Here is a 120,846-nt window from a genome sequence, read left to right as displayed (position 1 = left end):
TAAATTCAGACGCTAGACAAATAATAATTGAATCTCTGACTTTTGAGAATGCTAATGCACAATACAACAGGGTAATTAAGTCATTAAAGTCAAGATCAGCACTCTTGGAAGAATGGATCCAAGATACAATCAGTATTGAATCTCATGACCATGATGATGCTTGGATAGCAGAGATGTTTTCCAGAGGTTTGAAGAAAAATAAAAATGTCAAATGTTTCAATTGCAGTAAACAAGGTCACCTTAAAAGTGATCATAAACAAGGCGTTCCTAGAAACAATGGGGTTTTTTTTTGAAGCATAATGCATTCAGAACACAACTCCCTTCTGGATTATGCAGAAGGTGTGGCAAGGGCAGGCATTGGACTAATGAATGTAGATCAATAAGGGACAGTCAAGATAACCCTTTGCCATCATAAAATGCCTTGAGGGGCCTTTCACAAGCCCCTATGCCAATTCTGGTTTAGTTGTTTTCTGTCATTGTGGAGGAAACTCTTTCCCAGAGCAATTAAAGAACCTAATGCCTGTTGTAAGAAACCATACTGCTTTGGATGATAGAACAACTATAAAAGAGAGAACAAAAATGTTTAGGATAAACCATAAAGTAAATATGTTTGGCAAACTTCTATAAATGAGCAAAAATCAAAATTAAAAATACAAATAAATGATGTTGCCATTGAAGGTCTTGTAGACACAGATATGGATGTAACAATAATTGCAATAGCATCTTGGCATCCAAATTGTCCTCTTCAAAAGGTAAATGTTCAGTTTTAGGGACTGGAATGCTATTTCAGATAAAACAGTGTAGGCAGAGATTGTGCTTTTGTTTTTTGGCTGCCTATACCCAAATAATCACACAGAAACTATATTAATTACAATACTGTTTAGCCAATGACTCAGGTATATTCTTAGCTAGCTCTTACATCTTTTTTTTTTTTTTTGGTTTTTCGAGACAGGGTTTCTCTGTGGCTTTGGAGCCTGTCCTGGAACTTGCTCTGTAGACCAGGCTGGTCTCGAACTCACAGAGATCTGCCTGCCTCTGCCTCCCGAGTGCTGGGATTAAAGGCATGCGCCACCATCGCCCGGCGAGCTCTTACATCTTAAATGAACACATTTCTATCAATCTACATATTGCCTACAAGGCAGTGGCCTACTGGTAATGTTCTGTCTTCTTTCTCCTTTGGCAGCTACATGGTGTCTCCTTAATTCTGCCTACTCCCCTTCTCTCTATATCTCTGTTTGGATTTCCCACCTGACTTTACTCTGCTAAGCCATTGGTCAAAATAGCTTTATTTGTCAACCAAAAGAAGCAACACATACACAAAAGGACATCCCAGATCAAAACAGAGCATAAGATGGGTCAAATGTATATGGCCAGAAGGACAGAGAGGAAAATTAAAGCCATATTTGGCTAACATAGCAATGAATTTGTGAGAATGTGATTTGCTACAGCAATGGAATACTTAAATTAATATTTTTCCAATCTCAGAAACAAATTATACATTAGCATATGTTTCTGGGGAAAATATTAGAAGGTATTATAATGAAAAGTCACCAACCATTCAGGTTGTATAAGAACAGGGACAACAGCTGCTGATCTTTCAAAGGCACCAACAGCCCTACCTTTAAAATGGTTGATGGCCAAACTTGTATGGGTTGCACAACAGACTTTAAGAACAGAGAGACTGCAGGCTTTAGAACAGCTGATACAGGAGCAGCTAAATGATCAGCATATTGAAGATGGTCACAAGGACTTAAATAGTCCAAGAGAATTATCAGCTGAAGCTTAGAGAGAATTGGCTTTGGTAGAAAAGAAATTACAGGATGCATGTGGATCGTCTGGATCCAAAGCTTGATTGCATTTTTGTTATTTTATACTCTAAGCATTCTCCTACAGAAATATTAAGTCAGAGGGAAGATATTATCTTAGAATGGATCTTTTTACCACATAAACATATTAAAAAATAAAAGCTAACGTGGAAAATTCTCTGAGTTGATTCTAAAAGGAAAATTGAGACTTTGTCAATGAGCAGGAATAGACCCAGCAGAAATTGTAGTACCTTTTACTAATGATGAAAGTGACAAATTATGGGCAGAAAAGTGAACCCTGGAAAAGATCTTGGAGTTTATTTTCTTTATGTCAAAAGTTAGCCACTGGACAAGAAAATGCCCTTTCCTTGACTGCTGACAGTATGCTGTTCAAATTGGACAAATAGTATAGAAAGGAAAATGACTTCAGAACCTTGCCTAGACAAGGCGGGACAGTTCTTCAAATACCCTGCTTCACAGATAAGTCTGTCAGATATGCTAGGGCTTTAGGCTGAAGGTTGATGCCCCAGTGCTACATCAGAACCTTGGGTAACTGTCCAGGAAATCAGATGTTTCTGTCATTTCTTACATTTTTTGGGGGGTCACTTGCTTGTACCTCCTGCTTACTCAGTTAATATTATTTCCTTCTCAGATCTCTGAGGGAATTAATGACTAGATAGTTATAGTTTTCCTTATTTACCAGCCTCAGAAAAGAAATTCACTAAAGAGGTCTAAAGTGTATAAGGTTGAGAGTTATCAAAAGATAGTTTTGGATGGTAATGCAAATTAGGATAGAAAGTGAATTAGGTACAAGACTTTGGACTCACCAACATAGGATAGATAACGATGTATTTTCTCTCAGTTTGTCAAATGCAAGTGGACTCAATATTTTTGATGTTCTTATTACACATATATATATATATATCATAGTTATTGTGCTTATTGTATATAGTTTTTCCTATATTAGTTATAACCTTTTTATTGTAGACAAAGTAGGGGAAATGTGATATTTTGTTTGTGATCTAACAAATAAAGCTTGCCTGAAGATTAAGAGTGTGAAGCTAGTCACTAGTTAGCCTTAGAGGCCAGGCAGTGGTGGCTCACACCTTTAAACCCAGCACTCAGGAGGCAAAAGCAGTCAGATTTCTGTGAGTTCAAGGCCACCCTGGGTAAACAAGGTTGATCTAGTCTAAAAGAGAAACAGATCCAGGTGGTGATGGCTCACATCTTTAACCCCAGTATTTAACACCTTTAATCCCGGGTCTAGGGCACTAGGGAGACAGGAAGGAATGTGGTTGGGTGGAGAGAGGAATACAAGGTGGGAGGAGCCAGGAGCTCAGGGCATTCAGTCTGAGAACTTGTAGAGGCAGGATACCCCATTCAGTTTTAGGGTTTTGTAGATGTGAGAACTAGTGGCTGGGTGCTTTGCTTCTCTGATCTTCTGACTCTGGGTGTTTTCTTATTAAGACCGATTAGAAATTGTGCTACATATATAAATTACAACATTTATAACATGAAAAGTGAGAGCATACATTAATCCAGCCACCACAGAAATTGGTGTGAATGTTCCTCAAACAATCCATGAAAGGCCTACCATATGATCCAGCTACACTACTCTTCTGTAAACACACCTAAAAAAAAAAGGAAATTTGTTAGTTTAGGACAGAGATGCCCACACATGAGTATTCATTGGGGTATTATCCACAGTGGCCAAGCTATCTAATCAGCCTCGAATCCCACATAAATACTCACCTAATACCTACCCTCTACCAGACACTGTGCTATTGGCAGAGAAACAGCAGCCAAGATCATGAGTCTAGCCTAGTGGCAAAGATTATAAACAATCGAGTGCACTCAGTTGATAAATCCATGCTGCCAAGAGAACCGGTGCACGGAGAGATCATATCCGCGAGGAAGCCATGTTTGACCTGGGATGTGAAGTTTCTCTGTGTGGGAGAGAATCTCAGGCAGTGGGATCAGCATGTCCAGGGAACCAGAGGGCAGGAAAGAGGACCCAATATAGGCCTGGTGACGCAATGACCGCACCAGGGAGGAGACACATTTGCCCTTCAGCTTAAGAACAGTAATGGGACACTGAATGGGTTTCAATTTTTTTTATTACATTAAAAAAATGATTGCATGGCATTAGAGAGACAATTCGATGGTTTAGTTCCCAGCACTTACATGGAAGCTTTTACAAACATCTCTAACTGCAGTTCAAGGGATGTAATGCCCTCTTCTGGAATCCACCGGCAGACTCCAGGTATGCACATGGTACATACACATACATGCAGGCAAAACACTCACATATGTAGATAAAATATTATTAAAAATCTAATGTGTGTCTGCATGCACACATGTGTGTAGGTATGTCCATGCTCAGAGGCCAGAAGACAACTCGTGGGAGTCATTTCTCTCCTTCCATCATGTTGGTTTTTGAGGGAACTCAGTTTGTCAGGCCTGGTAAGCAAGTGCATTTCCCCATTAATCTATCTTGCCTGCCTGGGTTTCTTAATAAAAAAATTATTTTAGGGACTACAGAGGTGAGTTACAAACACTTACTACTCTCCCAGAGGACCCGGGAATTCCCAGAACCCACACAGTGCTCACAACTGCCTGGAACTCCAGTTCCAGGAGATCTGACACCTGTTCTGACCTCCACAGGCACCAGGCACACGTGTGTGGTACACATACATACATATGTGATGAACATACATATGTGCTAGGTACACATAGGCAAACCATTCACACACATAAAAATAAAAAATATCTTTAATTATTAATAGGTTTCATTATGAGATTTCCATACATTCATATCACATTTTTGGAGTTTTTTTTTTCTTTCGAGACAGGGTTTCTCTGTGTAACAGTCTTAGCTGTCCTGGAACTCACTTTGTAGACCATACTAGCCTTGAACTCAGAGATTCGTCTGCCTCTGCCTCGCGAGTGCTTGGATTAAAGGCGTGGGTCACCGCCACCTGGCCGCATATCACGTTTATATTCATCCCACATGACTTTTATTCCCCTATCCCTTTTCTCCCTTCAAATAGTTCTCACCCTGTTGCTTCTCTCTCTCTCTCTCTCTCTCTCTCTCTCTCTCTCTCTCTCTCTCTCTCTCTCTCTCTCTGTCACACACACACACATCTACATTCTGTCGAATCATTTTTAGTAAGAATGGCACACTCATATTTCTGACTGAAAAATATTACTAGCAATAAAAATAATAGGGGGGCACGCTGACGGTGGCTCCCGGACAGTGTGTACTCAATAAATATCTGCGGAAAGAAAGGATTCCAGACTCCCTCTCTTAGATGAGACAATACAACTGAGTTGTGAAGAATCCACCTGCCCCAACCGTCCCTTACAGGGGAAGAAGCTAAGATATAGAGAGGTAAAGAAAAGCATGAAGCTAAGGGGTGAAAGCTGATTTAAGTGTCTGAAGGCTCAGCCCCGCGCTAAGACAGCTTCCCTTCTTTGGGAAGCGAGGAAGCCAGAGGCCCGCCTACACTTGTTCATTCTATTTTGTGAGCACCTACTGAGTTTGCTAGGGCGGCGGGACGAACTAGAGAAATACTGATTGGCTGATAAAGGTTATCTTTATCGCCACTGTTATATATGCACCACGCTAATAATGGCATTATTAGATGGCTGTGTCAAGCGCTTTCCAAGCCTTTCCCTCATTTCCTCTGCGCAAGAAAATGCTGTTATCCCCATAGTTGGGATGAGCAAACTGAGGCGTGGAGCCATCCGCTGGGACAGCGCTGGACAGCTAACCAGACCGAGATCGGAGCCAGCACCGCAGCTCGCACGCTCGCTAGCACTCCAGCTCGCGCGCTCCACCTTGCGCGCCAGGGGACGCCTGGTCACGTGGACAGAGCCCCGCCCCTAGGGCCCGCCCCGCCCCCGCCGCGCTCCCTCCCTCTCTCCTTCCCTCCCCCTCCCTCCCCGGCCCGGTCCGGCCCATCCCCCCCCTCCCCACCGGCTCCCTGAGGCCCTGCCGGGTCGGGCTGCGGGCGGCCGGGCGCCGACGGCCAGACGGACGGGCGCACGCGAGGACGGGCGGACGGACGCGCCGAGGGCGCCGGGCACGCACGGCCCGGGCCGGCGCTGCGAGGCCCGCCCGGGAGGGCCGGGGCCGCGCTCAGGTGAGGCTACGGCGACGCTGGCCCCGTAAGGGGTGGGCCTGCTGAGAGTCCCGGGCCCGGCCGGGCTGGCTCCGTGGGGAGGAGGCGCCGCCCGGGCCCGGCGCGCGAAGATGGCGCCGGGCGGTCGTGCAGCTCGGCCCGAGTGCGGCCCGGGCCCGCAGCCGCCCCACCCGCCGCCGCGCTCGTGTCCCCGTCGCCATGTTGGGGAGCGGGCCCGGGGCCTGCGGGCGGGGCGCGGGCGGGAGCGGCGGGGCGGCGGTGGGGAGGGTGCGGGGTCCGGGCTCTGCGGGAGTGCAGGGCGGCCGGGGGTTGCGCGGGTGGCGCTGTGGCCGGGGAGCCTGCTACCGCGGGGCGTGAGGTCGGGGCTGGGGGCGCGGAGAAAAGACCCCAGGAACGAACGGGACGGGCTCTGGGGTTGGTGGGTTGAGGGGGTGGTGGGCCGTGGAGTTGGGTTAGGCCGTGCGCAGTGTTCGGAACCCCAGAGTAGCACCCAGGGGTAGGGGAGGCGGCTTGGGGACCAAGTCCTGGCTGTCAGGGCTGGAGTAGTTTTTTGCGTGCATGCACAAGAGGTGGTTGCTTAGAAATGGGGGTTGCGAACGCGAGTATCAGAGTGGGGGACTGACGCGAGAATCAATCTGGAAAGGTCCTGGCGCTGAATGGCCAGTCTTTATGGCTCCCGAGGGTCTCAAAACCTATGAGCCCCGCGGAGCCTCTTAGCCCCGTTGGAGGCAGCAACAGGAAAAGGGAAGAGCTTGACAAGGAAAGAAAAGGTGGCCGGGGTTGGATGTAGGAGCTGGACGGCAAAAGGTACAGAGAGTGGAACTGGTTAGGAACGGAGAGCACCTCCATCAACTCAAGGAGTTGTCTTTAAAAGGAGGGACCCGGCTGTTTGGGGGCGGTGACCCAAAGTGTGTTTCCTGGAAGGGGACAGCCGCTACTTAAAGAGCAGGGTCACCTGGGGAGGTCATCCGAAAGGTCTTGTTGGAGCTAGTTAAATAGTGAAGAACGAATATGTATTGACTGTGGTGGCTTTAGAGATCATGTCATGGTTCCATATCAAGTAGTGATTTTACCCTGAGACCTAGAAAGCTAGTTGATTTCCCAAGATAGAACGTTGATGAAAGGGGCTCCTGAATATGGCCTACTGCTTCCTCATTCGACACTTTGCCTTACAGGCGCTTGCTAAGTCAAATAGCTCCATATATTAGGAAGTCATTAATTTTTGTTTAAACGAGTTGGTCAGTACAAAGGCTGCGTGGGATACAAAAAAGTACAGATAATCAGTTATTGGATATTTCCTAGCTCGCCATTGGTACAAAAAACAGCATCAAGAAAGAACCTTTTTCTAGAGTTTAAAAAGATGATCCCCTTCTTCTAGATGTTTAGTGCACAGCGAAAGTACACAAAAAGCCTAAAGGGAAAAAAAGAACGATGAATAGAGACCTAGGGTCCCTATCCTTTTCACTTTAATTGGAGTTTTGTTATAATAGGGGATTCAGAGTTTAAATGGATACGAGATAAATCAGCCAGTGATATATAGTTGATTTATGTCCCGGAGTTTTGCATCTACAATTTCAACCAATCTCTGATTGGAAACATTCATTTGAAAACATTGGATCTGTGCTAAACATACAGGTTTTTCTTGTTGCTATTATTTTTTCTTGTTATTCCCTAAACTAATCAGCTTAAAAACTGTTTACACGACATTTACATTTTATTGGGTATTACAGGTATAGGGGATATGCAAATACCATATCACTTTATATAATGACTTTAATATCCTAGGAGGTCCTAGAATCCATTGACAATATAAGACCCCACATAATTAAAAATAAAACAAACCTTAGAAGCCAGGCCTGGTGACTCACATCTATAATCTCCTTGCATAGGAGGCTGAGGCAGGAGAGCTTTAAGTTTGAAGCTGGACTGGGTTATAGAGTATAGGCCCAGTCTCAGGAGAAGAAAAAAAGACTTTCAGGGGTTGACATTGTACTTAAATGGTAGAGTGTCTGCCTAGCATACAACATAAGGTCCTTAGCTTTATCCCCACCTCAAAAGGGGTAGGGAGGGACTTTTAATCAAAAGAATTTGTAAGGATTTTCAACACCATGTGTATATTTAGTAAGAATTCTTCTGAGTCTAATGCAGAGAGGTAGGATCTTATGTGTGTTATGGTCTTTGTAGCATAGATCTCTCAAAGTAATATTTTTAATTGTATAAAATAAACTACATTGATTACAAATAAAAAGTTACATTAAAATGGTATAAAATTATTTATGCTGTTGTATCTTGTGCACATACCCTTTTAGGAATGTGGTAGGGATCAAACTCAGGGCCTTCTCAATCTAGGTAAGCACTGTAATACTGAACTGTCTCCCTTGCACCCTGTGTGTGTGTGGTATGTGTGTGGAGTATGTGTATATGCATGTGGAGACCAGAGGCTGATTCTGGGTGTCTTCCTTGATTGCTTTTCTATCTTATGATTTTTTTACCTTGACATTTTATTCTCTGTTCTTTAGTTATTTGTATATGTGTGTAGAAATCTGAGGACAACTTGGGATCACTTCTCTTTTTCCACTTCTGTGGGTCTGCCAGATTGAACTCAGGTCATCAGGCTTGACAGCTAGTACCTTTACCTGCTGAGCCATTTTACAGTCCCAGCCATTTTATTTTTTGAGACAGGGCCTCTTGCTAAACCTGGAACTTAGTGATTCAGCTGGGCTGACTAGCCAAGGGGCTTCAGAGATCTGCTATTCTTTACCCTCCAGCGGTGGAGTTACAGATGTGCACTGTAGGACTAGGTTGCAGACTTCGGTCCTTATGCCCTTGTGGGATAAGCACTTTACCAACTGAGCCGTCTTCCAAGCCCTATATATACTCTGATACCAGCACGTTTAAAAAATAAGATCTAGTGGTGGTCTGATAACTTTAATGTCAAAGACATGTAACTTGAATAAGGTGGTGCATGGTATTTGCAAGTATGGTCAGAGACAAGATGAGAAAGGGTGTTAAAGACTTAACTGAGGAGTTTAGCCTGAATCCTCTTCAGGTGAGGAGACAAGACTTTCGAGAGGAGTAGTATATGATAAAATTTAATTTTTAAAAGATGAATGGATGTTCTTTGTGTGTATGGGTGTGCGCATGTGTGCTCATACATGTAGAGCCCAGAGTTCAATCTCCATTGTCATTTTCTAGGCACTGTTTAACTTGGCATTACATTCATGTCTGTCTATTAGTCAATCATCCATCCGTCTATCCATCTATCCATCTATTCCTCTATCAGCTGGGCCTTTTGATGGCCTGGAATTTGCCAAGTAGGGTTGGCTAGTTGCCTAGCAAACCCCAGGATTCTGCCTGGCTGCCTTTTCTGCACTGGGATTTTAAGCATGTGCCACTGTACCTGTTGTGTTGTTGTTATTGTTTGTTTGTTTTAATTGGTTCCTGGGGTAGAACTTAGGTCCTCATGCCTGGAAGACAAGAACTTTAAAGACTGAGCTAGCTTCCCAGCACAATGGGGATGTTCTTTTGAGATATGGGCTATAGACTGAAGAGAAAGGAAAGAAATAATAAGGTCCTAAATTAAGGTCTGGAGAGTGGACATTGATCAGAGCTAGACATTCCAGGTGTTGATAACTGATACTGTGAATGATAAGGGAGCATTTTAAAACTCTGGCTTAGATGATTATCAAAGACATTTTTTTTTCAGTGAAATAAAGATAAATGGGAAATTGTCACAGATAATAAGTTAGAGGGTGTTGTTGTTTTTACCATTCCAAAACTGTTAAGTGTAGTATGGTTATGTACTATATACTATGTGTGTGTGTGTAAGTTATATGTGTGTGTGTAGTATAATTAGAAAAATTAGAGGTGTCAGCTGACATAAAAAGTAGAATAATATGCAAAAAGTATTCCTAGAGTATAAGATTATAGCTTCCTACATTAAGATTCACCAAACTAGCTCATAGGTCAACCACTTGTTTTTGTAAAGGATGTTTCATTAGAGTACAACCATACTTGCTTACATAACATCTATGGCTGTAGTGCTTCCAGTGACAGAATTGAGCCGTGGTGACAGACTATATCCGTTCACATAGCTGAAAATATCCTTTTACAAATGTTTGCAAACACTTGATCTACTTTTGATGTGTTAGATGTTCAACCTTTACTTTGCTATCCACTTTCTATACTGTGGAGAATTACATCTTGCTTCTGCTCTTCTGGCTGGATTCCCCTCCTGCTCTGTATGCCTGCAACATGACATAGACCCTTGAATTTACTTATTGTTCAATGGCAGCAAATTGACTGTTCTGGGGTTTGCTGAGTGGGTTAACTGTGGTAGGGTTAGGTTTACACCCAGCTGAGGCTTGTTCTGTTAGATTATATATTGTCATATTGTATTTTTAAGTGTTCCTTTACATATTCTAATTATTAACCCTTGCATATAGGTACTACAGATGTCATTTCCAAAAGTGGGAGGGTGCTGGACAGGTTGCTCAGTGGTCTAGAGCACTCATCCATTGCCCTCTTCTGGTCTCCATGGGCACTGGATACATGTGGTACATATACATTTATTTATTTACACATAAAATAAAAGTATTTAAATAAATAAAATGAATCCGTTTAAGGTTGCTAAAAGCTTGGAATATTACTATCAACATTATCAATCTTTTCTTCCTCCAAGATTTTTTAAGTTCCTGTGTATATTATCTTCTGGAATCTCAACTGTTTTGCCCTATTAAGGCATTAAAACATTAGTTTACATCTCTGATCCACTTTTTGTGTGGGATGAGGCAAGGTGCAGTTTCATTATTTTATCTGTATAATCAGTGATCTCAATAGCAAATATTGAATAGCACTTGCTTTCAAATTGTAAACTTTTCAGTGGAATCTGAGGTCCCAATTTCAGCTTTTCTGTTTACTAATTGTATGACCTGGAACAGATTTATGAGCTTTGTGCCTTAGCTTCCTCCTCTTTAAAATAGAAATAATAGTACTTTATTAGAGTTGTTTAAAGGATAAAATAATTCCTATAACACATATAACAGTGCCTGGCATCTACAAAATGTTCAATAAATGTTAGCTGCTATTTATTTTTACTGTTCATTCTATTTATTTTACTTGACACAGAGTAGGGACTCACCATAGTTAAGCAAATTGTCACATATATTTGTCTCTCAGGTTAATTCAGTATGATTGAGAGCTAGGCAGAGATGATCGAAAGGAATTTCTTGGTAAAGTCTTTAAAATTTTACACAAACTTCTGAATTTCCGACTTGTCTTGAAAACTTGGAAGAGCTCCAAGCTCATATTCTTTCATAGAAAAGCTCAGTAAAACTTGTAGGCAGATGTATTTTCCAGTTCTTCATGCTCTGCAGAACTTTCGCTTCATTTTATGTTCTATAAACATTTGATTTTCTGATTCTTTTTGGAATTTTGGATATTGTCTCTCTTAACCAAGAAAAAGCAAATGGGATGTGGTCGGAATGACTGAAGATAAGCGTGGGTTTATGGGCAGGTTAAATATTAAAATATATTTAAAAGGCTGAGCTATACTTGAACACAGTGAATAAAACGAGATTTTAATTTATAAGATGAGGTGACTGACTTTCATTCAGTTCAGCTCCCTGGGTTTTTAGGCATCTACTGTGCTTTGGGTACCGTGCTGTTAGGGGTTACCACTTTGGTGCTAGCCAGCTTTATGAAATATCAAAAGAGGTCTTTATACTTGTGATATGGAGCTGCTATCTTAACAGTTCCACAAGAGAGAGGAAGCAGGAATTCATTTTTCGAACATTTTATTAAGAACTACCATGTATGCTGCAAACTACACTGCAGAGTCTATGGGATACCAAGATGAATATAGCAGAATTTGTGTGATGAATATCTGTAATGTATTGTGGAACTGAGCCTCAAGAATTGTGAGAATCTTAATATGTGGAGATGATACACTGTTTTACAGACTGATGAATCATGAATATAGTGGTGTATGCTTAAGGGATGGCAAGAGTCTAGTTTGGGGCTTGTGAGACAACTCAGCAGATAAAGACTCTTACCCAAGTTTGATTGCCAGAACCCACCTTAAAGTAGGAGAGAATTGACTTAACAAAGTTGTCCTCTAACTTACACATAGACCAAATAAAAATAAAGAGTTCAATTTATCTGAAAAACAGGGTGTTACACTGAGTTTTTGGAGATAAGACCCAAATTGAAGATTGAATGGCAGCCACAGTGATAGGTAAAACTTAGGTAGGGCTCATATTTTGCATGCTTACTATTTGCTAAATAGGTGATGAGCATTTTGCAAGTTATATTTTATTTATTCTCATAATAACTTAGTGAAGAAGCCTCCAGTTTTTAAAATTCCTTTTTATAGACTAAGCAAGAAATATGGGTAACGATTGATAATAAATTTGCATTTGGGCAGTCTAGTTGCAAAGCCGGTGTTCCTAGTTTGTGCATTTTCTTACAGACCATGGAAGGCTTTTTTGGTTGTGTTTGTTGTTGTTTTGTTCTGTTTTAAGACAACTTCTCTCTACGGAGCCCAAGTTAGTGTTGAATTTGAGATACTCCCTTCTCTCCAGAGTGCTGGGATTACAGGTTTATTTCACACACCTGGTTTGTGGTAGACTTTGAATGTTGTGTTTTTTCTTGTTCCAGGCGGGAGAGTTTGGCTTGATTGACTAAACAGTAGGACTCCATCAAAAATTTTAGTGTTGTAATGAAAGCTGTCAGGAAAAAGAAGCCCTGTTGTGAAGTCCTGGATCAATATGGGAAGAAAGGGAAGTGATGGAGCTGGTTTATGCCTTCTCTGCTCATTAGATTGGTTGCTTCTTGAGGGCTGGGCTGGAGGTTGCTCCTACATTATCCCCTTCCTTGCCATTGGCTCCAGTGTCTACCTACTGTATAATCTAGCATATTTTATCTACTTTTAAATAGTTGATCTTTTCTACTTTAGTTTATTCTAAAAAAATACATATAGTGGGTGCCTAGGAGTTCAACAAATATTTGCTGAGTTAATTAATAAACTTCTAGGCCCACAGCAATGGCTCAGCAAGGAAGAGTGTATATTGTTCTAAGTTTGATTTCCAGCACCCACATCAGGCAGCTCATAACTACTTGCAACTCCATTTCCAGGAGATCTGAACAGCCCTTTGAGCTAGAGAGAGAGAGAGAGAGAGAGAGAGAGAGAGAGAGAGATAAAATAACTAGTAAAATATTTAATAAATGTCTACAGCCATAAATGGATAAGTACATAAAGGGAATAAACTCTATTGGTAGAAGGAGTAATGGCAGCCATATAGTTTGATATGCTATATTTATATATAAACCAGAACACATAATTGTGAGGGATTTTCTGTTCTGTATCATTAATTAATAGTGAACAGCTAATAATATTAACTTGTGTCCGTTAATAATACTAATGATCACCAACTTTGAAGGGCACTTATACTGTAAATAGGTATTTATGTTCAGTGTACAACTTTGGCATTCCCAGTATGCACGCAGAGTCAACAAAGTTCTCATTAACCATCTCTTTTACTAATACTAAACCTGTTGAATATTTATTTCACACTGCCCATTTATTTACATTTTTTAAAGATCAAACAAAGGGGGCTGGAGAGATGGCTCAGAGGTTAAGAGCATTGCCTGCTCTTCCAAAGGTCCTGAGTTCAATTCCCAACAACCACATGGTGGCTCACAACCATCTGTAATGGGGTCTGGTGTCTTCTTCTGGCCTGCAGGCATACACACAGACAGAATATTGTATACATAATAAATAAATAAATATTGAAAAAAAACATTTAAAAAAGTTCAGACAAAGGTCTCACAGGAGGACATGGTGAATTTGTGAATCAGATTACTATTTGGGAAATTGTTCATTAGGTTAAGTCCCTACCTATATTATTAATTTTTAAATTACATTTATTTATTAATTTATTGTGTGTTTGTTTGTGCACATGTGATCATGTTTTCTTGTACCACGTGGGTCTCGAGGATTGGATTTAAGTTGTTGGGCTTGGCAACAGTTGCCCTTGCCTGCTGAGCATCTCACCATCTCCTTTTCCATATTTATTTAATGTTATATGAAAGTAACTCTGGTTTTTCTATAAAATATAGACTTAAAGTATTTAAACAATTGAAGAAATTTAAAAGTATCATTGTTACCCACCAAATGTCAGCAAAGCTGAGAAGATTTTTTAGGTAGACTGCATTTTATTAAACTAAGAAAAAAATCAAACCTAGGTGCCATAGCTCATGCCTGTAACCCTAATACTCAGGAGCCTGAGGCAGGAGGATTCCTGTTTCCTATCAAACGTGACCTAGATTGTGAGAAGAGAGTAAAGAAAATCAAGTAGTTTCCAAATAATGTATTTTTAAACATCTTTTTCCATTGTGGACATTATCTAAGAGCAATATGTGTACATATCAATATTCTATGTATTGACATGGTAAGCAGCTGTAAATCTAGAAATGTCCCTAAGAAATAGTGTCTTTGCCTGGAATGTAGCTCAATGGAGAGTGACTGTTGTGAGTGTTCCGGGGTCTGGTTTGGGTACCCAGCACCAAGTAAACAAAAAATAAGAATTTCAGTAGAAAAATTTTGTGTTGTGTTTAACTTGTCAGCATGTGTGGAGATGATGCATTCAGAACCATTCAGATGAAAATAAGTGTGTTGGGGGTTGGGAATGTGACTTCTAGTCGGTATATATTAAATGCATGCCAGGTATTGAGAACTGTCCACAGGTATGAGTATATTTGGGCTTCAGTATCTGTGGAGGATTTATTTCAGACTCTCTTGGATACCAAAACTCATAGATTCTCAAATTCCCTATAGAAAATGCTGTCCAGACAAATGGTGGTGGCTCATGCATTAATCCCAGCACTCGGGAGGCAGAGGCAGGCGGATTTTTGTGAGTCTGAGGCCAGTCTGGTCTACAGAACGAATTCCAGGACAGGCTCCAAGACTACAGAGAAACCTTGTCTCAAAACAAAACAAAACAAAACACATCAAAAAAAAATGAAGAAAGAAAAAAAAAGAAAATGCTATCCTATTTGCATTTAACCTCTGTATCCTGTATTTTTGGAATTACCTTATCTCTAAATTATTTATACTACCTAATACAGTATGAAATTGAAAAAAAAATGAAATTTATGCTCTGGCAATGCTGAAGCTTACATGGGAAGCTCATATTTGGGCGGTTCTGTTGAACTTGTTCATATTGGGTTTCATGGTCTAAGTTGATGAGGATGACTGACCAAGTTTCTTCCTCTCATACAGTATGAATACTATATAATTAGTTATATTGTATTGTTTAGAGAGTTAGAAAAAATCATTACAAATGTAATTTTCTATTTTTTAATGCAGTATCCTTAGGTACAGAAGGCCATCAATAGTTTCTGCTTTCCAGGAAAAGTTCTGTAGAAAGGTCCTGTGAACATAAAAGGAGAGAAAGAGAGTCACAGCACTTGGTAGACTAAGGCAGGAGAAGGAAGTACTACAAGCTTGGAGCTATTCTAGGCCATATAGTGAGTTCCAGTTCAGCTGTACTACATCATAAGACTGTCTCTGGATACAAAGCAACACAGTGCTGTGGGAATTTGGAAAATAGATCACTTCTTGGAAAGTTAAGGGAAGGCGCTATGAAAAAGGTGGCATATTGGTTTTCCTGGGCTTCAGTTACAGAGATGCTAACTCAGTGACTTAAAACAGCTAAAGTTTGGGGGCTGGAGAGATGGCTCAGTGGTTAAGAGCATTGCCTGCTCTTCCAAAGGTCCTGAGTTCAATTCCCAGCAACCACATGGTGGTTCCCAACCATCTGGAATGAGGTCTGGTGCCCTCTTCTGGCCTTCAGGCATACACGCCAACAGAATATTGTATACATAATAAATAAATAAATATTTAAAAAAAACAGCTAAAGTTTATTCTCATGGTTTTGGAGGTCAAAACTTAGGCTAGACTCTGAACTTAGGGTGCCAACAAAGTCGTGATTCCTCAGACTCTGGTAAACTCCTTCTACCTTTCTGCTTTAGCCTCAGAATGCCAGGATTAGAGACTTGTGCTATCCTACACAGCTAACGTCAGTTTTTGGTGCTTCTTGTTTGCCACCACATCACGCTAGTCTCTTCCTTTGTAGTCACGTGGAGCTATTCCAGTGTCTCTGTATTCAGATGTCCTTCTTAGAAAGACAAGAATCATTGGATTAAGAGCCTCCTCTGATACCACCACATCTTAACAAGTTTCCTATTTCAGATTAAGTCCCTTTCTGAAAATAAAGACTTAAACAGATCGGAGGACACAATTCATCTCTTAATACGTAGCACTTGAGATAACACAGAGCTAGTAAATTAAATTTTACTAAATAGACCAGCAATACAGTTCAGTAGATAAAGGTACTTTCTGCTTTCCACAGAGTTGTCCTCTGACCTCCACGTTTACAGCATGGTACGTATGTCTCACACACATCATGAACACATATACACAATCAAAACCTTTACAAAACAAATAGATACAGATAAGATTGTAACAAGAGGGGAGATGAATCAATGGATGCCAGGTATAAAAAGGATAAAGTGTGGGTAATTAAACGGTGAGCTGTCTGCTTGCTGGTGTGTGGAGTTGTGGAGAAAGGAAGCCAGAGCAGCTTGTTGGTGGCAAGGGTACCATGTCTAGGACATTTCCATGTTGGTGACTTTGGTGGCTGGACAGTATTTGGGAGCTGGGTGTCACTGCAGAATTTTTTAAATAGTGGGTGGTGATTCAAAATTTGGGTAACTGATTCAAATTTTAGGGACAGTTATCAGGAAACACCCTGAATTAAAACAGAGGATCAGTGATTTAACACATCCATCATTTGTTCATGCCATTAATTCTTCATTAGGACAGTCCAGAAGTAGCCCTTCTTATAAAGAATAATAGCCCAGAAAACCTTGAGGATTTTATGATGCCTCTTTCTCTTGGTCAGTCATCTGTGGGCACTAGGAAGTAGCTTTTCAGGGTATCTAAATCAAAAGCTTGTCTGTGAGTTTAGGCATTGATAACCATATTGGTTTCATTTTCTTTTTTCTTTTTTTAAAAATTTATTATGTATACAATATCCTGTCTGTGTGTATGCCTGCAGTCCAGAAGAGGGCACCAGACCCCATTACAAATGGTTGTGAGCCACCATGTGGTTGCTGGGAATTGAACTCAGGACCTTTGGAAGAGCAGGCAATGCTCTTAACCTCTGAGCCATCTCTCCAGCCCCTGGTTTCATTTTCTTGCAGATTTTTCTTCAGACTTCTCTTTGCTCTCCTTTACTTCTTGTTTTTTTCTCTAAACCTGTTCAGCCTTTCCATATTCTTTAAAAGCTCTGACTGATGTGGGTTAGAGTGACGGCTTGGTGATTTCAGAGTTCTCTTGCTGCTCTTCCAGAGGACATAGATTCAGTTCCCAGCACCCATATAGAAGCTCACAACTGTTCATAACCTAGTTTCAGTTCCTCTTTTGCTTCCGTGGGCATCAGGCACACATGTTCTGCACATAAATAACATTTAGGCAAAACACTCAAACACAAAAATTTTAAAAATATATCTGTCTAATGGAAACATGTAAAAAAAACCACTGTACTATTCGAAGTAATGATAAGATCCCCCTGTGCGTGTGTGTCGTGCACACACATGTAAGCATACTTGTGTGTACTATGTGTGTGCTCATGGTTGTGAGTGTACATATAATACATGCAGGTGTATGTGTCCATGTGAAAGCCAGAGGTCAAATTGGGTATCTTCTTTGATTGCTCTCCACTTTACAACCACTACGACTATTTTAAGACGGGGTCTCTAACCTAATGTGAAACTCACAGGTTGGCTAGACCAACTGGCCAGTGAACCCCAGGGAATCTTCTTCTTTCTGCCTCCTAGCACTGGGATTATAGGTGTATTACTTTTCTGTTGTTATAATTTCACCATGACCAAGGCAGTTTATAAAAGGAAGCATTTAATTGAGCTTAGGTTTCAGTGGGTTAGAGTCCATGTTATCAGAGCAAAGGCATCATAGCAGGAAGAGCTGAGAGCTCACATCTTGAACCTGAAATAGGAGGCAAGTAAACAAGCTCTAAATGATGTCTTTTGAAACCTCAAAGCCTGCCCCCAGTGACATACTTCTTTCATCAAAGCCCTATCTCCTAATCTTTTTTTTTAAATATTTCTTTTTTTTAAAAAAATATTTATTTATTTATTATGTATACAATACTCTGTCTGTGTATATGCCTGAAGGCCAGAAGAGGGCGCCAGACCTCTTTACAGACGGTTGTGAGCCACCATGTGGTTGCTGGGAATTGAACTCAGGACCTTTGGAAGAGTAGGCAATACTCTTAACCACTGAGCCATCTCTCCAGCCCCCCCATCTCCTAATCTTAAAACAGCTCCCAGCTAAGACTTACAAGAGACGATATTGTTCAAACCACAATAGGTGTGTGCTCATTTTTTCTTTTTTTATTTATTGAGCTCTACATTTTTCTCTGCTCCCTTCCCTGCCTCTCCCCTTCTCCCTTCAATCCTCTCCAAGGTCTCCATGCTCCCAATTTACTCAGGAGATCTTGTCTTTTTCTATTTTCTACTTCCCATGTAGATGAGATATGTAAGTCTTTCTTAGTGTTCGCATTGTTGTCTAAGTTCTCTGGGATTGTGGTTTGTAGGCTGGCTTTCTTTGTTTTATGTTTTTTTTGGGGTTTTTTTTTTTTTTTTGGTTTTTCGAGACAGGGTTTCTCTGTGGCTTTGGAGCCTGTCCTGGAACTAGCTCTGTAAACCAGGCTGGTCTCGAACTCACAGAGATCCGCCTGCCTCTGCCTCCCGAGTGCTGGGATTAAAGGCGTGCGCCACCACCGCCCGGCTTTGTTTTATGTTTAAAAACCACCTATGAGTGAGTACATGTGATAATTGTCTTTCTGTATCTGGGTTACCTTGCTCAAAATAATGTTTTCTAGCTCCATGCATTTTCCTGCAAAATTCAAGCTGTCGTTATTTTTTTCTGCTGTGTAGTACTCCATTGTGTAAATGTACCACATTTTTCTTATTCATTCTTTGATTGAGGGGCATTTATGTTGTTTCCAGTTCTGGCTATGACAAACAAAGCTACTATGAACATAGTTGAGCACATGTCCTTGTGGCATGATTGAGCATCCTTTGGATATATACCCCAAAGTGGTATTATTGGGTCTTGAGGAAGGTTGTTTCCTAATTTTCTGAGGAATCGCCACACTGACATCCAAAGGGGTTGTACCAGCTTGCATTCCCACCAGTAATGCAGAAGTGTTCCCTTTTCCCTACAACCTGTTCAGCATAAGTTGTCATCAGTGTTTTTGATCTTGGCCATTCTTACCAATGTAAGATGGAATCTCAGCGTTGTTTTGATTTACATTTCTCTGATGATTAAGGATGTTGAACATTTCCTTAAGTGTCTTTCGGCCATTTTAGATTCCTCTGTTTAGAGTTCTCTGTTTAGGTCTGTACTCCATTTTTAAATGTGGATTATGTTATCTTTTGGTGTCCAGTTTCTTGAGTTCTTTGTATATTTTGAAGATCAGACCTCTGTCTGATGTGGGGTTAGTGTAGAGCTTTTCCCATTCTTTAGGCTGTCGTTTTGTCTTGTTGACCGTGTCCTTTGCTTTACAGAAGCTTCTCAGTTTCAGGGGGTCCCATTTATTAATTGTTTCTCTCAGTGTCTGTGCTGCTGGGGTTCTATTTAGGAAGTGGTTCCCTGTGTCAATGTGTTCAAGTGTACTTCCCACTTTCTCTTCTATAAGATTCAGTGTGGCTGGCTTTATGTTGAGGTCTTTAATCCATTTGGACTTGAGTTTTGTGCATGGTGATAGATACGGGCCTATTTCATTCTTCTACATGTTGATGTCCAGTTATGCCAGCACGACTTGTTAAATATGCTTTCTTTTTTCCATTTGATATTTTTTGCTTCTTTATCAAAGATCAGGTGTTCGAAGATGTGTGGATTGATATCCGGGTCTTCTATTCGGTTTCATTGGTCCTCCTGTCTGTTCTTATGCCAATACCAGGCTGTTTTCAGTACTGTAGCTCTGTTGTAGAGTTTGAAGTCAGGGATTTTGATGCCTCCAGATCATTTTTTTTTTCTTGTAAGTTCATGATTATTTTGTCTGCCTGGTGCCAGTGCAGGTGGGAAGAAGGCTTTAATTAGATCACCTGGAACTGGAGTTACAGATGGTTGTGAGCCACCATGTGGGTGTTGGAAACTTAATCTGGATCCTCTGCAAGAGCAATAAGTTTAACCAATAAGCTATCTCTCCATCCCTCTTGCCTAACTTTTTACAAGGGTCCTAGAGATCCAAATTCAGTCCTTACACTGGAGCAAAGAGCAGAAAGATGACTGAGTCGTCCACCAGCTTTTTTCTCTTTCATGAAGCTTGTTGTATTTGTCCACGATAGGATTGTATTCAAATTGTGAATACTCATTCAAATTATGACCAATAGTGGTTCTCAAGTGCTTTTCCTTGGTTGTGTCAAGCAATTCTTGATTTTGTGTTTAAGAACAATTATCCCCATGAAATTTTAAAAATTGTGTTTATTGTAAACACAGAATTGTTATCTTATTTGTACAGGCTTTATAAACTTAATTCATACAGTTTCTTATAGTCTTTACATTTTGGGGATCTAACACAGAGCTTTCTGTATTATATATTTTTATTATTTGGTAACAGTGTTGATGCACTTTCAGTCATGTCTATGTATCTGCCATTTTTAGTGAATAAAAGATAGTAAAACTTGATTATTTGGTGTTTAAATGTTTTTTGGGTTTTTTTAAATTTCTGTTTTTGCAATTCTCAATTGCACCTTTGTAACTGTTTTTAAGCCTTTTCCTGTTTTTCTGATAGACTATATTTCCTAAAGTGATGTAAAATTAGAACAAAAGATTATTTTCGGCTATATTGTCATATTATTTTTTTTACAATGACTACCAGTTCTGTTGCCACTATCTACCAGTTAATACTGGATTTTAATATTATTTTGTTTGTTTGTTTGTTGAGACAGGGTTTGTCTGTGTAGCTTTGGTGCCTGTTCTGGAGCTAGCTCTTCTAGACCAGGCTGGCCTTAAACTCACAGAGATCTGCTGCCTCTGCCTCCCAAGTGCTGGGATTAAAGATGTGTGCCAGCACCACTCAGCTATGTATTATTTTCTTGTAGCATTGTTGCAGTGTATCACAGTTTAGTTGGGAGCTGGGTGATACTTTAAATACTTTATCATACAAATTTTCATACACATAATCCTCCTTCTGTCATAGTGCCTGTCATCTCTGTTTAACATGTTGCTATATTCTTAATGGGTTAAACTATATAAAAATAGAAACATCTTTGTGAACAGTGGTGGTGTACACCTTTAATCCAGCAGAGGCAAGCAGATCTGTGAGTTTGAGGCCAGCCTCGTCTACAGAATGAGCACCAGGACAGCCAAGGCTACACAGAGAAAACCGTATCTTAACAAACCAAAAATAAATAAAGACATCTTGATACCATACGGCAGCATGCATCTCTTACAAATACAGCATAATCAGAGTAGGTGGACTTTTCTGTCCCATCAGCCAGTTCCCAAATAACCACATGGAGACTTAATTATAAATGCTTGACTGTTAGCTCAGGCTTGTTAGTAGCTAACTCTTACATTTTAAATTCAGAGTAGAATCAATAATCTACTCTTTTATCCTATTATATCTATATAATACCCATAATCCATTGAATGGTTAAAAACCACCCACCCACCTCTTGGGAATGTGGGCATTGTGTTTTTAAATTTACTTCCTGCTGTCTGGGGGTGACGGTATCTCTAGGGGATCCTGAAAGAAAAATTTAAGTTTATTGTCAAGTCCTGGTAGAGGTAGCTGTACCATTTTTTTTTTGTCCAGTCTATGTATAGTGGGAAAGTGCCGGGCTTGTCTCAAGTGCTGGCTAGGATAGTCTGTGAGGCTGGATCATCTCACCTAGCTACCTTGAAATTGTTCTGAGCAGTTTGTAAACCAATGCTGATCGTTAAGTAGTGCTATCAGCTGAATGGCATCATATGAATCAGGTGGAGTCGTTGTGGGGCCCCATCTTCTTCCTGGAGACGTCAGAGGTTACTGTAGGAAAATTTATTGCTCATTGTGGAAAACTTAAACATTATTCATATCAAAACAAAAAGTTTGAATTTCAATAGCATATATTCAAAGAAAGGTACCATAGAGACGTAAATAGGTATGGGGAGAAGTAGAATTTTTGATAACCTTAGTCCCTAGATTTTTATTTTCCTTCTGTCCCACACCTGGTGGCTCCTAATATGAGACAGAAACTCTGAATTTTTCTTTGAACACATGCTGGATTTAGGGAAGTATAGCCACCATCCAACTCCAAAGCCAGCTTTGATTTTTAAGTGAGTCGTGACTCTATGCTGAGAAGTATTGAAATATATATGTTTAGGTAGTGAGATTTTACCCTGCAGAGGATATTGGTACCGTAAGTCAGATTTCTCTACCCAAGCTTCAGTGTTATAAAAGATTCAATATTGGCTGTGTGTAGGACCCCATTCGTCATTGGTGCTGATCTGACTTTTAAGAGCCCAAGTATCTTTTACATTCTAAGTTAGCATTTTAAAAGCAAGAGACTCAATGCGTACTTACTTGTCTAGCTTCTGGATCTGCTACTCCTATTTAAATTAATCTTTGCAAAAGGTCACTAAAGGATTCTCTTGGGCCTTATATAACCTTAGTATATGATTCAATTCTTTATCCTGATTCTTGTCCCAAGCATTCAAGGCTGCTGTATGACATAGGGACAATATGTATTCATTGTACGTAGCTTGACTATCTGAATCAGCATAAGGGCCCTCACCAAGAATTTGATCTTGGGAGGCCTCAAAACCTCTGACTCTACCTTGATGTTCAAGGGTCTTAGCCTCTTCTCTAAAACTTCTTCCACTGTAACTGTGGACCATGGTCTAATACAGCTGAGACTAATTGAAGCCAATCATGTGGAGTAACTTTATTTCTTGAAGCCCTTGTCTTTACCAACTCCCTCACATGCGGTGAACGCATGCCATAAGATACAACTGCTTGTTTAATATCTTTTAGATCTCTCATATGTATAGGTTTGCATTTACATTCTGTATATCCTTTTGGGTATTGAGTATTTGCTGGCTTTCCAGCCGTAATAATAGGATAAGTATTGGTAAGTCATCTCTGACTCTGAAATCTTTACTGTTGTCTTTTACCTGTACCTCTTTTCCTTGCTTATCAGTTCTGACAAGTTCCTTGAATGATTCAAATCTTTTTTTTTTTGTTTTTTTGATTTTCGAGACAGGGTTTCTCTGTAGATTTTTGGTTCCTGTCCTGGAACTAGCTCTTGTAGACAAGGCTGGCCTCGAACTCACAGAGATTCGCCTGCCTCTGCCTTCCGAGTGCTGGGATTAAAGGCGTCAAATCTTTTTATCACTGTCTTTTATAAAGTCTGAATCTCTTGATCTGTGAATATTTCTAATGATTTCATCAAATAATTTCTGGTTCTTATTCTGCACAAGTTTTTATATTTTTCCATTAATGATATCTTCTCACCCTTAGAGATTCTTTGGATGGAATGTAGATTGCCTTCCAGGAAGGATGTTCTATCTGCTAGCTTGTCAAAACTTTATAACAGATTTGTATTGTCAATTTCAACAGTATGAATCCTTTCAGATAATCTCTCAGTGCCATTTTGTAAGGTTTCATAATCCATTCACATGGTTTGAATTTTATCTGGGATATGAAGGTCATTATTTTCAATGGTATGAATCCTTTCTGCCAACTTTTCATTACTAGTCAGTAAAGTTGGTATCATTTCTAAAAGTTTCTCATTCTTGACTCTTATCAAACCATTTCTTTAAAGATAATAATATGAATTATCAAACTGATATCAGCTATGGCTAAGGGTGTATAAGTCCCAGGTAAGACATATACCTCTCCTAGAATTCCACCCATAATAGAAACAGAAAGATTATTAAATTCTTGGATGGGGATATTACCTGCAATTATCTTAGGAATGGTTTACAAATTGCTAAAAAAAAAAAAACATAGTTAGCAGATGACCTACCTCTGTTAAAATCCTGGGTTAGTTGAGACTTTTTAAAGTGTAATAACATTGTGGGCCAGAAAAGCCTGTGGATTTTCTAAGCAGAACTCAAAACCAAACTGAATGGAATTTTATTTAAGAGATGCAGGTCAGGGCAGCTGTACAGCAATTTCACACAGGTTGCAGGAGTCAGGGGAAAATGTGGTAGCCATGTAGGAGCCACACACACACAGGGCTGGGGACAAGTAGCTGGACTGCTGGAGCCACAGGAAACTGCGGGGAGCTGCAAAAAGCTGTATGTGTGCCCCGGGGGGTGGGAGCAAGGATGGGCAAGGCAGGAGAGGAAGCTAAGCCGGGGCAGATAGGAGCTGGAAGCACTACTGCTTTTCCTTAACCTAGGTGGCTAGGTTTGGGTTTCAGTTCCTAGAAGTGGAATTCCAATCCCAGCTCTGGCCTGGGCTGGTGACTTTAAAAGGCCTCAGGCATACTGCTTTTTCATAAATTCATGCCACAAAAGTTGGGCACCAAAATGAAGCACGATTAATAAAAACTTAGAGGGAGAAATTGGGGTTCAACCTGAAGGTCAGAGAAGTAAAACAGCCATCCACTGACTCTTACCTCTACCTCAGTCCAAAATGGTACTTTTGCCTCCAGGAATCTCAGAATGAGACTGAGACTGAGAGCTGTCTCCTCCTGTTTTATAATCCTCTCTAGGGCTGGGATCAAAGGCATGGACTTCTCGGTTTCTATGGCAACTAGTGTGGTTACTGGGATTAAAGGTGTGTGTTAGCACTACCTGGTCTGTAAAGCTGACCATTAGGGCTATTTTAACTCTGATCTTCAGGCAAGCTTTACTTATTAGAAAAATGAAATGTCACTACAAGCTCATAGAAATTGTGTCTTGCCTCAGCTCATACAACTTTGTGGGAAGACCACAAGGAGAACTCAAGGCAAAGCCACCCTGGCATGATCATTCTCTCTCTTTCTATATCACATTGTGTGTTAGTGTAGCTGGTGCTAGTCAAAGTCAGATGTGGTGGCACACACCTGTAACTTGGAAGGCTGAAGTGGGAAGAGTAAGAGCTTTAAGCTAGCCTGGGCTACACAACTAGGTTCTGTCTAAATAAATAAAGCTATGTTATTCTGAATATGGACACCAGCTGATCTTAGTATTTGAAAAATGCATACTAAGGTTAGGAAATGTTTACATGGAGTCTAGGCTTTATTTCATTTCCATGTATGGGTGGCAAAGTAGCTGTACTAGGGCACAATTGTGGGCTTGGAACATCTGTATTTCTATTTATTTGTTTCTTTGTTAGTTTTTGCAGTTGTCATAAAATAATTATTTCAGAATATAAAGTAAAGCCGGGCGGTGGTGGTGCATGCCTTTAATCCCAGCACTCAGGAGGCAGAGGCAGGCAGATCTCTGTGAGTTTGAGGCCAGCCTGCTAGTTCCAGTACAGGCTCAAAGAAACCCTGTCTCGTAAAACCAAAAAAAAAAAAAAAAGAATATAAAGTAAATGCTAAATTAAGATGTATGATGTTATCAACGTATTTATAATTTTAAACAGAAGAGCACTGATATGGACTGTATGGGCAAGCTGGGACAAATCAGCTAACTAGTGAGACTCCAATGCATGATAGAAATCTTTTAGACTTTCTATATTTTACAAATACATACAGCCCTTTCTCTCTCTCTTCCTCTTCTTTCCTTTCCCCTTCTCTCCCTTTACCTTCTCCTGTGCCCTTTCTCCTTTTCTCTCTTTTGAGATAGTCTCAAAAGAGTTCTCAGGCTAGCCTAAAATACATTGTATAACCCAGGCTGTCCTCAGTGTGTCTGTATTTTAAGGATGTTGATTGAAATATAATATTCATTAGGAAAAATGCACAAACCATAAAGAGCATGACTTATAAAATGAACTTAACTCTATAAGTAACTATTATACAGCTGTTTTGAAAATACCTTGATCCCAGCACTTGGGAGGCAGAGGCAGGCGGATCTTTGTGAGTTCGAGACCAGCCTGGTCTACAAGAGCTAGTTCCAGGACAGGCTCCCAAACCACACAGAAACCCTGTCTCGAAAAACCAAAAAAAAAAAAAAAAGAAAAAGAAAATACCTTGAACATTCTTTCTGATAATAAAGTTTATTTGCTAAAAAGACCACTGTACTAAAGGACTATTCACCATTTCTTTTACACCTCTTTCTAGAATAAATTAACAAAAATAGTAATATATGGAATTAGGCTGGTCATCAACATTTACTTAAGATCTGTTTACTGGGTTTATTTAGTCTTTTCTGATGTTTCTCTTCTTCTTCTTTGTTCTTTCCCCCTTTTGTCTAGGTCCTGGGAGGAATGGAGAGGGGTCCTATTGACTACCTTCTCTGAAAGTGGTCAGAGAGTTCTTAAACAGGTCTGTCAAATCTGGAATACAAATAAAAGTTGGATTTTTTTTGAAAGACTTAGTTTCAACTAAAAGGATTGAATTAAGAATAAACTTTTAGGTTTTTTTTTTTTTGTCACTACAGTTAGGCAAGCATTAAACCACTGACCTATCTCTGGGTCCATATACTTTACTCAAAATTTTTAATTTATGATACATGTATGTATGTGGTAGTATGTGAATGCCATGGTGTATGCATGGAGGCTGGAGGTGGGAGTTATTGCTCTCCTCCTACCATCTGAGTTTCGGGGAGATTGAACTCAGATCATCAGGGTTGGCAGCAAGTGCAGCTGTTTTCTTTACCTGCTATGCCATCTCACTGGCTAAACTTTACCGTTTTAAACGAAGTTATTTTGACCTCAGTTTACAACAAAATATTTTACTTCGGTAAGCTGCATTTGGCATGTAGGTTTACTAGTTATCTGTTTGATAGAAAAGCATTTGGCCATGTGGGGGTCAGCCTATAATCCCAGCACTTGGCTGAGGCAGGAGGATCATGAGCCTGGGTACATACTGAGTTCCGGGCCAGTCTGTACTACATAGGAAGACCATGTCTCAAAAAAAGTCACCACCAACAGAGCATGTTGAGTCATGTCTTTATCAATTGTGTCAAATATATGAAATACAGATGATTTTTTTATTGGTTTTATGGGAGGAATCAATAATAGATAAAGAGGTGAACTTACCAGCTGTGTATGATTTTGGAAGGGAATACAAGCATAGATAAAATCTCCAAAGTCAATTATTTATTTGCCCCTTTCTGATGGTCTTAGAATTCCCAACAAGCTGCCTTACAGGTCTCAGAAGGTCTAGTGTCTTTGTCATCACCAATCAGCTTTATCATTATGCAGATACAAGCTTGTCTTTACATTGGAATCCCCTGGTATTCTTGAGTTTTTGATCATCGCCTGTGCCCATTTTTAGACACAGTAATCGGTTCAAATTGTTGATCTTTTTATTTTATTTATAAACACATGCCCATATAACTTTCATGCCTACACATACCTCCCACCCCCATCATTTGCCTTTTCTTTCATTGTGGTGCTGGGATTTGAAGGCAAGGCCTTGCTTGTGCTGGGTGAGAGAACTCCCTCAGCCCTGAGATTTGCTTTTCTGTTGGTGATAATGATAGCAGGTGGGTTTTCCTCCCTTATATTGTCATTTGTTTTAATTTCCTGCCTTTTTTCTTGAAGAATTTTGTTTTGTTTTGAGACAAGATCTTACTGTGTAGCCTTATCTGGCCTGGAACTTGTTTTGTAGACCAGGCTGGCCTTGAACTCCAGCCTCTTGAGTGCTAGAATTAAAGGTGTCTGCCACCATGACCAGCCATTCGTTTGTATTTGTCAGTCTTAGGGGGTTTTAGATTTTGAGTCATTAAATAAACCTTTCCCACTTGAAGTTACAAATATTTGTTCTGTGCTTCTGTAATATTAAAATGTAGAGTTTCATCTATTATATTTGAAGTTTTTGGTCTGTTTGGGGTTATCTTATTGTGTAGCAGGAGAAATTCAATTAGTCTCCCATCCACTTACATAAGTTTTCATAGTAATTTAACTATTGAGAATATGACATGTGTCAATGTTCATTAATGCGCATATATTGATTGCATGTATGTTGTCTATGCATGTGAAAGATAGAGCATAGCAATCTTCTCTCCTAGATAGAAGCCAGAGAGGACTTTGGATGACACTCTCCACCTTATTCCTTTGAAAAAAAGCCTCTCAGAACCTGGAGCTAGACTGGTAGCCAGCAAACCACATTGATCCCCATGTCCACCCCACCGTGCTGTTAGAGTGCCTGTGCACACATGGCCATGCCCAGCTTTTCATATTGTGCAAGGGATTTGGATTCCAATTCTTGGCCTACATAGCAATGACTCTCTGTGTGTGGAGGCTGCTTATTCATTTCCCGGCCACCCAGACCCAAAATAATCACACAGAAACTATATTAATTACAACACTGCTTGGCCAATAGCTTACTCTTCTTTTGAACTAACCCTTACTTCTTAAATCAACCCGTTTCTATTATTCTGTGTATCTCCACTAGGCTGTGGCTTACCAGTGCCAGCATGTTACTCCTTCAACAGCTACATGGCGTCTCCCATCTCCCTGATTCCACCTTCTTTTCTCCTTTATCTCTGCTTGGAATTCCTGCCTTGCTCTATTCTGTGCTGCCATAGGCCCAAAGCAGCTTCTTTATTAACCAATGGTAATAAAACATATTCACAGCATACAGAGGGGAATCCCATATCACCTCTCACTCACTGAGCCTTTCCCCAGCCCTTATTAACGTGTTTTAATCTGATAGGACTTAATTCCATTCTCTATTTTGATTTTTCAGTTTTCCTACAAACCTTAGAATCAGGTTGTTTTATATAATAAATTATTAAGTTATAAATTAAATTATAAATTCACACATGTGAATCCTCACCTATGAGGGTACTATTTTATCCATGTCTTAAAAAATTTTGTCCTTCGTGAGTATTTTTAAAAATTTTTATGTATACAAATATTTTACCTTCCTGCTTGTATGTATTTATGTGCACCGTGTATGTGCCAGGTGCCCAAAGAAGTCAGAAGAGGGCTTCAGATCCCCTGGAACTACAGTTGTGGATGACTGCAAGCCACCATGTGAGTGCTTGGAATCAAACCCGATTCCCCTGCAAGAGCAACAATGAGCTATCTCTTCAACCTCCTTCATAAATATTTTTAGGTTTTCTTTTTATATCTTGACCTTTCTTTTTAGTTATCTTAAAAATTTTAACTTTCTTGTCACTACTAAAAATGAGATCTTACCCCACATGTTGATAATTACATAGGTAATAAATGCTGTTTTTTCTATATATTAATTTTGCACCACTCTGCTTTGTTAAATTTTATTATCTGTCCTTTGCTTGATTTTCAAGTATACTAGTCTGTCATTTTCATTAGTTTTATATTCTTTCCAATTTTTAACCTTTATTTCTCATTTCATTTTACTGATTTTATACATCTGTGCTCCTGACTTCACTGATATACTCCTCTCCTCCTCCATAAAGCTGCTGCTGACTCATGCTTGTTTTCTGTGTGTGGTGCTTCTTCCTTGAATTACACACTAGCCCTCACTTTTGTGCTGAGAAAATAAATTTTTATCATGTTAAGGAGGCTTTTTTTTTTTTTGAGACGGGGTTTCTCTGTGTAGCCCTGACTGTCCTGGAACTAGCTCTTGTAAACCAGGCTGGCCTTGAACTCACAGAGAAAAAAGCAGGGGTGGGTACTAGGGAAAATAAGTTTAGTGGCAAAATAAAATGTGTGTATAAAATCCTAGATTTAGAACCCAATACTGGGGACATGGGTAAGTTACATCAGTGGAGATGACCACATAACATCTTCCCTCAGTTTCCTGATACCAAGTTTGCTTTGAATTCTAATAACAGACTTCACTTGGCCATGGTGCATTATTATTCTTTTAAAGAACTACCAGATTCCGTTTGGAATTTGACTTAAAGTCTTACACACCAGTGTAACTAAGGTTGATGTGTAGCTTTCTGCCTCCGAATCGTGTTGACTTTGAGTGTTTATATTTACTTCATAAAGTGAATTGAGGGGCTGGGAAGATTGCTTATTCAGTAAAGGTGCTTGCTACCAAGCCTGATTAACTGCATTCAGTCACTGGGACCCACAGAGAAGTGGAAGGAGAGAACCGACTCTGAAGTCGTCCTCTGATCTCCATATGAGCACAGTGACATGAGTATGCCCACATACATGTAAAATAAAATAAATGTAATTTTACAAAGAATTGAAAGTTTTCCTGTATACTGTGTGCTCTGGAACAACTTCAGGTCATTAGATTTCTGTGATCTGTAAAGTATTGTTTTTCATTCCACTTGTGTATGGTGCTTAGGGGTGACTGGGATCCTGTAGGTGGTCATGGTGGAAGCTTGAACTATGAAGAGGTGAGAATGAAAAATCTGTTTCATATTGACTTGGTTCATCTGGATCAAGACTTCAGGGAGTCTGATACCAGGTGGTTTATTCTCAACAAATTGAAACATATTATAATTTGGGGGAAAGTTTCCTGGTGTGATACAATCCCTGGAAGGAAAATAATTACATTGAAACTTAACTCAGCTTAAAGGCCTAAGGGTTTGGCCTGGTTTTAGTCATACAAATAGCATAGAGATCATTTAGGCAGCTCTGGTCCTGGTTGTGGGAACCTAGGGGGAGTCCCTGGCTGTACAGAAAATATAAGGGCCATTTAGACTACTGGGTATCTCTGGTCCTGGTTGTAGGATTTGGGGGAGCCCCTGGATGTGAAAGTCATTTAGATTACTAGCCAACTCCAGCCCTAGTTGTAGGAGCTTGTTATGACCTGGCCCAACAGATAATGCAGATTACCAGGTTATTAAGCACTTCCAATTCCCAGCTTTCTGGATGGAAAAAATAAGTTTTTCTTCTTTCCCATTGGGAAGATAATCCTGTGTACTTAACATTCCTGGTTTCCCTGGAGATCTGTGGGCTCAAGGACCTTTATGCTGAGCTCTCAGCAAAGGAAGTATTAAAATATTTACCTTGTAGCTGGGCGTGATGGTGAATACCTTTACAGGTGGATCTCTGAGTTCAAGACCAGTCTGGTCCACATAGTATGTTCCAGGATAACCAGAGCTATACAGAGAAAAACCCTGTCTCAAAAAAAAATATATATATTATGATGAACAAAACCTTGACCAAAGTAGTCATCAATTCTTTTCAATTTCTTTGTCTTTTTTGTTTCTTTCCTTTTTCAGTTTTTCAGGACAGGGTTTCTCTTTGTAGCTCTGGTTGTTCTGGAACTCACTCTGTAGACCAGGCTGGGCTCAAACTCACAGAGATCCTCCTGCCTCAGCCTCCCAAATACACCACCACCAGTTTGTTGTTTTCTTTCTTTTCTTTCTTAAACCAATTAGTTATATAACTATTTTAAAAAATATTCTTCCAATATGAAAATATTTGAACTGAGCATGATAGCCCCTACTTGTAATCACAGCACATGAGGAGGTGAGACCGGAAGATTGCCAGGAATTCAGAGTCAGACTTGGCTGTAGAGTACTACCTGACTTACATTTTTAAAAACATTATCAATTTTCCTATTTATTTTTATTTATTTGAGATAGAGTCTTGTGCTGTGCAGGCCTCAGACTCTTCCTTGTAAGACTGGCCTTGAACTCTTGATACTCCTGCCCTACTCTCCCTCTCCTCCCTAGTGCTGAGATCACTAGCTTGAACATCTAGGCCTGTCCATTTCTGAGGCTGGTTAGCTTGTTTGGTTTTGTTTTTCAAGACAGGGTTTCTTTTGTAGCCTTGGCTGTCCTAGAGCTTGCTTTGTAGACCAGGCTGGCCTAGAACTCATAGAGATCTGCCTGCCTCTGCCTCACAAGTGCTGGGATTAAAGGTGTGTGCCACCACCTCTGCTTGGCTTCCCTTTAGAGTTTAGTGAAGAAAGGGTCTTGATGTGTAGTTCAGAACGGCCTTTAATTTGTGCCACTCTTGCCTCGGCCTCCTTCAGGCTGATTGCAGATGTGTCCTATCAATGTATGTTCTTTTTCTATTTTCTAATTGAATTCTGTTTTATTAATGTCTCATTTTGTTCCCTATTAGCTCATTTTAATGTTTTTTTCTAACTTTGAGTCAGCTATTTAAGTCATTTATTTACTTCCTCTTACCCCTCTTGTAGATATTTTATGACTATGAATTTCCCTTTTTTCAAGTTTAACTTTCTATTTTTATTAGCAATCAAAGGAAAAAAATACATCAAAGTGTCTCTTTTTCAGCCATTTACTCAAACAAAACAAACAGGAAATCTTTTCAGCTTTGTGATACTCTAATTTTCCAATTCAAGCAATTATTAACAGGAGCTAGACAGATGATTCAGCAGTTGAAGAGTAGGTACTGCTTCTGCAGTAGACAGATAGTCTCAGCATTCATGTCAGGAATCACAATGCCTGTTTCCTAGTTCTAGGGTATGTGATGCCTCTTCTGGCCTCCAGAGGTACTGCACTCACGTACATTAAAGATAAATACATAAAGTAAGAAATTAGAGGCAGCAGTATCTCAAAATTGCTAGACAGCAAGACTCTGCTCACTCATAAGTATACATAATTTAATGCGAAATGCCTAAAAGATCATAGTTGATATGAGTAAGTCTAGTTCTTACCTTTCAGTCATGGAAAGCATAAGGCACACTGATCAGTTAAGAAAGTAATCAGTTTGGGGATGAGAGATGGCTCAGCAGTTAAGAGCTCTTGATTTAACCGCTTTTAGCCAGAGTCCAGTTCCTAGCATCCATGTCAGTTTTAGGGACTGGATACCCTTCTTTGACTTTATGACCACTGGAACACACATGTGCATACAAACAGAAACATAAGAACATAAAGAATAAAATAAAGCCGGGCGATGGTGACGCACGCCTTTAATCCCAGCACTCGGAGGCAGAGGCAGGCGGATCTCTGTGAGTTCGAGACCAGCCTGGTCTACAGAGCTAGCTAGTTCCAGGACAGGCTCCAAAGCCGCAGAGAAACCCTATCTCAAAAAAACAAACAAACAAAAAAAAGAATAAAATACATCTTTCAAAATTAATCAGATTGGTCAAAGAGGGTATGAGAGTTGATTCTAGCAGAAATGTTTGAAAAGCAATATGGGGTATTGCTCAGTTGCTTAGCATACATGAAATCCTAGATTTCATCTCCAGCACTACATAAATCAGACATTGTGGTTCATCCTATAATCCCATTAGGGAAGACCAAAAGTTCAGGGTCAGCCATTTGTGGTGGTAGCACATGCCTTTAATCCCAGCACTCAACAGGAAGGTGGACCTCTGTCAGTTCAAGACCAACCTGGTCTTCATAATGAATTCCAGACCAGCCAAGGCCACAAAGTGAAACCATGTGACCAAAGAAAGAAAGAAAGGAAAAGAAAGTTCAAGGCCACCTTGGGCAATATACCTTATATCTCAGAGACAGAAATATGTTTAAAAAAAACAACAAGAAAAATCTTTGGTTTGGGTCAATAATGGGAATCTGTAGCCTGAAAACAAAACCATGCAAGTGAGGCATGATGGTATGAATCTGAAATGGCAGCGTTTCTGAGGTAGACGCAGGAGGGTCAGAAATCTAAGAACAAACTCGGCTACATAGAAGGTTTGATTGAAGTCAACCTTCCAGATTCAAGTGGGGGCCATTACTTTAAAAATAAACAAGGCAAGTTGGTGGTGGTGGCATGTGCCTTTAATCCCAGTACTTGGGAAGCAGAGGCTGGGGGATCTTAGGGAATTCAAGGCCAGCTTGGTCTACAAAGCAAGTTCCAGGATAGCCATGACTACACAGAGAAACCCTTCGTGAGTCTTGACAATCTTTGCCATTTTGTCCACTCGAATACACAGATGAAACTTGCGTACTCAAGGACTTCTGCTCACTGCCACCACCCACAGAGGCACGACTGTGAATTTCTTCCTCTCAACTTGCCTGTATTCTTTGGTTCCTTTATGTAGTATTGATTTACAGTTTTCTAGAAATTTTGAATTTTTGCTTGACATTTTTTTCTTAACCTGAATCCATAGGTTTTGCTGCTTCTTTAAGATGGAAAGACTTGTTTGTTGGTTCTATCTTGAGTCAATCATTTTAGTGCACTGTTTATTAGAGTATTTGAGCACTCTGTTATTTCTTTGGATGTATTGAGATTTTTCCTTATGGTCTAACTTTAAAAGTACTTTTTTCTTGAATTAAAAAAGCAATTAAAAATAGTTTTTTCTTACTAACTACTACCAGTGCATATCCATATAAAATGTCAAGACTATAAAATCAATATTGAGCTGGCAGGATAGTTTCTGAGGGTAGGGACACTTGGCCACCAAGCCTGATGACCTAAGTTCAGTCCCCAGGATGGTAGAAGAGAAGAACTGATTCTCACAGGTTGTCCTCTGACCTCTGCACACTGTGACACATGTGTACATATGTGCACACACACTACATAGATATTTTAAAGATTTTATTCAGTATGTGGCAATAACAAAGTTGTAGCACCCCAGTTAAATATGTTAAAGTCTAATACTATCTTGTTACGATGGGTAATTTTTTTCTGAAGCATGCCAAAATAATAAAATTTCCATGTTTAATTTATATGTTTGCCATAAAGAATGCTTTACAATTTAAATTAAAATTTTAATTAAAACTATGATATTGTGAATAAAATAGGAAAAGGCAAGTATACTTTATGAAGTTTAAAAATCAATATTCTGTTAGATGATGTAAGTCTAATATTCAGTGTGAATAGAAAATAATTCTGTGGGGCTGGGCAGATGCTCAGCAGTTAAGAACTCTACTGCTCTTCTAGGGCACCTGGGTTGGGTCCAGCACCCATGTGGTGGCTCACAACCATCTGTAACTCTTCTGGCCTCCAGAGGCACTAGACACATATATGTTGTACATATATAAATGTACACAAAACATCCATACACACAAAATAAAGAAATCTTTAAAAACTTATACAGAGGACAATATTTGGCTCCAAATATCTATAGGGCAGTTTCCCTGTTTAATTAGGCAGGCTTAGGAATCAAAGTCTGGAGAGTGATGGAAGCCAGAGTTCCCAGTTCTGATATGAAGCTGGTTTGGGTTCCTGAGTTTTGCTTCTACATTCTGTATGAGTGGTAGGGCATGTTTTAAGATTTCTAATGAGAATTCTGATTTAACAATTTCTAGAATTCCCATATTGACTTTATAACTTACAGTGTTTGTATTTTTTACCCTGATGTCTTTATAATAACTGTGGGGTTTTTTTTTCCTCTCTTTTTTATTTCTCTCTCTTTTTTTCTCCTTTTTATTTCCTTTCCTAAAGAATTCTGATTTGGCTGCTACTTTGAAATACAAGCCCAAAAGATGCCACCTTGTTTGGACTTAGAGGATGACCTGGATAAGTGATAAAAATTAAGACATTTTGGTAAGTGAAACTTTATATGTATTGTGTGTGTTTTCCCTCATGTACGTGCACTACATTCATGCAGTTCCCATGGAGGCAAGAAGAAGTTGACAGATGCCCTGGAACTGAAGTTACAGACAGTTGAGAGCCTCCATGAGATTCTAGAAATTGAATCTGGATTCGAGCCAGTGCTCTTAACTGCTGAACCATCTCTCTGATTTCTTTCACAACATGTTATCAGTATATAGAGAATCTGCTGATTTTTATTTGCATGTGTGTTTATGAGTAGCCATGGAATCCAGAAGAGGATGTTAGGTTCCACTAGAACTGGAGTTATAGGCAAGGTTGTGAGACACCTGACATGGGAAGCAAGCTCCAGTCTTCTACAAGAACACTAAGCTGCTGAGCCATCTCACTAGTCCTGCTACTGGTTTTTCTGTAAATTTTGTATATCTAATTTCTTATGGAAAGTATTTTCTAGCCCTACAAACTTTCTGGTGAGGTTCTTAGATAAGTATATAATCATATCTGTATACAGAAGTGATTTGACCTCTTCTTCCTTATTTCTATGCTTTTTATTCACCTCCTGTTAAAGAATTCAAGTACTCAAAAAAAAAAAAAAGAATTCAAGTGCTATCTAGGAGTGATACCATACACTTTTATTTTATATTTTGCATAAACCTTTAATTTCAGCACTCTAGAGGCAGAGGCAGATGGATCTCTGTGAATTCCGGTACAGCCAGAGCTACATAGAGAGACCCTGCCCCCCCCCCCCAAATGCAAACATACAACAGAGAATTCAAGCACTATATTCAGTAAGAGTATTGGGAGGTAGAGTAGGGCTGAAGAGTTAGCCTAGGGCTTAAGAATACTTGCTATCCTTGCAGAGAAGCCAGGTTCAGGTCCCAATACCCACATGGCAGCTCAAAATCTTCGGGTCCTCTATAAGAGCAGTATGCCCTCTTTAACTGCTGAGTTACCTCTCCAGCCTCTGTGTCTTATTTCTATTTGTATATGTTTGTGCCACCAGAGACATAGAAGTCAGCAAACATGCAAGAGGCAGTTCTCTCCTTCCTCCATATAGTTTCTGGGCATTAAACTTAAGCTTGGCTGCAAGCGCTTTTACACCCCGAGCCATCACACTAGCCCTCAGTGTGTGTTAACCATTTTTTTGATTAGAACTTCTTGGTTCAATTTGGGTAGTTTATATATTGAGCAAAGTACCCATTCCTTCAAGATTTTACAACTTACTGTACGTTTTCAAAATATTCCTAAATGATCTTCTGAATTTCACTGCTTTCAAAACTCCTTTTTAGTCTAAGTATGTACATATATATATATATGTATGTATGTATACTTACTTTTTTTTTTTTTGAGAAGAAGCCTTTTGTATCCCAAGCTGGCCTTGAACTCTTTTCATGGCCAGATCCTCCTGTTTCTACCTTCCGTGTGCTGGAATCATAGGTGTGTATCACTGTGCCTGGTTTATGTGATGCTGGGGACAAAATCCAAGGCTTTGTGCATGTTAAGCAAGCACTCTTCAACTGATCTACATCTCCAGCCCCTTAATTTTCTTCATTAATCTCTATTTTGGTTAGTTTGGTTATATTATCAAAGAACTAACTCTTTGTTTCATTAATGTCGTATTTTTGTTTTATTCATTTCATTAACACCTGTCCTAGCATTTTTTTTCTTTCCTTTTATGAAAAAAAGTTGAAACATTTTTATTTACTACTTGTTTCTGTAGATGGCTTTGGGGTGTGTGTGTGTGTGTGTGTGTGTGTGTGTGTGTGTGTGTGTGTGTGTGTGTGTGTGTGTGTGTGTAGGTCAGAGGACATTTGTAGTTTGATTCCCTCTATGTGGCTTCCAGAGATCAAACTCATCAGGCTTGGCAGCAGTCACAGTTAACCTGCTAAGTCATCTCTCTCAAGTTTGCAGGCTTAGAAGCAATGTATTTACTTGTTTAGCTGTCTCACCAGCCTGTGGTATGGCTTTCCATCTACTAATTTTGGTTTGACTTATTCTTGTTTTACTAAGACCTTGACATAAATCATTAGGTTATTTTTCTTGCTATTCTTACTTTGAAATGCCTGCTAAATTAAATAGTTACAGGTTTTAGGCAGTTTCAAGACTCAGTCTTTTCTCTGGCTAAGCAGCAGCTTTTAAGCCTTAGAAACCTTTATTGGTTTTATTTATTTACTTCTAATATTTATTAGAATTTTTGGTTTTTGTTTGTTTGTTTTGAGACAGGGTTTCTCTGTGTAGCCCTGACTGTTCTGGAATTTGCTTTGTAGACCTGGCTGGTCTCCAACTCAGAAATCTGCCTGCCTCTGTCTCCCGAGTGCTGGGATTAAAGGCATGCACCTCCGCTGACCAGTTGTTTATTAGAATTTTAAAAATGTAGCTGGAAAGTAAATAAAGTTGTTTTACAAAGGATTGTAATGCTGTTGTTTTGTTTGTTTGAGACAAGACTCTACAGCCTAGGGTGGGCTCAGACTCGCGTTTTCCCTGCTGAGATTACAGGTGTGCACTGTCACACTCCCCTTCTTTATTTCCCTGTGTTCCTCTGTATGTTCCTCCCAATATCCTAGTCCTACCAAACAGTAGCATATAGTATTATGAAAGGAAATTTTACTTAGTGAATAAATTACATCTTTTAGAGATGTCTGGATGATATGTTAAATAATAATGATATGTTGAGTATATGGTGATATGTTATAGTACTCTGCATTCCCCCCTTGTTTTTGAAGGTTTTCTTATTGTTCACTTTGCATATACTTCTGGAATAATACACCATGGTTTTGGATGACCTTCCAAACTTCGAAGACATCTATACTTCCCTGTGTTCATCAACAATGGAAGATTCAGAGGTGGATTTTGACTCTGGACTAGAAGATGATGACACAAAAAGTGATAATATTTTGGAGGATTCCACAATTTTTGTAGCCTTCAAAGGAAATATAGATGATAAAGACTTCAAATGGAAACTGGATGCAATATTAAAGAATGTGCCCAACTTGTTACATATGGGTAATTGCTTTAATTTTTATTCCTTCTGATTACTCCTTTGAATGTTTGCCCTTTCATGATTACTATTAGTTCTATAGAGTAAATTGGAAGGCTGGTTTTAGGTGCAAAGGTAGAACCTTCCCCTGCTGTTAGCATGTCTTGTTACTATCATTTTTTATTTATTTTTTAGTTTGTGTTTTAGAAAGAAGTCAGGTTTTATTACTGAAGACTGAGGTTATAGTCTTTATTACATTATACCTATTTATTTTGTATATGTAAAGTGGATATGTGCCATAGTACATGTGTCCTTTCTCCATGCAGGAAGCCAGGATCAGATTCAGGTCATCAGCTTTACTGGTGGGTAGCTACCCACTGAGCCACCTCACTGGCCCAGATTGTATTTTTGACTCAAAAACATTTTGTCAGATAATCTCTGGTATGATGGAAATTTTAAAGGCTTTTATTGTCTCCCTAAAACAGGAATGTAGCCTAGGCTACCTTTAGTATAGTGATCTTCCTGAAATTTTGATTGTAGGATTACACATGTAGGCTATCTTGCCTAGTTTTAAAAGTTGCTAGTACAGTTTAACTGATTGTAATTAAACATTTTCAACTATATTAACATTAATACTAGTATAAAGAACATGGATAAGTTTCCAGTAATTATCAGATTGGAAAGAAACTCTGTCTCTGGGATCCACAGTTTTTTGGTGTTTGGAGACATGTCTCCAGATGTCATGGGAAGACAATAGTCAAACCTTAGGGCTGGATTTTAATGCCATGTCTGATTTCATTAGGTAACTACAGCTTTCTGAATCACTTAGCCTTTCTCTGGGCTCCAATTTCCTTACCTGCAAGAGAACTTTGACTAAACATTGTCTAACCATTTTTAAATTTTGTGAGTATATTAATCCCATTGCCCTTAGCAAATGATCTGTTTTATTGTTGTTTTACATTAGAGCAAGTGGATTCTGTATTAGTATTTAGTATCTAATGGTTTAAGAGCTGGAAGAGGGGTAAGTGACATGTAGGAACTCTCACAGGTATCTGGATTTTGAGAAAGCATACTCCTGTATGGCTATTTTATTAATATTAAAAGATATAATTGAATAAAGCATATAAACCATTTAGTTGATCTGAGTTAATAACAAAAGGGAAATTATTTAGTCTGAAGCTACCAGATAGCTTTTATTTGCTGCCTTGTCTAAAATGTAATTGTAAACAATATTACTCAGTTAATCTCTCAAACTTTGATTGTAAATTACATGTAACCATTTTTATATGTGGTTTAATGGTACTTAAATACAGTTATATTTTATAACAATCACTAGCAGCCATTTTTATAACTCCTGTCTTATAAAATTAAAATCTATACCTATCATTTAATAACTTCCCCATTCCTTCCCTATTTTAGCCCTTAATAAGCACCATTGTACTTTCTATGATTTTTTTTATTAAAAAATTAGATTTTTTTTATGTGTATGGGTATTTTGCCTACATGTCTGTAAATACCCCACATCTATGCACCGTCCATGGAAGACAGAAGAGGGTATCAGATCTTCTGGAACTAGAGATATAGCTAGTTGTGAGTTGTTATGTGTGCTGGGGATTGAACCTCTATTCTCTGGAAGAGCACTCAGTTCTCTAAACCACTGAGCCATTTCTCCCCGCACCATGATTTTGACTATTATACAAGCAGAATTGTGTAGTACTTGGCTCTTTATGACTGCTTTATTTCATTTAGCATAGTATTCTCATTGTTTGTCCACGCTGTAGCTTGTGATGGGTTTTCCTTCCCATTTCAGGCTGAATATTCCACTGAATGTATGTCTAAACCACATTTTACCATTTTACTTACCAATATTTATCTGTTGCTGGGCACTTGCATTACTTCCATGATTTAGCTGTTGTAAATAATCCTGCCATAAACATGGATATAATTTTCCATATCCTGCTGTCAATTCTTTGGCTGGATACTTAGAATTTAAAATGCTATATTATATAGTTTTTTTTAAAAAAATTTGTACCATATAATTCTCTTAGCAGATTGTACGATTTATATATTCCCATCATTAGTACACAGGAGTCCCCAGTTTTTCCATATTATTGCCAATATTTTCTATAGTCTATTTTTATAATAGCCATCCTTATGTGATATGGTATCTAGCTACTTGATAGTGGTTTTTAATACACAAAATCCTTAAGAAGTCTAGTGTTTCTATTGTTTTCTTTTGTTGCTTGCCCCTTTACTATTGTATCCAAGAAATCACTGCCAGATCCAAGGTGGTAAAAGTTTGTTACTAAATATTTTCTTCTTAGACTTTTAAGTCTATATAAATGTTCCACTTTCAGTTAAATTTTGTGTATATTAGGTTAACTTCACTCCTTAGCATGTGTACACATACTTCCTCAGAAACTAGTTAGGTTTTTTTTGTATTCTTAAAAATCTGTCCAGAAGTATGTGTCAGTTTCAGAATTGTAGAATGTCAGATGTTTTTCTGTCCTAAAGGAAGCTTACCTGTTGTAGTGCGAGCTTTTACTGTTTTGGCTTTTTGGGGAGCCTGACACCCAGCTCCCAAATCACACACGGAGGCTTCTTATTTATGAATGCCTGGCCTTAGCTTGCCTTGTTTCCCACTGGTTTTTCGTAACTTAAATTATCCTGACTACCTTTTGCCTCTGGACTTTTTTCTTTCTTTTTTTTTTTATATTTATTTATTATGTGTACAATATTCTGTCTGTGTATATGTCTGCAGGCCAGAAGAGGGCACCAGACCTCATTACAGATGGTTGTGAGCCACCATGTGGTTGCTGGGAATTGAACTCAGGACCTTTGGAAGAGCAGGCAATGCTCTTAAGCACTGAGCCATCTCTCCAGCCCCCTGGACTTTTTTCTTTTCTTACTTCTGTATATCTTTCTTTCACTCCTACACTGTGGCTGGCTGGCTGGCCCCTGACATCCTCTCCTTGTTCTCTTGCTCCTCCTCCTTTCTCATTTCTCCTTCTGGCTCATCCCTACCACTTCCTGTCAGCTAGTTGCTGTCGCAAACTCCTGACTGCAGATGAATTTTACTTAATCAGACACATCTTTGCATCATTAAACAAATACTCCAGAGCATAAACAAAAGTAACACACCTTGAAATAGTATTCTCCAACAACTTGTTGAGTGTATGTTTTCCTTCCTCAGTTTGTTGTGCTTCAGTGGGATCTGTACTCTTATCTAAAGTAGAAATTTTTGTTTTGTTTTTTAGTTGCACATTCTCTAGTGTCTACAAAATTGATAATTTTATTCTCTTTTCTTTATGGCCAAGAATCCAGCAAGCTAAAGGTACAGAAAGTGGAGCCTTGGAACAGCGTACGTGTCACATTCAACATCCCCCGGGAAGCAGCGGAGCGGTTACGGATCCTGGCTCAGAGCAACAACCAGCAGCTTCGGGATCTGGGGATTCTCTCCGTTCAGATTGAAGGTCCTTTACTTTGCCATGTCTCCATCTGAATCAAAATACAGTAACAGTGGTATTCAGCATAGTTTCTGATGCTGCTTTGTCTGTTCTTCTGCTCTTTATTTTTGAGACTCTCAAGCAACTGTGTATCCTGTGCTTCATGTTGCAGTACCTTAGAATAAAGAAGCATTAAAGTATTACTGCAGCCTGGAGCATCATTCCTTTGGCTCTTTGGCGTTCAGTCTCAGACTTTAGTTTTACTTGTATCCTGCAAGGAACTGACTTGTCTATTTGAAGAATATCTAATTTTAATTGCTTTCTTTTACTGAATAACTTTATTATTTCCTTTGTTTATCTAGCAGATTAGGGAGTCCTGAACAATTTTTTGTGTTTATCACTAGAGTGACCCTCTTGAATATAAAAACATGCTCAGCCTAATACATAATATCCAGCTTAAAGTTCTTTTGTTGCTTGCTACTTTTGACAGAAATTCAGGCCAATTCTCTACCACGACCTCGGGGCTTGCACAGTCTGACATCAACCTTCCTCATATAGACTTATGCTAGTTAAATTCCACCCCCACCCCCATCAGCTCTGTTTTCCAGTCTCTTCCAGTTTTCATTTGGTTCTTTGAACACACAGTTCTCCCTTCTGCCACAGATCTTTTGCACTGTTGTCTTCTATAAATGGAGTACTTTCTCATACAATTCCTGTTCATCAAGTGAATATTTGATGCTTAGTTTCTTGAGTTTTTTGTAATATTTTGGAGATCTCTTGTCTGATGTGGGGTTGGTAAAGATCTTTTCACATTCTGTAGGCTGCCGTTTTGTCTTAGTGACTGTGTTCTTTGCCTTACAGAAGATTCTCAGTTTTAGAAGGTCCCATTTATTAATTGTTGTTCTCAGTATCTGTGCTACTGATATTATATTTAGGAAGCAGTCTCCTGTGGCCATGCGTTCAAAGCTATTTCCCACTTTCTTTTCAATGAGGTTTAATGTGACTGGATTTATGTGGAGGTCTTTAATCCATTTGGACTTAAATTTTGTGCATGGGGATAGATTTGGACCTATTTGCATTCTTTTACATGTTGACATCCAGTTATGCCAGTACTATTTGTTGAAGATGCTTTCTTTATTCCATTGTATAATTTTAGCTTCTTTGTAAAAAATCAGGTGTCCATAGGTGTATGGATAAATATCAGGGTCCTTAATTCAATTCCACTGGTCAGCCTGTTTGTTTTTATACCAATAGCAAGCTGTTTTCATTACTGTAGCTCTATAGTAGAGCTTGATGTCAGGGATGGTGATGCCTCTGGAAGTTCCTTTATTGTACAGGATTATTTTGGCTATTTTGGTTTTTGTTTTTCCATATAAAGTTGAGTGTTGTTCTTTCAGAGTCTGTGAAGATTTCAAGGTCTGGGATTTTGATGGGGATTGCATTGAATCTATAGCTTGTTTTTGGTAGGATTGCCATTTTTACTATGTTGATCATACCTATCTAAGAGCATGAGAGATCTTTTCATTTTCTTATATCTTCCATAATTTCTTTCTTCAAAGACTTAAAGTTCTTGTCATATAAGTCTTTCATTTCTTTGGTTAGTGTTACCCCCAAGATATTTTGTGTTATTTGTGACAATTGTAAATGGTAATGTTTCTCTTATTTCTTTCTCAGCACCTTTATCATTTGTATATAAGAAGGATACTGATTTTTTTAAAAATATTTATTTATTTATTATGTATACAATATTCTGTCTGTGTGTGTGCCTGCAGGCCAGAAGAGGGCACCAGACCCCATTACAGATAGTTGTGAACCACCATGTGGTTGCTTGGGATTGAACTCAGGACCTTTGGAAGAGTAGGCAATGCTCTTAACCTCTGAGCCATCTCTCAAGCCCGGATACTGATTTTTTTGAGTTGATCTTGTATCCTGTCACATTTTATTAGCTATAGGAGTTCCCTCATCTAATTTTTTGGGGTCACTTATGTAAACTATCATATCATTAGCAAATAGTGAGAGTTTGACTTCTTTTCTGATTTGTATGCCCTTGCTCTCCTTTTGTTGTCTTATTGTTCTAGCTAGGACCTCAAGAACTATATTGAATAGATATGGAGAGGGTGGACAACCTTGTCTTGTTCCTGATTTCAGTGGGATCACTGTGAGTTTCTCTCCATTTAGTTTGATGTTGGCTGTTGGCTTGCTGTGTATTGCCTTTACTATGTTTAGATATGTTCCTTTTATCCCTGCTCTCTCCAAAACCTTTATCATGAAGGGATGTTGTATTTTGTCGAAAGCTTTTTCAGCATCTAATAAGGTGATCATGTGGTTTTTATTTTTCAATTTGTTTATATGGTGGATTACGTTGTATGTTGAACCATCCCTGCATCTGTGGGATGAAGCCGACTTGATCATGGTGGATGATGGTTCTGATGTGTTCTTGGATTTGATTTGCCAGTATTTTATTGAGTATTTTTGCAACTTTGTTCATGAGAGAGATTGGTCTGTAATTCTCTTTCTTATATGGTGGTATCAGGATAATTGTAGCCTTATAAAGAGTTTGGTAATGTTCCTTCTATTTCTATTGTGTGGAACAATTTTGAAAATCTTGTATAATTCTGATCTGAATCCTGTACTTTTTTTTGATTTGGAGACTTTTGATGACTGTTTTTATTTCTTTAGCAGTTATAGGTCTATTTAATGTGCTCATCTAGTCTTGATTTAATTTTGGTAAGTGATACTTATCCAGAAAGTTGTCTGTTTCCTTTAAGTTTTCCAATTTTGTGGAGTACAGGTTTTCTAAATATGACCTGATGATTCTCTATTTCCTCCGTGTCTGTTGTTATGTCCCCCTTTTCATTTCTGATTTTGTTAATTTAGAATTCTCTCTCTCTCTCTCTCTCTCTCTCTCTCTCTCTCTCTCTCTCTCTCTCTCTCTCTCTCTTTTTTGGTTTTTTAAGACAGGGTTTCTCTGTAGCTTTGGTGCCTGTCCTGGAACTAGCTCTTGTAGACCAGGCTGGCCTCGAACTCCCAGAGATCCGCCTGCCTCTGCCTCCTGAGTGCTGGAATTAAAGGCAGGCACCTAGAATTCTCTCTCTGCCTTTTGGTTAGTTTGAATAAAGGTTTGTCTATTTTGTTGATTTTTCTAGACGAACCAACTCTTTGTCTCATTGATTCTTTGTATTGTTTTCTTTGTTTCTATTTTGTTGATTTCAGCTCTCAAATAGACATTTGATTATCTCCTGCCATCTAGTTCTCTTGGGTGAGTTTGCTTCTTTTTCTTCTCAAGTTTTCAAATGTTCTGTTAATTCACTAGTGTGGAATTTTTCCAGCTTCTTTATGTAGGCATTTAGTGCTCTGAACTTTTCTTCTTAATACTGCTTTCATTGTTGAATCCCATAAATTTGAGTATGTTGTGTGGTCATTTTCATTGAATTTTAGGAAGTCTTTAATTTTTCCCTATATTTCTTCCTTGACCCATTGATGATTCAGGTGAGCATTGTTTAATTTCCATGTATTTGTGGGCTTTCTGGAATTAGTGTTGCTGTTGAATTTTGCTTTTAAGCCATGGTGATCTGATAAGATACATGGGGTTATTCCAATTTTTTATATTTGTTGAGGTTTGTTTCGTTACCGAGTATGTGGTCAATTTTTGAGAAGGTTCCATGAGGTACTGAAAAGAAGGTATATTCTTTTATGCTTGGATGGAATGTTCTATAGATGTCTGTTAAGTCCATTTGAGTCATAACATCTGTTAGTTCCCTTATTTCTCTGTTAATTTTTTGTCTGGCAGACCTGTCCAGTGGTGAGAGTGTGGAGGGTTGAAGTCTCCCATTTAGTGTGTGGGGTTTAATGTATGATTTAAACTTTAGAAGTGTTTCTTTTACATATGAGGGTGCCCTTGTATTCAGGGCACAGATGTTCAGTATTGAGATTTCCTCTTGATGGATTTTTCCTGTGACTAATATGAAATGTCCTTCTTTGTCTCTTTTGATTTTAGTTTGAAGTCTATTTTGTTAGGTATTAGGATAGCTACACCAGCTTCTTTTTTAGGTATGCCTGTGTCTTTTTATAGGTGAGTTGAGTCCATTTATATTAAGGGACATTAATGACCAGTGATTGCTATCTCCTGTTAATTTAGTTTTTATTGTTGGTGATGTTATTCCCTTCTTTGGAATTTGTTGCTGTGAGATTAATTGTCTGTGTTTTTATTGATGTAGCCAGCTTCCTTAGGTTGGAGTTTTCCTTGTAGTTTTTTTTTTTGTGTGTGTGTAGGGCTGGGTTTGTGCCTAGGTATTGGTTAAATCTGGTTTTGTCATGGAATATCTTGTTTTGTCCAACTATGGTGATTGAAAGTTTTGCTGGGAATAGTAGTCTGGGCTGGCATCAGTGGTCTCTTAGTGTCTGCATAATGTTTGACCAGGACCTTCTGGCTTTCATTGTCTCCATTGAGAAGTCAGATGTAATTCTGATAGGTCTGCCTTTATATGTTACTTGGCCTTTTTCCTTTGCAGCTCTTAATATTCTTTCTCTATTCTGTATGTTTAGTGTTTTGATTATTACCTTGTGCCAGACTTTTTAAAATGGGTGCTGGAAACTAAATTCAGGTCCTGAGCAATCACTTTACCATCTGAGCTATTTCCCTGACCTCTTTGCTTTTTGAGACAAGGTTTCTCTGTAGCTTTGGAGCCTATCCTGGAACTAGCTTTTGTAGACCAGGCTGGCGTCGAACTCAGAGATCTTAAAAAAAAAAGAAGAATCGAACTCAGAGATCCGCCTGCCTCTTTCTCATGAGTGCTGGGATTGAAGATGTGCACCACCATTGCCATGCTGAGAATGTTTAAAAGAGAAATGCTATTACTTGATGTTACTTCAAAACTCTTCTGCTTGGGAAGCTGAGTGAAGTAACTCACATCTATAATTCCAGCACTTAGGCTGAGGCAGTAGGATTGCTACAAATATTAAGGCTACAGAGTAAAATCCTGTCTTTTTTTTTAAAGATTTGTTTATTTATTATGTATTACAGTGTTCTGCCTGCATGTATGCCTGCAGGCCAGAAGAGGGCACCAGATCTCATAAATGATTGTGACTCACATTGTGGGTGCTGGTAATTGAACTCAGGACCTCTGGAAAAGCAGCCAGTGCTCTTAACCTCTGAGCCATCTCTCCAGCCCAAGGTCTTGTTTTTAAATAAAGAAATAAAGACACCTCCCACCCAAAAAAAAAAAAGGAAAAAAATGCTTCTACTTAAACTATCTTAATAAATTTAGTATATTAATAGTTCCTTTCCAGTGGTGAGACCTCCAAATCCCATGTTTTCTTTGATTTTTCACTCCTGATTCCTATAAATAAGTCTGAGTATTTTACAGCCTCTAATGATTGTTCCTTTATTGGTAGGATGTTGTTAGTCCCCTAGTTAAACTTTACACAGAAAGCTCAGTGACAGGACAGAGGAAAGTATCTTCTTATTAGCTTCTTGCTTTATCTTCAGACTGGTACCAAGATCCTAAGCTATGAAAGAAGTTGGGGAATACAGTTGTTCAAATCCCCGGTGATAGGTGAGCTTATTTTAACTGTCCACAAGGTGAAAATGTCTTCTATGGAATATCCTATATTGGTCAAAATTGTGGATTAAGTGCAAGAAGCACTTGGAAACTTGTTTCAGCAGCTGTTTCCCATTAGGCCTAGTAAGATTTTGGTTTCCTTAGAATCTGTTTAATTGAAACAATCCTATTGATATTATTGCCTACTAGGTGAAACTCAAAGAGAGAAAATATTGAGCTGATTTAGCAGATAAGAACACTTGCTGCTCTTGCAGAAGCCCTGGCTTCGGTTCCCAGCACCCACATAGTGGCTCACAACCATCTATAACTTCAGGGCTAGAGAGATGGCTCAGAGGATAAAAGCATTGTCTGCTCTTCCAAAGGTCCTGAGTTCAATTCCCAGCAACCACATGATGGCTCACAATCATCTGTAATGGGGTCTGGTGCCCTCTTCTGGCCTGCAGGCATACACACAGAATATTGCATACATAATAAATAAATAAATATTTTTAAAAAAACCATCTATAACTTCAGTTCCGGGGATCCAATACTCTCTTTTGACTTCTTTTGGTACTGTATAAATATGGTACACATATATGCATGTAGGCAAAAGACTCACAAACTCTTGTTTATTTATTTATTTTGCTTTTGTTTTTTTTTTTTTTGAAACAGGATTTCTCAGTGTAGCCCTGGCTTTCCTGGAAATCACTCTGTAGACCAGGCTGGCCTTGAACTCACAGAGATCTGCCTAGCCCTGCTTCCCAAGTGCTGGGATCAAAGGCGTGCACCACCACCACCCAGCTCGCTCGCGCACTTACGCGCTCCTCTCTCTCTCTCTCTCTTTATCTCTCTCTCTCTCTCTCTCTCTCTCTCTCTCTCTCTCTCTCTCCCTCACACACACACACGCACAGACACGCACACACACACTGACATGCGCGTGCGCGCACACCAGTACAAAAGATGTAATGCATAGGTAGAACACATGCTTACCATGTAGAAGACCCTGGATTCAATACCCAGCATTGCCCATTGAAAACCTATTCACATGCTGGTCTTACTTTGTGTCACGGAGGTAGAAGAAACTTCCTGTCCTTGTCATTAGATGACATCTCTACCACAAACCTGTAGGGATCATTTTGTTGTTCGATGTTTTGTTTTTGAAATAGGATCTTGTATTACCATAGGCTCCAACAGTCTTCCTCCCTCCACCTCTGGGGGGCTGGAATAAGAGGCATGTTCTACCACTCTAGGTTTTTGCAGTGCTGGTAACAGAACCCAGGGCTTTGTACATGCCAGGCAAGTACTCTGCCAACTGAGTTACAGTCTCAATACCTGGAAACCTTCTTACATTGTGGTTATTGAAAGAAAATCTGTGCTGTTTATCACAAGTTCTACTGTCTCTACACCCAAATGTAACAGTGATCCCATACTACCTTGCCGTCTCTCTCCATTGAACTTCCTATCTTCATTGAACTTCTTATCTTCTGATTATAAACTCCCAGAAGGAAATGAAGAATTTTGAGTTTCTGACAGTTTCTTTCACTCCCTTTCCTTCCTGTCATCCTTCCCCTGCCCACACACAATTTGTGGTCCAGTTGAAAAATCAATATCCATTGATTTTTTGAAATTGAAGCCCTCTGACACTGAGCAACTTCATTAATGATGTAAGAACTGATTATGCTCTCCTTGGGCTTGCTCAGATGGAACGATCTGCATAGGCTAGGATTTTAGTTTCCTGTAATTCCAACATTCTGGAGATAGAGGTTGGGAAGTCTTGAATTTAGAGCCAGTATATAATGAGCTATATAATGGGCTATATAATGAGCAGTTAGGGTCAGGGTTCTAATACTGAGCTATCCTTTTTTGTAGTGGTAAACTTAATATTAATTCTTCAAAAACAGAAAAAAAGTAGTTCTTCTGTAACTGTCTTTAAGCAAGATATGTATTTTACTATGACTACTTACATTTCATAACTTTACTGTCATTTTCAGGGGAAGGTGCTATCAACCTGGCTTTGGGTCAGAACCGAAGCCAGGATGTGAGAATGAATGGACCCATGGCGTCTGGAAACTCGGTTAGGATGGAGGCAGGATTTCCCATGGCAAGTGGTCCAGGTGAGGCCTCCTACTCATTTGTGGGACACTTTACCAGTTTCCTTCTTTAGGCTTTGAATTTACAGAGATCCTCCTCGTTCTGCCTCCCAAGTACAGGGATTACAGGTATGTGCCTCCACCACCAGGCATCGACTTGATTTCTTAAGGTGTAAGTCTTGCCATCTCAATGGGGTGTATAGCATACCTACTTTTATTTACTCAGTCAGAAAATTAAGACAGGAACTACTCTCAGGAAGGTTACAATAACAAAGCAAGGCTAAGGTCTTTACAGTATTTGGCTTAAAATCTGATGAACACTGAGTCATGGAGTAAACATTTATTAAGTACCTAAGGTATGACAGGATCTATGCTAAATATTCGAAATGGAACCAAGTAAGACATTTTCTACCCTCAAAATGTTTATAATATAGTAGAGGATGTGACTTTCCACCTTGTACTTTCTCTGAGTCTGAGAATATGTAAGCAGAGTTCCTTTGTCTCATGTGAAATCTTCATGTCTGTGGGATAATGTGTTTTTATGTATTTAGAATTTGAGGAAGTTGGCTGGAAGTGGTGGACATGCCTGTGCAAGAGGCTAAGGTAGAATGATCACAAAGGGGGAGGGAAGAATTTAAAAAGAGATACAAATGGTTTGTTTCCTTTTCTAGTAATCCTGAAATTTCTCCTTCAGAGATGAAAGTCAACATTCCATGATTCACAAGACATTAGAATTGAGTTGGCTCTTACTTTTAAAAGCTGGGAAATTGTGGGATTTGTGGAAAGGAAGCGATTTGTCCCAGGTCAAGTAGCAGTGGGCTAATATTCCAGATATTCTCGCTCTCAGGTCAGTGGTCTTTTTAATGCACTGTTGGCTTTGAAACCTTTGAAGCTTCAGGAGTCTATTCAGATAAAACAGAAAGTCACAGCTGCGTGGTTGAAGAAACTGTATGCAGTCAGTTGCTCCATCCCTGACGACCATAGTGTTGTTTGAAAGAGATGCAGCAGGAGGAGCTGAGGGATGGCTCAGTGGTTAAGAGCACTTGTTCTTGCAGAGGTACTGGGTTTGTTTCTCAGTAACCACACACAGTGCTCACAGTTGTCTGTAACCCCAGTTTCAGGGAATCATACCTTCTTATGACCTCCATAGGCACTGGGCACACACTTGGTGTACAGACATATACACAGACAAAACATTCATACACATAAAGTACATCTTTTTTTAATGCAGAAAGGTAGAGGAACTCCCACTTATATACTGCTGTTCTGAACTATAAGCAAAAATTTGGCATAACCAGGCAAAGTGGTGCCTGCCTTTAATTCTAGCACTTGAGAAGCAAAGATAGGCAGATTTCTGTGAGTTTGAGGCCAGCCTGGTCTACATAGTGGGTTTTAGGACAGCCAGGGCTATCTAGAGAGACTCCACCAAAACTAAAAAAACAGAACTTGCATAGAATTGGAATTGGGTTTTTATACTGCCTGTACATTTTATGTTTACCTCAAACTATTTACTGTATTTCACTGAACTATAGTATATGTTTTATTTCCCTGAAATATAGTATGTATATTTCATCTTTATTTTTAAAATAAAATAAGACCTGTAATCATTGGAGCTTATGCTTGATGGTGAGCACTCTCATAAAGCAGGTACCTACCTGTTCCTTAACTTCCTCATACATGCATAGACAAGTTCTCTGTTGTTGAACTCCATCACTGTTGTTGAACAGCCCTCACTGTTTTATACATATGTCAAAGTCTACTGTTGGACTGATGTGAAGTATCATATCATTCATGTGCATGTCTAACCTGGTGACTTATGTAGACCTGGTCCCCTATACAGCTCTGAGCAAGTGTTAAGGCAACTTGATAATAGGTGACTGGGTGGTGGTGGCGCATGCCTTTAATCCCAGCACTCAGGGAGGCAAAGGCAGGCAGACCTCTGTGAGTTTAAGGCCAGCCTGGTCTACAGAGTGAGTTCCAGGACAGCTAAGACTACATAGAGAAACCCTATCTCAAAATACAAAAATTAAAAAAAAACAAGTCATAGTGGTACCATTACCAATTCTAAAAGAATGAAGGTCAGAAGTACAGTAGGAAAAACCTAGCCACTGTACTTGTCCTTAGAGTGAAGAAATAAGTAAACTTGACACAAACACCAGGGAATCTGGGTTCTAATCTCAACTTCTGCCTATGGGCACTAATACTTTCTGGTCTTAGGTGACCGTATACATCTTCAGTTATATCCTGGAAACAGTGTTAGAGATCCCATCAAGTCTTGAATTGTCAAGACACTTGTTAAACTCAGGCCAGCATGATGATTCCAACACTAGTATCTGGCTAGTGTTACAGTGCTATGAGTTCATTACCACATAGAAAACCTTGAAGCAAATGGATTTAGGTTAAATTGGTATTTAATGGAAGATACTGGTTGTGATCATTTACAACACAAAGTATCAGGCTAATTAGTTAGTGATGACCTATAGTTACTATGATATTTTAACCTCCACGTATTTCTTTATACCAGCTATATTTTAAAATTTCTTTTCTCACCTGTCTATTGGACCTTAATGTATGCAAATGAAGTTTTGTAGTAAGTTAAATTAAGTAGAGAAAATCTGGGCAGTGGTGGCACACACTTTGGTGGCAGAGGCAGGCGGATCTCTGTGAGTTCAAGGCCAGCCTGGTCTACAAGAGCTAGTTCCTGGACAGGCCCCAAAGCTACAGAGAAACCCTACTACACAGCTACTCACAGAAAACAATCATTGGCCCCAAATACCTACCAGCCAAGAATGAAACCTTTGATTAAATGATTACTATGGTATACCCCAAAATTTTGAGATTTGCTAAGAGCATGAAAGAAAAAAGGGCTTTAAATTTAGGTTTAATTGCTAAGAGAAGTAGTGCCAAGATTTATTGATAAGACATTCTAGATACATAATTCTAAAGTTACTTAATATTGTTTCAGAGGAAATGTAAGGTTTCTTTCTCTAGCAGGATTTCTTCTACCCTATATTCTAAATGCCTTATGTTTTGAAAGGGTAATCAGATGGAAATTGATAAGTGTTTAGATTTTAGAGTGGGGATATTATATATCTATCAAATTTTGTGAAATATGTCTATTATAAATGTTGGAAGGAAAGCTCTCAGGTATTAGTGGTAAACATCAGTGGAAATTAATGAGCTAATAGTTTGACTTAAGAATTGAGAAAAAGGACTAGGTGTGGTGCATGCCTTTAATCCTAGTCCTCAGAAGGCAAGCGGGTGGATCTTTATGAGTTTGAGGCCAACCTGATCTATATAGCAAGTTCTAGGCTAGCCAATGCTATATAAGAGACCCTGTCTCACAAACATCTGTAACCCTACTTCCAGGAGATTCAGCAGGTCTTCTGGTTTCCACAAACACCAGGCATGTGTGTGATGCACGTACATGTACATGCAGGCCAAACATTCATAGGCAAAATTTTTCTATCTAAAAATAGTTATTAAAAGAAAGTTTTTGTATCTTTTAGAATTTCTAAACTATGTCATTAAAAATTGTAAGATGAGTGTGGTGTCTCACCTGTAATCTCAGCCCTTACAGAAACAATTACCATGAGTTGCAGACCATTCTGGTCATTAGAGTAAGATCTCATCTCAAAAAACAAACACCACACTCACACAAATTTGCCAGCTTCAGTATGTTATTCTAGGTACTTTTTTTCCTAGGATTAATAAGGATGACGAGCCCTGCCACTGTTATGATGCCCCAGGGTGGGAACATGTCATCTTCCATGATGGCACCAGGCCCCAGTCCAGAACTGCAGCCCAGGACTCCTCGCCCTGCTTCTCATTCAGGTAGTGTGACTTCCACTCATTGAGAATTAAAGAGAGGGGGGAACTACTTACAGATACAATTGAGATTTAGTCACTGATGTTTAACTTCTAACTACTTAGTTCCAGTGTTTACCTTCCTTACAAAATCTACTATGAATTTCACAGCTAAACATTTCTTCTCCGATTTTCTTCTTATTTTCTTACCAGCTATGTCCTAATATTCTCAAGAAGTATGCTGTCTTAGTTGGGGTTTCTATTACTCTGAAGAGACACTATGACCACAGCAACTCCTATAAAGGAAAACATTTAGTTGGGGCTTGCTTACAGGTTTAAAGGTTTAGTCCTTTGTCATCATAAGAAGTAGACTTGGTGCTAGAGAAGTAGCTGAGAGTTTTACATCTGAATCAGCAGGCAGCAGGAAGAAAGAGTAACACTGGGCCTGTCTTGAACACTTGAAACCTCAAAATCCACCCCCCAGTGACACCTTTCCTCCAACAAGGCCATGCCTCCTAATTGTGCCACTCCCTTTGAGAGCCTTGGGGGCCATTCTCATTCAAACCACCACAAATACCTTGACATGCTTAATTCTATAAGAAATATCATGACAAAAAAATAAATATGACAGAATTTTGAAGGCATATGAATTTGGTAAATGTTTCGTAAGTTAGCATGTTGGCAGCACTAAGCTTCCTCCAGTAAAGAAGAAACTTGTCTGAAATCATTAAATCTAGCATTTCCCAAACCTAGTTAACTATTTTATTTTCCTTTAACAGTAATTGGCCAGAAATACAATTTTGAAAATCTTGTTGTCTATATTTTATGTTTAGGGTGCCTCACCACCAATGGGCCATAAGCTGTCTTTAAGACAGGATTCATCTTTATATCTGTTGGTATGCTGCTCTTAGAAGATACTCAAGAGCATGGTGATATCAATGGTACCAGCAGATCTAACCCAGTGTGTTTTGATGGGTTGCAGTAGATTAATTATTATTCACTATCTTTAAACAGATGCAATGGATCCACTTCTCTCTGGACTTCATATACAGCAGCAGAGTCATCCCTCAGGATCTTTACCTCCAGCACATCACCCAATGCAGCCTGTTCCTGTGAACAGACAAATGAACCCAGCTAATTTTCCCCAGCTGCAGCAGCAGCAGCAGCAGCAGCAGCAACAGCAGCAACAGCAGCAACAGCAACAGCAGCAGCAGCAACAGCAGCAACAGTTGCAGACAAGACCTCCACAGCAACATCAGCAGCAACAGCCACAGGGGATTCGTCCACAGTTTACTGCTCCAACTCAGGTGCCTGTTCCTCCAGGCTGGAACCAGCTGCCTTCAGGAGCCCTACAGCCTCCGCCAGCCCAGGGCTCTCTGGGCACAATGACTGCAAACCAAGGGTGGAAGAAGGCTCCCTTGCCTAGCCCAATGCAACAACAGCTTCAGGCAAGACCTTCCTTAGCCACGGTACAGACACCTTCTCACCCTCCCCCTCCTTATCCCTTTGGCAGCCAGCAAGCCTCACAAGCCCATACAAACTTTCCTCAAATGAGCAACCCAGGCCAGTTCACAGCTCCTCAGATGAAGAGCTTGCAGGGAGGGCCCTCCAGGGTCCCAACCCCCCTGCAACAACCCCACCTCACCAACAAGTCTCCTGCCTCCTCACCCTCCTCCTTCCAGCAGGGATCCCCTGCATCCTCCCCAACGGTTAACCAAACTCAGCAGCAGATGGGACCAAGGCCACCTCAAAATAACCCACTTCCCCAGGGATTTCAGCAGCCTGTCAGCTCTCCAGGTCGGAATCCTATGGTTCAACAGGGAAATGTGCCACCTAACTTCATGGTGATGCAGCAGCAGCCACCAAACCAGGGGCCACAGAGTTTACACCCAGGCCTAGGAGGTGAGGAACACTAACGCTACTTGTGTTGGTAAATTTACTGGAAATTTGAGAAGAATGTCAGGTTTTAGTGTTAATGGTAGGAGTAAAATGAGGATATAATCATTTGGTTTTGTGATATGGTGATGACAGTTGATATATAATTTAGTTAACTTAATGTATTTTTGTCTTGATTACTATGTAACATCTTACTGGTTAAATATAAGCTAGCTCTCTGGATAAAAATGAAGGTAAAAGTCAAAATAGAGATGTTTTGTTTCAAATTATTTTTGATTAATCTTGTACTAGTAAATTAAAATGTCCAGACCAAACATGTATTTTATTAATAATTTAAACTTCTCATTTGTTGAAGGATTAAGATTATACAGTTGAACAAAGATGAAAAGTACAGGGTTTTATTGGGGAAAATGCCCTTCTACTTATCAATTTTGATAATCCTAGTTAGTAAAATAGTAAGCATGGTATTTGTTAAACTTGATTAAAGTATTAAAGGGGACTAAGTTCAAAAATCTTTACTTTTATAGTTTTATAATGCCAATGCCTACTCCTTAGAGAGGGAATTCCACTAGTTATACCTAAAGGAGATTTATTTATTTATTTTGTAAGGTGCCTCTTGTATGAAGAAAAAGCAATGGAACTTAATGTGTGAGAGGTAAAACGATTACAGTAAAACTTATCCATCTCCATGTTTATTATTTATTCTTATTAATCATTGATCTAGTGCACATGACTGTGCTTGGAGCTTTTCAGTAAGGCATAGAGAGTGTCAGTAAAACTCATTTAATAAGAATATCCCCCACCAAAAGACACCCATTGCCTACCCAGAAAAAAACCCCTGCATCTTCAATGCAACATAGCAAAGGCATGCTCCCATGATTTCTGGTGAAATTAAGTTGCTCATCAGTCCTTTCGCTCTCTTTTAATTGATTTTGATGAAATACAGGCTCTAATATTTTAATTCTAAGACATTTTTAGAAAATGTAAGAATGTTTCTCCTTCAAACTTCACTATTCCGGGCATCTAGCCCTAGATCAGTAGAATCTGGGTAGTCCCTTCTACAGATATGATTACTGACTTAATTACAATGAAAGCATGTAAATGGGGGCTTGTTGCTGCTAATGGAAGGACAAATGCATATTTGTCTACAAAGAGTTTTTCAGGGCATTGAAAATTTGGCCCTAATAAACAAATTTTAAGAGAACTTTAGGTATTGTTGCTTTCTTAGAGCAGTTGCTATGCTCGCCTAGGTGGTCTGACCACATCAAGACCTGCGGTATGCACACGAGTGTATCTGAGATTCTCTTTATTGCAAACTTGTTTTCTGAAACTAGGCCTTCCAAAAGGATGTAAACTTGAGTAAGATTACATTAGAGCATAATTTTTGGTACCATAGCTATCAGAATCACAGCAGATCTTACAAGAGAAAGGCATAAGTTTAATACAGCCTCACTTTGAAGCTCCTGTGAACTCGTCTCTTCCAAAGAGATAAGCACAACACTGGTGGGGGAGGGAGATTTTTCTGCAAAGATTATCATCCATTTTCCTCAAAGAGGGGGAAAAAATCACCCATCTATCCTTAATCAGGACACAACTCTTTCTTTTATAGTATTTCATATCCGTTTGTTTGAACATGAGAGAATTTAGCATATTCCTTTGGTGCCTGTGTTATATAAATGTTGGGAGTCCATAGTATTACAGAGAAGTGAGCCCTCAAACCTTGCTATGGTATGGCCTTAGATCACATGTAGAGAGCAGATTGCCATCTTTTCCTTGGCATGTTCTAAGTGTAAATTTTTTAGTATTTCTTTTTCATTTTGACAGTGCTCATGTAAGGGATTGTATTGATTTTTTTAACCATCTTTCCCAACCTTATTATTAAAGATCCTACCAGTGTGACAGAAAGAGCTAAGCCAGTGGAAACTTCATGCAGCTCATCCTTCCTTATTCATTCCATATCTCAACAAGAGTATAAATTTGCTAGGTAACTTGCCTTACTCATTGTTTTCTATTAAGGAATGCCTAAACGCCTCCCACCTGGCTTCTCAGCAGGACAGGCCAATCCGAACTTTATGCAAGGTCAGGTGCCTTCCACCACAGCAACCACCCCTGGGAATTCAGGAGCCCTTCAACTGCAAGCAAATCAAAATGTCCAGCATGCAGGTGTGTGTACTTTGATTTAATTAGTTATGTTTATTGCGCATTGATGATGTGCTAAATACCTTGATAGACCATAGAGATATACAAATGAACAAGTTCTTTAATTTCTCACATATAGATAATCTTTAGGAAATATGGAAAATAAGTTATTTTTTTTTTCAAGAACCAGGAAACACCTTAGGAAAGAAAGTAAAACTTCAGTTAGAGCAGGAGTCATACACATGTATGAACACATATACACACACGCACACTTTTCTGTAGCACGAGTAATAAAAACCGAGAGACAGATATTGGGGTTCAAGCTAAAGATCAGAAAAGCAAAACAGCCAGCCTCTAGAAAAGTCTTACCTCTACCAAGGCTGGACAACTGTAGATTGAGCCCAGAGCCTTGGTTTTTATTATTCGTGCTTCACTTTTCTTTCTGTAAAGGGCTAAATAGTAAATAGCTTAGGTCATTCAGCCTGTAATGCAGTTATTCAACTCTACTTAGTGAGGACAACAGTGTTCCAAATCCTTGCCTGTTTTCAAAACAACCATAGGCCTGATTTGCTGACCACTGAATTAGAACTTGCTCAGGTAAAGGGTATTTCTGGGAAAGGAAACCATAAATTCATAGTTATATGAGTATTTGGCATGTTTGAATATCTACAACTTTTTGGGGTTTTTTTTTTTGTTGTTGTTGTTGGTGGTGGTTTTGTTTTGAGACAGGATTTCTCTGTAGCTTTGGAGACTGTCCTGGAACTAGCTCTTGTAGAACAGGCTGGTCTCGAACTCACAGAGATCTGCCTGCCTCTGCTTCCCTAGTGCTGGGATTAAAGGCATGCGCTGCCACCACCCAGTGAATATCTACAACTTTTAAAATCTCTGGATAGTACATATTATCTTCATTTATGCTGAATATCTGAATTCTGGTATGCATTATGGTACTTCTCCAATTCAGTTAATACTAAAAGTATAGTATACATAAGAAAGTTTGGAGAGAGCTGGAGAGATGGCTCAAAGGTTAAGAGCAGTGATTGCTCTTCCAGAGGTCCTGAGTTCAATTCCCAGCAACCACATGGTGGCTCACAACCATCTGTAATGAAAGCTGGTGCCCTCTTGGCCTGCATGCATACATGCAGACAGAACACTGTAAACAAAATAAAGATGAAAGAGAGAGAGAGAAAGGAAAAAAAGAAAGTTTGGAGAGAGGTAACATACAGTGGATTAGCTAATAAGTACTCATTGAAGCAGTTTTGTAAGCCCAAATTTCATGTTTCTGAGTTTCTTCTGATTGCTTAGGAACTAAGAAATTTTTTGCCCCTTCTCATTGAAGTAGTTTGGACTAAGTTACCTTAAATTTTTCTGAACACCAACTTTCATTGTAAATTGCTTAAAGAATGAAAAAAATTCTAGGGCCTGCAAGATGTCTCAGCAGGTTGTAGCCTTCCTTGCCAATGGGCATAAATGCGCATACTCACATTACACATCAGATACACATATAACAATAACAAATAAATAGATAAAAGTTTATTTTTTCAAGAAATAAGAATGAGGGACTAGAGTGATGACTTCGTGTTTACAAAGGTTTTCTATTCTCCCAGAGAACCTCCACGTAGTTCTCAGTCTCTGTGTCCATCACTCATACCTCCTGTACTTATGACTCCAAGAGCTCTGGCACCCTCCTCTGACTCCATGGGCACCCATACACATGTGGCTTGCATTCACACAGATACATATACATAAATAAAAATTTTTTAAAAATTAAAAAGTGTGAGGCTTGGCATGGTGGCACACGCCTTTGATCTTAATGCTCATGAGGCAGAGGTGGAAGGATCTCTTGAGTTTGAGGCGAGCCTGGCCAATATAGTTCCAATATAGCCAGGACTATATAGAGAGACCGTGTCTCAAAAGAGAAAAAAGAATGGGAAAAATTTTTGACTTAATAATTAAAAAGTTCATACTGTCTCTTGAAGGATGAGAGAAGAATTGGACAAACTATTTGATTTTTTTTCTATCTTCTAATATAAAACTGCATTTCTGAGTTATGTGAGTTAATGTTTTATAGGAGGTTTAAAAATGTATAAAATTCATAATTCTTGTGACTGAAGAGATGGCTCAGTGGTTAAGAGCACTGGGTTCTCTTCCAGAGAACTGGGGTTGCTTCCCAGCATTTGCATGGTGGCTCACCACAATTTCAGGGAATCTGAATCCCTCTTCTGGCCTCCAAGGCACCAAGCATAAATGTAGTGTATAAACATATATATAGGCAAAACACCCTGTACACATAAAATAAAAATGATTTTTTTTTTAGCTTATAATTTTTTCCACCTTGGCACAACTGTTTATCTTTTTAAATGAAGACTTCCATTTGTACCTACCATTTTGTTTTCTCCATTTAGTCTTTCTAAAGCAACATCTTCTTGTTTGTCATTCTAGTCTGTTATCCTGTTTTATTTTTATGTTAACTTTTATTATTTTTTAAACATTTATTTATTTATTATGTATACAATATTCTGTCTGTGTGCATATCTGTAGGCCAGAAGAGGGCACCAGACCTCTTTACAGATGGTTGTGAGCCACCATGTGGTTATCGGGAATTGAATTCAGGACCTTTGGAAGAGCAGGCAATGCTCTTAACCGCTGAGCCATTTCTCCAGCCCCTTAACTTTTATTATTTACTGAAAAATTATTTTTTTTATATTTTGTCTCTTGCCAACTATGCTCTAAAGGAGTAAAGGTCTTACCTATCCTGTTTACTGATACAAAATCAGCACTGAAAGTACCCATACTTATTGGATACTCAATAAATAATTGTTGCTTGAATGATTGTATACTTGTATATGCCATTTATATGGCATATACAATGGTCGTGGAGTTCAAGTTTGAATTTATGAGGCTGGTTCAGAAAGCCTTCCTGAAATTCAGAAATACTTGTGATCGTGTGAATGGACTAGCTTCCTAACTTCCTTAGACTGACACTTTATAGTGCCTATTTAAAGTAAAATAAATAAATAAACAAACATAAATAAATAGAATGACAGAGATAGAACATGATTTGTTTGGTAAAGAGCTTGCTGTAGAAACTTGAGAACCACAGTTTGGGTCCCAAGAACCTACATAAAAGCTGAGTGAGTGTGGCAGCTACCTATAGCTGCCATGCACATATACAAACATACATCAAAATGACAGGGATAAAATAAACTGCATGAGCTCAATTGATGTATAACTCAGTAGTAGAGTTATTTCCCAGCATGTTTGTTTTGGTTTTTTTTTGGTTTTTCTGGTTTTTCGAGACAGGGTTTCTCTGTGGTTTTGGAGCCTGTCCTGGAACTAGCTCTTGTAGACCAGGCTGGTCTCGAACTCACAGAGATCCGCCTGCCTCTGCCTAGTGCTGGGATTAAAGGCGTGCGCCACCACCGCCCGGCTATTACCCAGCATGTAAGAGGCCTTTAGGTTCATTGTTTTTATTTTTGATGTTTTGAGATAGGATCTCACTATGTAGCCTAGGCTCACCTTGAATTTATGACAGTTCTCTTGCCTCAGCCCCCCAGGTGCTAGGATTCCAAGCATGAGCCACTATACTCAGCTGAGAATTTTTTAAGCCAAACATAGTAGTGCACATAAACACAGGTTGGATCACATTGTTTCAGAGCAGCCTGCTGTATAGTGAGGCCCTGTCTCAGCAGAACAAGCAGTAAGCTTGAGGGTGACTCAGGTGAGGTAGAGTGGGAAGGTAGCTCTCATAGAATGTGTGCTAGGTATATGGACGGCCCTGGGTTCAGTCTCCAGCACCACAGTAAGATGTGGGGATAAAGTAGGTAGTATAGGAAAATACCAAGGGCCCAACTACAAACAATGTAACAGACCAAGACAGTACCTTTGGTTTAAAGAGAACTTAGAACATGTCCCTTGTGGTCCATTAGGGACTGCCACAGAGTAAGGTCACTAAACTCTTAGCATCCTCTTGTCTACAGCTTTCAGATTAGAAATTTTGTCATTTTTTGGTCACTTCAAGTTGAAGAACCCTCTTAGGAAATATTATATATTATCTTCAAAGTGCAGCATCCAGATTTCATATGTATAGGATTGAAAAGCATAATTATTTTCCCAAGAAGCATTTTTAAAATGTCTTTACAGTATTCCATCTTTTTCTAAAGGACACTGGTACATTCTTCGTTTCCTCATTTACTCACAATCGAGCTCATTTTCTAGCTCATGATATGATGATTTGTTCATTTTATTCACAATAGGTAGTTATAAGCCTTGTTATAACAGTGCTAATACTTGATTTAATCCTAAAGTGAGCTTTATTTTCTAATGTTATGTTTGAGTTACTATATAAGAGTAAAGATAATGTTCCTCCTGCTGTATGATCATAGAAAACATAAACAGTTACCCCATCCTGTACCACACCTCCAGAGTCTAAAATACTCACAGAAAGTGTGTCAAGCACAGTACGTTTGTGTTGGTTATTAGATACATGGATGATGGGTGTCTTACTAAGTAAGGCAATTTGGGTATCTTAATCATGATAATTTTTGTTCTTTGTTTTTGTTTAAGGTGGTCAAGGAGCTGGTCCTCCTCAAAACCAGATGCAGGTGTCTCATGGGCCACCAAATATGATGCAACCCAACCCCATGGGAATTCATGGCAACATAAACAACCAGCCTGCTGGTAGCTCTGGGGTTCCTCAGGTGACCCTGGGCAACATGCAAGGCCAGCCTCAGCAGGGCCCACCATCTCAGCTGATGGGCATGCACCAACAGATTGTACCCTCTCAGGGCCAAATGGTCCAACAACAAGGAACTTTGAACCCTCAAAACCCTATGATCCTTTCAAGGGCCCAGCTTATGCCACAGGGCCAGATGATGGTGAACCCTCAGAACCAGAATCTTGGGCCTTCACCCCAAAGGATGACCCCACCCAAGCAGATGCTTCCCCAGCAGGGCCAACAAATGATGGCACCACATAACCAGATGATGGGGCCTCAGGGGCAAGTTTTGCTCCAGCAGAACCCAATGATAGAACAAATAATGACCAATCAGATGCAGGGGAATAAGCAGCAATTTAATACTCAGAACCAATCCAATGTCATGCCGGGACCAGCACAGATAATGAGGGGACCAACTCCGAACATGCAAGGAAACATGGTGCAATTTACAGGACAGATGTCAGGACAGATGCTGCCTCAGCAAGGGCCTGTAAACAATAGTCCACCTCAAGTTATGGGAATTCAGGGGCAGGTTCTGCGGCCACCAGGGCCCAGCCCACACATGGCCCAGCAGCATGGTGATCCTGCTACTACAGCAAATAATGATGTCAACTTGTCTCAGATGATGCCTGATGTTAGCATGCAACAAACCAACATGGTCCCCCAACATGTGCAGACCATGCAGGGAAACAGTGCTTCGGGAAACCACTTCTCAGGCCATGGAATGTCTTTCAATGCACCATTCAGTGGTGCACCCAACGGAAATCAGATGTCTTGTGGTCAAAATCCAGGCTTCCCAGTCAATAAGGATGTAACATTAACAAGCCCATTGTTGGTCAACTTATTGCAAAGTGACATTTCTGCAGGCCATTTTGGTGTAAACAATAAACAAAATAATGCCAATGCAAATAAACCGAAGAAGAAGAAACCGCCTCGGAAGAAGAAAACTTGTCAACAAGATCTAAAGTAGGTTATAATCAAATATTGCTCGTTTGTTTTTGTGTAGACATTTATTGATATTTAAAATTATAACTGGCGATATGGCTTAGTAGAATGCCTGTGTACCGTGCACAAGGTCTGGACATAAACCAGTTTTGGCGGTAGAGTACTCTAGCCCTAACAGGGTATGGTAGCAATAGAATCAAGAATTCGTCCTCTAAAAATTTGAATTTAAGAGAGTACAGTAGGATTGTCTAGCAATTATCAGCTCATAGTCTATCTTGTATTCATCTGTACTCTTTTCCATTTTCTCTTTGTTTTATAAATATGTAAATTTGCTTTGTAAATATGTCAGTGCCACTTTAAATGATATGGTTCTTTTATATAATCACAAAATAATGTTAGTGTGCCTAAAATAATTTTTTGTTGATTTGGGTTTTTTTGTTTGTTTGTTTTGTTTTGTTTATTTTGAGACAAGCTTTCTCTGTTGTAGCTCTGGCTGTCCCAGAACTCAATCTGTAGACCAGACTGGGCTCAAACTCAGAGACCCTATTGCTTCTGCCTCCTGAGTGCTGGGATTAAAGGTGTGCGCTACCACCCCTGAAAATTGTTTCTTAATAGTTTCCCAATAGTGTTCACATTTTTTCTGTTTCTTTTTTTCTTTTATAGTTTATTTGTTTAAGGATTCACACAAGAGCAATACCTTCCAATTGTCTCATAGATCTCTTAATTCAGCAATCTCAGTGGGAGTAGTGCCCCTCAGCCTGAAAAGTGATCAGTGCTACCCATTGCCATTCCACAGAGCTCAGACTTTAGGGTTATCCTGGCTCTTGGGGAATTGGAGAGACAAAATGTGTTTGATGAAGGAAAACTGCTCATGGAGATACTCTGCCACCTCTCAATTGAAGGAAACATTTACTTATTTATATGAGTTTCTTTTCTCTAAAAGTTCCTTATCTCTAAAAGCTTAAACACATGATTGCCCCTGTTAAATCAGTTTTCCGTACAGTAAAAGTTCCCCAGAGGAGCTCTTTCATAAGCCACAATAAGAAAGATAATTAATAGTTACAGTTCTTATCCTAAAGCTACATATTCAGTTATGTTTCTGACTCTTGACTAAATGTTCCTGAAGGGATATTGTCTAAGGTGGATTTTCAGCCTTTAATCATAAAACTGGAGTTCAGAGACATTGACAGGGACTGATGACTAACGAACATGAAGCAGTTTTAGACAAAGTGCTAGGCCACATATGATGACTTAAACTTATTATCACTGAGGAAGCAAAGACAGGAGGCTTGTGTGGGCTACATAGACCTTAGAGATAAGGGGGAAGACTGATGACATAAAGACCAGAGACAGAGAGAGAGAACTCAAACAGGAGCTTTGTTTAAATAAGCTCAACTGTTCACCTGAAGCCAGCTCCTTTAGCCAAGCCTATAGCATTCTTTGGTTTTAACCTATTGTAGTAACTTGCTACTTCTTGAATCTTAAAACCCAGTCATTGTGTATTAGCAACATATGTTTTCATGAGTTCAGACTTAAACGTTCCACCTCGTTTTCTTAATACCTGGTCCTCAGTTAAATTCCTGCTATTATCAACCTGTCTGACTAATTTTTTTTATGGTGATAGTTATTTTTTCTCTCTAATAGGCTGAAAAATAAATTGCAGTTATTTATTTGCCATAAGTATACATTATTACTCTTGTCACCAGCCTCCTAAGAGATTTTTACTGTTCACTGAACATACCTTTTAAAGGACCTTGTACACCATCGGGGTTCCTAGGAAAAAGAGACAATAGACTTAATTGGAAGATAGCCTGCCTCCAGTTCTACTGTTAGTTTACTGTGAAACCTGTCTTATACAATTATGGCTTCTGTTTTTACATCCATAATAAGAGGGGGACTGAAGCAGATAATTGAATTTGGTGGATTTCGTTTCTTTGTTTTAGCTGTAATTTTTTTTTTAAGTGAGGATACCAGGAACTCCTCATTTGTGATTTGAAGTAAGGAATTACATAGGGAACAAAGTGGCAATGATGTGATTATGTTTAGGATCTGTTACATGCTCACAGTTTTGGGGGTTTTCTCCTCTATTTTTTTTTTATGTGTATGGGTATTTTGGATATGTGTATGTCTATGCACCAGTGTATGTGTGTCTGGTTCCACAAGAGGCCAGAAAAGGGTGTATGGTCTCCTGGATCTGGAGTGACAGATGGTTGTGAGTCACCATGAATGTGCTGGAAATTGAACCTGGATCCTCTGGAAAAACAGCCAGTGCTCGTGATCTCTGAGCCACATCTCTAGTGTTTTTTTTTTAAAGGAATTTATTTGATTTATACAACTATTTAGAGTATAATGGAACAAAATACTATCTAAAAGTGAATGGATGACTGTAATCAGATCAAAGGGAAGGTAAGGTAGGAAAGAAAGGTACAACTGGGAATAAGAAACAAACCAAATGAAGAATGTAATTGATATGATTTCTCAAAAATGTGGATGTTAAGTCAGGCAGTGGTGGCACACACCTTTAATCCCAGCACTCAGTGTTGACAGAGGTTTCTGTCCCGCCCAGTCCTGCAGCTGTTTAGTTCCAAAGAAACACACAGAGGTCTACATTAATTATAAACCGGTTGACCTATTAGCTCAGGCTTCTTATTAACTCTTACATCTTAAATTAATTCTTATCTGTGTTAGCCACATGGCTTGGTACCTTTTATCAGATAGGCATTCTCATCTTGCTCCCTCTGTGTCTGGGTGACAACTGCAGACTGAGCCTTTCCTCTTCCCAGAATTCTGTTCTGGTTGCCCCACCTATACTTCCTGCCTGGCTACTGGCAAATCAGCATTTTATTAAACCAATACAAGTGACAAATCTTTACAAGATACAAGACCATTGTCCCATAGCACCTCGGGAGGCAGAGGCAGATGGATCTCTGTAAGTTTGAAACCAGCCTGGTCTCTGTAGAGCAAATACACAGGGAAAACCCTGTCTGGAAAAAAAACAAAACAAAGTAGAAAATGTGGATGTTAGTAGGAGAAAAGAAAGGTTTCATTTTTTTTTCCCTTTCCACTGAAATTCTAAGTTACAAAAAGAATCCTAATGCCAATGGTTATGTCTACAAGTGTTTGTTCTGAAGCAAAGGTAAATAACTTTGTTGTGGCCACAACAAAGTTGTGTATTTCTTCTGAACACCATCTGTACCAGTTACGTTACAGATGTTGAGTCATTGGCACCTGGTTTTAATTTAGTAGCCACACTGAATACTTGTTTTGCAGGAATAGCACTTCAGAAAATCCCAATCAATCATTAAAATACCTAAGGGGTGTACCATTATATGAAACATTGTATCAGAAATTAGAGGGAAACACTAAATTCAGTGCTAAGATTAAGTGAATTTTAAGGCTTAATGAAATGGCCAGTTTACTCATGTCAACATTGAGTGTCCAGACTAGAAAGATATAAATCATAAGAATAACATATAAGCACATTGTAGTTGTAGGTAAGTATTCCTTATACAACTTACTTGATTTGTGCTACTTACCTTTTAGCACCCCAGATAATCGTCCAGTTGGTCTAGAGGAGGCTGATCAACAGTCATTACCTGGAGAACAAGGAATCAACTTGGACAACACAGGCCCTAAACTGCCAGAATTTTCAAACCGGCCACCAGGTAATAAAATATTAACTAAAATTGCATACTCTGCATTGCATATGCGCCTTCTTTCTCTTCAAGGAAACAGTAATGCTCTGCCTACTAACTAGTCTGCTTCAGAAATGTAATGTGTAAGCTCTGCATTGATATTTAAGTAAATACTTAAAGTATAACTTCTGTAAACATGCATGTCAATTCACTCTTGCATGCCTGTTTAATTGGCTTCATTTTAAGTCCTCAAATCAGACTGAATAGAAAGTACCTTTTTTTTGATCAGCATTGTAGTTCTAGTTGACATCAGAATAAAATATTATAATATAGAGAACTTTATACTGTATCCTGCTTGCCTACAATTCTTTTCCTTAGACTTTCTCAAAGCAGAGAACTACTACTAGAATTTAAAACAAGGTGACTTTTTTAATAAAAATTTTATTGTGATTCTTTAAAACATAAGCAGTGTATGAAAAGTAACAAAATGCATGTCAATATAACTACTGTCAGCTTAATAGCTTATAATGAATAGTGCCAATAGTAATGAAGCCCATTCTTTGATTATAGAATGTTTTCTTTTAAATGTTAAAGGATGTAGGTTTATAAAAATCTAAAATCATTCTTCCCAGCCCAGATACCACAATATCTCTGTCTGTTTTTTCTTGGCATAAACAATGACTTATAACTTTATTCTAGAATGACAAAGGTTCACAAGCCCTCTCCTATGGACATACAGAGTTAATTCAGCCAGCCTGGTCTACAAAAAAAAGTTCCAGGACAGCCAAGGAGACACAGAGAAACCCTGTCTTCAAAAACTGAAGCAGGGAGGAAAGAAGAATTAATGCTTTATTTCTTCCTCCTGAGTAATCTCACCTCCATTTTGGTATATTAAAAATGATACTATTTTAGGGCTAACCTTTAATCTATCTTTCATTTTTATATTTCAAAAGTATATTCATTATGATGTCAAGACTTGATGTTACTTATTACAAACTGCTTAGCATACTAGAGTTGTCACTCATGAGCCTGATAGGTAGTCTCTAGTCCTTGGTGAATATGTTCAGAAGACATTGTGAGCAGGAAGGTAGGTCCCTCTTACCTCAGACATCTGAACTCTTATGTGGATTCCAAAATTCCTTCAAACATTTATTGCCTCCTTTCTGCAGTCTGGGAACCTGCAGCCTGAATTTGGCCTTTAATGGATTTGAATTGCTATTGGTGTCTAAACAAATACCTGAGTTTAATTCACTTTAGAAATAGTCTGTTGCTCTGTAGTTGGGCAGTGGTTTATGCAGCCTAATTTCTTTTCGACTGCCTGGCCCGTAAAGGCATAAGGGCTTTGTATTCCTTGACTAATAAATGTAGTTATTGATTGTGTTATGGGACATTGTGTGTACCTGGCTTTCCCTCTCACCCCGATCACCTTCCTATCACTAAGCCCCTTCGGGCTGTTTCCTCCAGCTTCTGAATGGTTCCTTTAAGCCTTTAGCTCTGACCTCTGAGAGGCTGTTGTGTATGCATAGTACTGTCTTTGGTGTTTATTGTGCTGTCTGATAAACTCACTTTAAAGATGAAAAGCATCTGTATTATAACCTTGACACAAACAAACTTTTTCAGAAATTACAGTTTTCTTAATGTAGAAGCCCCAGACTGACTATATAAGAACCTGTTGTGTTTTACCCCTTGGAATGCCAGATTTACAAATGTCAAGAAGTTACTTGGGCCTAAAACAAAACAAAAACAAAAACAAAGGATTTTAAAGAAAATATTCAAAATTGAACCAGGTGTGGTGGCACACGCCTATGTATAGTCCCAGCATTTGCAGGGTGGAGGCAGGAGAGTTAACAGTTCAAGATCATCCTCAGCTTTATGAGTTTAAGGCCAACCTGGGATACTTGAGACCCTGTCACCAAATAACAAAGACAAACAAATAAAAAACAACTTCAGAACTGGAGTCTGCTCGTTGGTACCATGGAAGTCTTTACCTAGAAGACAATAACTCTGTTGAGCACAGAGTCTGACCAAAGTGTTTGGTAGCTGCTCTAAGAAAATCTTGGCCCAGAATTTCTTCCAGCTGCCAGAGCCACTTATTCATGTTCTTGCACTTTCTGGAAACCTTCCAAATTATTTTTCATGCAACAGTGGAATAAATGTAATTATGGAATCACATCCCCAACATATGCCCATTTTCCTACTCTGAACCGCCATGATTCTTGTTTTAATTTGAATCTTCCTTCCCTTTATGCTGATTGTATAAAGTTTTTATTCAGAAACTTCAAGTAAATCATTATAAAAGAGGGAATCATAATAGATGTTGCCTTCTGCAAATCTACAAGGCATTGTTTTTCAAAATTTTTATCCCCAAACTACTTTTTATTCCTGAGGTTTGTGCTTCTGGCTTTATTATTTTCCAATTGTGGATTCATAGAAAATACTTTTCCAAATAAAATTTCTATATACGAAAGTAAATAGAGACAAATATGCATAAAAACTTTAATACTTCATATTATTTCAACATAACAATCAGTCTTTATACTCTGTTTACTAAACTGATGCAACCTAGGGGCAGTACAATACATTCAGTTTTCCTCCAAAGGATGGAATGCAAAGGATACAAAATGGTATATGGAGACCACGGACCAGAATAATTAAAATCCCATTTTAAAGAACTCAAAAAAAAAATCTCAATCCTAGAATTATATCTTTTACTTTAATTGAAGGAATAAAAGGGCTGTTTTCATCAAAACCAGGTCTTGAGAAAAATAAGTCCTCTGCTACGAGAAAAAGTGATTTCTAAATATATTATTTCATATACACAGTGAATTACTGATTATTTTGATTATTTCTACATGAAACCTAAATAACTAGGCAGCCAGCCATTTGCTGTTGATAGAATTTTCTCTCTTCATGTTCAGCTCATAGATTTATAGCACCTAACCCAGTCTTAATATAGTAATGCTTCATTCGCAGCCTAAAGGGGCTTCATATTCTTAATGCTTTGCTTTTTGCTTCCTTAAGCAGCGTGCCCCCTTGCTTGTGTCAGATAATAAGGGGCTGTCCTGGGAGCAGCATGCCTGAGCTGTTTGTGCACAGTCTGCTGCCTCTGAGTACTGCTTAGCTGTACTCTAGAGGTAGCAAAGTTTTCTTGTTGAAAATCTAACTTCCCTGATTTTGGGGGGCTTATTTTAGGTTATCCTACTCAACCAGTTGAACAGAGGCCAATGCAACAGATGCCTCCTCAACTCATGCAACATGTGGCACCCCCACCACAGACACCACAGCAGCAGCCACAACCACAACTGCCTCAGCAGCAGCAGCAGCAGCCACCACCACCTAGTCAGCCACAGTCTCAGCAGCAGCAGCAGCAGCAGCAACAACAACAACAAATGATGATGATGCTCATGATGCAGCAAGATCCTAAATCCATTAGGCTTCCAGTCTCCCAAAATGTCCATCCTCCACGGGGTCCTCTGAACCCAGACTCTCAGAGAATGCCCATGCAGCCAAGTGGCAATGTACCTGTCATGGTTAGTTTGCAAGGACCTGCCTCTGTGCCACCATCACCTGATAAACAAAGAATGCCAATGTCTGTGAATACTCCTTTGGGAAGTAATTCAAGGAAAATGGTATACCAGGAGAACCCACAGAATTCCTCTAGCTCACCACTAGGAGAGATGTCCTCACTTCCTGAAGCTAGTGGCAGTGAAGTACCGTCTGTTTCAGGAGGCCCAAATAACATGCCCTCACATTTAGTAGTTTCTCAGAATCAGTTAATGATGGCAGGGCCCAAATCGGGACCATCTCCCCTTTCAGCAACTCAAGGTGCAACTCCCCAACAACCTCCTGTAAATTCCTTGCCTAGCTCCCATGGCCACCACTTTCCAAATGTTGCTGCTCCAACCCAGACATCTAGGCCTAAAACTCCAAACAGAGCCAGCCCCAGACCCTATTATCCTCAAACACCCAACAACCGCCCTCCTAGTACAGAACCTTCAGAAATTAGTCTGTCACCAGAAAGACTGAATGCCTCCATAGCAGGACTCTTTCCTCCACAGATTAATATTCCTTTACCTCCCAGGCCAAATTTAAATAGGGGCTTTGATCAACAGGGCTTGAATCCAACAACTCTGAAGGCCATCGGGCAAGCACCTTCAAATCTTACTATAAACAATCCTCCTAACTTTGCTGCCCCACAAGCTCATAAATTAGATTCTGTAGTGGTGAATTCTGGAAAACAGTCTAATCCTGGAACAACAAAACGGGCAAGTCCAAGCAACAGTCGGAGGTCTAGTCCTGGGTCCAGTAGGAAAACTACCCCAAGTCCCGGGAGGCAAAACTCAAAAGCCCCTAAACTTACTCTGGCTTCTCAACCAAGCACAACCCTGATGCAGAACGTGGAGCTGCCTAGGAATGTGTTGGTCAGTCCAAATCCAATTGCCAATCCCCCTTTATCCGGAAGCTTTCCTAACAATAGCGGGCTTAATCCCCAGAATCCCACCGTACCTGTGCCTGCAGTGGGCACTGTTCTTGAGGATAACAAAGAGAGTTTGAACGTTCCTCAGGACAGTGATTGCCAGAATTCCCAGGGTAGGAAGGAGCAGGTAAATGTTGAGCTGAAAGCAGTCTCTACTCAAGAAGCTAAAATGGTTGTCCCTGAAGATCAATCCAAAAAGGATGGGCAACCTTTGGATTCTAACAAACTCCCCAGTGTTGAAGAGAACAAAAATTTGATATCTCCTGCCATGAGAGAAGCACCAACATCATTAAGCCAACTTCTTGACAACTCTGGAGCTCCTAATGTGACCATTAAACCCCCTGGGCTTACAGATCTGGAAGTAGCACCTCCAGTTGTTTCAGGAGAGGACCTCAAAAAAGCATCTGTCATTCCCACACTGCAGGATCCGTCTTCTAAAGAACCCTCTAATTCCTTAAACTTACCTCACAGTAATGAGCCGTGTTCAACCCTTGCGCATCCAGAATTGAGTGAGGTGAGCTCTAATGTTGCACCAAGCATCCCTCCAGTAATGTCAAGACCTGTCAGCTCTTCCTCCATTTCTACTCCTTTGCCCCCAAACCAAATAACTGTATTTGTTACCTCCAATCCCATAACCACTTCATCTAACACATCAGCAGCCCTGCCAACAAACTTACATTCTGCATTGATGTCGACAGTTGTCACAATGCCCAATGTGGGTAACAAAGTTATGGTTTCTGAGGGACAGTCTGCTGCTCAATCTAATGCCCGGCCTCAGTTCATTACACCTGTCTTTATCAATTCATCTTCAATAATTCAGGTTATGAAAGGATCACAGCCAAGCACAATTCCTGCAACCCCATTGACAACCAACAGTGGCCTGATGCCTCCCTCTGTCGCAGTTGTTGGACCTTTACACATACCTCAGAACATAAAATTTTCTTCAGCTCCTGTAGCACCTAATGTCCCCTCCAGTAGTCCTGCTCCAAACATACAGACAGGCCGGCCGTTGGTCCTTAGCTCGCGAGCCACTCCTGTTCAGCTGCCTTCCCCTCCCTGTACATCTTCTCCAGCTGTCGCTCCTAATCCTCCTGTCCAGCAAGTGAAAGAATTCAATCCAGATGAGGCTAGTCCTCAGATGAACACCTCAGCAGATCAGAGCACTCTGCTCTCTCCACAGCCAACCACAGTAGTTTCTCCCCTTGTGACCAATAGTCCAGGCTCCTCTGCCAATCGGCGAAGCCCAGTCTCATCCAGTAAGGGCAAAGGAAAAGTGGACAAAATTGGCCAGATTTTGCTGACCAAGGCTTGTAAGAAAGTTACAGGCTCTCTGGAAAAAGGGGAAGAACAGTATGGTGCAGATGGAGAGACTGAAGGCCCAGGGCTAGAGACCACAACTCCTGGGCTAATGGGAACAGAACAGTGCTCCACAGAGCTGGACAGTAAAACCCCAACACCTTCAGCACCCACGCTACTAAAAATGACCTCTAGCCCCATGGGCCCAAGCTCCACCTCAACAGGACCCATCTTACCTGGCGGTGCTCTCCCCACCAATGTACGCTCAATAGTAACCACACTGGTACCCTCTGAGCTCATCTCCACAACGCCAACCACAAAAGGCAATCATGGTGGTATAGCATCTGAGCCACTTGCAGGTGGCCTAGTGGAGGAGAAGGTGGGATCTCATCCAGAGCTTCTACCCAGCATAGGTATGTACTTGAGCTTGGCATCCACTCCTCGTGTCAGTTGTTTTTTTTCTCACCCGCCCCACAAGAGAGAAAGCATGAGCCCATTTCTACTTAAAGGAAGAAAAATGGCCATAGTTATAGATTTACTTACTGAAAGTACATTAAAAAATATGCTTTTAAATCCCATGTTCAGTTTATATATTCATTAACATGATTCCTTCCTGGCTTCTGAACTGATGGCATGTTTCGTATAGATAGATAGATAGATAGATAGATAGATAGATAGATAGATAGATAGATAGATAGATAGATAGATAGATAGATGTGTCTCACTTTAAAACATTTTGTACACACTGTCTCAGATCATCTTTATATCAACCATGTAATGTAGTCTTACTCCTTCCTATGGGTGAAAAGATTGAAGTTCAGAAATGTTCACTGTGTGAGCGTGTACTGTAAGTCTCCAGCCTGGCATGGTCCCTGTGAACAGTGACTTCTCTATACCTTTCCCATCGTGAAGACTTACTTGTTCTCTTTGCCTTGTTCTCTTAGTATACTAACTCAGGGACCTTTCTGTTTGGATTGCTCCAGACAAGCTTACCAGAAAACCAGGTTGTATGATAAACCAAAGAAGATAGAAATCGGGAAGAGTCAGATAGCAACTGTCCCGGCATTTGCCAGCTTGATGGGCTGGGGCAAGTTCACTTTCCTCCTATGTAGTGTGGAAACAATAATAGTTAACAAGATTTCAGTGAGGTAATGCATGTGATATGCTTAGCACAGGACCTAAAATATGGTAATTGATCAATACATGGTTCAAGTGTTATTGCCCATTTTCTTTAGACATGGTCTCTTTATAAATTCCATTTAATGGACATCTAGTTCAGGTTATTTCCTGTGTACTGCAGAGGGAGATAATACTGAAAGCACGGGTGTCCTAACAGTTTTTTTCTCCTTTGAGGCTCAAATGATGCAGAAGCTCCATGTTCTTAAAGACAAGTCAATCTTAATGGTGCCCATAGCTGAGAGGCCTCTGTTATAGCTAAGCTAGCTAATACTACCTCTTTTATTTATGCAGCTAAAATACCTTGAGTGCCTATTAATTAGAAAGAGGAACAGAAATACGAGCTTCAGGTTATGATCAGAGTTCACGTTTTAGCTCCCCTGGTTGCCAGTTACAGTCTAGTGAGTTCCTTATACTTCACCTGTAAAGTGGAGATTGTAATTCTACCTCCCAGGATATGTAGGATTCAGTGAGAGCTTGAATATCAAGTGCCAGCATATTGTTCAGACAGTTCTGGGAAGGTTCCTTCCTTTCTTTCTCCTGCTTACTTCAGTGCTAGAAATACAGGGAGGAGTGAAGGCCTGCAAAGAATTCATTGTTCATAGGAGAGATGGACTTTGCTAGGCAGGGTTCTGTGTTGCAAGTTTAAATTTTATTGTTGTAGGTAACTATAAGAATTTAAAACAAAGCTGGGCATGATGCTTCACACATATAATCATAGCACTTTAGAGGAGGCAGTGGGAAGATCCAGCTATGTACTGAGTTTGAGGCCAAGCTAAGCTACATGAGACCTTGTCTAAACCAGAAGAAATTGGTGTGGCTTAAGTATATTCTCTGCTGCTAAATATTTCCATTTCTGTTTTCTCTTAGGGAACTTTTCCCTCTTATACTAAGAGAATAATGATGAAGTAATTAGAAAATATTTTTACTTGGATCACAAATAAAAATAGAGAAGCATATAAACTTTATGGATATGAACTAGCAATTAGAAAGGGGTTCAGTTTTAGTTAAGGCCACCTACTTTGTTTATAATAGTTGGTTCTATTCTTTTCCAAGGGACTTCTGTGCTTTTAGTTTGAAAATGTGAGAACCCCTCTTAAGCTAAGTAGATGTTAAGGTACAGTTTTAAGCTTCATCAGAGAAGCATCCAAAATAAATTATTTGATTACTAAGCAGAGAGAAAAATCTACAAAATTCAGTTCCCACCAAAGGGTAAAACATTTTCTTGTAGTTTGCTATGAATTTTAGGCTGAAGTGTTAAGATGGAATGACATACTCTTGACAGCTCTGGCAAACCTGAGCCTTAAATCTTTACTGAGTGACCCAGGAAGGTTCCGTTCTAGAGTATGCCATGTATTCTCATTCTCGGGGATCTTAAGTTCTGTCTGTCTTTCAAAGACACTATTTTTAATGTTTCTTTACATTTCTGGCCTAGAATATTCTTTTGCTTTGAACCCCCATGGAACTTTCTATATCTCTCTCCGTGTGACATAGTGGTCAGTCTGTACTAGGCTGAGTGATGTGCAAAAGGATGGAATCTCTGAGGATGCCTGGCACAGTGCCTAGCTCCTAGAAAGTTCTTAAACTATTTGTTAAGAATTGGGCAGTGGGCGCGTGCCTTTAATCCCAACACTCAGGAGGCAGAAGCAGGTGGATCCCTGTGAGTTTGAGTCCAGCCTGGTCTACAACAGCTAGTTCCAGGTCAGCCGGGGCTGTTAAACAGAGAAACCCTGTCTTGAAAAACTGAAAACAACAACAAAAACCCTATTTGTTAGAAAAGTAAATAATACTATGTTGATTTATTCATTAGCTATAAATTTATTGTCTATTTTTATACCCATCACTCTTGCTAAATGCTATAGAAAAGTGCAGAATTGTGTGTTTTAGTAATCAAGGAATGTATTTAGTCTCTAGAGGGCTAAGTCAGAAGGTTTTAAATGTTGAGGTGATTGGTGTAGTCATTCTAAAAGTAGCTAGATTACTTACTAAGACAGTTTTTAATGAAAACAGCAGTCAAGCCTAGTGTGGTGGCACATGCTTGTAACCCCACCATTGTGGAGGCTGAGGCAGAAGGATCAAGAGTTTAAGACCACTCTGAGGAAATTGAGTAAGTCTGAAAGCCAAACAAAAAGAAAAAGGAGTCATGACCTGAAATTGGCCCTAAAATTGTGATTACTGTTGTCCCCGTGCTGTCCCTTTCCTGGTTTTTTTATATCTGCACAAAGGAGAAAGAGCAAAGCCTCAAGTGGTCTTTGCTGCTTAGTGTTAGAACAGTTGCTCTGTTGAGGTCGTATTGACGGTCAGCTTCAAGCACTGCCTTCTGAGAATGTAGTGGCTCAATAGGGACTTAGTTGCTTGGTTAGTGCTTTCTGGTTTAGTTAGGAAAAGTAAAAGACCTGTTTGTTTGTTTCTTGCCTCAGCCCCCTCACCGACTTTAGTCCCAAAGGAGCCTCCAGCCACAGCACTGCAAGGGCCTATTGCCAGACCAGGTAAGGCACCATCTAGAGTATCTTCTTGGCGAGGGATGGGTTACATGTAAAGGAATCAGTGCTTTTCTCGGTGTCCCATGTTCTCATGCCAGTAAGTACACGGGCCTGTCTTATCTACTTGTTTCCAAGCCAATTTGAGTTGAGTGGGAGAACGTGTGTAGCACTCTTCCCAACCAATGTGTTCATTTTCACATTTGTTGTGTGGTGTTAGCCAGAGAGCTCAAGAAGAGCATGTCTGTGCTCTTGCCTGCCATCCTACTCTGAGTTGTTTCCCTCTTCCCTGATCCTGCTACCCATGGCTGGCAGCCAGCTAGTTGGCATATGGTTGCTTACTGAGGTGGCAAGCATGAATGCACCAAAATATAGTTGGATTACCATGGCAGATGTCGAGGTGGATTTCGAGCCCCTCCACTTAGAGTGAATCATCCCAGCCATCTCTGGATGACTTTAAGTTGCTCCCTGTGACCAAGATATTGTAACTAGCACCAGGGATGGTATTTCTGGTAGGAGGAGTCAGTTGTGATCTCACAGAGAGCTGCTGTGGATGCTGAGTCAGCTCTGAACTCACGTTCCTTGATGGCAGTAAGAACACTTCTGCCTCTGTGACTTACACTGCCAGAGCAGAGGAATATCATGGATATGTTTAGTTTCACTTGGTTCTTGGTCACAGAAGGTTGTTAAAGGGCACAAGAAAGAAAGTATGACTGGTTCCCAAAGGAAGTTAGAATACCATTGACAGTATAGCCTTGGGCTGATGGCTCAGTAGGGGAGAGTACTTAATGCTCTTTCAGAAGACCAGAATTCAGTTTCTAGCATCCACATCTGGTAGTTCATAAGTTCCTATAACTAACTCCAGCGCCAAGGAACCTGAGGTCTCCTTGGCCTCCTATTTGGACACCCTCATGACATCGCACATGTCACATGAACATACACACACACTAATAAAAAAAAAGTAAAACCTTTTATTGAAAGTATACACATGACCAAATTTTTTTAAAAAATGATTTTGTGAATATAAGCTGATAAAAATAAGATACAACTTATATTTTAAAGCTTGCTTCAGGGTTCTATATCCAATATGACTTTCATGCACACTGTGGAAAGAATGGGTATGCAGAGCACACAGCAGCCGCCACATTGCCCCTGCTTCTGACTTCCTGCATGGTAACTAACATTGTGCTGCACATTTTAGAACTGAGAAATTGTTTAAGAAAAGGGGTTCTGCCAGGCAGTGGTGGTGCTTGCCTTTAATCCCAGCCCTTGGGAGGCAAAGGCAGGCAGAGTTCAAGGCCAACCTGGTCTACAAAGCAAGTACCAGAACAACCAGGACTGTTACACTACACAGAGAAACCATGTCTCAAAAAAAAAAAGAAAGAAAGATAAAAAGAAAAAGGGTTCATTAGTAATACTCTTTTTTTTCCCCTAACAAAAAGACCAACTAGAAATGGGAAAGGAATTCCATTTCCTGCCCCAGATATTTTTAAATTTTATTCTTTAACAGTTTCATATATGTTTATGATGTATTTTGATCATACTTAGACCTTCTGTCCCCTTCCATTCCCCTGTTCTCAACAGGTACTCTTCCTGCTCTCTGTGCCTTGGCTTTAATGACCCACTGAGTTTACTCTGGGCAGCTCGCTGAGAGCATGGGTGTGTGACTGTTTACTGACGCAGGAATAGCTTACCAATGGCTAGACCATTGAATTAAACTGATCCCCACACCCCACCACCAGCCATAATCTGCCAATAGCTCCTTAGAGAGAGGTGGAGCCTCATGAGCCCCTCCCCAATCCATGATGCTGCCCTAGCTGTTTACTATAGAAAATGGGTTGTTACTGTTTTTTCTTACTTATTAGAGTAATTGACTAGGGAACCCAGGTCCTTTTTAAAGTTTAATTTATATTAATCACTTTAAAATCACCTCAGAAGCCAAATGTGGTAGCATACACTTCTAATCCCAGCACTCAAGAGACAGAGAAAGGAGGATGAGGAATTCAAAAATCATTCTTAACTACAAAATAAGGTTGATGCCACCTGGACTTCATGGGACCCTGCCTCAAAACATAAAAATATAACACCCTCAGAACTTTTCACTTACATAAATTGTGAAAAAGTTTTCAAAATCAACTTCTTTGTGGTCTTTCGAAAGAGCACACAAGCTGGGCAGGTCACACATGCCTTTATCCTAGCACAGGGCTGGGCAGATCTCTGTGAGTTTGAGACGAGTCTCCTCAAATATTAAGTTCCAGAAGAGCCTGGAACTACATAGAGAGACTTTGTTCCAGAAAACAAACAAACAGAATTAATTAATTAAACACGAAATTAAAAGGGCAGACTAGCCTGATGTCGCACATACAGAGAACCCCAGCACTCAGGAAGCTGGGGCAAGAGCTTTACTAAATGAGGCCCAAGTAGGCTACATACGGGAGCTCCAGGCAGTTTGTGCTATAGGATAGGATGCCTGGGGGCAGGGTGAGGGTGGCAACTCTTCAGGTTAGCATGTCTTTTTGTTTGAACCATTATTATTGAGCATATATTAGGTGAATTTGTGCGCTCCAGCTGACCCAGCAAAGAAATAGAGACCCAAGGAGTTAGTGTATGCTTTTTTTTTTTTTTTTTTTTGGTTTTTTTGAGGCAGGGTCTCTCTGTGGTTTTGGAGCCTGTCCTGGAACTAGCTCTTGTAGACCAGGCTGGCCTCGAACTCACAGAGATCCGCCTGCCTCTGCCTCCCGAGTGCTGGGATTAAAGGCGTGCGCCACCATCGCCCGGCAGGGAAAGGCCTTTTTAAGAGATGGAGCTAGATGGAGAGGCATGTAATAGAAGTAGAAGATTTGGTTTTTTTGCTGGTACTGAAAAGAAGTGTTTTATTATCCATGTGTTTATGTGCATTCTCTGATAAACCCAGAGAAAGCTCAGTGATGCATCCCCGCCAGGCAGACTGTTTTAGTTGTCTATAGGGCATTGCTTGGTGACTGATGAAGTCTGTGAAGTCTTAGAAACAGATACAATCTTTGGGTAGTCTTTCAAAGAACAGCTCTCTGCCCTTTGAAATTGAGTGAGAATGTCATTTGGGGGGTAAGGGGTGAATCTTTAATAGATACTGTATTATATTTAAAGATAATTGGGTTTGAAAAGAAAATGGAGGTGGTGATATTTTCGGAATGAAAACAGTCTCTTCAACATGAAAGGAAGAGGCTTCTTTTACTAAACTAGTTCTAACTAGATGAAATATGAACCAGCAATGTAAATTTCATCCTGTTGATCCAACAGGATTATTTCACAGTGTGAACTAGGAATAAAAATAGACCAAGTAGTATCTTATATTCCCAACAAATCAAGTTGGACCAGTGCTAACTTTGTCTCCATACCACGTAGGATCCTGCAGGACATGGAGACTTGTTAGTCCAAATATAACATTCTAGGTTCTGTAGACGCCTAGCTTCTCCCTATGAACATACATAACAACAGCTTCTATATCTCATTCTCTCCTTTTTATTTTTTACAGAACTTGAGGCAAATGCTGCCATAGTCTCTGGACAAAGGTAAGAAAGATGACCATTAGCTAAGACTTAAGCATGACCATTGCATGAGCTTTTTTGAAAATCATCAGCTGCCTCTGTCTTTAAATGTCTCATCACCTTGTCCTATTGTACTCTGTCGCCAGACTGTTTCTCCTGCTCACATAGAGAGCTTCTGTGAACACTCACTCACCCAGGGTAATATTTCACTTAATAAAACTTGATGACTAAGTTTCTGTCTTTTATGATTGTTGAAAACTGATAACATATTCAGCACTCAACATAAATAAATGTTCTGTGTTTTAAGTGCTACCTTCTTTACTGATGGTCCTTGAATATATCTTCTAAGCATAGCTGTTTGATCTTCAAAGGTAAAAGAGAAAGCCAGGTAGGTAGAGTGTAACCCCAAACCATGCTTTGTCTGTTAACTGTGCTACCCTATGTAACCTAACAAAACAGATGAAGTACATCTGTGACTTAACCTCACATTTGCCCTAGAAAGGAGTTTTATCTCCCAAGAACCACACCCCCCTCTTTTACTGAAGGAATGCAGTAATGTTTTTTTTAAAAAGTCTCATATTTGTATAGAAACTTAGCTTATAAAATATGATTTTCTCATTCAAACTTCATATCAACTAACATTATTTGAATATTAGTCCTTGTCATACTCTAGACTACAAGCACTAGATGTATTTATCCCCTTTATTTTTTTATAATATCCATTACAATAATAAATTATATCATATAGGTGAGAAATCTAGGTCAAAGAGCTTTAACTAAATTGCCCAAGGTCACAGATATAGCAAATGGTGAAACTGAGATTCAAACCCATCTCTTTCTAACTCTAGGACCCTTACATTTGACCTAGATTTATAGATAAAAGTCTAGACTCTAGAGGATAAGGAGTTAATTATTGTAGCTAATAAATGCACAGTTCCTCCCTGACCCATATAATCGTTGGCAGATTCATTGCTATTCCTAGTCACCACTCTGCCCATCTGTTTTTATTTATTGAATTAATACTTAAATTCACCTGTCTATAAAAAGGGTCTTTCAAGTTCAGATATAATATCTCATAGATATCTGTTTGCAGAGCTACCTGTATATTGACCACAAAAACACAAGGGTAGTGTTGCTATGACTCTTTGGTTTGGTTTTGCCAAGAAAGGGGATTCCACCATTAAGGGATTTTCCTCAGAATATTGGACTATTTTCTGGGCTCAAACAGAGAACCATCCTTAGAACCTCTAGAAGGAGATGGAAACCTCTTTACTTGTAATTCCAGTTCCAGCCTAGTTCCAGTTTGGCCTCTCTGACTTTGCTTGGTTTTTGGTTTGGTATGAGATAGCTGTTTTATATAAAGCAAAGGGAATGAATAAACAGTTATGGCTCAGTTCCCAACCATAGTGTTACTAGCAAAGAGTCCTCTGGCAGGAGTGAACAGTGAGTAATGATAGTTGATGGTCAAACCCTGATTTGTACCTTTAAGAAGCTCACATGAAAGGCACAAGACATTAAAAATAGAACATCCAGAGCTGGAGAGAATGCTCAGCAGCTAAGGGCACTGATTGCCCTTCCAGAGGACCTAGGTTCAATTCCCAGCACCCATATGGTGACTCACAACTGTATGTAACTCCAGTTCTAGAGGATCCAATATCTGTTCTTATCTCCAAAGTCACTGCACACGCATGTGCACAGACATACGTACAGGCAAAGTACCCATGCACATAAATAAATAAATCTTTTTTTAAAAAAAAACCTATTGTAGCACAAATTCTAGTTGGTCTTAATAATAAAAACTCAGAGTCAGATATAGGGGTTAATGTTGAAGATCAGAGACCAGCCACTAGAGAGTTCTTTTACTTCTACCAATGTTCAGACTGAAGGGGTGATCCTATCCTGTTGTGAGTGGAGCGGAGGGCTACGTTCCTGCTGCCCGGCCGCCCACACGGCTAGCTTTATACCCGAAATAATTACACGGAAATTTTATTCTTTTAAACACTGCCTGGCCCATTAGTTCCAGCCTCTTATTGGCTAGCTCTTACATATTGATCTAACCCATTTCTAATAATCTGTGTAGCCCACGAGGTGGCTTACCAGGGAAGATCTTAACCTGCGGCTGTGTCAGGTGGGAGAATCATGGTGACTGCCTGACTCGGCTTCTTTCTCCCAGCATTCTGTTCTGTCTGCTCCGCCTACCTGATTTTCTGTCCTATCAGGCCAAGCAGTTTTCTTTATTAATTAACCAATGAAAGCAACAGATAAATACAAGACCCACCTCCATCACTATCCTCACACTTCATTTCCTGACTGCATCTGTCTCCACCAAACCTCAGACTGCACTGAGCTCGTCTCTTCTGCCTTATATTCCTCTCTCCACCCAACCATATCACTCCTGTTTCCACCTCCCTACTGCTGGGATTGAAGACATTTGATTCCATGTGCTGGGATCACCTTTGTGTGAGCTCTGATACTTTTTTTTTTTTTTTGGTTTTTCAAGTTTTCAAGACAGGGTTTCTCCGTAGCTTTTGGTTCCTGTCCTGGGACTAGCTCTTGTAGACCAGGCTGGTCTCGAACTCACAGAGATCCCCCTGCCTCTGCCTCCCGAGTGCTGGGATTAAAGGCATGCGCCACCACCGCCCGGCTCTGATACTCTTTTAGACAGATTCAGTCTTGTGTAGCCCATCCAGGGTGGCATGGCCTTGAACTCACAAAGATCCCTTTCCCTCTGTGTCCCGAGCCCTGGGATTAAAGGTGTATGCCACCACTCACTGGCCTCTAGTGACTTAGCTCTGCACTCTGATCTTCAGGCGAGCTTTATTTGCTAAAATATAAAATATTACTACACCCCATATAATAGGACACCCAATGGATGCTTTAGAAGGTCATATTGTATAGACTGTGAACCCAAGAGAGAAAAGCCAAGTCCATGGGGAAAGGGACATGGAACTCTTCCCAGAAGAAGTAGGCTTTAACTTGTTTTGTTGCATTACATTTCAGTTCTATGCCTTGCAATCAATTTTAATCAAATTTTTTGAATGATCTTAATAAGCACTTTTGAACCATGGATATAATAAAAAGTTTATTAAAGAAATTTCCAGCCATATCAGAATTAAATTCAGGTCTAGTAGCACAGGCCTGTAATCCTAGCACTTGGGAGGGCCAGGCCAGAGAATCAAGAGTTCAAGGTCATCCTCAGCTATGTAGTAAGTTTGAAGCTAGTCTAGACTATAGGGAACCTTATGTTTAAGAAAAAAAAGAAAGAAAACATCAGAGGATTGCAGAGTGACTCTGTAGTCTTCTTTACAGAATATACAAGAAGTCCTCTTTCAGATGTGTGTGTGCCATACCCATTCACTCATGTGACATGAATAGTCTGTCACAGAGTAATCTTTCACAAAATATTTTAAGACTGCATATATGCGCCATAATTAATTATTATTATTAGGCATTTTTGTATCTTCTGTAAATTTGCCCCTGTGTCTTTAAACAGTACCAATCTTAAAGCTTTTCCGACTAAAGTTCCAGGGTTGGAGTTGAGACATTCAGTATATCTGCAGTAGATTGTGAATATATTCCTACTACTTAGATAATTTTGACATTGTTGGTTATAATTAAAGCTATATAAAAGGATTTCTTTACAGTGAGTTATAGAAATTCATAGGTATAATCACAACACTTAGGAAACAAAGGAAGAAGGATTGCCTTGAGTCCAAAGCCAGATTTGGCTACATATTCCAAGTTCCAAGCCTGTCTGAGCTGCATACAATATGAGTCCAGCCAGCCGTTGCCCCCGCACCCCCCCACACATATGTTTTAAGATTGATTTCTTTGGGCACCTAGAAATGGAGTTACTTGAAATAAGGATGACACCGCGTTTTCCCACCTCAACATTACTGACTTGTGGGTCAGATAATTATAATAAGGTGCTGCCTTTGTATCATAGAATGTTTACCCAAAGATGCCAGTGGCATACTTCCCATACTGCAACAGTGAAAACACGTGTCCAAAGTTGGGAATGTATTTTACTGATCCCAATACTCCTTATTGAAAATCTTTGGATTACACAATTTATACTCCATCAGAAGTATATGAAAATGTTTTTGTTCCTGTGTCTTTAATAACAGTATTACCAATTTTTAATATTTGCCTGCTAAAATGCCAGGGTTGGAGCTGGGGCATTCAGCCTATCTGCAGTGGATGATGAATGTGTTCCCGTTACTTAGATAATGTACTATACTATTATCTAATACAAGCATATGCTCAAATTTGCCTGGTAACCCCCCAAATAATTAATTTCTTTTCTTTTCTTTTTTTTTTTTTTTTTTTTTTTTTTTTGGTTTTTCGAGACAGGGTTTCTCTGTGGTTTTGGAGCCTGTCCTGGAACTAGCTCTTGTAGACCAGGCTGGTCTCGAACTCACAGAGATCCGCCTGCCTCTGCCTCCCAAGTGCTGGGATTAAAGGCGTGCACTGCCACCGCCCGGCAATTAATTTCTTTTGAGACAGGATCTCTTTATAATACTCTGGCTAGACTAGAATTCACTATATAGATCAAGCTGGCTTCAGACTCACAGTGATCAGCCTGCCTCTGCCACTCAGATGTTGGAATTAAAGGCATATGCCACCATACCTAGATTTTAGATACTATTTGGGGCTAGTAGAAATTTTCAAACATTTATTAAGAACATTTTATTGGGGGCTGGAGCGATGGCTCAGAGGTTAAGAGCATTGCCTGCTATTCCAAAGGTCCTGAGTTCAATTCCCAGCAACCACATGATGGCTCACAATCATCTGTAATGGGGTCTGGTGCCCTCTTCTGGCCTGCAGCCATACACACAGACAGAATATTGTATACATAATAAATAAATAAATATTTTTTTAAAAAAAGAACATTTTATTGCTGAAATTTTTTTACACAATAATGTTTGAAGGGAAATAAATGAGGGTTTATAGAGGGCTGTTGCAGGTCTTTATGTCTCTCTCCTGCTTTCCCACAATCACACCAGCATTGTGCTTTTTTTTTTCTTTTTGAACTTATTCTGTAGACAAGCTGGCCTCCAGCTCTGCCTCCCAAGTATTGGGATTAAAGATATGCGCCTTCACCACCCGACCTATTTTATTTTATTTATTTTATTTTATTTTTTGGTTTTTCGAGACAGGGTTTCTCTGTAGCTTTGGAGCTGTCCTGGAACTAGCTCTTGTAGACCAGGCTGGCCTCGAACTCACAGAGATCCGCCTGCCTCTGCCTCTCAAGTGCTGGGATTAAAGGCGTGCGCCACCACCGCCCGGCTCCTATTTTATTTTTTAAGTAATAAGTTAGACTTGCTTTTTTAAGTTTTTAATAGCATTGTCTCATTTCTATCTATAATGACTTGTTTGTTTTGTTTTTGTTGTTTACAGTGCTGGGGATCAAACCCAGGACTTGTACATGCTCAATAGATTGAACTGTATGCCCTGGCCTGACTAGCTGCTAATTATCTCCTACTTTTTGAATGAAACTGTACTTAGAGTCCCTTTTTATGTGTCTTGATGCCCTTAATCTTCTTAAAAACTTGCTACTTCTCTCTGTCAGCAGTGAGCCAAAAGAGATAGTTGAGAAGTCCAAAACCCCGAGCCGAAGAAACTCTCGAACTGAGGAGCCGACTGTGGCTTCTGAGAGTGTGGAAAATGGACATCGAAAACGATCCTCTCGGCCTGCTTCAGCCTCCAGCTCTACAAAAGGTTAGCAGTGGGGCTTGGATGCTTTGGGAACTGGGTGGGGGTGGTTAAAAGATCGGGTCCTCATCACAGCAGGGAGGACTTCACCCTCTGTCCTTGTCTGTCAGGCCAGTTTGTTTTCTCCTCCTGGTCTTGTCCTTTGTTCACTGTCAGTTCATTAGCCTGTGTGTTTTCTTTTGTGTACACAAGAACAATAAAAAGAGTAAAGAACTTAGGTTGGTCTCATTTTAAATTTGTGTTTACACCTAAGCGTGGCAGCACACCCCTGTAGTTGTGGCACTAGTGAGGTGGAGGGTGAGCTTAAGGGTCCTTAGTAGCTACATAGGGAGTTTGAGGTAGTTACATGAGGTCATGTATCAAAAACATACATCTACACACTAGAAAGCTCATGATCATTCACTTCAGTTAAATCCTGAATATGGCCTAGCTTCTTTTCTGAAGTTAAGTACCTTTTCTACATACTGTCTGTTACTTGATCCCCCTTTGTCTTCTTATGTAACCGTGTTTCCCTCAACTCTCAGACCTATGCCTCAGCCTCCTGAGTGCTGGGGTTAGAGGCATTCACCATTATATTTGACTTTTCCATACTTTTTAAACCTCTATCACAGTATTCTCTGCTCTATCTTGGTAGGGGCTCTCACATCTTCATAGAAAAAAATAGAATTCTCCATTTACACTACCGAGGTATTACTCTAAGTAGACGGCTGTGTCAGAGCAGTGACCCCTCTTCAACTCGAAGCCTAGTGCCTCCATCGGTGCCTCTAATAGCTTCTTTTATGACCTCAGCTTTACATTACCAGTTCTCTCTATTGAAAACTGTCTCTAATCTGAGAAGAGGGAATTGTTTTGAGATAGAATCTTACTCTATAGCCCAGATTACACATGAAATTTTGCCAATCCTTCTACCTTAGCCTCCCAAGTTCTGAGATTATGGATGTGAGCCACCCGTCTAAGATAGTATTCTGTTCTTTTCTATTTTTTTTCTTCTGTTTTGGGGACTGAACCCATGGCCTAGTTGATGCAAGGCAAGTACAAGTACTCTACCAACTGAGCTAAATCCCCGACCCTACTGTTTATTTTTTTAATTAATTGTTCTTGACTTCCATGATTCAGAGTGCTTAGTCATTTCCTGCTACCTCTCTGGCAACTCCTTAGTTTTCATAGATGCTGGCCTTATATTCCAGTCTTGAAATGTAAGCATAATGGTGCAGTCTATAATTCCAGCACTTAGGAGGCAGAGGCAAGATGACCAGTAGTTTAATTTCATCCTCAGTTACAGAACGAGCTTGAGGCCAGCCTGGGCTACAGGACACTCTTTCTCAAAAAACAAACAAAAACTCTCCCATTGTGAGGGCAGATTCTGTTGCAGTGGCATCAGACGCTGATACGAGGACTCAGCTGTTACCGGCAAGAAATGTCATAATGCTGCACAGAGAGCCCCTAGAAGTGAGCCACAGACCTACCAGTTATGTGTAGATAGGACAGAGACCTTAAAAGTAACACACTTGCCATGGAGGCATGTATAATGTTAGGCACCTGAATCATAAATATCTTACTGCAGAATCAGTACTTTCAATGGGGAACTGGAGAAATGCAAGACCACTGATTGTTCTTCTGGAAGACCAACGTTCTATTCCCAGCACCCACATGGCAGCTCTATAACTCCAGTCCCAGGGCATCCAATACTCTCTTCTGGCTTATATGGACACTGCATGAATGTGATACACAGATATAAATGTAGTCAAAACATCATTACACATACAATTGTTCTAAAATTAACAAAAGTCTGTGAGTGTGGATCAGTGATAGAGTACTTGCTTCTTCATTCTCATTGTGCTGGGTGGTAGAAACGGTAGTAGCATTTGGAAGGGATACAAATTGAACCACAAAGGATAAAAATGACCTGATCTTTTCAGACATATTTACAGAAGTGGAAAATGACCTTTCTCTGTGGTCCAGAGTAGTTCCCCAAATCCTCCAGGGAATATGATAGAGACTTCAAAATCTGGTGAAATAAAAAGGAAATTTTATTTTATATTTGGTTTTTTGTTTGTTTGCAACAGGACCTCACTATGTATCTAGCTGGCCTGATAGTCACGAACTCACAGATTCATCCACCTCTCTCTACCTCCCAAGTGCTAGGGTTAAAGGCCTGTGCCACAGCATTTTGGCATTTTGGTACATGCTTCTAATACCAACACTTAAGAGACTGAGGGAGAAAGGTCATACATTCGAGGCCTGACTAGGTTATAGGGCAAGTTCTAGGTCAACCTGGACTACATAAGAATACCCTGTTTCCGCCGGGCGGTGGTGGCGCACGCCTTTAATCCCAGCACTCGGGAGGCAGAGGCAGGCGGATCTCTGTGAGTTCGAGACCAGCCTGGTCTACAAGAGCTAGTTCCAGGACAGGCTCCAAAACCACAGAGAAATCCTGTCTCAAAAAACCAAAAAAAAAAACCAAAAAAAAAAAAAAAAAAAAAAAGAATACCCTGTTTCCAAATATAAACATTTTTTTTTGAGACAGGGTTTCTCTGTATAGCTTTGATAAAAAAAAAATAAACATCTTATATCTCATGATAGTATAAAGATGTATCATTCATCATTCCCACCAGTCTTCAAAAGATTTTTTTTTCAGTTTCTAGCCTAAGTCACTTGTTTGCTTGCATGGTTAATACATTAAAAAGATAACCTCAAAGAACAACAAAATACATTAATATCTTACTAAGAGTGAAAATGAAGCCACTTCCTCTTGGATTAATTTGATCAAGAGTGAGCCCAAATTTGAATTCTCCATCTCTCTCCCTGTCTTTTGTCTGTAGTGTCTGGCTATCTGTAATCAGTGTATTGTGCAGTCTGAATCTGTGCCCCAGTGGTTGTCCTTGTCCATAACAAAGGACTTACTTCTGTATTTATTGAACAGCACAGGAAACATGGCATGGGAAAGAAACGAGGGGTTCTTTACAAAAATCCTTCACAGGGTTTTACCAGGGAAGAAGTCACCTTCCTGACCACACCTAACTACATAGCACTCCATACAGCAGACAGACATCATCACCCTATAGCCTGTTTGCAGCACTTATGGTGGGTATTTGTTTTAAGGTTTTCAACCTATTGTCTGTTTTCAGCAAATGATTACCAAGCCGTGAACATACACACATATTCTGGGCCAATAGCACAGAAGAGTACTTAAGATTAAAGCTATACATTTATCTTAGGTTGTAAAAACTGATTGCATGGGAAACCCAAGGCATAGTAAGATTGGTTAAGTTGTTGGCGTTTTTTGTTTGTTTGGGGGAGGCTGGGGTTTTTTTGTTTTGTTTTCTGAGACAGGATTTCTCTCTGTAGCACTGGCTGTCCTGGAACTTACTCTGTAGAGCAGCTGGCCCAGAACTCAGAGATCCACCTGCCTCTGCTTCCCAAGTGCTGGATTAAAGGTGTGCACTGACACCATCAACTGGCTCTACTTCGTTTTTGTTTTTGTTTTGTTTTTTGTTGTTGTTTTTCAAGATATGGATTCTTTTCGAGACAGGGTTTCTCTGTAGTTTTGGGGCCTGTCCTGGAACTAGCTCTTGTAGACTAGTCTGACCTCAAACTCACAGAGATCTACCTACCTCTGCCTCCGGAGTGCTGGGATTAAAGGTGTGTGCTACCCACTACCGCCCAGCTGTTATATTGTTTTCTTAAGGGCCAGTTAAATATTCTGAGTACACAGTGTAATAGTAAGTAGATACGCCTTTAATCCCAGCACTCAGGAGACAAAGGCAGTGGATTTCTGTGAATTGGAGGCCAGCCTGTTCTGTAGAGCTAGGTTGAGGACAACTAGGGCTGTTATATAGAGAAACCCTGTCTTTAAAACAAAAGAATAAAATAAAAAGTAAATAGTCTTTATTTTCGATTTATTTTATATATATACACACACACACACACACACACACACACACACACACAGTGCTTTGCACTGCATGGTCACCTTCACACCAGATGAGGGCGCCAGATCTCATTACAGGTGGTTGTGAGTCACCATGTGGTTGCTGGGAATTGAACTCAGGACCTCTAAAAGAGCAGCCAGTGCTCTTGACCACTGAGCCATCTCTCTAGCCCAAAAGTAAATAGTCTTAACTTAATTTAAGGGGTATTATTAATTTTGCTGTAAGGTCTGCCAAAAGTTCAGTCTTTGTTGGGGGGTGAAACTAAAAGACATTTTATAAAAAAATATATCGCCTCACCACCTTTACTGAGGGCCTCACACATTGATTTGTACTCAAAGGCAGTATTTTAATTCATTGATTTGGGAATAAAAAGGGTGAAGACTGATGTTGCTCATTCTTCTCTCCCTACCCTCTGTCCAAGTCTCAGATACATCATTTGATTTTTTTTTTTTAAGGCAGGGTCCTGCCTGTTCTGGAACTTGCTACATAGACCATATAGCCCTCAAACTCAGAGAAATCTTCCTCCCTTTAAAGGTGTGCGCCACCTTATCCAGCCACCATTTGATTCTTCACACATGAGGGAGATGTTTCTAAAGTTGACCTAATGGATAGATTTTTAATTTTTTCATTTTCATATATGCATATATATTCTTTCAGGTATGTACACGTGTGTGCATACATGTGGAAGCCAGATGTCAATGTTGTGTATCAGCTATTTCACTCTCCACCTTATTTTTATCTCTTGCATTTGTGTTTTGCCCTTATGTATGTCTGTGTGAAGGTGTTGGACCCCTGAAACTGGAGTTACAGACAGTTGTAGGCTGCCATGTGAGTGCTGGGAATTGAACCTGGGTCCTCTGAAAGAGCAGTCGCTCTTAACTGCTGAGCCATCTCTCTAGCCCCTCCACCTTATTTTTTTGAGACAGTGCTCTGTCAATGAACTTAGACCATGCTAATTGTTTTAGGCTATCTGGTCAGCAAGCTCTAGGGAGCTGCCTGTGTTTTCCCTCCAAGGCACTGAGATTACAAGCATGCACTGCTGTCCTGGTTTTTATGTGGGTGCTGGGGATCTAAAGTCAACTTCTCACGCTGGCCAAGCTAGCACTTCACCAACCGAAACATCTTTCCAGCCCAGATATTTTTCTGAGGATAAACAATGTCAAGGTAAAACCCTGTATATTTTCACTCCAAATAACCAGTTTGCTGCAGTAGAAAATTGGACATAAAGAGTTGATTATAGGGACGGGATAGTGACCATGCCAGTCATCCCAGCACTTGAGGGCCTGAGGATAGAGCCTGCACTAGTGAGTTCTAGGCAGCCTGAACTGCAAAGTGACCTTGTATAATAAGTAGTTGATTATGGGAAGTTGTGTGTGCTGTGTGAAACTCAGTTCTTTTATATAAATTAAAATAAAGAACACCATTATTAATGTCTTTCTAGTTTGTAAATATGAGATACTCCCCCACATGGCACGAGCAGTCTGACCACCCAGTGAGAAAACATACTGGAGTTGTCACTAATAGAAACTTGGAGTTGCTGCCTTAGTCCCTCTGAGAAAACCACATCAGCCTCCATGACAGCGGCCAGAGTGAACAGCAGTAAAAGCTTTGCTTTTCTCATCTGTTTCTGGTTGCCTGAATTTTCAGATTATGATAAAAAAAAATGCAATTTTGCTTAGAACACTGAACTTGGTAATGTTGCATGAAAAAATTCATTCCATCCAGAAATGGTTGAATCAGATTCATCTTTTGAATTAATAAATGAGAAACAATTGTTTACTTCGATGAGAGATATTTAAAACATTGTTGGGGTTACCCCAAGACTAAGTAAGACTCTGTATATATCAACGATGACCCTTTGCCTGCACCTTACAGGTGCTGAGGTGGCAGATGTAATTACAAAGTGTATGCCAAAACACCGAGATAAAATATTATTTTGTATTGAAACTAAAATATCTATCATGTAGCAACATGAAAAATAAGTCAGATTTTGTTGTGGTTTTTTTTTTTGTTTGTTTTTTAAGACAAGTTCTCTCTGTAGCTTTGAAGCCTGTCCTGGAACTCGCCAGGTTGGTCTCTAAACTCAGAGATTTGCCTGCCTCTGCCTCCCAACTACTGGGATTAAAGGTGTGCGCTGCCACCACCACCCAGCTCAGTTAATTAGATTTTAAAGAAATGTTTACATTTACAGATCTTCAGGGTACTACTGAACTGTGCCATAGAAGACAGGAAAAGTTTTGAATAAACATGATTTAAATCTGAGATAAGAGTAGCTTGACTTGAGACATTGGTATGTATAAGGGAAGTTAAAGGAATTAAAACATAAAGCAGTCTTTCCCTTTTACGTTACTGTTACTGTGTATAAATCACTCAGGTGCCACCTGTGCAGCAGCCTTCAGAATTGGAGGAAGTGTTACCTGCTCTGAAATGCTTCCATTTGTGTATGTGCTGTTTTTTGGGAGGGGGTAGTGTAGATGCTGAGGGCCTCAGACATGCTAGGCAGGTGATCTGCTGCTAGAGCTATGTAACCCCAGCCCTCCAACACCTCCATGTATGTGGGCACAGTAGACCTTGACTAAGATCTAGGTTGTGGCGCTTAGACTTTAGCTGTAGCATACCAAGAAGAGTTCCTTACTGCAGAATAATGGCTTGGCTACGAAAGAGAGCCAAAGACTGATTTCTGGCACTGGCTGACTTCTCACCAAAAGCACTGTTGTTGTATCTGTAGCTTCAGTGAATGATGAGAGTTGGTGAGGGAGATTGTGAAGTTGATTGTACAGCTTGTAAGGGATCAGGTTGGTGGAAGTGGGGTAGATATAAAGCAGGTAACAGTGCTTGCCACGCAATCCTTGAACCAGCAGAAGAACCGACTCCCAAGTTGTCCTCTGACCTCCACATGCCCAAGCATACACATGCAAACTAGTATAATAAAGGCACGCATGGCAGTTGGTTCTCTTTCCACCATGTGGGGTCCAGGGATTGAACTCGGGTTGCCAGGTTTGGTAGCAAGTGCTTTTACCCACTGAGCCATCTTGTTGATCTTCACATTTCCCCAGTTGGCAGCCCCTGATATACAGGGACACTCTCTCTTACCACAGCAGGCAAAAAGCCTGTGACTGTTTTCAAACCATGTGTCCCTTAAACTGATTTAGAGCCTAATAAGGGCTCAATTATGTCAAATCAAGACATTGTTGACACCTAGCCAGCACTGCTACCTTCGTTGAACATGTCCTTCCTTTTCCCCACAGATATAACTGGTGCAGTGCAATCCAAGCGAAGAAAATCCAAGTAAGCAAGCTGGAAGATGACTTGATACTTGTAAATGTGTGTGAATTTTACAAAGAGCAATTTTCAGCTGTGACTTTTTAAATCTTTCTGTACAGTTATTCATTTTAATAACTCGATCCTTTTCCTAGTCCCTGAAACCTGTCTCATAAAGTGTAACGGGGAGCAGCCCTTTTGGTGTTGCGAAATGAAGTTCAAGGCTTCTAAAATGTTGCCATGTATTGAAAGAAGCTAATGCCATTATAAATGTTATTAGTTTCACATTTCTTAAGCAGCCTAGAGTACAGGGTGAACATTTGTAGATCTTCTAATGATGTATTGTGCTGTGGAAGTACTGTGTGTGAATAGCAGTAGTGGGGCAAAAAGCAATCTTGTCATTTGGAAATGTTGTAAATAATTTTATTATATAGTGTTTTGGATGTATTTGTTGTAGAAATGGACCAGTGAATAAAGAGAATCTAAGGGTTTGTACAATGTGAAATATTGAACGTGTTAAATAAATGTCTTTGTCATAGAACTTACAAGTATGTTATTGGAAAGGGTAAGCAAGCTTTTCTTTTTGGTCATAGATGAGTAGACACAGCCTTCTTTGTAACTCAGACACCTCCCACCTAAAATGCCCACCCAGCAAGATGAGGAAAATGCACTTGCTCACCCAACTTATTTTTGGCTTTGAACAAACCAGAATTGTTTAGCAACATACTGGAGATCTCGTGTGTGTGTGTGTGTGCGTGCGTGTGTGTGTGCGCGTGCGCGCGCACACGTGCGCGCATATATGTCTAATTTCATTGGTTTGCAAATTATCACCAAGTATGGTGGCACACACTTGTAATCATAATGCTTGGGAAGCAGAGACATAAGAATCACAAGTTAGCCAGACGGTGGTGGCATATGCCTTTAATCCCAGAGGCAAGTGTATCTCTGTGAGTTTGAGACCAGCCTGATCTATAAAATGAGTTTCAGGACAGCCTGGGCTGTTATATAGAGAAACCCTTCCTCAAAAAGCCAAAAAGAATCACGAGTTCAAGGTCATCTTCAGCTACATCAAGTTTGAGACCAGTTTGAGTTTTAGAGACAAGAAGCTGTCAGCAGCATAGATGGCCACCTCGAGCCTGTACTGCTCCATTCAGGAGTGCTCAGACTGACCAGCAAGACTGTCTTAGTGTGATTCTGAAGTTAAGTAGGAGCTCCTTGTCCTTGCACTTGGGACTAAAAGAATGGCCGGGTCTGTCATATTTCCACTCTCATTCCTGGATTTCAGATATCTTCATATGTGTCTTCAGAGGGTCTTCTAAAAACAGTTTATGAGTCAGACCCTATATTGTCTCTTTCCAGAGAACTTATTTACCCTCTTCCTCTCTTGTATGACAAACCAGAGCCAAAGCCAGCCTAATAATAATACCCTCTGCCTTGACTATACTTGAGATTATAGTGTTTCTATAATATAGAGTTTTAGCTCAACTCAGGCAGAAAGCATAATGTGCTTTAAATAGATTTTTATTTGTTTATATTATTTTTTCTCCCATACAGGAATAGCATTACAATCTAACATTCAGAATCCTGTTACACACATACACAGGCATGCCACATGACCAGGTCGAGGTGGTTGTGTCCTTGAGTCTGTCGACACATCACAACATGGTCAGTCAAAGATTTTTCATTTCAGCCGGTCTCAACACAAAACACCCAACAGAGATGCATTCAACTTGTTGGTTCCTTTTGCAACTAGGTGGTAGGGTAGGAAGGTATTAGAACAGGCTATGGTTTGTCTGCATTCAGTCCCTCACATTTGGAACTAGGTGGTAGGGTAGGAAGGTATTAGAGCAGGCTGTGGTTTGTCTGCATTCAGTCCCTCACACAAAGCTACATGGATCTTGAAAGCCACCCAGGAGCTCTGGTGGGGTCCTTGTTGCACCTAAGACATTATAGGTCACAGCAAGTTGATCAGAGGGTTCCAGGCTAGGGAGCAGGCATACTCCAAAACAGCACCAAACTGCACTCACACACACACAGTGCCCTGCTGGGGCTAGACTGGCAAAGGTTAGAAAGTGACACCAGCTCAAGAGAACCACTCAGACTTATTGGAGAAAGCTGGAAGTTGCCCTTTGATGTAATCGGGACTCACTCTAGAAACAGGTCCCTCTGACATCCTTAGTTTTGGCAAAGTGCTGGTAGTATTGACATTAATACAAACTGGTACAAATTTCTCTAGGGTCTCTGAAATCATCAGTCAAGACAGACTCTCTAACCTCCTCCTGTCTAGGGTTGCATAGGACTTTGTGAATTCTGGTTCCCTTGTGTATTCAAGTTCTGTGGTTTAAGAAAAAAAAAATCCTGAAGCATGCTCAAGGTGAAAGGCACATACACAGTCAATACAGTATGACAAGGTCTGATGCTTCAGGAGGCAGACGAGCAGGAGACTGAGTAGTGTTGGTTCTTAAGAAACCTATACACAAAATATTGCCACACAAATGCTACAGAATCTATAGGAAAATACAAAAGAAAAATAAGCCTTGCAACCAGTCAAATGAGAGATTGGAGGATTCTAGAACTACAGGAGCGTCTAGAAATACAGGGCAAAGGCGAGGCCTTTTGAAAGTTGAGCCAAATGCCCTATCAAACTTCCCATGGCAGCAGGATCATGGGCACTTGCCCAGGACTGAGCCTAGGCCCCATCTGGCAGTGAGGAATAGACAAGAAGGGCTGGAGGGAGTCTCAGCTCTTGGAAGTGCTAACGATCCTAAGCTGGCTGGGAAGTGACCTTCTCATAGCAGGAAGAGTAAGTGTACTAGGTTGTAAAGGACTTGGGACAGGAACAAAGTTATCAACTACTAGGGCCCTAATAAGCTGCTGTGAGGTTTTGATCTGCGTATAGTTTGAGTTTGGCTTATCCTTGGGCTAGGAGACCCTAGCAGGGCTTCCTCTGTCCCCATCCTGGGGACACCCTCTCCCATCCCCACATGGAGCCTGGTGAGAAAGCATCAGAGAGGGCAGCTACTTTTACCCTCATAGGAATGCAGTTTTCTCCAACCCCGGTTTGGGTCTGAGGCCCGGAAACCTGGAGCTGAAGCAAAAGGGAAGACCTGTGTTAATGTGTAACAGGAAATCTAAGTTTTGAGGAAGGAAGAGCACACACTTAAAAAAGACAGCTAGAAAGAATTGGAAACAACTTGGGGGCATCCCAAGAGGCTGTTGCTGGTGTCTGAGCCCCACCACAAGAAGGGAGAAGCTGGCTACCCCACCCCTGTGCGCTACCCAAGAATTCCTTAACTCCAGATAGTTAACTAGAAAGGGAAGAGAGACCACAGGGCACCCAGAAAGGAAGAGCCCTGAGGGAGAACATTAAGAAGCCTCTTGAAGGCCCTGAACTTCTGTAAGAAAAATTTGGGAACTGGAATAGTGAGGCTCCTGGCCTCCTACCCAGGAGTGTTTATTAGCCAGCCATATTGAGCAGAGTATGAAATATAAGGTCAGAGGCAAGATGAAGGCAGAGCTGTCAGTCTGGGGATGGCTTTACCCCAAAGTTGCTGTCCTTCAGCATCATCCCTCTGCATTCTTGGGATATATACCCTTTTCCCTGCCTGGAAGCCCTCTGGCCTGTGTCTCTCCTAAGCCAATTCTAGCACCTTGGGCATATGAACAAAGATGGCCAGGATGTCGGGGGCCTTACCCAGCTTCTACTCCTGGGGTGGCATGTCAAGGTAAGGTGACAAGGTACAAGCCCTTCAAACTCCAGACTCACTGGGAGGTGGGGAGGGAAGGGCTCCTGAAGGGAGACAGATTTCAGGATTATAGGAAAAGGAAATGGGGGCAGGCTCCAGGCTCAAGCCTCACACCAGGGCTTAGCTCCTCTGACCAAGCACAATGCCTGCTCTCACAATGCCCTGCTCGCTACCGTTTCTCCTCCCAGCTGTCCCTGTCGGCACCTCCCAATAGGCCGCCTGTTTCCCTCCACTCCCTTCACCTTATCTAACTTACAACTCACTGTCCTCCTCCACATACTTTAACTTTCCAGGCCTAAGCAGCTCCAAGGAGCTCAGCCCCCAGGGCGGGGGGGGGGGGACACTAAAATCAAAACCCTGTGTCTGACACCTGCCTACAGGGTAAGAACAATGGCCCAGGCCTGGCAGGTTGTACCTGGTCAGGATTGGGAGGGAATTGGCAGGAAGGAAAAAGGGAACGGGAGTGGGAGCAATTCCTAAGGGAAAAGAGTAAGTCTTGGAAAGGAGGAGCTCAAAGTGGAGAATGCGCCAGGTCACGGTGGGACAGGCTCTTAGAATGCGGGTGGGCTAGGTGGACAAAAGTGAGGAGGGAGAGACAAGCACAGGGGTCTGAAAAGGAAGCATGGCAGAGTAGGAGTGGGAGTGTGACGGTGAAGAATCCGAGACAGATGGGGAGAGTGACCCGGGATGAAAGAGGCTAGAAGGTGAATTAGTTGAGAAACTGAGAAGTCAGGGAGTAGAGAGGGCCATCATCCCACCTCAAACACTTAGGAAGGAGGGAGCTTCTGGTATCCAGATGGAGGCAGGAGGACCCTGGACACCCCTTGAGCAGCACACTGGCTGCTGCCGAAGAGGCAGATGGGACCGGGAGACTGCGCGGGATTCGAGGTGCAGCAGGGGCGCTCAGTAGTTGAACTGGCGCTGGCACGGCTGGTAAATGAAGCTGCCCTGGTGCTTGGGCCGGCGCGAGCGACTCTCCCGAGCGCGGTTCTGCCGCTGTAGCACTTTAGCATTCAAGGCGTGGCGCTCTGCCCGCTGCCGGGCCCTCTGCAGCCTCCGCACCTGGCCGGCCTTTTCCAGCAGCCCAGCTCGCCCCGGCATAGCAGCAGCTGCGTGGTGCAGGGCCCTGGGCTCCCTTCGGGCAGGCGCCAACTCTCTGCAAGGACAGAGTCCAAATGTTAGAGGGGGACAGTGGGCTGGTATCTCCCACCCTGTCTTCTGGGCAGAGTATATGATGCCCTAACTGAGGGTACCAACTCTTCCCTCAATCCCAGTTAGAGGTGTTTCTTAGCCAAACCGAACCCCTAATCCAAACAAGCCCCACTCAGCACTCTGGCCTAGCAGTTCAAGCCGGTCCCAATTCCCTGGAGCTAAGACTCTCCCAAGTCCCACCTAAGCCATAAGGCCACGCCTCTCTCCCATCAGTGACCCCTGCTAGGGGGGCAGTCTCAACATCCTTCAACCCACTCACCCATCGCTGAGGTCCTGATCAGGCAAGGCAGCGTCAGGGTGAGGGGAAGGTGGCCCAGACTCCAGCACTATGGTGCTGCCGGTGACATAAACGGACATGCTGGGATGCTCAATGAGGAGGTCCTCCAGGGGGTTGCTCTGGAGGCGGGCCGGCCCAAGACCGGGCCCCTCTGCAGTAAAACAGGCGGGAGGGGTAACAAACCAGCTCTCGTCCATCAAGGAGGGTGCGGGTGGAGGGCGGCCTGCGGGAGCAGGAGAGGCCCCAGGATTTGGGGGAGCTGTGTAGTTGTCTATAGGGTGTGAGGGGGGCATGCGGAGGAGAGGGAGCAGCGGGAGTGGGACACACACACACAGACCGGACACGGGATGGGGAGAGAAAGGGCATCGTTAGTCAGACCTGCAGCCCTGTCCACCGTGCCCAGAGAGCACCTGAGGGCCAGGGTTCATACCCTGCTGCCCTAGGGGGTCCCAGGTGTAAGCCCCAGCAAAATCAGGAGACAGACAAGGCTTTCAGGAGAAGGGTCTGTGTTACTTCACCTCTATGCTCCCTATCTCAATTTCATGACCCACTAAGCCTAGGGGGGCTCCAATTTCCAAACAGCTCTTCCCCCTCCGTATTGCAAGGCCTTCTTTCCTTAGGGTGCCTTCATAGGCTCAGGAATCCGAGTTCTGGTCCCCTGAGTCAGGCCTCACCCTGCAGGTCAATGATGAGCCAGCCATCCACGTCATCCTCCTCTGAGACGAAGGCCCCGGGGCAGTTGGAGTCTTCAGGAGGCGAAGGAGTGCTGAAGAAAAGGCTGGTGAAGCGCTGGAGCATGGTCAGCGGGTAAAGCAACCTCAAGGGGGCGCCCTATGGCAGTGCAAAAACCTGGGAAGCATAGGAAGACGTCAGAACCACAGACTAAAGTCTACTCCAGCCCCCAGCACCCAGAGCAGTGATAATGGAGAAGCATTGGGCAGGCTCTGGTGTGTGCTTTTCTGCTCTCAGTAGACTTTCCAGTGTGAATTTAGGAAACAGTTGTATCTTTGTTTCCTTGTTTGTCGAACAAGAGCAGTAGCCCCCTAATAAGAATTAAACACTACGTGTTTAGGACAGTGCCTGAGGACACAGTAAGCATCCAATAAGCTAATAAACTTGCCATTACTACAGGTTGCTTTGGGAATATGGAAGAAGTGATATATATGACCAGGCTTTGCCAGGGAAGGTCTCTAGAGGATGGAACAGCCAAGCTGGGCTTTGAAAAGTAAATAGGAAATTTCCATCGAGGGAAGAAACTGCCCTTACTGTCACCATCATAAAATTAACATTCATGCACCAGATACTATACTAAGCGACTTCATCTGTTCTACCTTACGTAGTCCTCACAACAAAGCATAGAATCGGAGCAAGGTATGAAAGTACAAGCCTGTAACTTTGTACTTGGGAGACAGAGACAAAAGGATCAAAAAGTTTAAAGTCAGACGTGATGAGCCACATCTGTCATCCTTGCAGGTGGGGGCTAGAGCATCAGGAGCTCAAGTTCTGCTTTGGCTAAATAGTGAGTTTAAGGCCAGTCTGAGCCACATGGGACCCTACCTAAAAAAATAAAATAAACAGTCCTTGGCTATATGAGATCCTGTCAAAGGGAACAGAAAAGGAGAGAGAAAAATAAAACAAAGCTCAGAGAGGTAAGGTGAGCCCAAAGTCTCACAGCTAGTAAAAAGACACAGGTAGTATTTGAATCCAGACAGCTGGTGGCATCCATAATCACTATAGTCCACTCCTGCCTTTTCTGCATGTCTGTCTAGACATTTTTAACTTGATAACTATGACTGTGTCTAGGTGTATTTTTCTAGGAAAAAAAATCTTAGATTTCAGCAAGATTTCCTTAGCAGCAATCTTGGCCCCAGGGACCAAAAAGTTATAGGACCCTGTGTGGTTTGAAAAGAAACTGCACAATTCTTGCAACAATCTCACCATGGGACTAGGCAAACCTCAAAAGGGTATTCCAGATGAGGTTTAAGAGCCTATGCCTACAGACCCTCCCCTACTCTAACCTCCTTTCCCCACACTCTTGTCCAAGGACAGCATCTCTGGCCAAGACAGAGAATATTGGGTAGGCGGGCCCTAGTAAGCAATGTCGTTGGTAGATAATGGGAAAAGGAAGTAGTTAGATCCAAGGAGCCCGGAAGGATAAATACAAGGGTTGGACCAAGACCCAAGCCTTCAGACGGCTCTTCCCTGGATCGAGACAAGGAAGTCCCCTGTTCTAGAAATGAAGATCTCAAAGTGATAACTTAATCTATCCAAAAAGCTACAGCTTAGTGGTGGTGAGGCAGTGCAAAGTATATATAACCAGAAAAGCCTCAAGAGATAATACTCAAGAACACAAGGGTGCACAAGAGATGAAACAAGTGCCTTGCTCCAGCCGTCACCCTCCTGTCTGTCCACAGAAAGATGTGGAGACCCTGGTCTCAAGCTTCAGCATGCATTTCTCAGGGTTCCCACTGTATCTGGCCCTGCACTGAGCCTCGACTGTTGACATGTTAAGTGAGGTAAGAGAGGCTGAGCAGAACAGCTCGCTGGTGGAGATCATACAGGAGTCAGTGACAGCCAGGAGAAATGGCAGCAACCAGCCCACCCCTGACTGCCCACCCCTCTCCCCCTCGATCACTAGGAGAGCTTCCTGGGTTTTCTTTCCTAGCCTGCTGGCTTCCTGGTTCTCAGATTCCTGGCTCTGCTCCAGTTAGAACCTTCCCTCAATGCTACAGCAGCTGTGCCCAGAATAGCACTTGAGCCCTAAGTCACCCCTAGCCCAGGCCATTCTTGAACAAACCCCAGCCTGGGAAGAGGCTCCAGATCCAGCCTCCACAGCTACTCACTTGGAAAGTAAGACACATTCTCTCTGCTCCTCTGGAAGCAGACTGGGGAGCTGGCAGAAGCTCTACAGTCACCGCACTAGGGAAGGTCTGGGTCCTCCCAGCTGACAGCTTGGGATCTGACAAGGTGATGAGAGGCCAATAGAGGGAACTCCCAAGTCCTTCTCAACAACATCTGCCCCGGAGACAGCTGGAGGCAAGCAACTAGTGACTCACCTTTCTGTGGTCAAAACAGCTGGGAGACAGCAATTTATTGGGCTCTACAGCAATTTATTGGGTTGTAAGTCCAGAGAAGGCAGAGAAGGTCAGGGCCTTGAAAGGGACCCAGTCTTTAGAGACCTCCTGGACAAATGTCCAGAATAGAGAAGACAAACACCCTATCAAATCGGGGTGGTGCTGAGCCCAAAATAGGGTAGATATATAGTTTGTTATTTGAACTGGGCTTGTACTATGCATTTGCCCACAGCCAAGGAACCTGTCACTCATTGAGTGTGACTCTAATTGGCTGAGATCTCCAGTAAGCTATGTCTCTCTGGCTATCAGTTTCTCCTTCCATGAAGTGGGCTTTAAGACCCTCACTATTTGCAGGCTGAAAATGACATCAACTAAAGCTCTGCACACATGTCAGGGATTAGAAGGATGTTATTATGTTGGGGGGAGGAGCCTGAAGACAGAGGGCATCCACTGCCATCTGGTGCTGTCTCTGAGACCTGGAGTCTGAAGCCTCCTTCATCCACCTACCACACTCTCAACTTAGATCGAGCTGTGCCGTCCGACCCTTCGTCAGGTCGCAAGGAAAAAGCAGGTGAGAGGCAGGACCCCAGTCCCTAGATTAGCCCGGGAAACCGCCGAGTCCCTTCTGGTGTCGCTAGTCTTTCAACGTCTCTCAACCCTCGGCCTGGCTCGACACTGCGCCCACCGGGTCACCAGAGGACAAGCACCCAAGCAAGCCTGGAAGGCGGGGCTGGCCTTGGTGACGTCTCAATGTCATATGCAAATAAGAGACGTCACGACCCACCGGCTTGGGGCAACCAATAGAGAGCCGAGAACGCAGCTCCTGCGGCCGCCGGCGAAGACAGACAAAGAACCGGAGAGGGGGGCGCAGGGCGTGTCCTGGGGTGCACGGAGCCCCCAGCCCCGCGGTCGGGACTCACCTGGGGCGGCTCCGGCAACCAGTGCGCTGAGGTAGTTGTGCGGCCGGGCGTCCCCGGGGCGCCGGTGCTCACAGCCGGGACCGCATACCCGGGACTGGCCGGGAGACGGCAGGGCTCTCAGTCGGACGCCCGGAGCTGCTGCGGCCGCTGCGCCGGGGCTCACGACACAAATCCGAACGCTCCAACAGCTGATTGTGACGTCACAAAGGAGCCCGCCCGCTCGCGTCAGCGGCCGTGGAGCGGCGGCCAATCGCAGGCGTCGAATGTTCTTTCCCCGCCCCTCCGCGGTTCGCCAGCGGGTGGCTGAAGCCCGGGATCTGCGCCCTGAACCTCGGGCTGAGTGGAGGTGACGGCCCGAATTCCCTGCCCCCAGTCACCCACAAACCTCGCACTGAAGACGACCCCCCCATCCTTCCACAAAGATTCGATCTCGCCGCTCTTTCTGCACATAGCCTTGCTCTTTCCCTTGCCCCAGTGCTCCGCACATCCGTTCGCCTGCCTGTACCTGGGGGTACAGGAGGACCCCCACCCCCACTACGCTCCGTCTGTAAGTCCCTTTTACCCCGCTCCTTGTCCTTTACTGCTGTTCCCCACTCTGCCCTTGCCTGCTCTCCCTCTTCTGTCTCATGTCATCCCTACACGTTTTCTATTTTCCCATCTCTTTTTTTTTTCCCCTCGCTGGGCTAAAGCGGACCTTTCCCCTTCCGCAGTTACAAAGGAGCACCTGCGCGTGTCGGGGAGCTGGTGGGGCTGACGGGAAATTTGGCCAGAGGAGGCCTTGGAAAGAAATTGCTCTAAGCTGAATAAACATTGACCTGGAGACAGCTAGCCCCAGACCGTTTACTTAAACACACCTTATTTCGTCCACGTTGCTACCGGAACAGGACAGAGCAGTGACAGGACAGTGATTGTTGGTCCTAGTTTACATATGGAAACACAGAATGCAGGCACGAGCAGGTAATTCCAGCACTTGGTAGGTCCAGGAGTTGAAAGGCAGGAGACTCGGGGAGAGGAAATGGGGCGAGAAGGGGGCACCTACTGTTGTTTCTGCCAAATCGCCAGCTGACATTGAACACTTACCATATGCCAAGCATTCTGCTGCTTTTAATCTTCAAAATAACCCCCAAAGTTAGGCAGTATCCTCCTTTTCCAGTTAAAGAAACAGACCAGGAGAATCTAACTAACTTCCCAGGGTAGTTCAGCTGTACTCAGTGGCAGAGTCAGGTGCTGAACCCACAGGGTCACTCTACCTGCACCAGAGGATCTGAACTCCTGGATCCTAAAGTCTCCCTAGAGAGATACGGCTTCCAGTCCTGTGTCTCAGCTGTGAGATTCCAAAAAAGTCATTCACCACCCTGGACCTTAGTCTGTCAATCCCGCTGACATATATATATATATATATATATATTCAAATTCAAACTTAGCGCTCACAGAGAGACTTTTCCAGGCTCTTTATCTCCAAGATTCTGCTAAATGTTCCAGGCCCCAGCTTGTGCAGTGGCCTTTGAGATATTTAGAGAGAAACTTCAAACTCCCGTCCTGGGGATTTCCAGGCTAGAGCATCTGAATCTCTAAGCAGAACAGATCTGGCTCGGAGAGCTGCCCATTTGACCAGCAGGAGCTGGTTCAGAGCTCCATGCTCTGGTGATTTCAAGAACACTGGCCCAGCCTGGCCAGGAAGCCCTAAGAGAGGACTGAGCCCTGCCAGGCAGAGGGCAGAGCCAGAAAATGATACCCAGAGGCTTGGGGGGAGGAGGTGGTTGGCACTGTGTTCCTTACACTAGGGTTTCCAATGTACCCTCATTTGTGCAAACCTGAACCTCTGCCTAGCATAGCCACTTCCCACTAATCCCATACCCTCTGTTGACGACCTTGCTGACAAACTAATCCCTAACATGTCCTTCTTGCCACCCCACTTGTTTGCCTTAGAACCTTCTATTCTATTCTCACAGAGTCCCACAGTCCCAACAACATTCGTTGTTCTTCACAACCCAGACCATGTTCTCTCCAAGCACCCTCTTCCTTCCTTCTTCTCAGTGCACCATGTGCTGGTAAAACTCCTCTGTCACCTCCGTGATTGTGTTGAAGTGTCTTCCTCTTCCTGAGTTGCCTTCTTCGTGTCTTTCTAACATTCTTTCCTGTCTTCACAATTCTTCTGCTCTTTCTCAGAGGAAGCCACTCTTTGCCCTACTCACGTGCCAGTGACTGCTTTGATGGACAATCTCATCTGTTTGTTCAATAGATGGTAAGTGGCTGAGTGTGTAGCTTGTACCTGTACTTCTGCCTGCTGAGTGCCTAGGAACAACCTGGACAAAACTGTGAGTCAGTGTGTACAAATGGGCTCCCTGCCCTTGCTCTCTCTGTGTGTGTGTGTGTGTGTGTGTGTCTCAGTTTTTTGAGACGGTCTTACCATGTAACTCTGGTTGGCCTGGAACTCACTATATAGATCAGTCTGACTTGGCCACACATATCCTCCTGCCTCTGCCTCTCAAGTACTGGAATTAAAGGCATGTGTCACTATACTCTGAGAGAGACCCAATTAAAAATGAAAACATCAGGCTGGTCGGGCTGCAGAGATTGTTGAGAACACCGGCTGTTCTTCCAGAGGTCCTGAGTTCAATTCCCAACACCCACATGGTTGCTCACAGCCACCTATAATGGGACCCAGTGTTCTCTTCTGGTGTGCAGGCACTGTACAAATTAAATAGTCTTGTTTTATTTTGCTGGAGATATGGATCAGCAGTTAAGCACACTGGATGGTCTTCTGGGGACCCAGGCTTGACTCCCAGAATCCACACAGCACCTCACAACCATCTTAAATCCAGTTCCAGGGAATCTGATGACCTTTCTGCCCTCTGTGGGCAGCAGGCATGCATGTGGTACACAGCAGTGCATGTGAGCAAAACATCCATCCATGCACATAAAATGAAGATAACTAAAAAAAAAGGCTGGCTGGTGTGCACCTTTAATCCCAGCACGTGGGAGGCAGAGGCAGGTGGGTCTCTGTGAGTCCAAGGCCAGCCTGGTCTACAGAGTGAGTTCCAGGGCAGCCAGAGCTACACAGAAAAACCCTGTCTCAAAAAAACCAAACAAGGGGGCTGGAGAGATGGCTCAGTGGTAAAGAGCATTGCCTGCTCTTCCAAAGGTCCTGAGTTCAATTCCCAGCAACCACATGGTGGCTCACAACCATCTGTAATGAGGTCTGGTGCCCTCTTCTGGCCTGCAGGCACACACACAGACAGAATATTGTATACATAATAAATAATAAATATTTAAAAAAAAAAAAAAAACCAAACAAACAAAACTAAAAAAAAGATACACTTCATTTAAAGTATTTTTAAAAGATCTTTGAGCCATCTTCACCACTGAGCCATCTCCACAGCCTGTATTAATTAAATAACAAGTAAATCGGGCTGGAGAGGTGGCTCGGTGGTTAAGAGTTTGATTCCCAGTACCTGCATGGCAGCTAGCAAGTGTCTGTTATCTTCAGAGAATTCAACACCCTCTTCTAGCCTCTTCAGGCATTGTAAATGTGGTAAACAGATATGCGTGTAGGTAAAATATCCATACACATAAAAGTAAATCTTTAAATATTTTTTAAAATAGCAAATATTGATGACTGTGTAAATCTTAAAAGTGAATGATTGACGTTCCAAGGATAGAGTCTTGTCCACATATTTTCCCAATCAGGTTAGATGTCAGATCTGATATATAGGAGTTCTAATCAAAGACTTAGTGGCTGTAGCCTGAAGCTACAGTGTCTGGCACAGGAGTCGCCCCATGGATCCTCTATCTTGGTTGGAGCACAAAGTTCTGGTTCCCCAAGTCTAGAGAACAGGGCTCTTGGCATACACTCTGGTACCCTAATTGACCCGGATCCTGTTCCCAATATTGGCTGTACCCAATGTTCAAACTGCTAGGCCAAATTCCAGGCTACCTGGGACTTTGGCTTGAGCTTGGCAACTATCAAAAGGGGGCTGTGGCTTAGTGATAGAGCCGTTGTCCCTACACGTGATGCCCTAGCTTCAATCCCAGCATTGCCAAAATAAACATATAAAGAAAAAGGAGCCAGAGAAATGGCTCAGTCGTTTAAAAGCACTGTTGCTCTTTCAGAGGACCCAGGTTTGACTCCCAGCACCCACACGGTGGCTCACAACCATCTGTAACTCCAGTTCCAGGGTATACAATGCCCCCTTATGGCCTCGGTGGGCACCAGGAATGTAGACATGCTTGCAGACAAAACACCTATACTTGTCAAGTCTCTATTTTACAAAAATAGTGACTATGATGCTGGGAGTTTGCCCTGAAGTTTTACATCCAATCAGACAAAAGTACCATTCCTGTGGACATCCATGTATGTGCATGATATCTGTGTTCAGATGTACACAGGTGTGTGTATGAGTTCACACCCATGGGACTGGAAGCTGCCCATGCCCATCTAACCTATCTGATTCAACTCCCTTCCAGGTCTGAGCATCTGCTTAATTTTATGGGCACTAGGCTTGGAGGTCAAGAGGTCACCCTTGTGTCCATGTCGAGACCTTGGGCTTACACTTACCATGCCCTGAGGACTCTGAACAGGCTTGGGGCCTCAACTTTACAGGGTGGAGATGTGTCAGCCTGGGCGTGCCCCTCATGGGATCTTGAGTGTGTACCACAGGTATGAGCCAGACTGTGATGAGAGCGGGCTGGTCACTCCCCACCTCTCTCTCCCTTAACCCTTGCCTTAAGCTAGAGACTGAGTCAAAGAAAGGAAGCCCTCGAGTGTAGATAATAAACTATTATTTTATTGACAGTATGAGGGGAATAGAACCCAGGGCCTCATGCACACTAGGCCGGCACTTTACCACTGAACTATGCTCTCTCTTTTCCTTTTCCAAAGCTGCCTGCGTTGGCCTTGAACTCACTCTAGCCCAGGCAGGCTTTCTATATTCAATTATGCTGCCTCCTCCTACCAAATTGCCATTACAGGTCTATGCCGTGGATCTGGCAAATAATATATTCATTCTATTTTATTCTATTTTAGTGTTGAAGAAACTAAGACTGAAAGGGAGGAAATGCTTTCCTAAGTTCAGCCACTCGGGCCCATATCTACATTGACTGTGAACAGCAACCACTTGTCCTTTAGGGATTTTTGTATTTACTAATGGCGGGGGGGTGGATTATGTGTGCCACAATACATGTGTGGAGGGCAGAGGACTCACAGAGATCCACCTGCCTCCTCCTCACCTGGGATTAAATATGTGTGTTACCACTTCTGTTGTGTTAGTTCTAGTTGGAGGTTGGCATTGAACTCCTGGCAATCCTCCTGCCTAAGCCTTCTGAGTGCCAGAGCTACAGGTTTGAGTCATAATGCCTGCTGTGGACGTCATTCGGGTTGAGGGTGATATCTTTGGGAGGCTTTTAGGTTCGTGTCACCCTTATCCCTCCCTTCGTTTGTGGTCCCCTTTCTGTTTGAGTGTAGCTTTGTTCTTCACCACAGCTTGCTTTCAGAGACTCTGCACCCCTCCTTCCCCCATAATCCTCCCGTCTGATTCCCTTGATTCTGGCTGAGTCTTCCGCTAGAACTTCGGGAGAAAAGCCAGGGACACAGGTTCTGAATGCTGTGCAAATATTGACTGATCAATCCTGGACCTTGCTTATTGCTTTCCAGCTTCTCTGGGTCTCTAAATTCTGTTGTTTCTTCCCACTAGAGGAACTTGATCTGCTCTAAATTCACAGAGGCTGACTTTTACCTGGAAGACTTTAAATTTCTTTCGTTCTTTCCAAATTTTCTTTTTTTCAAAACAGGGTTTCTCTGTGTAGCCATGGCTATCCTGGAACTTGCTCTGTAGACCAGACTGGCTTCAAACTTACAGAGATCTGATGTGGGAAGTCGTTCTGTGTATGTGTTGTTTTTATTGGTTAATGAATAAAGTAACTGCTTTCAGCCAATGGCTTAACAGAATATAGTCAGGCTGGAAGAGATATAGAGAGAGTAGGCTCTACAGGGGACAGACCCACCAGAACCTTGCCAGTAAGCCACAGTCACATGGCGATACACAGAATAATGGAAATGGGTTAGTTTAGGATATAAGAACTAGCTAGAAATATGCTTAAGCTATTGACCAAACAGTATTGCAAATAATATGGCTTCTGTATGGTTATTTCATGGTCTGGGCAGTCGGGAATGAACAAAAGGCCTCCAACAGCAGGGATCCACCAGCCTCTGCTTCCCTAGTGCTGGGATTAAAGGCATGCACCACCACTGCCCAATTAATTTTTTTTTCCAATTAATTTTTTTAAAGATTTATTTATGTCTGAGTGTTTTGCTTGAATGTCCGTGTGCCACATGTGTGCCTGGTGCCTGTGGCATTCACAAGATTTGCATAAAGGTTGTGAACACTATGTGGATGCTGGGGGCTGAAAGTGGGACCTCTATAAGAGCACAAGGTGCTCCTAACTGCTGAGCCGTCTCTCCAGGCCCACCCTGTGAGCCTTCATTTAGAAGTCTAAAAAACTGAGAATGCATGAGAAGTGACTTAGGAATGTCTTCTGGTTCCTTGTGTTTACAGGAAAGGAGAGGGAAGCAAGAATGCGGGCAGATGGTTTCCACCTTCAGTTTGTGCCCCTCTACCACCTCTTCTGAGAGTTCAAGCTCCGTCAACTGCTATGCTCTCGATATCTCCCTAACAGAACTGTGATGCGTTTATGCAATGGACCCCTACTCGGCAATAGGAGAGTCTTCTAATGCTTTCCACAAATTTAGATCAGTCTAAAAGACATGCAGAGTAGAGGCCAGAAACAAAATGACATATTGTACAAATGCATTTGTATGAAATTCTAGAATAGAACAAAGGTATATACACTGGCAGAGAGTAGATTCAGAGTTGTGCAAAGGGAGGTGAGGACCACACAAAGTGATGCACACATCTGTCCACACACGTGCGTGTGTGCCCACACACAGGTACATTCACCCACACAAACATGCTTGATGTAATATTCCAGTAGAGCTTCACAATAACCCTACACAGAAGCTACTTTTCTTATCTCTGCCTTACAAATTGGGAAACTGAGACAAAGGTTTGTCTAGGGTCAGGCAGCTGCTGAGTACAGACTGCGTGGGGTGCGACTCTCCCCCATCTGGTTCAATCTTAAGCACTATGCATCGCTGCCTATTAGTCTGACCTTAGGATAAAAGCAAAGTCTTTTTTGCTTCTTAGGACCATCTTCTCTGGTAGCAGAAAGTCCAGTGTTGTCGAATCGTCCTTAGTAAGCCATTGCCCCTTTCAGATGCCTCCTGCAGTACCAGGTGACAGAGCGGCATCCTGACTCCCTCCCTTTACATCGAGTCCAGTGGGGTTTTCGGATGTCTCCACTGAATGGACTCAGAGAGAAACAGCCATTGGAGGTGGAGCCAGGAAAAGAGTGCCTGGAAGAACAGACATCAGACCAAGTGTCGCCTTTTTCCTGAGCTGGCTCTCCTCCACCTTCTATTGATGGGACCTCTGGAAATACAGCCCTCATAATCAATTGTCTCTGGTCCCCAGCCCAGTGGTGACAGGAAGCCAAGTGAGTGAGAGGTGATGGGAGAAACCACTGGGAATGATGTCCTGTAGCCCAGGTGCCTACTCCTAAGCTCAGTGTCCTGGGAAGGCAGCAGCAACCAAGTGAAGCCTGAGTCCTTCTTGTGAAGGAGAGTTGGCTTCACTCTGTTGCCAGCTGAAGTTTGTATTAATCAAAATAGATCTTAAACAGTGTGACAATTTAAAAATATATACCAGCCGGGCGGTGGTGGCGCACGCCTTTAATCCCAGCACTTGGGAGGCAGAGGCAGGCGGATCTCTGTGAGTTCGAGACCAGCCTGGTATACAAGAGCTAGTTCCAGGACAGGCTCCAAAACCACAGAGAAACCCTGTCTCGAAAAACCAAAAAATAAATAAATAAAAAAATAAAAATAAATAAAAATATATACCATATAAAATTTTAAAGTATAAATGTAAAATTTTAAAGTATAAATATATTTTTAATGTGACCAAGAAGATTCAAGGTCACATTTTTTTTTTTTTTTCTTTTTTCTTTTTTTTGTGGTTTTTCGAGACAGGGTTTCTCTGTGGTTTTGGAGCCTGTCCTGGAACTAGCTCTTGTAGACCAGGCTGGTCTCGAACTCATAGAGATCCGCCTGCCTCTGCCTCCCGAGTGCTGGGATTAAAGGCGTGCGCCACCACCGCCCGGCCTCAAGGTCACATTTTTGCTTTTTAAATATTTTTAACATTTTTTTAAGATTTATTTATTATGTATACATTCTGCCTCCATGTATGCCTCCACGTCAGAAGAGGGCGCCAGATCTCATTACAGATGGTTGTGAGCCACCATGTGGTTGCTGGGAATTTAACTCAGGACCTCTGGAAGAGCAGCCAGTGCTCTTAACCACTGAGCCATCTCTCCAGCCCACTATTTTTAATATTTTTAACATTTTTAAATGTTATTTTTAATGATGTATGTGTGTGTGTCTTTGCACATCAGTGAAGGTCACAAGATCAGTAGAAGATGCTGGATTCCCCTGGAGCTGAAGTCACAGGCTGCTGTGGAATAACACTGTGAAGATGTATCATTCAGATTGATTTAATAAAAAGATGAACTGCCAATAGCTAGCTAGGCAGGATTTTGGGGGCAGAGAGATCCAGAAGAAGGAGGAGGAGTAGGAAGAGGGGAGGATGAGGAGGGGGAAAAAAAGGAGAAAAAAAGAGGAAGAGGAAGAAGAAAAGAGAGAAGGAGAAGGTGAAGTTGCCAGCCAGACACAGAGGAAGCAAGCAGGATGTGCAGGAGGAGAGGTAACAGCCAGGAGTCGCATGGCAGGATGTGGGTTAATTTAAATTATAAGAACTAGTTGGAAACAAGTCAAAGCTATCAGCCAAGCTTGGATAATAAGTCTCTGTGTCATTATTAGGGAGCTGATGGCCCCAACAAAAAAGTCTCTGACTTCAACAGGCAATTGTGGAAGCACAAGAGCAATAAATACTCTTACTCAGCACACTATCTCTGCAGCCCTGACTTCCGTCACTGTAGCAAGGATGACCTTGCCCTTCTGTTCTTGTTTCCCCTTCTTGAGAGCTGAGATTAGAGGCCTCTCACTTCGGACTCATTTTATCCAGTGCTGAGGATCCAACCCAGGGTAGAGTTTCCTGCATTCTAGGCAGGCACTCCACCAACTGAGTCATATCCCTAGGTTCCCATGCATGTTTCTTTTTCATACAAACAGAGAAGCTGCTCTCCACCCTCTTTGCTCACATTGCTCTCTGTCTTGAAGACTGTTCATCATCAGTATGCAGAACAGCTTCATTTAATGTCGCACACGCGTAATATCCAGTCATATGAAAGTACTGGAGAGTTCTCAATGGAAAGGAAGGTTGCTTCCAATAGTTTATTTAAAAACACTGTAATTCAGAGATACTTCTTCAAATATATAAGATTGATTGATATGAGCCGGGCGATGGTGGCGCACGCCTTTAATCCCAGCACTTGGGAGGCAGAGGCAGGTGGATCTCTGTGAGTTCGAGACCAGCCTGGTCTACAGAGCTAGTTCCAGGACAGGCTCCAAAGCCACAGAGAAACCCTGTCTCGAAAAACCAAAAAACAAAAACAAAAAAAAACAAAAACAAAAAAAAAGATTGATTGATATGCACCTTTCAACTATTTTTAGTTTTTTCATTTTGTTTTGTGTTTCAAGACAGGGTTTCTTTGTGTAGCACTGGCTGTCCTGGAACTTGCTTTGTAGACCAGGCTGGCCTCAAACTCAGAGATCTGCTTGCCTCTGCCTCCCAAGTTTGGGGCTTAAAGGCATGTGCCACCACTGCCCAGCTGCACATTTAAAATGTAACCATGCCATTTTATTTTATTTTTTATTTTTTTTTTGGTTTTTCGAGACAGGGTTTCTCTGTGGTTTTGGAGCCTGTCCTGGAACTAGCTCTTGTAGACCAGGCTGGTCTTCAACTCACAGAGATCCGCCTGCCTCTGCCTCCCAAGTGCTGGGATTAAAGGCGTGAGCCACCACTGCCCGGCAACCATGCCATTTTAGACTTCAGCCAATGATGTGTGAGTGTCTGTGGTTTACATCCAGACCCAGCTTGTGCACTTCCTTCTGAGTTACTTGACTTCTGTCCCCTCTGCAAAACCAGGGAGGGGAGGACACTTGAGCAGGAAAGGATGCCATGGGTGAGGAGCAGGCTGTCCCTCATTGGCCGTGAGCTCCCCGGTCACTAGAGGTATCTAAGTGGAAGCTCAGTATCAATGTTTACTCTCTCCCAGGTCTTGGGCTGGTGTCCCCAGAGATGAGTCAGCTCGGTCCCTGCCCTCCAAGCTTGATACTCGTGGAGGAAAAGTAAACAGACAGTGACGATGGAGTTTACTCAGTGTTGAGCTGGACTTCCTCTGCTGACAATAGCTGGAACTCCTTGCTGCACAACACACGGAAATGCTGGAAACAAAAACAAAGCATTCTTTTGAACATACAACTGACCCCTTGACAGACAGACAACAGCATACAACTGACCCCTTGACAGTCAGCTTGGGCTGGTAACAGGCATTTGGAGTTAAGAAAAATTAGGAGTAGGAACTAAAACCCCAGATAAATCTGGAAAATTTGAAGGGCCAAGGCTTGACTAGTTCATCCGGCTCTTGGCAGAATGCCTTGTGACTGTCCCAGAACATGGGGAGGCTTGTCAGACAGGAAAAGCCTTCTCCCCAGGGCCTTTGGTCTCCCCTGGGAGCCCGATAGGAGACCATTCTGTGGCTTCCCAGGATCTGTTGAAGCAGAGGGTTTTCTTTTTTTTTAAGTGTGGGTGAGTGTGTGTGTGTGTGTGTGCGCGCATGTGTGTCTGTCTGTCTGTCTGTGTATCTGTGCATATGAGTTCAGGTGCCTGACGAAGAATAGAAAAGGGTATTAAATCCCCTGGAGTTGGAGTTGAAGTTGTGAGCTGCCTGACAGGTGCTGGGAACCAAAGTCTGGTCCTCTGGAAGAGTAGAAAGTGCTCTTAACTGCTGAGTTATCTCTCCAGCCCAGACAACAGCGTTATCTGCCCATCCTCTTTTAGGATGCAACTGAGATATGTAACTTAGCTGCCCTGTGGAATTGGTTCCTACTCACAGAGTACCCACCCCTAACTCACAACACAATTGTTTAACTCCGTGCTTCAGAGTCATCCTTTTTTTGTGTGTGTAGGTTAGGATCACAGGGAAATGGCTTGTTCTCGCTGTCTGTGCAAATCACAAGCTGTACAGATGGCAGACGCCTCACTGGAACCTAGGAGAACCATTCAGGCTTTGGCCTTAACTTACATGTATAGGTGAGCTTGACGAGTGAGGTTGGCAGCTGCTCCTGGGTGCCTTCTAAACTCAAACCCAAAGGAAAAGAGCAAATCTATGTTCCCAAACGGCTCATCCAACATCTCAGAATTGAGCTTTGCTGGCTCCAAATAGCCTGATGTGAGTCCCATGCTCACCCCTCAGCCAGTCACGATGATATGACGATAGGGGCTTAGCATGTATTTATTAGTTTAAATCATTTAAGAATGAGGGCTGAGAAAATCAGGGTGCTGCTAGGAAGACAAAACTGGAGTGGGGAGTTAGGGGAGGAACAGAGGTTCCAGTAGAGGAGACTGAGGATAGAGGAGCAAAGCTACAGCTTTGGGTTACCCCTAGTGATGTCTTAGTATTGTTTTCCTAACAGGATGGCTTTTGTAACTGTGGCATGTGTGGGCAATGTAGGAAGGAAATTGGCAGCACTGTGGACACCGGGTCTCTGTAATCTGTCTTGAGGAATTACGTAAGCCTGCAGGTCCAGGTCCTCCTTTTTTGGTGGGGGTGGCAGAGGGGCTTACAACCTTTGGGTGGAGGGTTGAGGAGGGAACTAGTCGTGTGCATTCTAGCAAACAGGAGGCTGATGGTGAGACCCTGGCCCGGGAACAGGAGGCTGATGGTGAGACCCTGGCCCGGGAACAGGAGGCTGATGGTGAGACCCTGGCCCGGGAACAGGAGGCTGATGGTGAGACCCTGGCCCGGGAACAGGAGGCTGATGGTGAGACCCTGGCCCGGGAACAGGAGGCTGATGGTGAGACCCTGGCCCGGGAACAGGAGGCTGTTACCATAGGAAGCTGATGATGAGACCCTGGTGTCTGGGCCTAGGGCCACTATTGATTTGCTGTGTGTTCCCGCACCTGGCACTGCCTCTCTCTGGGCTCTAGTTTCCCAATCCAGACACAGAACTAGGTGGGGTCCTTTATCTTCATTCACTCTCCAGGACCCCTTTCATTGTCTTCTCACACTGTGCTACTTCCCACGGGTGCCCTCCCCCACTTTTGTTGTTGTTTGTACTATTTATTTTTAAGTTACTATAGTTCATTGCTTCCTGGTAAAAAGTCATGGTCACTCTAGGTTAAGCCAAGGTTTCCTTCATAGCGACCTTAACTTCTGTCATGGATTTGCTTGACTTCATGTTATACAACCTGGCCTCTTGTTGCGGAATAATCTTTGTGTACACTGTGAAGATGTGTCTTTGCCAAGGTGCCTTCTGGCTGATTTCATCAAGAGCTGAATAGACGATAGCTAGGTAGGAAGAGGTTAGGCGGGACTTTAGGGCACAGAGAAGAGAGGAGATGAATCTAGGCACAGGAGAGAGATGCCAGAGGACACAGAGGGGAAGCAGGAGGTGCAAGACGGAAGAGAGGTAAAACGTTACAAGGCAAAACGTAGATTAATATGTAGCATAAATAATAAAAACCCAGAGACAGATATTGGGGTTCAACATGAAGATCAGAAAAGCAAAGAGGCCAGCCACTGACCTTCACCTCAATCGAAATGGGTGATCCTACTTCCACAAATGGAATGAGACAGCGTGAGAGGTGTCTCCTCCCATTGTTTGTTCCTCTCTAGTGCTGGAATTAAAGGTGGTGTGCACCACCACTGCCTGGTCTCTATAGCTAACTAGTGTGGCTGCTGGGATTAAAGGTGTGCGCCACCACGTGGGGTGGTGGTGGTGCACACTTTTAATCCCAGTACTCGGGAGGCAGAGGCAGGTGGATCTCTTGAGTTTAAGGCTAGCCTGGTCTACAGAGCTAGTGCCAGGACAGGTTCCAAAGCTACACAGAGAAACCCTGTCTCAAAAAAACAAAACAAAACAACAAAAAAGGTGTGTGCCACCACTGCCTGGCCTGTATGGCTGACTAGTGTGGCTGCTTTGCATTCTGATCTTCAGGTAAGCTTTATTTATTAAAACACATTGTAAAGCACTATTGTAAAATGACTCGAGAGGCCTCACTGTGGGTGGCGGGTGGGAGACAAACACATCATGCAGGCAGAACTTAGGTGAGGAGTTTATTGAGAGAAGGGTAAAGGGGAGGGAAAAGGGAAAGAGAAATACAGAGAGAGAGAAGAGGCAAGGAGCAGCCTGCCTCTTCAGAAGAGCAGCAGGAAAAGAAAGCAGGATTAGGCAGAGCTCATCTCTTAAAGGGACCTTTTGCACCTGCATACATGGGTAGTGATGTAGCAGCCATAGGACTCTGGGTTGGTGGGGGTACTACCTGGGAGGGTGCGTCCTACCAGGTGACAGGGGCCAGCATAATTCCTGAATCCTAGCAACTATATTGATATAAATTATTTAGTTTGTTATAAGAGCTAATGGGACAAGCCTAAGCTATAGGACCAGTTTTCATAATAAGTCTCCAAGTTGCTTTTTGTGAGCGGATGGCCCAAAGAAAAATCCATCTATTGCCTCTAGCAATACTCCTGCCTCAGCCTCCAGAGTACCTGGGACAATAGCTTGTTATTAATGTTTCTTTTGATGATTTTTTGAGTTCTTTCTTTTTCATTCAGGTGTATCTGAAAAGTCTATGTTTGGGTTGATTTCTTTACATAAATTCAAGGAGTTGTTAACTTTCTATTGTTGTTTTGAGACAGGTTCTATATGTGTAAATTAAATTCATGGTCCTTCTGCCTCCACATCCGAAAAGCTGGGATTACAGACATGTGCTACTTGTGAGTAGGGATTGCCAATTGGTCAAAGTTTCTTTTGCTATTAGCAAAGTGGTCTTCAAATCTGATGTGTTCACATAAATTTTGGTTTACCTTTCTGAAACTTCTGACTAGGCACTGTTGCTTTCCAAGGGTAGAGTACACGTGTAATATGTGGATTTTAGACCTCATTTGTGTCTTGGTCTTATTTTCCTAATAAAATTGTCAGTGGTTGGAATGTCATGAACATCCTCTACTAGCTGGTTATTCTCTCCTTCATAATGGTGGCTGGTTATCAGGCAGTTGGAAAAATAAGATTTCTTGTAGGTGGAAGTTTCTGTACTGCAAGCCACTACTCCCAAGTAACCATCCAGAGGTTTAATATTAATCACAAATGTTTGGCTAATAGCTCAGGCTTGTTACTAGCTAACTCTTGCATTTTCAATTAACCCACATTTTTATCTACACTTTGCCATGTGGCTTGGTATCTTTCTCAGTACAGCATGCCCGTAACTGTCTGTCACTCCAGTTCCAGAGGTTCTGATACCCTCACACAGATATACATGCAGGCAAAACACCAATGCACATAAAATAAAAATAATAAAATTTATGTATCTTCAGAGCAAGGGGACCAGACACCAATAAAAACTAATGGCCCAGATGATCCAGCATCTCCGAACACCTCTATTGCAGTTTCCTCTGAGTTCTGCATCCAAAACAACTTCAAGGCTTCTGGCTGAGATAATATACCCTCACAGACTACTCCAGCCAGGACTGGACAATAATCCTGATTTCCTCAGGGTCCTCCAAAGATGCCAGCACCCATAAACAAGACACAGTCTAGAGAAAACAATGCCTACATTCCCAAAAATGGGTTTCGAATGTGTGTCATCATTTAAGGAAGGTTGGCTACAAGTTTTTATTGATCATGGTCTGAAAAAAAAAAAGAGTTAGATTCAAGGATCTCTTTCTGAAGGAAAAAAGGGATATAATATAGAAATTATGAAAAAAGAATAGATTATTGAATCTAATCTAAAAGGGAATTATTCATCTCAAAACACATTGGTATGGATTTTGACTTACTGGTACAAATTTAATTTTTGTTCTACTATATATATGTTTCTACTCTTATTTAAGGTATTGTGCTTATGCAGCTCATTTAAATATGTATAATTAAGAAATACAGGTTAATAGTCATCTGTAATAATCAAACTTATAGTCCTATTAGGTATGTTTCAAGGTTAAACGGATATACTTAAGTAGACCCATAGAACATGGCATTTAAGATGTTTAATAACCTAAGGATTTTTATGACAGTGAGTCATGTCTGCTCCTGAGAGCATCAATTTACTTCAAAAGAATATGATGGGCATTGAAGAATCTCCATATGGAGTTTGCTTTCTTTATGGCAAAAGCTGGCTATTTGGGCAAAAAAAACCTTCCCTTGCTTTGACTGCTGACATTATGCTATCTAACCTGGACCAGTAGAATGCAAAAGAAAGTGCCAAACTTTGCCAAGACAAGGTAGGACAGTTCTTCAAAATTCTCTGCTTCTCGGAAATGTCTGTCAGCTATACTAGGCCTCTAGGCAAAAGATGGATGCTTCCATGTTGCAGGAGAACTTTGGGTAACTTTTCAGGTAGCCAGAGATCCCTTTTGTTAGGTAATATTACATCCTTTTGATCTTTGATGGAGTTAAAGTCTAAATACTTAGACTATAGTTTTCCTTAGTTATAATAAAAAGTAAAGTAGGCATTAAACTTTAAGCTCACAAAGATAAGATAGATAATAGAGTATTTTCTCCAAATTTGCCAAATACAAATGGATTGGATACTGTAACTATTAGTCTTACTTGGTAACTGTTTTGTTGTATATAATATTACTATGTTAAAGTTTAAAACCTTCCTTTTTAGCCTGGTGGTGGTGGCGCACGCCTTTAATCCCAGCACTCAGAACGCAGAGGCAGGCAGATCTCTGTGAGTTCGAGGCCAGCCTGGTCTACAAGAGCTAGTTCCAGGACAGGAACCAAAAGCTAAGGAGAAACTCTGTCTCGAAAAATAAAAAAAAAGCCGGGCGGTGGTGGCACACGCCTTTAATCCCAGCACTCGGGAGGCAGAGGCAGGCAGATCTCTGTGAGTTCGAGACCAGTCTGGTCTACAAGAGCTAGTTCCAGGACAGGCTTCAAAACCACAGAGAAACCCTGTCTAGAAAAAAAAAACAAAATAAAAAAAACCAAAAAAACCTTTCTTTTTTAAGTAGACTAAAAAGGGGGAATGCTGTGGAACAATCTTTTTGTATACTGTTAACATTTACTGTTCTCATTGGTTTAATAAAGGGCTAAATGGTCAATAGCTAGGCGGGTCAAGGTTAGGTAGGGCTTGTGGACTAAAAGAAAGCACAGGGATGAAGGAGAGTGGTGTCAGCAGCCAGACGCAGAGGAAGCAGGAGATGAACATGCCATGCTGAAACCAGGTATACCACGTGGTAAAGCATAGCTAAGAAATTAATTTTAGTTGAAGAGCTAGTTAGTAACAAGCCTAAACTATTGGTTAAGCATTTAAAATTAATAATAAGTCTGTTTCATTATTTTGGGAGCAGGCTGATGGGACAGAAAATCCCACCTACAAGGAATCATCTTGTTCACAACTTCCTTTCTGTTAAATACTCTTTCTCTTCAGCTACAGCTATAAACAACCCAACCTACCTCAGGTCAACCCAAGCCAAATTCCTCTCATTTTTCTCAGCTAGAGCAACTAGCCACAATAATTAGAGCTTCCATAAACATCCTGGTTGTGCCACCCCCCACCTGGCTTTGGGTAAGTTACTAAGTCCTTTTTTGCCTCAGTTTCCTCATGTAATAATGGGAACACAACATCAGCTATAATAGTATGTATAATTTAGGACACTAATTGTCCATGGCCCATTGTAAGCACTATTTGCTAACTTGTTCCTCTTTTCATCCTTTTGTTAGGTAGGCTGCTGGGCGTATATGCCTTTTAGCATCATGTTTTTCTAGGTATGGATTCTGAGTCAGCAATGTCAGAATTTCCTGAAGAAATAGGGAATGCAGTTTACTGTAGTGAATCACAGTTTTAGGGACGACTGAAGGAATTTACATTGAAATGCATTCTTGGATCAGTGAGATGGCTCAGCAGGTATGGGCCTGAGATCAATCCGTGGTCCCTGGCAGAGGGAGAGAACTGATGCAGTTAGATGGTTTTAGTATATTCAAGACCAGCATAATCATCACTGCAGCCTAATTTTGGACCCATCTGGTTACTTCACAAAGAAGCTGTATTACTTTACCTGGTGGTGCAGGTCTGTAACCCCATAAGATTGAGACAGGAGGATTGAAAGTTCAAATTCTGGGAATTTATTTGTCTTAAAATAAAAAGTGGCTGTCATGGTGGCACATGGCTATAACCTCACACTCAGGAGGCTGAAACAGGAAGATTGTTGCAAGTTCTAGGCTAGTTGGGACTTCATAGTGAGTACCTAGTCATCAGGGGTACATAGCAAGACACTGCTTCTAAAATACGCGTGCGTGTGTGCATGTGCCCCCCCCCTCTCTCTCTCTCTCTCTCTCACACACACACACACACACACACACACACACAAAGTAAAAGATGGCAAGGAGACTAAGAAGGTAGATCAGTTGATAGACTGGGGTTAGCATGCTAAAGTCCTGGGTCTGATCTCTCAGCACAGCACAAACTGGGTACAGTAGCTCACATCTGTTCTCCCAGCACTTAGGGTGTGTAAGCAAAATGATTGACTATTCAAGGCCATCTTTGACTAAATAGTGAGTTTGAGGCCAGAGCAGTCTTAAAGAAGGAAGAACGGAGGGAGGAAGACAAAGGGTGGGAAGAGCAGGAGGGGGGCAAGAATGAGGAAGAAGAGGGAAGAAGGAAGAGGAAAAAGAATACTGGCATACAACTTGGTGCACTCAATATGAGTAAAGAAAGACGGGAGGATTAATCCCCAGTACCACAGAAGGAAGAGAAGCAGAAGAAACTGTACCTTTCCTTACTCTCTTAGCCACTCCAAGAGCTAATCTTTCTTCTGTACATTTGCCTATTCTGAACATTTCATATAAATAGAATTAAGTAAAATAAGTTTGTGTGATCTGGTTTATTTCACTTAGCATAATATTTTCAGGGCTTTTGCATGTTGTAGCATATATCAACATTTAATTATTTTTTATTGCCTACCTATGTTCTATTGTATAAACATAGGACCTTTTTGTCTATCCAGTTCTGACTACTTCTCTTTCTGTTTTGTTTTTTCAAGACAGGGTTCTCTGTGTAACAAGCTTGGCTGTACTGGAACTTGTTTTGTGACCAGGCTGATCTTGAACTCACAGAGATCCACCTGCCTCTGCCTCTGGAGTGCTGAGATTAAAGGCATGAGCGACCACACCTGGTCTATTTCTGAGTATTTCTTTTCTTTTCTTTTTATTTTTTAAGTGTCTCTCTCTGGTAAAAACCGATTCTTAGGCTCTTTAGCTGAGTTTTTTTTTTAAAGATTTATTTATTTATTATGTATACAGTATTCTCAGTACTCTGCCTGCAGGCCAGAAGAGGGCACAGATCTCATTACAGATGGTTGTGAGCCACCATGTGGTTGCTGGGAATTGAACTCAGGACCTTTGGAAGAGCAGGCGGTGCTCTTAATCGCTGAGCCATCTCTCCAGCCCTATTTTTGAGTATTTCTATTGTGGCTTTATGAATAAGCTATCCACGCTGTGTGGACACAGGATTTCACGTCTCTCAGATAGACAGCAAGAGCTTTACCTCTGAGCTCATGGCCATCCCTTGCTTAACAGAATTGCCAAACTGTTTTCCAAAGTAGCTACATTTTATGTTCCCCCTTTCAATGCAAACAAGAATTTGTTTTGCCAGAATGTGTTTTTTTTTGTTGTTTTTCTTTCAGCCATCCCAGTGAGTATGAAGTGAAGGCTGATGGTGGCTTTGCTTTGCCTTCTCCTGGTAACTAGCAAGGCTGAGTAGCTTTATCTTTGTCAGAACTATTGGTTTGGATCTCACTTCTATTCATAAGGGTCTTGGTTCATCCCAGACACAATCCGACGGTAGGAACTTTTAAGTTATCTATTAAAATGATGTAACTAGGAGCAGTAGAGATATCTCA

The 120,846-nt window shown here is 41.4% G+C and overlaps 2 protein-coding genes across 8 annotated transcripts; one reads left to right on the top strand and one right to left on the bottom strand.

Annotated features, from left to right (window-relative positions):
* The first annotated feature begins 5,746 nt into the window (after nt 1-5,746).
* Nucleotides 5,747-93,024, top strand: Ncoa6 (nuclear receptor coactivator 6). Of its 6 annotated transcripts, none has more exons than XM_075962667.1 (17): nt 5,747-5,950; nt 26,374-26,443; nt 29,033-29,103; nt 35,323-35,424; nt 38,154-38,433; nt 41,725-41,880; nt 49,385-49,507; nt 53,189-53,317; nt 54,305-55,192; nt 57,239-57,349; nt 61,889-63,005; nt 66,528-66,649; nt 69,812-72,805; nt 75,989-76,057; nt 79,563-79,599; nt 85,148-85,296; nt 92,471-93,024. In XM_075962667.1, the coding sequence occupies exons 5-17, from the start codon at nt 38,199-38,201 to the stop codon at nt 92,512-92,514; spliced, it is 6,174 nt and encodes a 2,057-aa protein (XP_075818782.1). In that variant the 5' UTR covers nt 5,747-5,950; nt 26,374-26,443; nt 29,033-29,103; nt 35,323-35,424; nt 38,154-38,198; the 3' UTR covers nt 92,515-93,024. The 6 variants fall into 6 exon arrangements, with proteins under 6 accessions (XP_075818782.1, XP_075818781.1, XP_075818780.1 ...); XM_075962666.1 differs by having other exon boundaries at nt 57,236-57,349; XM_075962665.1 differs by having other exon boundaries at nt 57,203-57,349; nt 85,151-85,296.
* Nucleotides 93,025-93,988: 964 nt separating this feature from the next.
* On the bottom strand, nt 93,989-101,906 carry Tp53inp2 (tumor protein p53 inducible nuclear protein 2). Of its 2 annotated transcripts, none has more exons than XM_075962658.1 (4): nt 101,713-101,906; nt 98,393-98,567; nt 97,701-97,869; nt 93,989-97,385 (listed from the first exon to the last, which is right to left on the bottom strand). In XM_075962658.1, the coding sequence occupies exons 2-4, from the start codon at nt 98,514-98,516 to the stop codon at nt 97,133-97,135; spliced, it is 546 nt and encodes a 181-aa protein (XP_075818773.1). In that variant the 5' UTR covers nt 98,517-98,567; nt 101,713-101,906; the 3' UTR covers nt 93,989-97,132. The 2 variants fall into 2 exon arrangements, with proteins under 2 accessions (XP_075818773.1, XP_075818772.1); XM_075962657.1 differs by having other exon boundaries at nt 97,701-97,989; nt 101,713-101,902.
* Between the last annotated feature and the right edge of the window lie 18,940 nt (nt 101,907-120,846).

This window comes from Microtus pennsylvanicus, chromosome 2 (assembly GCF_037038515.1).
Source record: "Microtus pennsylvanicus isolate mMicPen1 chromosome 2, mMicPen1.hap1, whole genome shotgun sequence".
Classification (NCBI taxonomy): Eukaryota; Metazoa; Chordata; class Mammalia; order Rodentia; family Cricetidae; genus Microtus; species Microtus pennsylvanicus.
Note: the sequence above shows the minus strand (reverse complement) of the source record. Positions and strands in the feature narration are given on the sequence as shown.

Excerpts from the sequence above, each read along its gene's own strand:
- Ncoa6 (XM_075962663.1), top strand. The coding sequence starts at position 38,199 with ATGGTTTTGGATGACCTTCCAAACTTCGAAGACATCTATACTTCCCTG. Across the intron at positions 49,508-53,188 it reads TCCCATGGCAAGTGGTCCAG|GATTAATAAGGATGACGAGC; the intron begins GTGAGGCCTCCT and ends TTTTTTTCCTAG. Across the intron at positions 63,006-66,527 it reads ACTTGTCAACAAGATCTAAA|CACCCCAGATAATCGTCCAG; the intron begins GTAGGTTATAAT and ends CTTACCTTTTAG.
- Tp53inp2 (XM_075962657.1), bottom strand. The coding sequence starts at position 98,516 with ATGCTCCAGCGCTTCACCAGCCTTTTCTTCAGCACTCCTTCGCCTCCT. Across the intron at positions 97,990-98,392 it reads GCTCATCATTGACCTGCAGG|ACAACTACACAGCTCCCCCA; the intron begins GTGAGGCCTGAC and ends CACACCCTATAG. Across the intron at positions 97,386-97,700 it reads GATCAGGACCTCAGCGATGG|AGAGTTGGCGCCTGCCCGAA; the intron begins GTGAGTGGGTTG and ends CTGTCCTTGCAG.